The sequence below is a fragment of the Anguilla anguilla genome, chromosome 4, assembly GCF_013347855.1.
Source record: "Anguilla anguilla isolate fAngAng1 chromosome 4, fAngAng1.pri, whole genome shotgun sequence".
NCBI classification, from domain to species: domain Eukaryota; kingdom Metazoa; phylum Chordata; class Actinopteri; order Anguilliformes; family Anguillidae; genus Anguilla; species Anguilla anguilla.
Window position 1 is genome coordinate 17,468,970 of NC_049204.1, and position 144,179 is coordinate 17,613,148.

General features: G+C 40.8%; 4 protein-coding genes across 7 annotated transcripts; 3 read left to right on the forward strand and 1 right to left on the reverse strand.

Annotated features, from left to right (window-relative positions):
• The first annotated feature begins 332 nt into the window (after positions 1-332).
• myd88 (MYD88 innate immune signal transduction adaptor) lies at positions 333-5,138 on the forward strand. The gene is made up of 5 exons (XM_035415361.1): positions 333-1,059; positions 1,672-1,785; positions 2,229-2,409; positions 3,890-3,981; positions 4,721-5,138. Exons 1-5 carry the CDS (start codon positions 753-755, stop codon positions 4,873-4,875), a joined length of 849 nt encoding a protein of 282 aa, XP_035271252.1. The 5' UTR covers positions 333-752; the 3' UTR covers positions 4,876-5,138.
• Positions 5,139-12,445: 7,307 nt separating this feature from the next.
• Positions 12,446-81,592, forward strand: oxsr1b (oxidative stress responsive kinase 1b). Of its 2 annotated transcripts, XM_035415009.1 has the most exons (19): positions 12,446-13,092; positions 21,754-21,866; positions 40,278-40,386; positions 49,852-49,993; positions 59,275-59,330; positions 64,158-64,267; positions 64,534-64,635; positions 66,092-66,225; positions 70,331-70,379; positions 71,316-71,381; positions 72,474-72,596; positions 73,251-73,328; positions 76,211-76,246; positions 76,555-76,725; positions 78,025-78,089; positions 79,099-79,151; positions 79,557-79,625; positions 79,805-79,869; positions 81,210-81,592. In XM_035415009.1, the coding sequence occupies exons 1-19, from the start codon at positions 13,023-13,025 to the stop codon at positions 81,282-81,284; spliced, it is 1,686 nt and encodes a 561-aa protein (XP_035270900.1). In that variant the 5' UTR covers positions 12,446-13,022; the 3' UTR covers positions 81,285-81,592. The 2 variants fall into 2 exon arrangements, with proteins under 2 accessions (XP_035270900.1, XP_035270901.1); XM_035415010.1 differs by lacking the exon at positions 73,251-73,328 and having other exon boundaries at positions 12,451-13,092.
• A 3,814-nt stretch (positions 81,593-85,406) lies between these two features.
• On the forward strand, positions 85,407-92,400 carry slc22a13b (solute carrier family 22 member 13b). The gene is made up of 10 exons (XM_035415011.1): positions 85,407-86,159; positions 86,667-86,770; positions 88,090-88,244; positions 88,671-88,839; positions 89,125-89,245; positions 89,578-89,672; positions 89,838-90,052; positions 90,468-90,576; positions 91,127-91,336; positions 91,988-92,400. Exons 1-10 carry the CDS (start codon positions 85,737-85,739, stop codon positions 92,070-92,072), a joined length of 1,686 nt encoding a protein of 561 aa, XP_035270902.1. The 5' UTR covers positions 85,407-85,736; the 3' UTR covers positions 92,073-92,400.
• Positions 92,401-96,349: 3,949 nt separating this feature from the next.
• LOC118224547 lies at positions 96,350-111,053 on the reverse strand. Of its 3 annotated transcripts, none has more exons than XM_035412052.1 (10): positions 110,869-111,051; positions 108,635-108,769; positions 108,440-108,491; positions 107,752-108,138; positions 107,392-107,467; positions 104,694-104,839; positions 103,644-103,700; positions 98,612-98,742; positions 98,090-98,310; positions 96,350-96,907 (listed from the first exon to the last, which is right to left on the reverse strand). In XM_035412052.1, exons 2-10 carry the CDS (start codon positions 108,757-108,759, stop codon positions 96,891-96,893), a joined length of 1,212 nt encoding a protein of 403 aa, XP_035267943.1. In that variant the 5' UTR covers positions 108,760-108,769; positions 110,869-111,051; the 3' UTR covers positions 96,350-96,890. The 3 variants fall into 3 exon arrangements, with proteins under 3 accessions (XP_035267943.1, XP_035267942.1, XP_035267944.1); XM_035412051.1 differs by having other exon boundaries at positions 108,635-108,766; positions 110,869-111,050; XM_035412053.1 differs by lacking the exon at positions 96,350-96,907 and adding an exon at positions 97,540-97,607 and having other exon boundaries at positions 108,635-108,766; positions 110,869-111,053.
• Between the last annotated feature and the right edge of the window lie 33,126 nt (positions 111,054-144,179).

The window sequence follows — 144,179 nt, forward strand, 5'->3', positions numbered from 1 at the left end:
AGTATCTTCTGTCACCATCATAGTTTCAATCCCTTTGCAATTTTCAAAGTTAAATTTTTTAGAAATATATCACAAAAGATGAAGCGAAAGAAACGCCAACTGTTGATATCTAAGCATACTCAGAGTGATACACTAATGAAGTGCTCCAGCCTTGTTCATGACAACTCTAAAACCAGATTTCAGATCTCCCCAGTTTCTGCTGAGATCATCTGATCTTTATGAAAAATGCATTTCTGGAACATTGTGAAAGACCTTCTGAATTCATTGATTTTACTTTTTGTTCGAAGTGCGTACTGATCAGTGGCTCCTCCCTATGACGTTGTGTGCGCATTTCCTCATTCTTCGGACTAAGGAAATCACTTCAACCGGACAGACGCATAGGCTACGTGATTTCCATAAAACAGAATAGCACGCATGAGATCCGTACTACCACGCTCTAATTCCGAATTTTCATTGAATGTTTTATTTATTCGGTTAGGGCTCGATCTGCAAGAATGAAAGCGCCAGTTAAAAATTTTGGTCTGAATTCTTTTTAGACGGAGAACTGGTAAACCAAAACTTCGATAATACTCTTCAAATTAGTTTTTCCTGAGTTTTACAACAACTGAAGCAGGAATTGCATTATTACCTAGTAAATGACCGCCAATCAAACTTAAAAATAATACTTTAGGGACTATATTTTATATTGTGAATTTTAAAAACCCTTTTTAAATTTCCGCGCAGAATTTGTACCTCTGTCTACGCATGAGAATATGGCTGACAGTTCAAGCATAGATTATTCGAGTATCCCGTTGATAGCTTTAAATTTCAGTTTGAGGAAAGAGCTTGGACTTCACTTAAATCCGAGGAATACTGTTGCTGCAGACTGGGCTACAATGGCTGAAATGATGGGTTTCAGTTATATTGAAATAAAAAACTACGAAAAATACGATAACCCAACTGCAAAGATTTTAGAAGACTGGCAGTCACGATGTCCCAAAGCCACAGTGGGAAAGTTGGTGTCCATGCTTGAAGAAGCGGAGAGAAAGGATATTCTGACCGAGCTAGCCTCCTTGATTGGTGAGTGGCAGTGGTGTTACAATATGGACCGAAAACTTACAGCAGCTCGACCGACTTACAAGGCTACCAATTAGCCTACCTACCCAGTGGATTACCCACACGACCATGACACTTGGTGACAACAGACGTTTGACAGTTTCTCGCGTATTTATCGTCTATTTTCCTCTTTTAATGTTGGAATTTTAAAACGATGATATAAGGGTGATTTTGCAGTATTTGAGGGAATGTATTTCACACGGGTCTTAAGACGTCTGCAGTGATTAAACCTTTGTAAACACAACATGGGATGTAGTGGTACAGACATGCCTCCAGGCCCTGGTGCACGGCATGCCAAAGAGGTGTCAAGGCATCATTCAACGTTTATGGGATTTTGTGAGATACATTTTTGCTGTTAGTGTGTGTTGTATAGGAATCATTGTTCCACAATCACTCATAATCTTATGATAAGCTGTTGTTGTTGTTGTTGTTGTTGTTGTTGTTAATATCCAAATTATGTATTGGAGCTTTCATCCATGACTGCTCAACAACAAGTATATTGGGTAGATGTCATTCTTCATATCCCACATTAGCAGATAAAAAAATGAGAGGGTGTTGTGTGTTCTGTCTGTGCAGAAAAGGACTGCATTGCATATTTGAAGCGGAAGGAGGAGTCACCAGTTCAGGTACCTGAAGTAGACAGCTGGACACCTGATAAGAATGGCATAACAACGAAAGACGATCCGATGGGTCAGTATTTTTAAAATGAACTCCCCAGATTCCTTTTTTGGGGTGTTTTTGTACGTCTTTTTAGTACACTCTAAATCTTGCAAGATTTTCAAAAAAATCTACAGTGAGCAACATATGTCTTCATTAACTCACCCTGTTTGTTGATGAGGTAGGCCCGGCACTTAAGATGCACAGGTGCTTAGCTAGCTTAATGGATAAGATGCTGTTTATTATGATGGTAAATTGGCACCAACCAAAACAATGCCTATGAAAGTTCTTGAAATCTGATCATTTTAAAGTTCCTAAATTATTTGTACTATATACATGGAGGTGAATTGGTAGATTAATGCTTTGCTAGAATTAAGACTGATGTTTTGTGGTGAGATTTGTAATGAGGAGTGATTTGTATGTTGCATTCAGAAAATCTTGCTGAATTCACTGTTGATGTTGTCCCCTGGTTACAGGCAACATGCCCGAAATGTTTGATGCCTTCATCTGCTACTGCCAGAGTGACATTGAGTTTGTCCATGAGATGATCCGACAGCTGGAGCAGACGGTCTACAGGCTTAAACTGTGTGTGTTCGACAGGGATGTTCTCCCGGGCACTTGTGTTTGGACTGTCACCAGTGAACTCATCGAAATGAGGTCAGCCACGCAGGAGTGCATTATGGGAGATGAGCTCTGAGAGGAAGTGGGAGACTTGTGGGTGTTCCCTCGCCTGCTCCTCACTGCTCAAGTGTTTTATTTTCTTTCTTTTTTTGCAGTGGTGTCTTTATCTGAAGTGCTCAAATTCAAAAAAAAGTTTTGTATTCAAAGAAGCTAGTACCAAGATTTTGAACTTGATGTGAGCTGTAACAGTGATATGATATAGTGGAGGTGACTTGGGAAGATTGTAGACAAGTTGTGGAGCTGCATTGTGTATTAGCTGCAGTGGTTTGGTTACACAGTCAGGGAGCTAAGAAAGCAGAGAAGTGCAATAGTCACAATGTCAGAACAAGTTGTTGGACTAGGAGCTGAGTAGAGTAGGTGGGGATGGAGGGACTGATTCTACCAATGTTGTAAAGAAAAGGAACATTGAAACAAGAAAAGGAACTAGTTATCTAAGATGATGCCTAGGCTATTTTTTATACAAGTGCTGTGAGTGCGTAGCATCCAGATTTAATGAGAGGGCTTCCGGTAGGGAGGAATGTAGATAACCTCAGTTTGAACCAGGTTAAAGTTCAGGCAACAGTTTGCCATTCACCATGAGATGCACTGCTTGAGTTCCAGCTTGAGGAAAGGAGAAGAAATTAGAATATCATCATATGTTGTGAGAAGAGTTGATAGAACAAAGAAATTGCTTGTGAAAAAGAACAGGAGGGGGCTGAGTATAGAACCTTGGGGAACACCTGCAGGAAGATTATGTGGTCTAGACATGCCACAATTCCAGAATAACCCTAAAGGAACATCCAGAGAGGTAGGATTCAACCCACTTTAGAGCTGTGCCTGAGATCCCAATGTAGTTAGGGTAAAGAGGAGGAGCATGTGGTCAGCTGTGTCACAAGCTGGTGGTCAACTGTATCACAAGCTGAGAGAAATCCAAAAGACAGGCCAGAAGAAAGGGAAGATGCTCTAGGTAATGGAAGTGCTTCATTGATGGAGATGAGGGCTGTCTCTGTGGATTGGTCAGCCCTGAAGCCAGACTGAAAAGAGTTAAGAAGGGTATTCTGTGAAAGGAAGCCCTGGCTCAGTGGTTTTAGAGAGTAAATGAAGCAGAGACCAAATGACAATTTGTGACAGTAGAAATGTTTTCCGCGTCAAAGATGTGACGCCTGCCTCCTTGAAGACAAACAACCAGTAGAAAGTGAGGACTGGAGAAGATGGACAGACTGATAGTGGGTGTGAATACAGCCCAAGGCACAGGTGGTTGGTTGTTGTCTGACCATTAGTTGAGAGGTGTTGACATCTGTATGGTGAGAGCACTTTTAGGTAGGACTGGCACGGAGGATAGTTTGGCAGAGCAGGACAAAACGATACAAGGGGAAGAGGATCTTTTTTATTGTCTATTTAGCGCTCATGCCATTCATAATGAGAAGTAGGGTACACCTTTAATGTCTGACTAAATGTGGTGTGTTTTTCCGTCAAGGTGTAAGAGAATGGTTGCAGTGATTTCGGATGAATACCTTGACAGTGAAGCATGCGACTTTCAAACCAAGTTTGCTCTCAGCCTCTGTCCAGGTAATGTCCCTTCACTTTCATTCCTTTTTACCAAAATGCCCACTTAAGAAGTACGTCTCCTGGTTGAGTGTGAAGAGAAGTACGGTAATGGGGCTGTCAGATGACAGGCCCACTTCACGTCCTAATGTTCTTGGTGCATTGATGCAGTCCAGATTGAACCCACATGCCAGTGCAGACTGGCTGAGATTGCTGCTTGTGCCAGCTGCGATAACAGCGCACCCTAGCTGATGGATTGCAGAATGAAAAGGCGATCGACCACTAACTGTATATAGGACAGTCAGTTTCACTGAGGACTTCGCAGTAATGGGATGGGCTTTCCCAATTTGCAGAGAAAAGAAATTAAAAATTGTGCAGACAAACTGAGAAAAGAACCTCTAAAAGAGTTCATTATCACTGATGCTTCAGTTTTTAGTAAACAGCTGTCGATTGAGGTCTATATATCTGAATTTAATGCCCATCTAGCTTGACTGATGTATGGCCAGGTGCAAGCTTTATGTCAGTGATGGTTGAGGCCAGATTTCTCTCTTTACTGAGAGATGTGATTAAAAATGAAATACAAATTTAAACATGTCTGTTTTCATTCCAGAAAAAAAATGCATTTAATTTTGCAGTTACGATTTTTTTTTCTCGGTATTAATAAAAATGGAAATGCTCTGTGTTTTAGTTGTATGTGTTTAGTGGAATCCTCTAGCAGCTAGTGCCATGTAGAACTAAGACTCATTTCTTGAAATTTTGGCAGGAGCGCAAAAGAAACGTCTCATCCCAGTGTTGTACAAGCCAATGAAGAAGCCTTTCCCGAGCATCCTGCGCTTCCTGACTGTATGCGACTACACCCGGCCCTGCACCCAGTCTTGGTTCTGGGGCAGACTGGCTAGAGCTCTGTCTCTCCCGTGATGGCCTACTCTCAAATCACCACGTTGTGTGTGCTTTTCGGAAGTAGCGTTGCTTGTATTTGGGTGTGTGGTAGTTGGAGGGAAGTTCAAGGCCCGACAGCCTGTGCGCATTGCTTATTTTCCAGCTCTTCTGCGACATAGACCCACGCTGAAGACTTCATGCAAATTTCCATGTTTGCTCAGTGATTTTTTTTTTTGTGAATAAGAGGCCTCATGAACATTGAGTTTTGAAATATAAAATCAAAGACTGAAAAAGCAACAGGATTTTATCAGAGGCACTTAAGAGTCCTTGAATAATGATGATTATCTAGGAACGCTCCATGTCAGGATACTTATAATGCCCTGAACCAGGGGTCCTCAGTCGTATCCAGAAAGGGCCGGTGTGGGTGCAGGCTTTTGTTCCAACAAGCAGTAACACACTTGATTCTACTAATCAACCCTGTGGAATCTTTGCTAAGCACCTTGATTAGTAGAATCAGGTATGTAACTGCCCAGTTGGAACAAAAAGCCTGCACCCACACTGGCCCTTTCTGGATAAGATTGAGGACCCCTGCCCTAAACTGATCCTGGATCACATTCTGGATCACATTCTGCTCTAATTGGTCAGAGTTTGGGTTGGGTTGCTGGGACAGTATACATTTTCAAGGATATCGAGGCAATTTATATTGTTTTATTGATGCTCTGCAACACTGCTGTAGTCTACAGGGGTTTGATGTGTACCATGATGTATGCTGGTTTACATCCCTACCTTTTCCTTATGAATTCAGATCATTGAAAAGTAAATTGTAAATTGCATAGTGCAGGTTTGGCTCATAAATTAAAACTGATCTGAATGATTTACAAAGTCTTTAAAATGATAGAGAATAATAATTATTTGTAAAAAAAATAGCATGTGTTTTTAATGACAAGAGAATACATCAGCCATCATTAGCTATTAATAATGTTTAAAACCCGTTAAATATTTTTATACTTCTGGAATTGCAATTGAGGTTGGAACAAAAACTGCAGGCAAGGGGATTTTCTAGGATCAGGGTTAGGAACTACTGGTTTGTAGTCTCAGTCCTTGTTTGCATGATGATGTAAATTGGAAATTGGGTTTTGTTCCATGGGAAACTGCAATTGTGGTGTGGAGTGTTTCTTCCTAATGTTTCGCTCGAAGCCATACGTGGCTGATCAGACCTATCATTGGCATTACTTAGGCAAATGGTGCTTGCAGCTTTGTGTGCACTTGTTCTTGTTAATACAAATTAATTTTGTCATTAATCATAATTATGCAGTGCTTGTGAACTATGACGCTTTTGACATGAAGCTTTAGTAATCATACCTACAATGAGCTACCGTACATTTCTGATTTCTTTGTCAATTTGTCTTGGTTCCATATAAAAAGATGAAAGCACAATACATTTCCTTTCTTTACGAATGATCATTATGTCCTGTTAAAATGATAAACTAGTATTGCACTCCAAACCTTTTTATTGAATGTAGCAAAGATCCGAAATACTGCCAGAATACTCCAGACAGTATTATTTTAGCTAAAAATTATATAGCAAATTAATAGGCCTAGCTGGACAATGCTGCTCTGCTTTGCCTAGTGATCTTCATTCATTTCCACATCTCTCATTTTTCTTGATCAGAATATTTATCTGGAAAGATGTTCATCATCATGATGTCAGCACAAGTGGGTTAGATAAACGTCTAAGGTAAAGAAACTGAAATGCAATTGAGCTTGCTGTTTACAATGTAAAAAATACAAAAGCAACCAACAAAAAGACTAATGTGATATAGTTTCCATTTAATATGTTGGTACATTACGGCTTTTTGGAAGTGGAAGTACTTTTTAATTTGTATTCTTTTTTGTGGTCTGTGTATTGTTATTGTAGGTAAGTGATTGTACAATGGGAAATGCAAACAGCCAGTGTCAGAAAACATGTTTGAAATGGTAATGTGCATTGCTCAATCTATGTCAAGGGGAAATATCAAATGGTACCCATTTTATTTGTTTAATTAACAGTAATCTCCCAGCACTCTTTTTTTTTTAAAATCAAGTGATGCTAAAATACAGTAAGTATTTTGCTCTGTGCACATGACAACCTGAATACTTTTTACCACACCTCACAAGACAATTACATGTTCTCACTAACACTGGAAATTAAATCAATGCCTCTCATGGAATACCATCTACACAAATTTTTGAATATTACTCTCTGAATATAATATACGCTCGATTTTTATGTATAATGTGCAATATCAAAACATAATTTACACTTTATATCAAGTGGGGGCCTCTGTTTTAGCATGGAACATTGTACTAAGTTGCATACAGGGTGTAGATGGTTACATAAAAAGTCATTGTTAGTTTCACTCCTTCAATGTTCAAAAAGATTGTCTGGCATGGTTCATTCCTTGTAAACTCATAAACCACATTTGCCCAAAAACAAAAACATTTAGTCCACAATCTCCCCAATTCACTGTAACCTCTATCTAAATGAATAACTTACCTGTTTCTCACAATAGGATAAGAACACATTAGGAAAGTCACATATCTCATATATGTGCAGTTCCTATGAAATGTGAATGAATTCTAATTTTAAGCAAGATTGAAAACTGAAAATTCGCACTTTTCAGTTTTCATTAAGATGCTTTTCCATCTGAGTGTCTGTGAAAGGAAATGTCTTACAGTACATCTACTGATATGTCAAGGAAAAAGAAAATGTACAACTTAATGTTTTTAAATAACGTGAATGCATTTTCCCATTTTAAATCATCTTTATGCTTGAGGCAGGACAGGTCAGTCTCTAGCTAGCTTGCTAACTGTGTACGAGTGTTCACAACTTGAACGACTGGGTCATAATGATCATGTCATGGTTGATAACATTTTCTGTGAAACACCGCAAGGAACATGCGCATACAGGACACTTCTGCCTCCCTGAGAGTTAAAAGTCCCCAAGGTACACAAAATAGTTAGTGATATAGTATTTCATTACATATCTTTATCATATATGGATTGACACCAGTCTATAAACAAAGGTACATGCTGATTCCACCTGTTGAATGTGATTTCTATATGTTAGCGTCTAAGTAGGTGGCTTGCATGGACATTTGTAATTACAAGATGGTACTTCCATTTTTTTTTATTGTGCCAGACCAATTGTAGCCCCACCCCCCTAAGCAGTGGGAAAATTGCTTAAAGGGCCCGTTAATTCTTGTTACTTGCACTACTGAAATGGCTGTTCAAAAAGTCAGACTTTTAAAATCTCTGTATACAGTAAGACTTGGCTTCCTCCATTTCTATATTTTTATGTACAAGAGTCTGACAGGGGTTCGGGTGTCTCATCCCCAAATAAAGAAAACTTGCATGCATTCCCCAGAATAATGTTATAATAATGCTACAGCACACATAGAAAATAGCACAGGATCTCATAGCAACGCAGTAAAATTAATGATGCTCTGTCAGAGCCAAGCTTAAACTTCTCCTTGGCGCTGCCAATGACTGGGAGTCATGTGACCCAAAATGAAAACTGCTGCAGGCACTGTTACTCGGCCTCACACAGTCTGCTTAAGGAGTCTTGTTCACCTGTGTTTTGCCTCATTATGTTCCCCTCAATTCGTGCTGGCCCCAAAGCAGTCTTATTTATATCTGATTGGAGAAGCGGTTTTCCCTTTTAATGGTGGATGATACTATTTGCTCATTTTGCACCAATGGTAGTTTTCAAAATGTTGTTTCTAATTATATTTTGACAGTCATTCATATTAGTATTTCTTCATTAACACTTTCCCATCTGTGAAACAGTGAAAAATAATACTTCCATTAAAAAGTAACAGATGTCAGCCTCTCCCTTTCCCTTGTTTGTTAGCTTTCAGATCTATTTTGAAAAATGGTTGTGGCAGTGTTCCCATTTGCAGGACTATGGAAAGGAGCCCGCTTACTATGAAAAACATAGGATTTTTACTCCATCAACTATTAGTGTTACCCACAAACAGTTCTGGAGTTATCTTTACCTGTTTTGGAGGTACCTGCAAAGCCAACTGGGTCCATTAAGAGAAGACTTAGAGCTGAGAGAAAGACTGAAACAAGGTATAAAAAGACCTCACAATGGTATATTTTGCTTATGAAAGATTCTTTCCATCCTTCTTATCAGACCTTAAACAGGGCGCATTAATCTGATGAGACTATGGCAACATGACTTGCAGCAGTCTGACTGAGGCACAGCAGAGATGAAGAAACCAAAGCAGTGTGAAATAGTCTGGTTTAGATATCCAAGTAACTTATAAGGCAGTATGGCACCAAACAACTTCCTTTAAGCAATATCCTTTATCACCTCAGTGTTGTAATGATGAGATACTGAAAAGAGGCTTTCTGGTTGTCTTTTTTCAGAAGAGGTGTCATTTACAACAACATGTTGACATAACTGGGATATGCATGTGCATATCACACCAGTTGGTATGAAATATTATCTCAAACAAATAGATATAAATCCAGGGTGAATTATCTGTCTTGTAGCTTCCTCTTACATTATTACTGACTACTAATCAGCTCAAATTTGATACAATCATGCTATGGACAATGCCCTTATTAATATTAACAAGGTGGCCAATAGCTGAGGACTGCAAGCAGGAAACATCACCCTTTGTTATTTCTGCAGGGTTTTGTTTGTAGCTAAAAAAGGTCATGCATATCAATAAGCCAGGAAGCTGCAGTGTGGAATCCAGTTATACTGAGAATAACACACAGGTAAACAGTCTTATCCCAGGAGAGCTGGAACCTGGGGTATAAATGGAATGTTTAAATACTAAACATATCCAGACTACGACCATAATTTTGAGCCTGGAAAATATGCAAATCATAACACAACATTCTACATCCCTACTTTATCACAGTTCATATTGGTTTTGTACATGAAAAAAGTTTCAGTAACCATTTCAGTCAGTAACAATTTCACATGGTGCCCATTACTAATTGGGAGCCCTAGTTTTACCACACCACACACACGGTATGGTTATTAATTTCAGAGTAGTTTATTTTAATTGGCCATCTTGGTCAACAACTATGTTCCTCCAAAGGATTAAAACACAAAAGTTATCTGGATTAAATCCAGCCCCTTCATCAGTAGCCTGTTTTAGACCAGATCTGATCTAGTGCTACAGAGTCTCAGTAATGAGACAACCAGAGCAGCATTTTAACTTGGCTGCGACTGATATATGCAATACCACTGGCGTCCACTGAATGGCAGCAAAGCACAGACAGACCTTGTGCTGCCTTCCGAAACTGTTCAACACACTGAAGCAGCAAGGGAAGCATCTGACACAAATTTTCATTCACTGACATACTATGTTTTCAAAAATAGATAAAGATTTTTGTACAATTTACATAAAAAGCTCTTATAATAACAATAAACAATAAAACAAAAGTGCCTGTTTAAACGGTTATCCCATTACTCACATTTCTCATATCTGACTGTTTTTATTTTTTGCTATGTTATGACTACAGAAAATTAGTAGATTTATATTCAGATAAAATACCATAGAAAGAGGACCAGCCAATGGTCTATTGCACAAGAAATGCTCAAGAAATCAACTGCACAGGAAATGTAACCAATTTGGAAAACTGAGAGCCTTTATGGCTCAGTATGCCTGAGTGGTTTTGCAGTTGGAAATTGGGCAAAGCTCCAACATACTCCCAAGATATCATATCCACTTTCACCAGGTGGCATGACTCACCTGTGGGGCAGGGTTGCATAAACAAGCAGTACATAAACCGCTTGCTTTAAAGAATGACTTAATGATAGCATCTATCATATCTATGTTCATTTCATTTCATGAGGTTGCTTAAATTTGGCTGAAAGTTGGTATTGACATGATCATGCATACTTTGTGGGGATGGAAAAAACATCCTATCCCTCACAAAAATGTTCTATACATTTTGAACAGTTCTTTTTTTTTCAAATCAAACACATAATCCAGAACTAAATCATGTCCATAGTGTTCCAATGTCCTCCAGAGACAGAGCTGTACATTGCACACATTCACTGAATTATCTGCATAATCTTTCAATGTTAACAAACATAAAACTGAGTAATGATTTTTTATCCCCCTTTTACCTATTCTTCTACAAAAATAAAATGAATGCTACAGCTGATTAAAACAACAGCAAATCTGCTCAGTGATATCATAATAGAAAAGATACCTTTTTACAGAGATGTTTGCTTTTATTTTGTGAATCTGGGGTGCACTGATGTTTTGACAGTGTGACATGAAGGGAGGAGTGCAGAGCAAAAAAGCTATCCTTCCCATGATTCCTTTCCTCTGAAACCAGAAGGTCTACGGCTATGTTTACCAAAGTCACTGCAGTCTAGGACCAGTACGCATGGCTTCTCGGGTTTCTGAGTCCACCCAAGGCATCACAGCTGACAGATATGCGGCTATCGGCCATGGATTCCACTGTCAACTCACGCCTGCTCTCTCCAAGATACTGACCTCAAGGTGGGGCACAGATTCCTCAGAGAGACAAATTCAGGAGGAGCTGATGCACATTTTCCTCTGTAAAATGCCCTTAGTGTGTTTTTTCTTCAGTGCAATTTTCAGCATAGTGAAATCTTTTATTCTTATTATTTAAAAAAATAAATAAAACCAATTTTCTATCATTATTCTTTAACAACAATCCTTCTGTAACATCAAAAACTGGAAATGGAAATAAGGGTTATTATAACCAAAAGCAAATTTCACAAAGCTAGTCCTTGCTTAAAAACAATGCTTCACCAGTGGCCTGCACATTCTCATCACAGCCTAAGAGGGGGTGAAATGAGCTCTTTTGCTTCTAGACATATTATTTTTTGCATTTACAGAATCCCTTATGACTTGGCTATTCCAGCAGAAATTATCATAAATATAGCTGCATGGGCTGTAATGAGCTGGGCTCCGCTACTTTTAGACCATGTTATATGGCGGTGGTTCCCAATCTGGGTTCCAGGTCCCCCTCGAGGGGCTCTGAAGATGATTTGAGCAAAAATGTCAAGTATAAGGAGATAAACTTAGGTACCAAGTGTAACAATTTCACAATTAATACAAGTAATCTTTAAAACCTACCAGTAATGGGACATACTTATGATTACTACCTAGCAGTAGAATTTCCTGTTGTAATTTGTTATTTCACAAACATTCACCTTGAGTTTAATGATGAAATGCAACCTGTTCAATACCAGAAGAAATCTACTTCACCCACCTACATCAGTGGAGTAGCTGACCAATGGCATTCTGAGCCACTGAAGCACTGGGGTATAGATATTTACATATAGACCGATTGGAGTACTCTATGAGATTTCTGTGATAAAAACGTATTAGAATTGTATATTACCCTAAAACCGCTGGAACAATCATTGTTTCACTAACTGACACACATTATGATCATAAAAAACTGAGCGATGAGGTTTTCTTCAGTTGTCAAATCAGCAAACGCTTTTGCAATCGGCATGTGCACTTCCGGGTACTTCACTGCCTGGCCCCTCCCACCCTCTCCAGTTCTCAGTGACATTGACCAATAAGGAGGATCAGCGCACACGAAACAGAATATTTCGAATATTCACATAGAACCCATAACCAGCCATCGGTTTTGCGGTTTGTATAGCTTCCGTAACAATGTAACGGATTATTTACCATCATGCTATATAACTACGAATTTCTCGTTATACTTTACATATTTGTTTATATAGGCTATATTAGAAAATACTTTTGAAGTTCAACAAACGCCACGAATCCTGAAATTGTAAAGTCGTCGCGCCTGTCATTTTAAATAATGAATTAATAGGAGCCTAATATGCTAATCTACCTGGTGGTAATCAAATCATTGATATTTAAAATACATGAATGTTTATTTTGTAACTCAGTTTTCTGAATTGATACATTTGCCACACTCAAGATGGCCACTATTCACAAACCTCCTGAGCTTACGACAGGAACGCAGGGGGCGGGGATTGTAGCTAGTGGCAAAGTTTGGGAATGATAGTGTGAGCTGTGGAAGATTGCAAGCAAGGGAAGTACCATTGCTGGCCCGCTTGGAATTATAACCATATTTTATTTTAAGGAAAGAAATACGTTGCAATCTTGGGGTTCAATATCGTCTGCATTACAACGGCTTCAGCGTAAACTACAGCCATGTCGGAGGACCAGAGCTCCCAACCTTGGTCCATCAAGAAAGATGATTATGAGCTACAGGAGGTGATTGGTGAGTGCAGCTACATTGTAGCAATATTGAATCGTTGAATAGCTGGAGAGTCAAGGGTTATGAAAACGCTCCACGAATCAAGACAAGTCAGAATTTTTTTCAAACGTGGGCTGACTGGTCAGTAGTTAGGTAGATAACGTCAGCTAACTAACGTTCGGCACTTTTACGTTAGCTTGCCAGCTTGCACATTGATATACACTCTATATTTAGTTGGCTAGTCAGTTGCCTAAACTGTATGTAAGCTTGTTAGGTACGCACGCAAAACACGCGTTTTCTTTTTATCGTAGTTTTATGCATTTGTGTATTGCTGATCAATAAATCAGTAAAAATGTACGTTAGACACTTGTTAATACTGCAGTCATAGGCTACGTCTTGGAACTCTATCTGCACCAATGAAACAGAGTTGGTTGGTGGCTGGCTCGCAAACTTAGGTTAGCTGAATGATATATCATAGCATGTTCTGCCAGCATCTTTAATCGTAAGCAAACCAATAGTCTAGCAAGCGCATATAATAGATGAATAGCATTATGCATTCATTGGTGTCATCAGGAAGCTAAACCGGTATCAAGCTCTTCTGAAGTTAGAATGGTACGAATACGCGAGATCTAGAGCAAGTGACTGTCGTCACCGAGTTTGTCTCTTGGCTAACGCTACGTGCTTCACACTCAAGGCTGTCATGTGTACATCTACACCATATATAGCTTATTCATAGCTTAGCGTCAAAGTTGGGTAGTGCTCCATTGAGATTTCAGAGAAGATATGGGCCCTACGTTTAACGGAGAAATTGGCTAGACCTTCATAGTTCGCAGTATTTTTTTTATGTGAGTGTTTTAACAAGTAAATTCCAATGCTGGAAAGGGAACCGCTCTGTTTTTCTAGCCAATGAAATTGCAGCTACTGTTGCATACCAGAGAGCACAATTAATTTATTTCGTGGAGGACGGGTTCAGCCTACTTGAGACATTAACGTGAACTTTGATCTATCATTTCACGTTAATACATCATATATGTTTTTTTTTTCTTTCAAGTTTCGGAACGTTAGTGAGCGATTACGACTGGAAGACAGTGTGACGTTCTTAGGAAGACCTATACAGAACATTGCTTTTGGCTATGTGGTAATATCACACCATTGGCTGGCCAGGGTTTGATTCCTACATCCGGCAAGTAGCATACTCATCGCTTCCTTGAGCATCCTCAAGCATCCTCAAATTGTAATTTTAGGAAGCTGTGGACCCATTTTCGCGTTCTTTAAATTTGTTACTTAAATTAAATAAAAAATGATACAGATATAATCCTTGCACAATACTCGCATTTGTCCAGAGAATTACTAGAAGAAAGATTTAGCTATTCGATGCTATCTCTGGTTTTTTTCTCCATTTGGGAAATTACGCTACAGTATGACCTATTTGCATGACATATTCCTTGAAAAATTAAATCTTAGAATTGGATATACAAATTTGGCATTTGTTCACAATATAATGTGAGATTTATTAACAATGTGCATGCAGTTGAATGTTCATTAGATTATTTGGAAAATGTTTTTGTTTTTTTGCTTATATTTAAATACACTTGGTTATTTTGTAGACACAACAGAACTCAGGGTGTGACATCTATAAAAGGTTAATATCTATTGACGAAGGAGCATGCTACACCAATGCCCTAATTGTCCTGTTCAGAAATGTTTATAATCTTGAAAACGGTAGCCTATAGAGGCTACATGCAGCACATTTTTCTTATGGTTTAATGATAACTTTATAAGAAGTGCTTGCACAGGCTCTTTAAGGTAACTACAGAAAAGGAGGAGGGTAAGACAATTTCTGGTATTCTTCATTACAGCCTTCATCCAATCAAGCGGAACAATAGTTTGCAGCTGGCAGTGCTCTAGCATTGTATGCTAAATTATGACTACTGCAGAGGCTGTAGAGGAACAGGAAGAAAGTGAACATTTGAATATGAATATGAATGCTTTATCTTGTGGTAAGACGTTAGAAAAAGGGCCCAGTTACTTTGATTTCACTATGCCCCAGTTGGGCCAGGAAATTGGTAAAACATGAGAAAAGCTTAGACCTCTATTAACAAAGATCCTATGGCATGGCTATAGCATTTTTTTTAAAAGTAGGCCTATACCATTAGGAATTTTTTTTGTGAGATAAAGGAAACCAAAAATAACATGACTAGGATAATCCCAAAAATAACACTATACAAATCCAAATTTACAGGCCTATGTGACATTAAATGCACACTTTGGCCTCTTGCTGTCCGGTGATGCTATCTCTGTCACTAAGTGACGTTTTGGCATCTAAACATTATATTGCAGTTAAGCAACAACAAAGCATATTTTCTGATTGGAAGATAGGTTTAGCAGGTTTTTAACAGTAGCTATTGTGCTTTTCCGCCAATAGTTTGGTTGCCTTTGTTGCTGGAGAGAAAGAGCCTTCAAGTAATGATTTGTCTTCTGCCCAGGCTTGATCCAGAGGGGTGGAGTTAGCTCTGGGCTGCTGGGAAAAATTGGATTAAGCACATACCCCTCTGCTGTATGCCTGGGTCCACTGTTCTGCCCTGGAGCTACACCACACCTTCTCATCTATGACATCCATAGCTTGTGCCTTTTCAAACGGGTTCCAGCAACCTTGGTCATTTGAATGAAATCCTGTATTTATTAGGTTTATGATATTTTTCAGATGATTGATAACTGCTTGTTACATATGATGTATGTGGGCTTATATGGTCACATGGTCTCCTGTCCAGATAAGTGACACGGTTCTGATTTACTGTTTCGTAGAGCTGGGGTTTGACTGAACAGCAATAGCCACGGCCATTAGAACCTGCCTCCCTCGCCACTCATGGCCAACAACCTATGGGAGGATAAAGCTGCATGGATTTCCTAACGCACTCCAAGTGAAAACATTATCTCTTTAAAAGAAGAGACGTACTAATCCTTTGGGGAACTATGGTGTAAGATTCAACTCCCTCTGCTGTAAATTCACCATGTCAAAACTAACAAAACGATTGGTCTCTTCAGCCTGCTGTCCTACACAGAATACAATCAATTTGTCAGATCCTTTGTTTTATATTAGGAGAGACATTATTTGATAACTCAAGTAGGAGCTTAAATAGGGAGTTTTGCTTATAGTTGCATTTTATGACTTTGGCTACAGACTTTCTGTAGATCTTAAATCCTCTCTATTGTTAGGCCCCTGCTCCCAGACTTAGGAATTCCAAATCTGATATCCTCCTATTGGAGCAAAAGAAAGAAAGAAAGAGTAAAATATTGTGCAATTTTCTCTTTAGAACTTAATACAGACCTACAAGATTCTTCCAGTCCTCATCTGCAGTAGGCTACATGTTAAATGGCAATAGGGCCTTTTTTCTGTGACTACTTTTGCTCAGGTTACAGTCCTGACATTTCATCAGCACTGAGGCTGACATCTTAAAGGGGTTTTCCGCTGCTATACTGGTGTGGTGTTGGTGCTGTCATGCTAAAAGCAGTCCTGCACTCACTGTAAATCTGTCTTCATAATTCAAGCATGCCAGTGATAAATATATTTTCAATGGCAGGAAAATGATTAAGCTGTCAATAAATGTGTGAGATCAGAATCAGAATCAGAATCAGAATCAGGTTTTATTGCCAAGTAGGTTTACACATACAAGGAATTTGTTTTGGTCAGGTGGTGCATAACAGTGAACATAAAATAGATAAATAAAATAAGATAAACATAGTGCAATAAAAGCATAACAGACATAACATAAACATAGTGCAAACGGTAAACAGTAAACAATAGAGATAATGGTTTACTTGCCACCAAGTATTTCTTCTCTGTTTGTCACACAAAATCTTTCATGTGTAAGTCTTTCCTTACCATCTACCTGAGATTGTCTTGGCAGAAGTCCAATGTAATTACTGCATGCAACTTAAACTATTAGTCAAGTGTTGCTACTGCTATTAAAAGTTCAAATAACATGTTGTATTCAGTACAACAGATAACATGCAGAAAGTTCAGAGTATGTGAGACTGCCATGATCTGTCATAGCAATGGCGAGATTTTCTACTTCTGGTAAACTCATGTATAATTGTATATCTATAGTAATGTTGGTTCTCATGATTCCCCTCCAGGGATGGATGTTCGAGAAGATAAATTCTCTGTCCATCCAAGTTTGTATCCATCACCAATGATCTCTCTTTTGATCATATCTGTGATCTCATGTCTGATTTTAATTTTAAAGTAGAATAATATTAAGTAGCGTAATAATATTCTGCTTTTATATGTAAAATAATTTGTATAAATTGATGTTTAAATGTTTATGGAGAAATCTGGATGTTAATGAAATATAATATATTGTTTAAATAAATAAATAATGAAGTAATTAAATAATAAGAGTTAAATGTAAGCACTCCAACATTAAAATATCCTTTGAAAAATTACAACTTTGAGTCTGAACTTTGATGTTTTTCCCCTTAGTTAGTGGTCTATCATCAACAAACTTTGAGTTCATGCTGGATGGTCGGTGTGCAATGGAGCCTATCTTACTTAGCATGTTCAGCACAACCATTGTTTGAGGAAGTTCCCAGGGGAGGATGTCTTGTTTTTATGAAAGCCTCTGCATTTCCATTATGGTGAGCATCTGAGCACACTGGATGAAGTTAGAGAAGATAGAGACTAGAAATCCTTAGATTATTTCAGTTAGCTTTAAGCCTACTGAAATACGATAATTGGCCAACAATAATTGCGCTTGAACTAGTTACCAGCGTACAGAAATCGCCACAGCTCCTACCTGCTTTGAAAGGAATTTGAAAAACGATGGTACGTTTTTTTCCTTTGCATGATCAGTCATGAGAGTCAAAATAACACCAAGGCAGCCTTTGGATACTTGGCTAACTATTGCCAACGGTTGAACCATTCACAAATTGCGGTGGCAGCGGAGGTAGTTGTAATTTTCTTTCACATGCCGTAGTAAATTCTGTAACGTAGCAGAGTGCGGGGGCTGCGAGGTAGCTGGGGGCTGCTCTTATGTTTAGCCACGTGCAGCGCTTCTCGTAGGACAGCCCCTCGGAGCGACGGGCGGAATGTGTGCGAGCATGTGGAGGAAGGCCTCCTGACATCTCTGTGAGGAGGGCTTGGCCTGCGGGGGCAGGAAACGCAAACAGACAGCAGTTCATGAAGGGCCACATTCTCCGGCCTCTGAGGAGGCGAGCTCACACAATAATGCCACTGGCCGGCCAGAAAATCAAGCCACTGCTATTGTCTGATTGGCCATTGTTATTTTGACCAGAATCAAATGATAGTTGAGCTGTTGGGAGTTCAAGCATTTGTCTTTTCTTTCTGTTACAAATACATGTGAGGAATATTTGAGTGAACTATGTCTGCAGCTTTCACTTTCTTCATTCTTAACAATTGGAAAAGGTGACAAGTTGCAGAGAGTACGAATGGCAAAGTCCATGTACTTTTTGTGCTAAACTGGATCAGAGATAATTAGCAGTAATTTGTCAAAATTTTAGAAGATCTGTCGTATAAAGTCGGTGTTAAATGTGTCATGCTCTGGGTGTTTTTGCATTATCATCTGCAGTAAATTTTAAAAAATTGTTTTTGGGTTAATTTATCATTTAATACCTGACATAAGTTGATTCTAATAATCGTGCCCTGTGTGGCCTCGGCCATTTTGTATTGTTATAGTATATTGAACCTAATTTATATTCAGAATATGTTCTCTGGGACTGCAGAATTGATTAAAGCAGAATTCAGTAATTTGCATTTCAGGCCGCTGAATTATTTCTGCCATGGGAAATAATAGCTGGATAAGAGGAAATAAAACAAGGCTCAGTACAATAGCAGATGCAGTAGATAATTCCATATGTCCCAGAGTTATGTTCTACACTGAACCCTCTCTTGATAATGTTTGCAGTAATAATCCTAGCTGAATTTTCCTATGCTAACATGGATTCAAAACTATTTTACTGCCCTTGCATTTTAAAACCTCAGGCTGGGTGGTGGACCATTTACAAAGTGTTCATTGAAACTGGTGAATGTCTTAAGCTGTGCTGTTAGCAATTGCAGAAAGCAATTGTCATTATTATTTTTATTTTTTTCTTTCATTTGAAATTCTATTGTCCTATTTTCTAGTGCACAGTTTAGCATTGTTTTGGAGAAACTAGCCTTTTGAGGTAAGGATAGGCTGAATCTGTTGATCCCTGCTACCTTGTACATGGCTTGCAGTAGCCTATATATTAAAAGGTTCCAGTCATCATAACAAGCTACTGGGAATAGATGGACAGTCACAACGAGGGATGTTTTGCTCTTTTTTTCTTGCTCTTGCATCTCACTCCTGATCTGCAAATCAAAAAGAAGATGAGGCCAAGGCCAACTCATGATTTCCAGTGCCCAGAGACTGTCAAGAATTGACAGATAGGCTATATGGTGACACTTAAAATCATTTTTATCCCTTTTTAATGTTTTACTTCAGAGAATCTTCAGATAATACCTTACAGTTGCATGAAAGTGCATCTAAGATATGCCTTACACATTTCATTGCAAAAATTTTATTACTTTCAAAACAACGGCTCGTCCTAGTGAGAACTTTGCTTGCGAGATCTGCATTGACTTAGCCTAATTATACTGTAGGTGCATTCTCAGCAAATTGCCTGGTCACTTTTGGTTGAACGGGCCACTGGCCAATGCAGTGACATTCATGTCTTCTGAGAGGCCAACACTGCGGAGAAGAGAAGCTAAGACTGGCATTACCAGATCTAATGCTGACCAGTAGGCTGTGCACTGCATTTGACATGCAGGCCCATTTTTCATGACCCCTAGTTTACTAAAACAAAACTGACAGTTGAAAACACTTATTCTTACTGGATGAAGAGTGTCGGTTTTAGAAGTGCAGATTTGTGCCCTTCAAATATGATGTGATGGTAGACACATGGCTCTAATTTAATGAATAGGGGGGAGAGATTCAGAAATGTTTCACAGAAACGTAGCACAATGCCTTTAAAGGTCAGCTTTATCTTTTTGTACAAGTTTTCATCGTCATCTGCAAAATTCCCTCTGCAGTCAGTGACTGTCATCCTCAGAAGAATGTTGAGAGGCATGGTGAGGGCATGGTGAGAAAGAGGGAGATCTGGGATTTGTAGTCTGCTGTCATGTTCTTCCTTGTTAGCCGGGGATTTCTGGACATGGTCTTCCTTTGGCCGGGCCCGTCCAGTCTGCAGAGGCAGATGCATTTGAGATGGTTAGACTAACTGGGTATAGCACCACTGGGCCGAAAGACGGGGAAAGCGCCTCGCAGAAGGCAGGTTTAGCATGGCAGCCAAAGATTACATGGCACCACACCAGACTGGGGAGTGGTCTGCGTTTGCCACTTCTTGCACGGTCGGGGCATCTGGGGTGGATAAATAAGTGAACAGCTGGAGCGCTTGGCCGTGAGCCGCAAGATTTGTGGGCCGTGATGCGTGCTGACACATACTGCAGCTCCAGACCTCTGATTCACCCCTTTCTCAGATAGGCTGGTGCAGAGCTGGCACAGATTTCGCAGAGAGGCATCAAGGTGGCATAGTCCTTCAAGGCAGTTGACCTGAAGTAGCCAGGCCTTGTTAGGCACTCATCCCTGCTTCTCTCTGGATGCTTCACACTGGGCTCCTGCTCGCATTTTAGATACCTGAATGGAGTGTCATAACAGAATGCCTTGATAGGAACCACATTGACTAGACAGACCGGCCAGGTTGCAAAACCATATGTTTTGTCTTGGGTATTACAGAACAGGGATGTAATTAATTAAAATACTTCACTCATAGGTGGAATTAGGGCAGCCCTGAAAGATGAACAAACTCAGCATACTCCAGACAGAATAGTAGAGTCCTATAATCCTGTGGCAATTATTTATGTATACAACAAGGCTTTGAGGACACAGTTGAATTATTACTTGAAGTTTTGCACGCTACAATAAGACTAGAGGTATTACTGCACCAAGTAGCTGCAAATAAATATCACTATGGAACCTTGTCTGCTGTGAAGTGAATGTTTATCTGTGAAATTGTTCTCCTAATGCCAGAAGGCATATGATACATAAAATAGGTGAATAAAGCTAACATCAGTTGAGTGCACTTTGAAGTGTATGGCTTTATTGACTCTACATTTCCTCAGTTGCCCTGTCTACACAATGAGGAACAAGTGTGAATTCAAAATGTATGGAAAGTGAGGTCACCATGTACACATGGTCTCAAGTTTTGCTTGCAGTGACCATTACCACACTTACTGGTGGAACAACTGAAGACATCACATTTTCCATAATTGCCAGAATGCGTTGTTACCTGCAATTGATAACCAAAATAACAAAGGGAACATAGTCGTCCATACAAACCAATTGGGCGATTAATTTATACTGTATATACAGCAGTGTTCAACTGGCAATACAATAGTTTCCTGTCCTGTCCCACAAATTTATGTTGCAGCTGCCTTTGTAAATATTTACCATTAACCTCCAGCCACCTTTCACCCCGCCCCCCCCCCCCCCAAAAAAAAATTAAAAAAACTACACGTTCAGCCTACTTCGGGAGAGCTGTAAATGTTTGTACTGTTTTTTGGTCTGTGTTTGTTTTCATCTCTATAATTCGGATGAAAATATGCTCCTAGCGGCATCACGTCCTCAGCTCTTCGTTCTCTGGTTTCAGGGAGTGGAGCCACGGCCGTTGTCCAGGCGGCGTACTGCTTGCCCAGGAAGGAGAAGGTGGCCATCAAGCGAATCAATCTGGAGAAATGTCAGACCAGCATGGACGAGCTCCTGGTAACGGTCCCGCTATTGAATGCGCACGCAACCACAGTCATCCCAGTGTTTCTGCTCTGGCGATGGTATTTCCGTGCCTTCACCACACAGGCTAATCATAGCGTTGTTATGATGAAGTTAGCGACAGGCCTCAGAAAACATGCTTGCTAAACTACTAAGTTCCGTTTTGAGAAAATCATAAAGGTCTGGCTATATAATTGCATTTCCACAGTATCCAATTAGAATCAGCTGAACTCTAATCAACAGTGTGATTTATTATAATGAATATTTTCCTAGAATGAGAAATGTGAAATCTCAAAATGGTTTCTGGTTTTCCGATTTCAGTCCACATCACGAAAGTAAATGGAGAAGTGCTGAGTAAATCCCTGCTGTGAAATTGTTCTCCTGCTACAGGGATCTGTCTTGTGCGCAGCTTTCTAAACTGTTTTTGGTCTTTTATGGAACCGTGTCAGTACACAAGCTTAAGGCTTTTCTGCTCCGATGGGAGTCAGACCTGTTCAGCAGCTTTTGCAGAGCTCTACAGTTTTTCCTGTCGGGTTCGAGTCATCACTGCTAATGCCGGTGTAGGACACAAAAGAGGCTGACAGTCCGTGTTAGCCTTTGCTGGCTGTACCTGCTGTAGGGTCTCATTAACGTTTGAATATTTCAGATGTTCCTAGGTCCTACTTTCCATTTTCAGTTGCAGGGTTTTTTTTGTTTTTTTTTGCACTGGTAATAGGAAGTTCCAGCATGCACTGGAATTCATATTTTTCTCTTTTCAGAATCCAGTTTTGATGTATCTGTAGTGGCAAAAATATTCAATACTACAATAATTTTGCCATACATTTCATACATACTATTTGTATGGCATCTCCCTATCATTTAATGTCAGTTGTATAATAATTTCACTGAATGTGACAAGGTTTCTCCAAGCTCTTTTAAAAATGTAGTTTGCCAGTTCACAAACCTTTTCAAATAAAAATGAATAGGAGAAGAAAAAATGGTTTGCCCTTATTTTCAGAAAGTTCATGATTTAAAAAAAGGCTTATTTCTGAAAGTGTCATATTTCTCAAGTAAAGAACTGAAACAATTAGGTTTTATCATTTATTTCAAGTGTTTTGTGGAGAAACATGGGACTTATGTATTTCATTATAACTGGTAGGAATCTATGATATAAATCAACTTGACACCCATGTCTTAACAAAATATGTTAAATCAGTCTCTCATAATTCTTGAATTATGAGAGCGTGAATTCTTTTGTTTCATTGTGCTGATATGATTTATGTCTTTAGTTTATTGAAAATATAGTTTTATTGTTATATTCTTCAGTATTTGTATTTGTCTTTTGACAGTCTGAAGTTGGGCTATATTTTGTTCACCTTAGATGGCCGCTAAAAAGCCGAACACGGAGCGGTAAATACTGAAGAATTTGGCGACTATTTTCTGCAAATAGCAGCGTAAACATTTCTATTTGAAAGTATGCGATGTTTCCTAGAAATGAAGGGGTGGGGGTTAGTGGTCAATCTTAGAAAGTAATTTCCAGCCTTGTGGGTTTTTAATGGGCCGTGTTTGCTTTCACAGTGGATCTTTTGCTGGCGTTGATACCGGAGAGCCCTGGAGGCCCCCCCGATCTAATCCTCGCTCGTAGCGTTTTTAAGATCTCGCCCGTGGATGAACGTACTCATTCAACCCGACGTACGTCACAGTCACAGACGGCGAAACGCTTCTCCCCCCCCCCCCCCCCCCCCCCCCCCCCCCTTCTGCATGTTTCTCATAGAGACCCGTTGTGCCTGCTAGCGCACCAGCAAGAATAAAACCTAAGAAGCAGAACCACGGGGTCCACTTTTCTCAAATGTTGTGAAATCATGTTGATGAAATCTGAGAAGGGATTGAGGTCTGCCCGTCTGCCATTTCTGTAGCTGTGGTTATGGTTTAAATGGAGCGAATTTGGTTAGAGTTAGAGTTGACACACTGCTGCATTGTGTCCTTAATGGGCCCAGGCCCTCTACAGTGTGACAGCAGTAACACTGTTCGTTTCATTTCCACTTGGAGAAGTTTCATCGTGGTTGTCAGGAGGAGTTTCTTGAGGCAGTGATCCCCTGCATATCATTTGATTTAGGACCTTTTCTGGAGGACAATTCCAGTGTAACTTTTTTTTAAGGAGAGCTAGACATTCAGCCTTCTTTTATTTATTTATTCATTGAAATATTTATTTAGTTATTTAGACAGGTAGAAAGCAGAAAGGGTACCGGGTAGAGAAGGGACCACAGTTAAGAGAGTGTCATGGCTGGCATCCCACTCCCTACCACACGCGAGCATTACATACAACTGGAGAGTCGGCTGTCCTACGGCCTGCTCCACACCGTTTGCAGGCTTTCTACGTTTTTACTCATTTTGTTCTGAGATAGAAAGATACAAGCAGTTGAGCCTCTAACGTCAACATCAAACCTGTGTCTGTGCTGAAGTTACTTGTATAAATCTCCCTACGCCACTGTGAAGCCCGGTCCAAACAACAAGTCCCAGCATTCCCTGCCTGTCTTTGTCTGGTTACTGAAACTAGCCCAGGCATCTGCTGCCCTCCGAAGCCTGCAATGGCTCATCTAAATGAAATGGAGGACAACTTGCCAGGAAACATTTGCAAACCATCCCTCCCCCCAATCAAGACTGCGTTGTTTTATTAACAGTAATATTTTCCTCCCTGTTACTCATCATCAGCACACACCGTCCAGGGTTAAGGGCCATTGACTGCACTTGTCTGCTGATCTAGAACACTTTGACACCAGGGCTTCGACAGTGTTGGGCCTGTACCTGCGGATCTGGCGCAGAGTGGCCAAGGTGTGAGCTGGCAGCGGGGGCGCGGAGAGCGAACTGATCCGACACGCCTTGCTGAATGCCAGCGTGAATCAGACACGCGATCGGAAAGGCGGGACTCTGCTGATCTGCGGTTACGCAGTGGAAAGGCCTTGTCACGGTGGCACCTCGGTGCAGGCCAAGATTCAGTCTCGCCGCAGTGCGATTTCTGCGTAGCATTGGGTAAGGAAACATGAGAAAGCCACAGGCCTTCTTTTTCTGAGGTGAATTTGGAGTTTGCTAATGGTGAAGAATGAAGAGCATTGAGGACAAATGAACGCTTACATTATTAATGTTTTGAGCAGAGTGCAGTGAGGCTGGGTTGAGTCTGGGCCTGGAGCTCTTCTGGCTAAATCATGTAGAGCAATTATGTAACCGGGTGTTTGTTCGGTCTGTTGATTTCACTGAGTGGGACTGGTTTCTGAATCTTCCTGTCTCCATCAAACCAGGCAAGGCCATCGCAGTTGTAATGGGAGAACGGGGAAATCCTCGGCATACTGAGCATGAACCTTATTGCGAACTAATAGTGACAATACTTATTTTGATGTAAAATTGAAAAAAATCCTATATCCAGTTTTTTATTCAAAGCCAATGTATTTGTCGTGGATGTGTTTTCCTTTTCGGTACTGAAGAATTTATTGACAATTTTCAGTGATTATTTGCCTGTTAGGTTCAAATAAAATGATTACCTACTGAGGCAGGAGTGGGGTTCTGTGGAAGTTTTTAGTGAAGAAAACAGGAAAAAAAAAAGAGAATCAACTTGTCAAATGGGCAGAGCCAAATGAGAGCTGGATTTTCAGTGCTCTGTCTCCTCTCAAAAGTAGTTTTTTTTTTACCATTAAGACTCCTGAAACAGATATGGCCCTTTCCAGGCAAGGTCGCTGTATATCAAGTGCTGATTTGTTCTGTTTTTATTGGTTAGGTCTTTCTTTGTATTAGCCTACCAGAACAGTCAGTTTGACAGCACATTTAAAGCAATGCACCACTTGCTACTTTTTACATTTTATGAAATATGGAAATATGATATTTAGTTTTTGATAGTGCAAGCCTTCTCTCCACTTGAGTGGTAATGTGAGAAATTCTTTGCAGTGAATTCCCTTATTTTAACATCTCCCCTGCGAAAAGAGGGTTTACTGGCTCTGCTTTGCAATGCAGAATAGACCACTTTTCTCCTGCTGGGTATTTTGGTGCATAAATGCCTTTTTTCTCCAGTTAAAAATAACACTGCCCCGTGGCGTGCATTAAAAAAATATAGCCACCTCGTGTCCCTTTCATACATGGGGAAGTACACAAACAATAAGCTTTTAGCTAGCTTACCTGTTAGTCAAGATATAAAGTTAAATCTTGTTACATACTGTATTAATTTTATACACAAAAACATTTTCAAGTTTAGTTTGATCGTGGACTGCAAACATTGGACTGCATTTTTGGACAGAAAAGGATTGGTTTGTCTCCATGTTATTTTAATTAATTTATTTTTTTGGGCTTTTATCCTGGGGAAACAACACCTTACCTGGACTAGTTCCGTACATAGGATGAATAACTGGCCACGTAAAGGCAATTAGAGTCTGCGATGCCGAGTGAAAGAGCCGGATTTAAGGTAATCCCTAAGAAAATCGGTTGTATCAAAGACCCTAAAATCCAGCAGGCTGCTAATTTAGCTCCTCAGTGAGTGCAGTTGTACCACAGCTCTCCCTCCGATGCCAGGTTGCAGTAGGACTGAATGAGGTAAGCCTGGCTCTCACAGTTGGCTTCTCTCTTTATCTTTAACTGCAGCCCATCGCTCCCTGTCTGCTGGAACAGCTTCTCAGGCTAGTCATAATGCTTTCTTATCTCACCTAGATCCTGGTTCACACATATTCAATGGATATATGAGTGCCAAGAGTTGAGTACTTCACTGCAGCAGACTCCTGGCTCTCTGGCCTATATGAGTATAGGCATACATATTCAGGATAGGCCTACATATCTAGGATACAAATCCAAGACACATTTGATTGTAATTGCCTCAGACCAAGTGATTGGGCCTCATTTTCTAAACAAGTGCACGATCACATTTGATCGTAAACTGTGTATAAGAACGTTTCCAAGAACATTTCGGCATTCATCATTTTTTTCATATCTATTTGTTCATGGCTGTTTCCTTATGCAAATCACATGAACAGGATTGCGCATAAAATTTACACACAGCCAGCATTCGTGGTCAACATGTGTCACAAATCTTATATTGGTTTTTCGTAGGAACATTTTTAAGAGCAACAGTGAGAATAATTTAAGAAAAGTTTTGTGAATTTTGCCCATTGTCTCTGTGCAGTGGAAACCTTAACAGAATTCCTATTCATTTCATAGCCGAGTGCTCGCATGGTCTCACCTTGTAGCCTGTCTGTGGCTTGTTTAATATTGATTGTTGTGGTGCTGGGTGGGGTTGATGTCATTTCACATTGAGCAGTTGGGACGAGTGACGTGATGCTGCTCGCATAGTGACTCTCTGTCTTCTGTCTGTGATCACAGTCTTTATTGCAGTTGATAGATTTGTCAGGCCTTTGTACTTCTTTCTGTGAAGTAGCCTGGTGTTCTGGCTTGCAGTACCATTTGCGTGCTTAATGTTAGGGCCTATCCCAATGAGAAATGTAGAACACAGTGTTTCAGTGCCTATTCTCTGCCTTGGTTTGTGTTGTGCTGGCAGGTGTTTGAATGGATTCCTCCCCCATTGAGTAGTTTTTTCACCCATATTTATATAGTTTTTACATTAGCACATTACTGATGCCTGTGTCAGATTTTTTGTGAGCCCATACGAGTAGTTCACCTCACAGACGTTACTGCTTGCAGTCCAGCCATCGTTTCTGTCTTCCCCTGACTGTCTGAGCCGCTGTGTCTCGAGCAGCAAATTTTTGCGTGGAGCTTTTCCAGCAGAGGAAGAATCGGTCGGCCTTGTAATGGGGGTGATTTCGCGGCTGCTCACTGCAGCTGTCCGCTAAGCTTCTGTGAGGGCAGGGCGCGGACGCTTTGCTGCGATGCCTCGGCTGTGGGGATGAGGTCAGTCCCATCGCGTACGGAGCGCGACTGCGGTGGCCGTTGGGGGAGGTGTGTGTGTGTGTGTTTATTTGTTTGTGAGTCTCCTTGTGTGTGTGTGTGTGTGTGTGTGTGTGTGTAAAGCATCATCAAGGGGCTTTGTCTCATTGTGAGCACTGGGAGCTCTTGGCAGGACAGTGGGCCAGTCCTGTTTGTGAATATTGCAGACCCAGCAGAACTCATGGGGTGTTGTTGCAGACGTCCAGCTGATTAAAACAAACTGTCTGGAAAGCTTTGTTGTTGGGGAGGGGGGGGGGTGTCAGGGGTTGTGGCTTTGGGTAACAAACTGCTGTTTTTCTTCATTGTCAGGCCCCACAGAGCTGGTCTGAGGGCAGTCCTGCCTGATCACTATTCACCAGCTGTCTTGCTGCTATCAGCTGTTTGATTCAGATCATGGTTACAGAGTGAGTGCTTCTGCAGTTGTGGATGTCTTCACTCATGGATGTTAATCTCTTCTTTTTACAAACATACAGTCAGTCAGCTGGTCAGCAGACTGATTGGTTTGTCAGTTGGTCAGCTGTGGAGGGAGAGCGGGGATGAGGAGGTGGGAGGAACATTTTTTTTTCAAAACCTTTTTCCAAACGTACGTATTGCACCTTTAATGTTTGTATAATTACATAATAATAGAAATGCGATTTCATTCTAATACATTATTTTTAGCAGTGGATAAAATTGCATCATTGACACAGATCAGGGGTCAGCAGTAGGATTTGGAATAAACTGAATGAAGAGAGGGAAGACAGACTGAACACATTCTTCTGCCAACTGGAGTAGAACATGGAGAGCTTCTTGGGATTCTGTCTCTTGTCTAAATGAGACTGCAGGGCCACAACATTCAAATGTTAGGGGTTAGAGTGTTTCTCTGTCAATGATTTCACCTTTACCTTGGCTTGTAGTAACTGGGGATCCTTCACCGTGGATCACTCTTTCCTAACCTATGTAAGAGAGCACCTAAAGACCAGGCTCACATCGCCCTTATAATTTCAGGCTGACTGAAACGGGTTCTGCCTTGTTATACTACCCCCTATAAATGGGAAGTCCTCATGTCTGCCTAGGGAAGGTATGCAAATTGAATTGCAGGTGTGAATTTAGCCTTTGGTGCCGCATGTATTTAAATGGAAGATGTACATGCATTCAGTACTACATTTGGATTATTTAAAAACATTAATTTAAGAGAGGAAAATCTGACAACCACACAGAATGTAACATCTAATTTCTACACTTTATCTACTTTATCTCCAAAGAAAGTAGATAAGTTCTTAGTGTAACAGATTAATCGTTTGAGTTATCAACATTACTAAAGTAAGCCTTGTATTATATCCTTGCAGTGGCATTTTTGTAGTCTAGTTTTTCTTTGTTATCAAGTTCAACTGTATAAAACTATGGCTTTTTTTGAGACGTCGATTTTATTTTTTTAAACTGCGTTCTAATGCTTACATGGCTTCATCTTATGATACTGTCGCATTCTTTCCTGCAGCATGACAGCAGAATGGCAATGGGCTCTGCAGGAATGTGGTGTGTGTCTGCGGTTATCAGCGACTCGGCCCTTTGAGATTTCATTGGCTCCTGGAGTGATTCCAGCAGCCACTGAGGACAGGGCTATTTTTCTCCCGGCTGTCCCTGCCCCAGCAGCGAGGAGTGCGTTTCGCCTCACTGATTAGATTAGTGCACACGCTCGGCCCGGCCCCAGGGGAGCCTGGGGACCCGGGCGCCGGGTGAGCCGCAGCGTCTGCGCGTCGTCTCGTTCGGCTCGGCTCGGCTCGGCTCAATCTCCACCCAGCCGAACGGTGTCGTCCGTCATGCCCAAACCGTTCTCTGCCGAGCTCCGTCCCCTCGTCTCTTTAAACTGCCCCTCTCTGTCACCAGTCGCATACGTTGAGATCTGTCTCCGCTTGAGGCTGCGGTTCGCACAGAGCTGCTGAACCCAATCTTGCACTGGCTTTTTTTTTGGTGATCAGTCATCCAGTGAATGTGCCGGAAACACTCTATGCATTCCTCCTTCTAACTTGATTCTTGACCCTCGAAGCATGCCAACAAATGACAAACCTTCGGGCCCTTCCCAAGCATGCCTCTAGAAGCAGATGTTATTTGAATTCATTATGCAGGTAATGACTGACACGTTGCCTCTGCACAGCTGCTCGGGGAGGGCGCTGATGGACTCGGCACTCGATTTGGTGTCTTTTAGCTGATTGAACCACGCCTGGCCATCCGACGGCCCCTCAGCTGGCACAGAAGGGGAGAGAGGGACTCGGGGAGCGCGACGCAGAAGCGTGCGCTGAATTAATTTCCTCCGTGGCAGCCGTTGGCCGCTCTGCCCGCGAAGTGCCCTGTCGGACTCGCGCCAGCTGTCACTGAGCCTCTCGGAGAGCCACTCTCGGGAAAGGTGAACCTGGGCGTGGGCTCATCTGGTGCGGCGCTCATTTATACGGACTGCGGAGTGGCTTCTCCTCGGGCGTGATACTGCGCACTGTATGGGGTGGGGTGTCGAACCTCGGACTTGAACTGCTGATTCTCAGCCTTTTTGTGCCATCTGACTGCACACGCTGTAGTACCCTTCACTAGTCCAATGAAGTGGGCTACTAGTGTAGATACAACATAAGAGGTCTTCTCCAGCGTCGTTGAAGGAGCGTCTGATCCTCAAGTGCTCGTTAAATGTCTCCAAAGGACTCTTGGTGGGAAAGCCTTTTACATTTCACCTAGTGTCTCTGTTTATTGTGCCGTTGCTTGTATTCCTAGCATCACTGGGCCTTGAAAGGCGATTCTGACTGTAGGTTCAGATTGTATTGGTTCAGCGGAGTGTGTAATGATTTAGCCATTTTGCCAAGCTTTGTGTGAGGCGCATATTGCAGCCAGTAGCAAACCTCCTTATGCATTTTGTGCAGATTTTGTGTTTTGAAGGTACCTTTCTTCTCCTTTTTTCCTGATTTGTTTTTGTATGGTCAAATGAATTAAGTTGAAACACACACGCAATATACCATAACTGCAGGTGCTTGGAAGTGTCAAAGTCAATTGAAAAAAACAGTCCGTGCACTGTAGCTAACAAAAAATGCTCCCATTTCATTACAATAATCGTGACATCAACATTTTGACCCTCCTGATGCTTTTGTGTGGTCAGAAAGAAAGCCAGCACTTCACACAAGACATTAGTTTAGTTTAATCTGTTCTGAACCCTTTTCAATTTGATCATGTTTTCAATTTAGTCTTCTTTCATAAGAGGTTAAGACTTCAGCTGGTTGTGGACAAGCGAGAAGCTGTACACTGTGCTGGAGCGGCGGGACGGCGTGTACGTGTGGTGGCGCACGGCGAACACGGACTATCCTCTCCCGCTGTCACATGCCGAGACTTCCCCGAAACAAACACGCGGACAGATCTTGTGATGGGAACTGTCGCTGACCTCGCCTGTAATAAATAAAATTGAACAGTTCAGTGACTCTTACAGCCTACGTTTTAATTTGGTTGCAAGGCCATGCTGTCGGAGAGAGTTGTTTGAGGTCTAAATCACGAGAATGTAGTGCGTGGCTTGTAACTTGTTTTTATGTTTGGAAGACCTTTTGCAAAATGCGAAGTACAGTAGGCTAATTGGTGTTATTTCGCGCATGATGCTTTCTCTGGATTTTAGCCTTTGCCGGGAGGACCCACCGCTTTCCCGCTATTTCTCACCGAGCGAGCAGCTCCCCTATTAGTAAGCTGCAGTACCTCATTCTACCACTAGAGGCAAATGAAGTCATTACTCATGACTATCAGCTTTGGTTCTTCTTAGCAGGCATACAAACAAGCAGGTTGCTACACTATTGAAAGATGTTTTCTTTCTGTTCGTGACTGCTGCACAACAGTTTGGTTTTGGTTTCAGATCCCTGGGGCTACAGGTGCATTTACTGTGCGTCTGTCTTTGTGTGGCATTACACAGCCAAGTGTAGGAACTGTAGCTCCCTTTGTTTTCCCTCTGTACTGGCAGCCACCTTGTCATCGTACAGCTTTCCTGAGGTTGGGCGAGACAGGCGTCACTCGTCACTGCGGATAACATAATGGAAGCACTGGCGGGACCAGGCAAACCTGATATTCCGACACAGGGAACTCATACATCCTCTTTGGAAGGAGCTCTCTCCATGGGCCCTTTTAGTATTTAGCTTGGCTGAAATTTGTCTCACAACACAGGCCTTTGAATACATCTTTCATACCATGAAAATACTGCAAAGGGGAAGGCCCAGTCCTCTCGCACAGGACAAATTCTTCACAGTCTTTACATAACTTCATCACTACATCACTTCTCCCCTGTTCACGGTTCTTCCTGCTTAGCATTGTGTCGAGTAGTTTGCCTTGGATGGGTTTCTCAGCGCTTGTTGCGAAAATGACCCAGACTGCTGCCAAGCCCCCACTATTTATTTAAAGTGTTAATAATTTTCAATCTCTGATGACTCTGAATATATGAGAGTTTCAGCTTGACTTTTGAGCTGTCCTGTTAGAGCAGGCCCTGTTAGTTCTTAGTACAGCAAGCTTATTGATCGGCAGAGCCAGGAGCATGCATTGATGAACTGAAAAAATTGATGTCCACTAAAATTTGCATTGTTGAATAGATTCATGTTTTGTAGGGCTACATTTATAGCATTTGATATGGACGTGTTACTAGTCAACAACTGTCCATTTTCATCTGATTGTTTGTGCATTTTAACAGTAATTTCAGATGTGTTGAATGGTTCAATATGTGTATACTGAAAAGCAATTATAGTGTTAGTATAGTGTAATTATAGTATGCAGATTTTATATGTATATAAATGCTTTTGAATGTTGTCCTGAATAAAAGCAAGTCGTACAATGAAATGGAAGCACCTGTTGGGGTAGTTTAACATTACATAGCTGATTTTGTCAAGTAAATCGCTGTTAAATAGTACCAGTCGCGTATTTATTTTTACGCAAGCACTAATCTGCCATGAATAAGTGCGCACTATAGAGCAAATGAGGCCTTTAAGCAGGATTGAACAGGAATAATGACACAGAACATGAACAATGGTGTAATGTCACCGAGGAAAGGGGACGGACGGTAGTTCCAGCGTCTCAGCTGTCGGGTGGGTTTACGGGGACACGACGGCAGCACAAAGGGTCGCGCTGACACGCTCATTGTCCCTGCCGAAGCGCAGGAACAGAAGCTGCCAGCAGGCCTACGGTCGTACGCTCTTACTTTGCAGCTTTCTCCCCGGGTCGACCAATAAGCCCCGCCCCTTCTGCAGCTCCGGGAAAGGAGGATAGAAAATGGAAACGGGAGACCGCAAACGTCAAACCTTTTCCCCCGTCGCACGCTCGAGCGTTTGTTATGTTTGTTTCCCCCCTGTCTGATTCCCATGGAAACGGCCAGCATGACAGACAGGAAAAGACCGAACTGTTCAATAATTGATGCGTGCAGCTGCGGAGGGGGAGTGGGGGGGGGGGGGTGGGCGGTGGAGCAGAGGCGCATGTGCGGGCCCACCTGCGGGAGGGGAGGCGTCGCACGCGGCGGACTGTGCAATTCTTCCTGCTCTGTAACACAGACTGCAGCAGTAATGCATAGATGTGAGGGGCCATGGTGTAGGTGCTGCTATGAGCAAAGACCCTGTCAAAGCAGTATGTAGAGTGCTGCAGAGGTGTGAGAACTGCAGAGATGTGAATGATTGTTATCATTTTTAAATCATCTGGGCAGTGTGCAAGCCTTCACGGCTGATTCCACTGGAAATCCTTCCTGCGCTGGCACTGCTGCCAGGCAAGGAAAAATTCCATATTACCCATTCATTAAGCTGAAGGTTTGGTTAATGAAGAAATTCCTGTTAAATTTAACTGCAGTCTGAGTTATAGGTGTACACTTTGCTGTCTTGTACAGTTCTGTTTATTGTACCTTGCTGTCACCCACAGTGACGCTGAATGGAAAAAATTGAAATCGCAATTAGCGTTGGACTTTCGTTTTTTGGTACTGTGCCCCAGAGTGATTCCAAAGGTTCCAAAGATACGGTTTGATGCAGAGTGGCCGAGTTTCATATCCTGTTCGGCTTGTGCGCATGTGAAATTCCTTTTTTCCATCCGAAGAGCCACCAGATCTACAAAGAGAATTTCTCTACTGATGCCTCAGCGCTATAAATAGCCGCTTTTGTTCTTTGTTCAGCATCTCTTATTAAACCGCTCACCAGTAATACTTCCAAAAATGTCAGTGTTCCTGAGCGTGGCTTTCAGTGACCCATTATGTACTGCATTTTGGTTTTCAATAAGGGAAAGGCCTTCCCCTTTCTCTTTCAGCTGTGCTGCCCTTTCCCCCACTGGCACCGCTCGCTCTCCTGTAGCTGTGAATGCGGACGCCGTGGCGCGTAATCCGCAGATGAGTTCCAGCCGCGCGCTGACGGGATTAATGGGGCGGCACGCTCCGTGGCACTCACGGGGAACTGTGAGCTCATTGTGTCGCTGGCGGATACAGTCTAAAGCAAACCGACATTGTCCTCTGAGGTTTTGTTTAAATAATCGGAACGGTATAGAAGCATCAAATGTTTTTGTTCACCTGCCGATACCGGCGTGTCTGTTGGCGATGGCGACCGGCTCCGGTTTGCATCGAATCTGATTTGGTTGGATTTCGCACCGCTTTAGATTCGGTGCTCCAGGATGGGTTTCATGTATAGGGCCACCGGTTTGTCTCCACCGTGTGACCTGCGGGGATTTAAACATGTATTTTAGTGGTTATCCTCCAGGGGTCCCCATAGGCACTCCAACGGCACAGTCAAGTGGCTAATCATACAATTGAGTTTCTAAGTGAGACATTTATGAAAGCAAATATGTTGATCTGTTATCTATTAGATCTATCGGTTGCTGATCTTAAGAAAAAAACTGAAACCAGCTGACTCTGTGGCTCTCCGGGACCAGGATTGAGTATCACTGCAGTAACAAAAAGATGTACAACATCTAAAAATGCTGTAGCATGTCAAGGTAGTACCTAATCGAACTGAATTTTACGGCTTGTGAACATAGTTGTCGATCATCATCTGTGCTTAACTAGTAGCAATTACTTAGATTTTACTGAGGTGGTGCAAATGGAATAATTGTCTTGAGAAGGGTCTTGACAAAGAAACTATCGCAACCCCTACTGGGTACTGAAGTACATTACCATGCGAGAACACAAGGGCAAACTGGTGGCCCTATTCATGTATTCCAGATATCACGCTTAAAGCTGCAAATTTATGCTTGAATACGGCTAAGCATCCAAAGACAGATGGAGACAAAAGACTGAAAGGAAATGGAAATTGAATTTCAGTGTGGGATTCCAAATTGCTGTCATATTTTTCCTGTCCCACATATTAGATCGCACAGTTGGTGCGCAAGTCAATATTGTAAATGTTGATCTAATAACAATGCGAACTAATAACAATATTGATGGTGTGGATTTTAATGCTTTTCCACCTTAATAATTTTTCATTAAACAACACACATTAAAAATGCTGCTAAAATCCATAATTGTGCTCATAATAATCTGCCTTTTGTAAAGATGGACTTGCATGAATGTATGATGTTTTAATTTAGTGAAACAGTGAGAACTTTCTGAAAAGTCCTTTGTTCTTTTGCAAAAAGGTATTTTCCTTAACTTCTGGGGGGAAAAAAATTAAATCAGCGACTTCAGTTATCACATAATTCAAAAGGCTAGTTCATGATGTGTTTAGAAGTTAATTATGCTCAGCAGAATTACCTTTGTCATTTAAAAACAATACAGACTCTTGTAAATGCATAGCTGAGCATTCTTTATTTTTCTGCAGCCAGTCTGTTTCATAGTCATAAAACACAACTTTGCTTTCTCAGGAGGTGGACTTTTAAGCTGCAAAATGCCTCTCTATTAACAAGCTCCTCTAGTCAAAGGACTTTGATGCCAAGGCAGTGAGACGAGACCAGCGTTTGTCGGATGTTAAAGGAATTTGTCCAAGACCTTCTCAGCAGTGTGCCCTCTGCAGATATGTACCGCATTAGCACGTCCAGTTGTTTGCTTCTCGTCTCTGTGTGTGGAACAAATAACGTCAGCTGATGACCCGGAGAGGCCATTTGGGGATATGGTAGAGATTTAGGAAGTTGTATGCCATGCAACACAATTAATTTTGGGTTCAGCCACCAATGCACGTCAGCGCTGTTTCTCAGCAAGCAAGTCCCAAAAACCGTGGGTTGCTGCTCGGTGTGTAATGGAGGTTACACACCCTTTCTCACTCTCTGACAAGGAGAAATTATGCTGAATTATTCTACTGTAAAAAGCCAGACTGAAGGCCAGGAATTAGTAGTGCTGGTATTTGAATCTGCTGTAAAGGGACCAGTGCGGACCAAGGTCCTTACAGGTGATTAATCGGCTTATTGCTTCTCTCTTTTACTGTACGATTGCTGAGACCTCATGATGTCACTTTTGGATGCCTGAAAAGGCTTGTCAGAGATGGAATTTGCCAGATAGCTCTTTTGACAGGGTGATGAGGCAGTGTGAGATCTTTTAATCGTAAGGGAAGAGAGTGATGATTAACCATGCAGACAGCTCTTCCCATCAGTGAATCATTTGCTTCTTAATCCCGTCAATACAGACAAGCTTAGAATTGCCCTTCAGAGATACTACAACCTGTTTTAATGACTGTGCGTTATAAAAATGAGCCAATGATGGTAATTATTATGGCTGCAAAAAAGATTGTGATTAAGATTGTGATAAGTTATGAGTTAGGCTATGCTTTTACCGTAAAATTAAATTCCGAATTGTGGATGGTCATTCACTTCTGAAAAATACTAGCCTTCTCAAGTCCTTTCACAAAATGCAAATTGCTAAATGAATCTGTTGCCTAACCACAAAAGTGCGGTAGCTGCAGTACCTAATACCTAACAACTTTATATTTAGCATGCCATACATGGTTGCTGTGTTATTTTCCCCCACATATTTACCATTTTGCTGAAAGTAGCTGAATGAGTATATTCCTATATTTTACTTGCTGGCCAACATGCCTTGCATGTCTTGCAGTTAGTGAAGCCAAAACAAATTGTTACAGCTTTCAGGAAAGACAGTCAGCATTATCATGATTTGGTTCTAAATTGTAAGTAAGAAACATTTCTTGAAAGCAAATGAACATAACTGCCATAAAGTACTTGAATTTGTAACCTCACAACTATAATATCAGTTCAGAAAGTTTTTTCAAAAAGTGATCCTGTTTTCACAGTACTCTTCTGGGGCTGTGATTTTTAAATGGGCTGCATTGAGCTACCTTGTATTCCACAGCTGTCACTGCCATAAACCGTCCCTCCCGTCTCCTAACGGGCCAGAGATGCAGCATTGATCTAAGTTTGAATCAGAAAACATGGCACTGCAGGGATTGAGATGGATTAGAACATCGGAAATCTGTAAGGAAAACAAAATAGATTTTTCTTGTGCTCATTACAATCCAGTGTATCTGTACATTCTCTTGTAGATAGTATGCTGAGTATGGGAATTTAGCAAACTGTTGAAGTAGTCATAATTATATAATATAGGCTATAGTTTTTGAGAATTATATTAGTCTGACTATCCAAATAATCAGGTTAATAGTTGATAAAATATTCATACTTGGTAGACGTTATGTGATTTTTTTAGTGAATTATTGGAGAACGATTTGAATTTCATGGCAATGAATTCTGTTTTTTTCAGTATTTTTCACAGAATATTTTCCCCTTTCAAAGAGATGGTAACTACCATTAAAATGGCCTTTAAGACTAGGCGACATGTTTCTTGTTTTGAGTGCAATTGGCTGGTGAAGGTTGAAGGCAACATTTCTGTATTGTATTCCTGAAATTTAACAGATCAGCCAAGTGTGTCATACAGACATACTGTAAATGATATGCGTACCGATACTTGATTTGCTAAGGAGCTGTGAATGTGCAAATGTCTAAGAATGTACAGAGCATTACCGACCCTTAACTGGTCAAGGCCGGTATGTGTCTCAGGTGGTTTGGGAAGGTCAGCATGTTGACACGCACAGGCCTGGTCAGATGCCTTTCTGCCCAAGGGTGTTGAGTGCAGTGTGCTGGGGCATTTTCCCGGCAGCTGATGTTTGCTGTGGCGGAGTTCGCTGCTAGCGCCAAGTTCGGCGGAGATTGAGCGTAGCCGCGAGTGGTCTGGCTGGAAAGGGAGCATTTTTCTGCGGAGCGGTGGCAGAGGAAATAGAGGGGTGCATTGTTAGTTCATCACTCGCTGGTCTCCAAGCCTTTACTTGCCAGGCTTTTATTTTGAAATGGAGCCTTTTTTTGTGCTGCGTGTTAAGCACAGCTTGTGACCGATCGTGGTTTCTTGCACCTCGCTCAGCCCTTGTTAACTCTGAATATAATCCCTTGATCTTACTGGCTCTAAAACCCCTTAACCATTACTTACAGGTGTCTTTTAAATGTAATTAGGGGACGTTCAGTCTGACTGTAATGATGCTCGGCCCATAAACTTTAGCAATGATTAGGCTACATTTTGTTGATGTTTTACACAATGTTTCTCCTTAATTTTAATGTCTCCGCTATTTATCAAGACCTTAAATAATTCCCTTGGGAAGTTAAGGACCAGCAGTTAGAGTTTTTCTCTGTAAAAATAAAACAAGAGAAAATATGGCTGACTGCTCCCAGCTTGTTTCAAGTTTGGAACCTCTAGTCAAGCTCAAATGTGTGGAGTAGTGTTCTGGGAGGTCTAAGGAACTAGGCTTCCGCAAACAATGATTACAACAAAATTTGACAAGTCAGCTGCAAAAGAAGTATGACTTGGCCCCATTATTTTTTTCTTTTAAATCGGTCTTCTTTACCAGAAAATCCCAGGATTGGAAAACAAAAATACTTCTCTGTTTATAATCTCTGTGAATTAAAAGATAAACATTCACAAAATAAACGGTAATGAGTGTTTATGCTGTAAACAGATCCCTGTGTGTCTTAAACTGGGAACCCTTTTGAAACACGGTGCACTTGGAAGGTGACACCCTCCCGAGGCAGCGGCACTCTGGCCAGCTAGAATAATGCGGCATTCACCGGGCTGGCTTACCTTCTCTGAGCACTGACGCTGAAGCACACCGCATGCTGGGCGTCCGCATTGATTAAGCTGCGAAGGCTGCGGCATACAAGACTGGCAAAGAGCATCCCCTTTAACAGACGTCACTGAGCACGCACCACGCTAGACTGACTGAAAATGGGTTTTGTGTGAACTATAAAGAAGGCGAGTTGTCATTCCCTCCTGACCCAAGCTAGCTGGTTACAATGGAGAGGAATGAATTGATCTATCTATTGAAAGCTTATAATTTTTGCTAATGATATTGTGAGGAATTGTATGGTTCTGGTGCTTCTTGAGTACAGCAGTAACCAGGCGTATTCACCCCAGGAAAACGGGGTGTCTTTGAGAGGAGTCAGAATAAAGTCTAGATTAAGGACATGCAAGACAAACACTTGACAAATGGATCATGTTTTTTTTTAGTAGACATTATTTTTTGGTCATACTTCTTGTTAAACTTTCAAGACTAGCTGCCACCATTTAATTTCAAAACAGACTCTCAAAAATTTTTCAGGATATGTGTTTCCAGTGAAATCCCAAGAACAAAGGGCCTTTTACATATTGCCTATCGGTGTAATTGGAAAGGAAAAAGGGAGTTGGAAAGGGTGAGGGAGTGTGTTGGGGGTGATAGATTGGGCCGTATTGCTAGCATGACTTCATTTGTTTCTGCTTTAAAACTGCGGGAGTCTGATTGTGATGCATGCTCTCGACTCTGAGTAGGGGTGTGGTGTAGAGCAGGGAGGGAGGAAACTTCAGTTGTTGCCATGCAAAAAAAAATGATTTCATCCCCTCCATTCTCGTTCATCTCCCTTAGCGCTGACATCAGTTTCTGTAACATGGAACCTGCTCCGTTTTCTTGGAAAGTTAAAACTTTTTTTCTGCTGTTACTGTATGTTTCAGAATTGTGAATTCTAAATAAATTAACCTTTTTACTTGAAATACTTGTAATCTGCTGCTGAAGACACACCTCTCTCAACACCTCTTCACACCTGCCCTGACCACATTTTCCTGTCCTCTTTCTTCTTTTTTTTTGCACTTCCCTTTGTGAAATGTTATAGGTAGAGCTCTATAAAGGAAGGTTAGCTGTATAGCAGCTGTTTCATTTGTTTGCAATACTGATTTTTGGTTTGTTCAGTTAGCTCTACTCTTATTGATTATACATGGGCATTCTGAGCCTTCTTGGTGACATCACACTTGTCTCTTCCTGAGACTAACACTGATGTTAGTCTTTGGACACTTTTGATAAGAGCATCTGCAAAGTGATTGCAATGGAATGCGTAAGGCTGGGAAGATGGTAAGCCTACTGGTGGATCCGGTTAAGTATTGCATCAGTAAAACAATGCACCTAAGGTGCCTGATAAGGTGCTCAGCAGTGCGGAATTTAAGCAAGCTTGGCCATTTGATTGACAGGTTTTTCTGGGTGTAATCATGTTGGGAGTTACAGACCTGTTGTTTGAAGCCTCTGCAGTGTGCACTGACTGCTCCTCTTTCTCTGACCCTTGCAGAAGGAGATCCAGGCCATGAGCCAATGCCACCACCCCAACATCGTCTCCTACTACACCTCCTTCGTCGTGAAGGACGAGCTGTGGCTCGTGATGAAGCTGCTCAGCGGGGGTAAGCGGCAGACTGGTTCCCGCCCCCTCGTCACCCCCCTTCCCATCATTCCCTGGGACAACTCCTCAAGCACACAGCCTGCCGGCTTTCCTCCTTTCCCCGCCCCCGTCCCTGATGGCCACGCCTCCTCCCGGCTCTAGCGGAATTGGCAAAAGCTCTGTTGGCGAATCCTTTTCGCCTGCACTCCTGCGACTTAATCTGTTAATTATCGATCTTTCTCATACGGAGAATTGTTCTTTGCTCCGATAACTGTTTGCGGCTCACTCTAGACCCGAAGGAAGCAGGCAGCCTTCTCACAAATTATAGCAACGCATAAAAATGAACGAAGCACCGACTGAGAAGAAGGGCGGGGCTTATTTAGCTATTTTCGACTCTCTCGTTCCGTATGACCGTGTCTCGTCACGAAGGCTCTCTGTCGCGCGGGTGTCTTTAAGCGTCGGCGTGAGCCTAGGCCGCCTGAGCTGGGTTGGCCGCGGCGCAGCGCAGCCGGCTAGCGATCCCGGTGACAGTAATGGCTACTCCGCGCGCGCCTGAAGCGAGAGGACGGGCCCGGGAGCTGGTAATTGCGGGTGGCGACGAGCTCGGCGCTGCGGCGGAACCGCTAGCGGGCTGATTATGGGTCGAGAGGCCGCGCGGATCCCCATTGTTTCCCGCGGGGGGAGGCAGCAGCCGTTCTTTTTCCCAGGCTATTCTGGGATATTCCTCACGGCTAATAACAATGCAGGGGTAATAACAGCTGAGCGATGCAGAACGCTGAAGGCAGACGTAAAATTAAAACAGCGGGGGGGGGCGGTAGGAGGATGCGCAAATGTGGCCAGCGAGAGATTTCAGACGTTTACCCCACACTTTTGGAGGGAGGGAGCACAGCAATCAAGCACATAAACAGATGAATTTTCATTTTCATTGATATGGCATACCATATGACTTCCCAGCTCATGTGCTTAGTTGTAACTGTCACCGCTCATTATCACACGTACACTGTAGCAGACCTTAAGTTTACTCATCACCCGCATGAGTTTAAAAGTTCCTTTTCTCTTGTCTGTTTGTTTTTTTAATGCGTGCATAATTCTGAATCCATAAAGATGCAGTTTATCCAGAACTGTTTTCATGAGTCATTTGAGAGGAAGCTTGGCCGTGGATCTGCTTTTGAAGGCGGCGATGGATGGCGCAGATGCCGGTTGTAATGAATTACAGATTTTTATAGGCCCCCGTGTGAACGACTTGTGAAAGGCTTCTCTGTTTGCGTCTGAACCATCGTCGATCCCGCGGTGTGACGGTGTGCTCGGCTTCACACGATAAATTGAATCCATCAGATAAGCAGGCGGTAATGCTCCTGACGCATTTGCATACAAGGAACACCTTATTGTAGGCAGCTGGAAAAGTAAGCGGGAAGGCTGCCATCTTGATAAAAAACAAACTTGTGCCTGTGTAATACGTATGCCAGCTAATGATTTCAGCAAAGCATCCAGTCGCCTAGACTGCAAAGATAAAAAAATAAGTCAATCTTAAGTATTAGGTCTAACATTTAGACTTAGAATCTTACTTTACTTAAGACAAAAAGATGGGGTTAGGCAGTTTGACTCTTTTTAAGATCTGCCAATGGGGTAAGTCCATTTCCCTTGTCAAGCAAAAAGTAACTTAAAGCAAACTAATAATTTTTTACTTAAGAGAAAAAATAAGATTTTCTGTATCATTACAAGGTTCTGGTTTTTGCTGTGTAACCTTGATGTTGCACATGTTTCCGATATTTGCAAACGAGCGGAACGCTACCTTAGTACAATCGAGAAATGCATTAAAGCTGGGGGGATGGCAGACCCAGCACATTTAATAGTGGCTTGGGTGCTCCAGTGCTTTCTTCCTATGCGGGGAAAGCGGGTCATTCAGGGGGAATGCGTGTGAGTGGCATTATGCTGCTCTGTCTGTCTGAGGCTGGGCTGAGGCTGGGCTGAGGCTGAGGAGCTTGGACAGAGCCCCTCTCGGGTGGCGAGTGGAACTCGCCCCCAGACGGTGGCAGCTGCCTCTGAAGCTGGATCATGGAGGCCCTGCCCTGGCAGCAGAGGCAGGGCATCTAGCTAACGGCCACGCTCCTATATTGTCCAGGAAATTAAGTTCTCCAATTTATTTTTTATTGTGCCTCGGGATTAAACAAGGGCCTCGTGGTGGAGAGCGATGGAGATGGGTTTGATAGGATAGCCATTTTATTGGCTATCATTCCGCACGCTAAACACAGATGAGCCTCCGGGGATTTAAGTGCCTTGTTTTGCCTTTCTGTTTAATAGGATTAATAGGGGAAGGACTGCCCCTGCCTCTCGGGTCTGTGGTCCCTCTGCTCTGGGCAACAAGAATTACACATAGGCACTGGTTTCTCAAACTTTACTGTGCAGTAATTTTCTCACCTTTTATCAGTAAGATACAGTGAGATCCATAACGTTTGGAACAAATACTTTTTTTCTTTATTTGGCTCTGTACTCCACAATTTTAGATTTTGTAATCAAACAATTAATGTGTGTTTAACCTTCTCAGCTTTTATTTAAGGGTATTTTAAGACACTTTGGTTTCTCCTTGTAGAAATTACAGACATTTTAATAATAGCTCTCAATTCAGGGCACCATAATGTTAGGGACGTAAATGAAAGTAGTCATGTTTAGTACTGGGTGAATTTTAGGTGGTGCACTGTTTCCTTTGAAGACCTGTGCTCTGGTAATGGTAATTTATAGTATTTTGGTGGGATTACTATCTGCTTGGCACCTCTTAACCATTAATTTTTTTATGTGACTAAACTGAATGGAACTATCTTGGGGTGAAGCAACACAACAATCAAGTGTTACATCGTCCCATGGGACTCCTCATCACAGTAGGAAGTGGTACAGTCTGGATTCGATCAGAGCCACAGGGGGCAGATGCACTTTTGCTTAATAAACTTTTTTTGTTGGCCGTCATGTGCTGGATTAGGTTAAACGGCCATTAAAGTAAAAGTTTGGATGAAGTCAAAATCTTTTTTTGCTTCTGATTATACAGGCTTTGTATTGCCTTAATGATGCAATGCAGGCCAGAGACTGAGCCAAAATGGTACGCTAATTTTGTTTCTCTTAATTGCACTTTGAGGACCCAATAAATGATCCCAAATTGCATTGGAGATGATTATTAACATATTTTAGTCATTAGTTGTTTCTTTAATTAAGATTTAATCAGGCCTTAATCGGGTTTTTCAGTAGATTTGTATTGAAAAACCGTGCATGTGTTTCCTATTGAAAATTCCTTCATTGACGCACTGGAGACCCTGGAGATTTGCGCAAATTTTCTCATTTACTCAGTCGGACACTTGTGCGATTCAGCAGGTCCGCTCTGTCGCTGCTGGGAAGACGGCGTCAGGTAGTGACTCATTTCTGCTCCGCTCATGCACGGGAACTGATTACAGTTCAACAGCGCTTTTCTTTGTGATAACCTCCCCACCCTTGCAAATCTCTTTTAAGCACTTTTCTCGACTTGCCCAGTATTTAAGAACACCAAAACAATCAGGGCTTCTTTGTTTATTGCCCTGTGTAAAACTTGCAGGTGGGCGTGCACTGTGAGGGAGAGGACAGAGAGGATAACCCTTCAAGACCCCGGTGTTACTATGCAACAGGGCAAAGGCATGCGCGAATCACGTTCTGCGATAGGCGATACTGTGTTTACCTGCAGAAAGCTCTGAAGATGCACTGTCCTTGTTTGCGCAATGTCTTTATAACTAAAATACAAATTGAGGAATTTTGGACTTGGTGGAAAAGGAAGCATATGATATATATAAAAACATACACGCACTCCCTTATTTTGCAGTACAGGGCCTTAGAGAAATAAGCCTGGTAATTTATACCTAGTTCTTCAGGCTTGTGTTGAATGCTTACTGCGGTGGCAGGGCACTGCTGGTATAGGTCTGGTCACCGTGCCAACAGGCTGCGACACTGCCTCACCGTCTCATTGGTAGAAAACTTCCCTGGCTGTGATAGGTCACAAGACAGGATTTCCAACACCGTGTCTCAGCATAGGTGCCAGTCAGTTTAAGCAAGATGGCTTAAGGGCACGCTGGCAAACACAAGGCAGGTATAAGCTACACAGAACATGTACAACCAGACGGGCATGCACTCTGTGATGTGTAGAATGGACAAGTATTTGCAGAGATGGTAATAAATCATAGCCCTTAAGATAATTAAAAGATAATTAAATTTGCGGTAATTATATGATAATTAAATCCGATCCTCCGTCTTCCGCGTCTCATACTAGAAAACAATCTGGCTTTTCTTTTTTATTGTGCCAAGTGCAATGGCGGTGTCAGCAGTGGTTGGTGGAGCTGCAGCAGAATTAAGGGCTTCTCATAAGATGAGTTCATTTGTTGCGCATCTGTGGGGGTGCATATGACTGCGTTTCCACAAGGCAAGCATTTAAAATCTGCGTGCCCCCCGGCAGACCCAGCGAGGGTGAGAGCGGGAGCAGGCTGGGCCTCCACTCACTGCTGGGAAAATTTTATGAGGGCTTTGCATCGTATCCATAGGGCTCATTTCTGAGATCATAGTAGGGGACAAGCCTCATGTTGCGTGTTAGAAGCAGTTGCGCTAATTTCATACATCTGTAGTCTATTTACTATATACAGTAGATTGTTTGGATGTGCTCTTGACATTATTGTTGAATCTTACAGTTTTTGTTTCTCTTTCTTTATAAGAAAGTGAGGGTGAACACTACTGTAGGTACAGTTGGTTTTGGATTTTAGAGCTGTCCTTCCAGAAAATGAAGTACTTCTGCATGACATCAATTTAAGTTGGTAAGCCGCTGTGTTTGAAGGCGTATTTAACACTGTGCTATTTTAGCCTTCAGATGAAATAATTCCCCTGTAACAGCAGCATAACATTGACACCAGATGAACCACTGGTTTTGAACATAACATGAAACACAGATGAGAAAAGCGTAACCTAACCAAGAAGGTATTAGTGCCACATGCAGTGGGCTACAGCTGTATCCTGTCTTAACTGGAGCGACAATGCCCATCACAAAAAAAAATAAAACATTTCTCATAATAAATTAAAAGCTCAACAAATGAAAACCATCTGACCCATTATAAGCCACACGGTGTTCCAATTCACAAGCAGAAAAGCACTATCTCCCACTAGTTATTGGAAAAGATATAAATAAAGTGGCTTTCAAAATATTGCTTTGTAATCCTTGTGATTTTACATTGCTAGGTCATATAGGGTAACACGGAAGACATCTGACCTCCGTATTGATTTTTGAATCTGAGGCTTATTTCACTCCCTGTTATATTTTTTATTTGATCCTCCCTTTGGTAAATACAGCATAAATATATAATTTTATGGTGATTTCATGCACACATGTTTCTTTTTTCCTTCTTTATTGCATGATCTGTTGTCTAGAAGTTAAGCAGTATTTATTTTCCTGACTATGGTACCCAAGTCCCTCTTGTATTTAAATTTCAGAAATTCTGGTGACTTTGTGGCCACATGGTAAAGTCAGGGCTCTCTCTGACTCTCTTTCTTTCAAACTAAACTGCTGTTTGTAAAGCGTTGCCCTGTAGAAAGAGTAGAGAATTCCTGAAGAGGGAACAAAAAACTTTGTAAGAGTAACCGAAAACGTGAGTCATGTGAAAACACTGTGGAGAATGTGCCGAAGTCGATTTTTTGGCAACCTCCTTGGCCTTCAACACACAGTCAGTATGGATGTACTGCAGGAAATTGAATTGAATTATCGGTTCAGTTATTTATCATGACAATACAATGATAGTCATATTTTGCTGTCCGCACCTCTGCAATCATAACCGAAATGCGATTTGTTCGTGCCTAGTGCTTGCGGAAGTGTGAAGGGGGTTGGAGAGTCCCGCCCAGGCAGGGGCTGCTGGGAGCCTGGTTCTGTCATCCAATAGGATCCTCCCACAGTCCCGCTTCCTGCCTTCCCCCCCATGGCCTGGCAGGCCTCACTGTCTTTTATTACAGTTGGCACGTGTGTCACCTGACACGGTCGCATGGACATGAGGGAAAAACCCTGTTGTCATCTCCCAGAGGGAGGGCGCGGCACCTGTCTGTCCGTGGCTGCGGCCGGGTCCCCATGTCCACGCCCCTCCCCCCCCTCCTCCGTTGCCGAGCGGTTCCGGAGGGATAGGCGTGGGAGGTTCGCCGGGGGCCCGCGGCCATCTGGAATGCTGGGATAGTCTTTCAGCCTCCAGGAAACGTAATACCGTATTTTGCATTCTTCACCGGTGTACGAGAGAAAAATTAGGGTGTCTTCTGGCACCGCAGGTATTGATTGCAAAACTATGCAGCGCCCTCGTCTGAGACCGGGGAACCGGGTTTGGATCTGTGTTCCTATCCTCCTATCTCTATACTGACCCAAATATGGCTGAATAAAATGAATACTTCTTGAGGTATTCGTCCCCTTTTCTCTGGAATTCTCAGGGGTGTTCCCCGGCTGCCGTCGTTGCTGCACCCTCCGCTATCAGTTCTGGGGAGTGCGGACAAGCGTGTGCTCTCCTCTGACAAACTTCAAACCAAGCATCTGCTTTTTTAAACACCGGATATGAGACAGGAGAAGCCGATTCATGCCTGTCTTGACTGTAGTTGCGTGCTTGGCTAGCGGTGAGACAGTCATCCCGGCTAACAGAATTCCTCCCACCCTGGACGATGCTACACAAATTATGCACTGCCCAGCATGGCTGCCAGTCAGTGCTGGTGCTGTCTGGATTCAGTCGCAGACCGCGGGGCCCATCCGCACACTGGAGCAGTGCCTTAACACGATGAGCCACCGAGCCATCTGGACAACGACTCCACTTTTAATTCTCGTGGCCAGTTTGAATCTGTAAACATTCTGGTAAATGATTTGGAAAGTTATGCTGCTTTAAAGTATTTTTTTTAAATGAGAGCAGCAGGAAAGGGAGTTAATGCAGTCAATGAATTATTGTTTTTCATGTGATCCTCCTAACCTGAATCAAACATATGCTTACGGATTTTGCTTTGCTAAAGTTCTTATTTTGAGACAACAGCTGCCATTGTAATTTCCATTGTGGGGTAATTTTTAAATACATTTTTTAATTTTACAAATAATTTGTTCTGTTTTAAATATCCAGTCCTATTAGTATAGTAATAGTAATATTTTCTGTGTATAACTGTCAGAATTCACATATAAGAATCGTATGGATGGAACAGAACTTTTATCAAAAGTATGAAGTTCTTCTGTTCTTTTTATGTGGATTCCCTTGCATTCAACACAGTTCATCAGTAATTAAATTTGTTTATAGGCACTTGCTGTCAGGTCTTGGAGCTCAGGCACACGAAGAGGAGTTCATCAGTGGACTAAATTCTAGGCTCTCGCAAGCCTAGTGGGAGCTCTTCTGATTTCATCTGTTGCAGGACAGTGAGGGAAACGTTAAATGTTAATCTTATTATGCTTCCTGTGGTATACGTGGGAGAGATGAGTCCTCCATGACTATAGATGGTTCCCCCATCGTCAGATCTTCCCACGCGAGGCAGTGCCCCCCACTGAGCGACTGTGTGTGGTCTGCCAAGATCTGCCACACGGCTGTTCTCTCCCTCTCTCCCCCTCCGTGTCTCTGTCTCCACTCCCCCCTCTCGCTTTCCCTCTTTCTTCCTCCCTCTCCGCCCCCTCCCTCGTTCCGCACCCCATCGTTTCCGCCGTCTCGGGGCGGCGACGGCGGCGGACGGGCCCGCCTGTCCCGTCGGCTCGGGTTCTCCGCCCCTCTCTCAATCCGGGCCCCCGGATGCCAGGGAAACCCGACTCTGTCTGTCAGTCTGTCCTCTGAGGATGGCTGCAAGCTGCCGCGGATTGCACGCCCTGTCATCTCGACGAGATGTTGGATTTCGAGGGTGGCGCCGCACCGAGACACTTTGCGCATTTTGGTGGGGGGGGGGGGGGGGGGAGGTGGGGGAGGATACACATCACTTTGTAACTCCTCCCTCTTTCTGTCTGTATCTTTATGACGGGCTGCCACGGCACTCTGATTCTCCCTAGTCCCCAAAGCCCATGTCGCTCTGCGCCATGGTGGTCTTGCCTTTTTATAGTTCCAGAAGTCTGACCCCCCAGTTGGTTGTGCACTCACCATGTACTACCTTCACCTTCAGTTGGTGCTGTAGGGCCTTTATTGTGTGGGTGGGTGTGTGTACCTCACTGTAAGCATCTCCTGAAGTGAGGCTGCCAGTACCGGTGCGGGCCTTGCTGAGCCTCGGCATGCAATGACTCCATTATTGAGCCGCTGAAGGGGCTCATCCTTCAGTGCTCCTGCAGATTAATAGGCTCATATCCGCATATCTACACGCTGGCCGACTGCCCTCTGCAAACAGAAAGAAATGAATGGGCAACCTGCCCACTGTGGAGAATGAGGCTTAAAGACCTTGAAACGGCCTCCCTGCTGGTGAAGGTCTTGCGCCCTGCGGTGTTCTGTGTGCCCGGTCATTGCCAGAGCTTATGCCGAGCGGCTTTATGGTGAAATGTGTGAAACTGCGCAGGTCTGTTTTTTGGTTTTATTTGAATCATTTAGGCTGGAACGCAGGACCTGGTGACACACACTGACGTGCACACTGACACGCACGCACGCACACACACGTACGTGCATACATATACAGTACATGTACATATGCACATAAAGGGTTCTGAATTAACCAGTGGTTTAACAAGCTGATCTGTTTCTTTGACCTTACCTTACCTTAACCCAGATAGTAGGTAACCTTTTACACCGACGTTGTCTTCATTCTAAGTACAGTATGTATGTAGGGTAAGCTGTTGCTACATTTCCCATAGTTTAATCCTGACATGAAATGGCACTAAGAAGAAATCCACAATCCAAGATTATATAAAACCTGTTTGCATATGACTTAAGCCTTTTTTGCATTTTATTGCAAATGAATGCTCTGTGCGTAGTGTCCTCTCAAAAACTTTCAAATTCCTGCTTTGTATTTGCCATTCCTCATTAGTGTTCTCAGTCCTTTCCAAAGATGGTGTCACTAAATATAGCATAAGGTTTTCTTTAGCCTATAGGAAAACGCATTCACTTTCTGTGAAAACATTCTATTAATTTTTTCTCTTTCTCAGTTTTATTGCAGCTTTCTCTCTTTGTTTTGGGAATGCCCTAAAGCTTGGGAATTGTCAAGCTCATAAACCTAATGACTGCAGTTCCTCATTGTCAGTTTTGACATGCCCAGCTGCAATGTCATGGGAAGATCCGCATCCAGTGCCTGCAGCACTGCGGATGTAGCATCTGCATTGTTTGCAACAAAAAAAATCCTGCATTTCCATGCTCCTGTGACTAGTCCACTTCCTTGGATAGCATTTGTTGCGATGAAGTTCCAATAAACAAAGGCGTGAGCGTGTTAGAAAGTCAGGGTTACAATTTTGACATAGGAACTTCATCGCAGGCTGGGTCTGGGCTTGGGGCATTTGTTCAGATTTGTGTTCGTCTGTCTTCCTTCCCAGGCTCGGTGCTGGATTTCATAAAGCACATCATATCGCGGGGGGAGCACAAGTCCGGGGTCCTGGACGAGCCCAGCATCGCCACCATCCTGAAGGAGGTGTTGGAGGGCCTGGAATACCTGCATAAAAACGGACAGATTCACAGGTAAGGAAAGCATTGCCATGTTGATCAGGGCTACACTGGCAGGAATCATCTTGACCTTTTCGGAAGACTGTTGGATCTCTCCTCACAGTGAATAAATATTCCAATTTGTAACTTGTGATGATTTGCAGTCACAAAACAAAGATTTGACCGTGTGCATAGAGCAGTGACCTTTAGCAGGCTCCACAAATCAGCTCATACGCATGGTTGTATGGGTTAGGTCACTAGAGTTGGAAAGATGTATTGGATCTACATCAGCACCAATTCCTTCTTGCAGTTACTTTTCAGTGGTCAACGTGTTCTCCAAAAAATATAAATACTAAGCCTTTGAAGAAACCAGTTTGTCAAATATGAATTTACTGAAGTTGATTTCAGGTTTCCTGGAAGCTGTACATTTGAAAGTTAAATTGTTTGATTGGGCTTGGTACGAACGCATTGAATAGATGGCTTTTTCATAGCGAGTGTCTATATGCGCCTGTATATTCAAGCAAAAGGGCTCCCTCAGTCCCCTACAACAACCCCACACACCCGCGAAAGCTTTGATTGCCAGCTAGAGCCGACAAGATGTAGAGTGCTATCGTAACCTTGGTATGGATATCATCCGGTCCTCGATGTTGTGTCATCAAAATAAAAAATGTGGTTTGTATTACCGCAGTCGAAACTGGGATGCTGACTTAGGCATGGCTGTGTGAAGAATCGCCTACCGTTCAACTGATTTTTATGACAGCGATAACACTGCCGATATGTGAACTTGATTGGATTTGATCAAACAGGAACTCAAATGTTCATATTGCTGTGCTAAAGATTCTGAAGATCCAATAATAATTTAATATGTGGAGTACAGTAAGGCTTAAAGAGGATTGTAAATCCTAACTCCCTTTGCTTGTTTATATTAATAGAGCAGAAAGCAAGCAGTGTATTTTTAAATCCTTCAGAATACTAAGTGAAAATTCTGCAGCCGGGTGCCATATTGGTGTGCTGTCTTCCCCAGTACAGTACATGCAGCATATGGAGTACTTCTATTCATGACGATGGAAATTAATGACCAGAGTCACTGCTCAGGATCCTTGCATGTCTGTCATCGTCTTGAGTATATGTACTCTATAAAAGCAGGTGCAAACGTTTCAGCAATTTCTAGCGATGCTGCCCTGGAGCTTTGATCTGAGTCCTTTGAGTGGAGTACAGCTGTGATAAAACCATGTACAGAACCTTTCCCTACTGTGTAGGAGTTTGTGAGCTCAATGGAAGAACCACAGTGATTGAGAGAGCCTCGGTGACCTGTACAGAGGACAGCCGTAACATTGAAGGCCCCTTGTGTACGAGGTGGATGGAAATGCACCACTACGCTTGTGTGTAGTGTGAACGGGACAAATGGGGCAAATTCCTTTTTGCCAGCTACGCCCTCAGCTGAATGTTATCAGAAAGTATGAGACATGGGATTGGTTAGTCCATCCTAACTCGTGCAAATAGTCCTTTGTCTTGAAATGCGTAGAGCCTTGGGACACATGGACCTTGGACACTTCCTTACAGCCGAACCGTGGAAGGTCATCGTACAAAAGAATGCGTTAACGCATGATTTATGATGGGACAAATGGCCATTCTGCGGCGATGTGGAAATCCAGCGACCCTGTAAACCTCTTCCAAGGGCTCTCGAAGGCCATGCTAGGTTTTTTATCTTTTGATCTTAACAATTAGCAATCAGCTTGTATCGTTACTCACGTGCTTCTCATCACATTCACAGGTCTATATTATATGTTTGGGTTACACCCATTGATCGTGACAACTTATAAGATTTCAATGTACTGTATGTTGACATCGGAACCCCAGTCTGCACTGGGGAACAATAGTGCTGTTTTTCGTAGCGTCCACAAATAGTCTTGCCCCCCCTCGTCATCGTCTCAGTTCCATCCTTTCCTTATCCTTAACTACTTGACTTTCAGATTGTCTGCCCCCCACCGCACTTAGTATTCATTGCTTTCTTTTCATCCTATTTAGTCCTCTATTTGTTGCAGCCCTTCCTTCTTTGGACGTGTACTTCCTGAGGGAGCGTCAGCGTAAATAATGCATGGTCTTTTAGCCCGGTTAAGTACCCGGCAAGGTGGCGCAGAATCTCAATAAGAGACTGCTTCCTCGCACCTGCGTCTGCGGCAGCATAAATCCACCTGCCGCCCGGAGTGGCGCCCCCCCCCCCCCCCTTGCGCTGTGATCTGAATGCAGGACCCTGGGACCCGCCCGGACGCTTCGTGACAGTGTTTTGCTGAGGGAAGTGAGGCAAGGCGTCCCGCTCTCATCGACCTGCATTTGTAGGCTGCGGTTGACACGGTCCAACGCCGCGTTACGGAATATACTCTGCATTCCGGTACGATGCAAAGCACTTCAGGATTCGCGTCCGCGGTTCACAGATAAAGCCCAGTTTTGTTCATCAAAAGGGCATCGGATTTCTCAAGCGTACAAAAGGTTCGACTCACACCGCAGCTACTTTGCTTCATTATTTATCTTTTACAGCTTAGAACTTGCAAGAGGATGGTTGACCTGTGTGTGGTGACGCCTTCTATGGAAAGGACTTTAGACTGTTTGTGGAGATTGAACTTGGTTTGTGAAATGGGTTGACAAAGCTGGGAAGTGTAGTTGTTTATGCTGTGCCCCTGGGCGAGCCTGGTCATATGAGGAGTAGCTACAGGGCTGGGTCACATGGCATCTCCTCCAGTGCATCAGAATGCAATTAGAGGCTCTGTGCAAAGGTTCACTCTGAGGCCTTTGCCACAAACTAGCAAATTTCTCCACCTACTTATTGACACAAAGATGAGAATCCCCGTGGGGGCTTCAAAGGAGAAACCTCTTCACGTCCTTTTTAAATTTAGTCCTTCTCGTAACAAGTGGTATTGGAGAGAGGTAGGGAGAGCTCCTAAGTTCTTGCATCTACAGAAGACAGTTATCCTCTTTTATAGTTGGCTTTTCTGTATGTGCTTGTTAATCAGTGCTGTTGAAAGTGACCCTGTAATGAGAGGTAATTCTGAGCGAGTGAATTCTGTTGAATCTTGACCTGAAGGATAGTCTGTATGACACAATATGTGCGAAATTTTGTAAGGAAATATGATGCTGTAGCAGCCTTCAAAGCGCACTGATCTCACTGATTTGGTGGTGATACACTGAAACCATCTCTTTCGTGGAACTCTATAGAGAATTGCGGTGCTTGTAGCCTTTGCTCTGTGAGGGAAATATTTTGCCAACTGCCACTGCTATGACATTCCTGGAAGGGGACAGTGAAACTGCCTGTAACAGTACCTTACCATCCAAGCCCCAAGGTGCAAATTCATAAATGCTAAATATGGTTGTATGAGTAACTTATCACAGAGGAGTGATGTCATCAGGTGACCTACTGCTTGGCTAGGTGTGAAACGGCTAAACAAGGCCGTAAATCTGCACTACATTAACTGGCTTCAATGGCACCATTGTAGCCATGGCTATTTTTCAGTATATTTTGGGCTGTATAAGGCTGTGAGCAAGTCTTGCAGCCATTGGCTGAAGGGTGAAAGCTGCTGTTTGTTGAAGGAAGTCAGGTTATGTGTCTTAATTATGCATTTTTTTGTTGATCAGTTGATTACACAACTGTGCCTTTTATGACTAAAGTCAATGTATTTACTTCAGGCAAGTTAAAACACAAATTTTCTGGTTTTTAAACTTTCTGTTCACAAGCATGCATGTGTTCAGTGTCCAATACGGAGATAACAAAGAGGCACATTGAGAGATGCAGGTGGTTCAAAAATGTGCGTACCTGTGACCTGGTACAGAAATGGTGACTATATAGGCCTACTACCAATATATTTCATGATGCTTCTCACCTGGATACACCTGTGCTAGTTCCTTTTTCTGGTATACACTGCCCTGGGGATATATATTTCTAGCTTGTATATGCCCGCTGTCCCTACCTCAGGAGCATAGGCCTGAAATCACCATAGCAAGGTATTCTTACAATACACAAAAAAAGGGGTTATTTTTAGTTTTTTTTTTTTTTTTTTCATTTTCATCATTCCGAAACTGGAAGATAGCAATAATCCCTCATTTTGTCTTATTTCAGTAAACACAGAAAATTAATTAATTAATTAAATTAAAAGGCATAATAATGAACTCTAGCTGCCCTCATATTTTATGTCTGTCACTAAAAGAAAATAAATGATCTTTGATATCCCTCAGGCTGGGTATTATGGGAGTCTTTAATTGAGACACTGCCTTGTAGGGAATGGGATTATGGGATCATAAATCACACCGGTCCCTCCTCATGAACTTAGAGCATGAGACAGCCTGTATTCCGTTTTACAACCCTGCAAGAAGAACAGTGATGCTAATTATGAGCATTATTAACGGCCATTATTTGAATGTGGAACAAATTCCTGGAACAAATCTTGCTAAATTAAAAATGTCTTGGTCAATACACAAGAAAACACCAATACAAACCAAGTGTATCCTACTTCCCCTCAAATATATATTTGCCAGACGTTAACCAGTCCAGTTTTCTTTGTGAATCAGTGTGATAAAAAAAAGGTATGAAGGTACAAGAAGAAAACTCTAGGAATGTGGGTGCGACTGCTAAAGCAATCACACAGTCCAAGCCTAAAACTAAGCGTCATGTTTCACACATGTTTGTCCAATTTACGAGTTTAGAAGTGCCAAGGGCTGTTAGAGGGGGTTAATGGTGTCCGGAGTCAGAGTTATCCATTGCTTGCTTTACCTCCCGTCTCCTTTTATCTCACTCCTCTGATAAAACATCAAATTATTCCCTGACACATAATTTGGATGATTACAGCATGGTTTCTATGAAGACCCCCTGCCTGTGTTTCTGGTAGAAGGATTTGTGCAGTATGGTGGTTCTAAACGTGGTCACTGAGGCCATTCATTCCTACTGGCAAATTGTGTGAAGATTAAATTAGGTTCTGAATGTGATCTCTCACAAAAGAAACTTCTGTTTTTTTTTTTGTTGCTGGGAATTCACCCTCTTATAAATTTTAATGAGTTGCAGAGTCCTTGCTGCCGTATATCAGAGCAAGCCAAACCATTCTCTTTTAGCTGTTTAAATGAATCCAGTAAATGGAAGACATGTCCATCCCCCTTTATCTGAAAGAAGTTGGAAAACTCTCTGAGTGATGAAAAGAAAAAGCAGGTGGTTGCTGTCTTCAGAACAATAGGCTCTATTTTATAGAACGCTTTTCTTTATCCAAAGCTTCAAACTGGCACAAGCCTTTTCTTTGTCTGTCTTGTGTGGGGCAGTGGCCAAGGGAGCCTGTTTACACATTGGCTCCTTCAATGGAAATCTAGGAGCACTGGGATCTTAAAGGCGTCTTCGGTCCAGACCTTGTGCTGGATGTGAAGGCCAAGCCAATATGCGACGGAGGTCTTTCTGTGCGGTTTCTTTGCTTGCTTTGAATCTGCAGAGTAGGGAACTGACTTTGGTGAATGCAATGGGGACCGTGACAACCGCTGTGTGATGGTGCCGTCTGCTGTGCCAAAGCGGGGCTGCTGAACCAAGCAGGGCACACCCCTGCTTCCCTGACATCGTACAGGGTCAGTGTGACATCATTCCTACACCAGGGAATCTTAGATCACCACTCGGAGTATGAATGCTGGTCTAGGATTTATTTTTTCCACTTCAGCTCACAGTAGACAGTTAGCACAAGCCAGGGGAAAGTTGACCCTAGATCAGCGGTTCAGCTCTAAGGCCCTGGTCACTATATGTTTCCAGTGGGATTGTGAATATGCCTAGCTCCTCAGTCTGGTGTTCCATGAAACATGCAGAGGTAGAGTCCTGTGGACACATTTGTTTGAACTTGGCCCTCTCACACACACATGCTTCTTGTCCAGTCTTCTTAGCCAGGTGCTTCAGATGTTACACGTTATGACGCCAAGGATAAAACATAAATGCAATGGTAGGAGTCTGTAACGGCCAATCACTCCAGGTTAGTTTTGAGGAATTGACCCTTCTGTGGTGTTTGCAGAAGTGTAATGCAAAGATAAATCTGGATTCAGAATCCTGGGGGCACCGCTAGCCTAGAGCCTGGCTACTCGAAAAGAACAGGCCCACGTTCTGAAATAGTGCCCTTGATCTGTCACGTCCTCTTTCCATCTTTGTCCTGGTAGTTAGATAACATTACATCTGGGCAATGTGCGCGTGCGGGCGTTTATGCGTGCATGAATGAGCGTGCGTATGCATCTGGTAGATGGTTTCTGTGCTGAAGCTAGGATTAGTTGCATAACGTAAGTCATCACCATAGTATGTCCCCACCCTTTAGTGTTTTTTTTTTACCATAGCAACTTAGTATTTGATTTTATTTCCAAATATACATATAAGCACCATGCCAAAGATGCCTGACACTCACCCAATGACAGCACTGAGGTCCACAGCAGCCGTTGAGACTACGCTTTGTAGAGGCACAGTCACAGACATTGAAACACATGACCCGAGCTTACCAGGTAAATACCCCCTGGCACAATGCAATCAAACCTTGAGCCTCAGATGATTTTCAGGAGCTATATTAGCTCAGAACATTTTGTGTTCCTTATTGGACATTTTCACTTGGTAAACTTCAAGCATCAAATGTGTGTTTAATATGTTTGTGAACAACCCAATAAATTGTGAAACAACCCTTGGCATTTAGTGTTGAACTTGTGATTTATTTACAAAAAAAGCAGTTGACTTTGATTGTAGCACCTCTTGGTGGGGGAGTGGTGAACTGCCACAACATGCATGAACTAATTCTAGTTCTGTATCAAATAATGTATCTATGGTATGTATAGTTACAAGATATCATGACTTCAAAATACCATGAGTTCCGATAGATATGCAGGTGTTATTCAAAGAAATGAAAGGAATAATTCACTAAAACATTTTTTAAATGTAAAAAAATATATATATAATTTCAGTTTTAGTGTATGTTTTCAGTTGGACAGTTTTGTGAGCAATGAAGAAAATTTCCCTACTGTGTAAAGGGCACAACACTGGAACTTTATATTGATCCTAATTAGCATTAGCAAGGCACAACATATAAACTGGATTACACATGCCAATGAGTGGAGGGCAAGCAACAACGACCATGAGGTAAATATGTGCTAATTCCATAGCAATATTACAATCATTTTGTAATGATTTACAAATCATTACAAAATGTTCTACCACGTCCATATGAAGATGCAGCACCATAAAGGTCAAGGCTACAGCACAGTACTTTCTTTTGCACTTTTTGGTGCTAAAATGTTTCATATATCCAGTTTTTTCTCCAGTGTGACATTACATTCCAAAAATAAATCTACAGTCTACAGCTACAGTCTGTTGTCATGGAAACACCTGGCTTTACAGTAACCGTGCGCTCTGTACTTGGGTTCCTGCTGCAAGAACGTATTGGCCTTGGGGAATACTGAGTGTGTTGGCCATAATGAGGTGTTTTTCCCGGTGACTGGTCACAATGAATGTCTTGGAGATAAAAACGCATTGAGTTGGAATTTTGAAAACTTTCTCTGTCTTTCACTTGCTGTCTGGGTTTGTCTATGTCCTTTGGATAGGCTCCCTGATATTTAATGTCATTGTGATATTTTTAAAATCTGGCCTGTTGTAGTGATCTGTATGACTGAATGGTATTAACATGAAGATCCATAGCAATTCAAGGAGAATAAGAGTTGTAAAAGCCTTTCAGTAGTATTTATGTTTGTTGATGGCATTTTGGGGCAGCCAGACACCCAAGATTGTTTTGAGTTCATTGAATTAGGCTATTTCCTTTGCATGAGTTCATAGCCTTTTCAGTGCTGCTGCTGTTCATCCATTTTGAAATGCCACATGCCACAGTTTCAGATATTTTGCATTGTAGAAAACATAGCAGTTGAGCAACACTTTCATATCTGGGGAATTTTGGCCCACTGCGTTTAAGTGAGCTGTGCTGTCTCATACATCTTCAGCCAGAAACCTCGCATTTACAGTTAGCCATATCCAGAAGATTGTTGCATTTGGTTCATTGCCTGGTTCATTTTGAGGCCTGTGCTCATTCAATTGAAATGACTGCCATAGTTCCTCTACAAATTTCATTTTATTCTCATTTATGATTTGAAAGATTGAGGTAAAAGCTCAGTGTCAGCTGTACTTAAGAGTAAATCTCATTTGTTATAAGAAAAATTAGGTTTTTATTATTTAATTGTCCTATGGGTTACTTGAAGGCAGTTTCTACTGTTCCCTTTGATTTGTCATTCTGAAATGACAGTTATAGCCCTTTTGATCACTGGGCAGATAATCCAGATATGATCCAATAAGAGTAAATCACCAAAGCTGCTCAGCTAAACATCCAGAAGAGTAAATGGCATGCTGACGCCAGTCAGCTGGAGGACAAGGTTAGGGCCTCCACACATACAAGTTACAGGGACGCCAGGAGGACATCCATGACATGGGTTCTGCCCTGCAGGGACACCAGGAGAACATTCATGAAATAGGTTCTGCCCTGTAATCTGCCTTTTTTTTGCTACAGATAGGAACTCTAAGTTTGTTTCTATTCATGGCCGGTTTCGAGGGGATATTTCTCACACGTTCTCCTGCCAGCCTGCCTGGTATCGACCTTGAACTGATGTAAGATTTTATTGCGCACAGGACGCACACTGAAAATTACTCCACATACAAAACTCAAAAGACTCTTTTCCAACAACATTTGCCTCAGAGTATTCCATACGTAGTGTTTCTGAAGTAAAAATTGTTGCTCATCGTACTTGAGTATTTTGGGACTCCAAACATAGTGGGTCTGTTTTACGAAAACCGCACGAACACAAGCAGTGTCCTATGAAGACAGAAGTGCAGTTGCAACCTAGATAGCTGGTAACTCCGGGCAGGATCAAGTCAGAACTGCTGAGCCAGAATTGGTGCAGATCCGGCCTGGAGTCGCTGGCTATCTGAAAATTTTATCAGCAAGAAGGGGGGAGCTGAAATATGTATGCTGGCATACTGTGTAATGGCTAGACCTCAACAGTCACCCCCCAACTACCATGGCAGGGCTGGAGCTGGAGATGTCAGCCCATCACCACAGAGAGTCTTAAAAAGTATGGGAGCCTTGACTTTTCTCAAGGGTTGTTTAACAACAGTGGCAAGTGCCAAGATCTATAATTATGTGTTTAGTTTGTTGGTTTATAATCCAGAGTACAGTATGTGTTTTTTTGGCGTGAATAAAGCTCAGAAGACGCCCTGTCTTTTTTCCTCCAGGTTCCTTCTCAACGGTTTACATAGTACATTAATATGTGCTTCTTGTCTTTCCCCCTGGCAGAGACGTGAAGGCTGGAAACATTCTTCTCGGGGAAGATGGATCAGTGCAAATTGCAGGTATTTTGTTAAGAATTAAGCTCACCAACCCCCCCTCTCTCCACCACCACCACCACCACCCAGGCAGAGTTTACAGCATGATAAATCTCAGTCACACTTACTGTTCACCCTCCTGTGTGAGCATGCTGTCATTATAACTTGATTTCATTCTCATTTTTATGATGGAAACTTATTATTTTTTAATTTAAAATATATTTTACCTCTTCTTTAAATTCTATTGACACTTCTTTGGTCCTCTTGTTGACTCATGAGAGAACTGTAAGATGCCTCCCCTAGAATCAACTTTGTTAGCTTTCTTGTGCATGATCTAATAATGCATTAACACACATTTGGCCAAGAAACAGCTGAGCAGCCAATTGTCCAATTACTTTTCCATATATTAAAAGGGCTGTAATTCCTACACGGATCACCAGAAAATGATGTAAATACCCTGAAATTAAACTAGACAGTCTGCATAGACCTCATAGTCATTGTTTCGTTTCAAATCTAATGTGCTGGAGTCAAATCTAAGGTTGTGTCACATGGTCTTTCTAGAATCATTAACCATGCTGTTGAGATTTCTGTGCTTTTATTTCTTAGTTTTGCTGTGATATCATTTCTGGTAGAGGGTAGAGAAGCAACTTTATCATTTTTCATGATTTCAGAAAAAATGTGTGACGAGAACATCCTAGACTGTAATTTTATACTGACATATCTACATATGGAAACTGGCAGATATGCCCAGTATCTGTTTAGTATGCAGAATCATATACAGCTAGCTAGAAGGTTAGAGAAAAAACTACATGGAGATGGAGATGGAGATGGAGAACTGCACTTGACTCATGGAAAGGCATTTGGAGGTTAAATTCCCTGGTCCTTCGGAAGGGGCAGATGCATTATGGGGTTTTTGAAAGATTTATTAAAGATTTATTCTTTTGGGAAGCACTGCACAGGTGAGCTTTGACCCGGAGGTACCGAGCCCATGAACAGGGCCTCCGAAGGCTTTTCTGGGGCCCTGCAGAGAAGGTTCCAGCAGCACAACACATGGCTGAGTTATGGTCTCACTGACTTATGCTGGCTTGGCACCTGCTGAACATAACGGGTGTAGGCTGCAGTCGCCTTGAGAGAGAATAAGGTTTTCCAAGAAAAGTCTGATGCTTCCTTTCTCATGCCTGCTTGTTTTGCTTACTCGATAAATTGTTTGCAGTTTTCAGTGGTAAGTTATTTTTATTCATGAATTTTATTTCAGGGCCCTTTACTCCTGTAAAAAAAAATATTGAATGTTTAATACTGGATATAATAAAGCCCTTGTAAGTTATAGTCTGTGTAGACTAGTTCAGACTGAAATATTGGGTGTTTCGTCACAGATTGGGCAGTTTTTATGACATCCAGTACAATGCATTACTTCATTAAAGTTAATCTACACTCTTTTTCCTTCACATTTTTATTCTGGGCAATGTCATTATAGTTTTGTGCTTTCCATTATTTCTGCAATGGTTTCAAATTCAATTTCCAGTTCAGTAAATGAAATCTCTGCTTTTGCAGAGAAATACTTTCCCGGAGTCTGTAGTCTCCGTCACCCCAGTCGTCAGGTGTGCATTTATGATGGAGCCATTTCATTTTGACGTTTCGCCTACAGAAAGTGAAGACTGGCTTTTAAACCTTTGTGCTCACATTGCCAGCTTGACATGCCAGTCTACATTCAGCGGCAGAACCCACTAGGATAGTGTTCCCTTGTGAGCTGTCTCATAGTTGTAGTTTTAAGAGTGAACTGAGTGCCTTAACATGGAGGTATTGTAAGTATCTGTGGCTTTTCCACATCTGATGAGCTGGGAGATTTATAGAAGAACCTTTAGAAAGTACAGTTTTACTAGTATAGCATGACTCACGTTTTAGAGACTAGTTTTGTGATGGTTTGTAAGTCACACATTTTATAGCTTATATGATTGTTTTCTGTTGACAAATTGGAGAAGGGTTTGTTTAATGAAACCTCTTCTCATGATGAATAGAAATTATGGTGTATCAAGCTGAAGGACTTGGACTTGTGGTGAACACTACTTCCTGGATTAAATCTGGGCCATGTCAGAGCTTACTGTGGCTAGCGGTCAGACCATGATGCAAAGTGTAATTGGTTGTGCCATCTCCCAGGGAATCAGGTTTTCAGTCTGCAGAGTGCACCACCAGCGGTGTCTCTGCTGCTCATTCGGTGGATTGAAATGTGAGAAGAAGCAGGTGGTTGACTGTTTGCATTTTTGGAGCCTGTGAACGCTAGCTTGTGTCCCTATCGAATAGACTGAGCCTACTGAGGGACTGAAAAGGTCCACAAGTGTGATTAGGTAAGGTAATCCATTCTGGGTTTAAAAAATGGGAAAACACAATAGCGGGGGTGTCCACCAGAGCTGTTTAAAGTGATTTGTGTCAGTTCTGAGTCCACGTCACCTTTAATTTGTTAACCTCCTATGAAGTGTCCAAGCAATGTTGCTTTTGGTAGTAAAGCAACTGACCTTATGTCTCACTCAGAATGAAAGCATTTCTAGAACAGACAGCGGGATTCATAAATCATCTTGACAAGGGCTGGCATATTTTGCAATAAAAATTAGCCAACCTTGGAATGATTTGCACTGTGGACTTACGGCACTGTACAAGTTGAAAGCCAGACCTATGACAGATGGGTCTGTTAAGCGTCTATGGGGTATGAATGTTTGGATAAGTAACCTTTTTTCCCATGACTTGAGTTGACTCTCTTCTAAGTCGTATATGTTCAAATTACATGAACCTATTATCTGTGTTCATGTGTATTCTCTTACATGAACCTATTTCTGCTGTATCCTTGTGTTGCCCATAGTAGAAATTGCTTATCCTGTGCAGGGTTCCTTTCTGTTTAATATTCCCTGTTCAGAAACTGCACCTGCTCAGCATTCTTCAACCACAGCCTTTTCTCTGAGCACAGCAGTGCAGCAGTCTTCTGGGCTTTCGGCTTCTTTCCTTAAAAATCTGGGTTAAGGTATTGAAGCCTCCTAAGTATAGTACAGTAACTACTAGTGGCTATCTAGGCTGTCTGCTGGGAGTGTCAGGCTTGGATGTTTGGATAAAAGGGCCTGCTAAGTAAATGTAATAATGCAATGTTTAGTAAGTTCTTTTGAATTTATTCAGTGATGATTAAAGAGGATAGGGAATTAAGAATGTTTGTCCATGACCTGAAAATACACACAGTTTATTGTTAATTGTGGTGATTGCTCAACTTGCAGTTGCGCGTTGATTGAATCCAGGCCTCTGGCTATTTACAGCGTGTACACCCTCTCTGCGTGTTTTCTTTATTTGTGCCATCGATGCTGCGCAGTTGTCCTGGCCACACTGTCATCAGCGAGCAGGCATGCGAGAGTGCGGACGCATTAAGACAAGTACATTAAGTCTGTACTGTCAGTTGGCGTCGGACTCGCTGTGCGTTTCAGTGCTGAAACGTCAGGGCCGAGGCTGAGTGGGTCGGGCGTCCTGTGCGGGCGGCTCTGAATGTCACGCCTGTCACTCAGAGAGCTCCGGGCCCCGGAACGGCGCGGATAATGGGCTGATGCCGCTCCGGGCCGATGCCGCTCCGGGCCGCCCGCGAGTCGCTGGGTCGGCACGGGGGGAGCACCGCTGCGGCAGGCACCCCCCGTTAAATATTTCATGAGCCCTCTCCCCGTTCCCATGCCTTTTTGATGGACCGTCGATTTAAGTGCACCTTCGGGCGCCAGACATTTGATTGGGTCAGCGGTGCGATTTCTTGAAATATTGCTCCCTTGTGGAAGAGTGTTTGCATCAGTTGCTTCACCTGAAGCCAAACGGCAATAGGAAATGTTAAAGAGCATGTCAGAAATGACTCTACGCAAGCAGTGTCACTTACGTGTAAAGATTATGTGACAAAATCTCCCAAGCCAGTTTAGACTGATGTGTTTCATGTGTTCTGTAGAGGGGTCTCCCCCCCCCCCCCCCCTAAAAACTAAGAACTAAGAAACACAGAATTTACTCTAACTGTAGAATGGCTTTTTAGTGTGCCAGCACAGCTTTAAACACTGATGTTAATCTGTTTAGTGAATTTGCAGCTTGTCCATTTATTTGTTTAGCGGCCATCCGGTGTCACATCTCGCCTCTATGGTGGGCCCCCTGTGCTGTAATGAGCTCCCCACAATGATCAGGATGGCTAATTACTCACCTGTTTAAACTGTACCTTGGCTCACTTAATACTGAACTCTATGTTCAGTATTAAGTGAGCATTTACATCTCTATGTAAATGTATCCCCCCACTTTGGTCCCTAATAAAACTATATTTTCTCTGTTCTTGCGCCTAGCACGACATCTGACTATGTTGCATGATTACATATTGACTGCTATTATTGTTTGTGGCCCTGATGATTAGCATCAGTACCATTCATTGCCCATATTTATATGTATACACATACACAAATTGCTCTGATAAAGACAATCTGTTAAATGTCTAAATGCAAATGTAAATCTGTGTTAAGAGGCTTTTTCTCTCAAGTGTCAATACTTGCAAATGTGTATTTGTTTCTATAAAATGGTGCATTGCATCAGTAATATAAGATTTATTTGGGCTCCCTCTCCTCTCACTTCCATTCCCTGGATGTACAGGCAGAATTAAAGAAGCAGACTTCTTTGAAAGCCACTGTTCCAGGGAAAGCACATCAGTGATGTCTATGAATGACTAGATGTGTCATTCATTAGGGGACAGTCAGCGTAGTGTCCCTTGATGAAGAGTGCCCAGTCCGGTTCAGACAAACCCGTGATATCAGCATTGTCGATATGACAAGCTCTCCCTTTTTTGTCCCCCCCCCCCCCTCCAAATGCTAGATTTTGGGGTCAGTGCCTTTCTCGCAACTGGTGGTGACATCACGAGGAATAAGGTGCGGAAGACGTTTGTGGGAACTCCCTGCTGGATGGCTCCTGAGGTGATGGAACAGGTGGGTGTCTGTACTTTATTAAAAATGGTTGGTTACTAACAATAAGGTTACATCTTTCAAGGGTATGTCTCACTTGTTATTACATTTCTAAAAGGTCCCACAAATTAAAAACACTTACCAGCCCATAGCTTATTTTGATATAATGTGCTTGTGTGCAACCATTTGCAGTTGTTGCCAGGATGTTTATCCCGCTAATACTTTTCATTTCCGTTTGACTGGAATGGTCCTGAACGGATGATACTGTCAGCTGACATTATTTTCTGCAGGTCAGGGGTTACGATTTCAAGGCGGACATCTGGAGCTTTGGGATTACAGCCATCGAACTGGCGACTGGGGCTGCTCCCTACCACAAATATCCTCCTATGAAGGTGAGCAGAGGCGTAGATGTCTTCATAAGTAAGCATACAGTTGAGTAGGAAGAAAGAGGTTCTGTCTTTTGCCCGAAAACAATTTATCAGGTCGTGTCATTAAGTGAGAGTCCAGCCACGTATCCATCACTGCCATGACTAAAGTGAAATGCAACGGTTTTTGGGGGCTTGAGTCTGAAGACGTACATTAGATATTGCTGCTATCACTCAGTATTGCTCGTAAAATAGCTGGATGAAGGAGAGCGTCTTATTACAGCATAACAGTTTGTTGTGCTAAGTTGTTATTCTGAAGTCATTGTTTATTCAATTACGTGAGTGCATTTACTTGTAATGTACTTATTATACATTTACATTTTAGGCTTGTTGCATTTTTTAAATATACAATCAATTATACTGCTGGATATTTGCTGAAGAAATTCAGGCTAAGTGCCTTGCTCGAGCACAGGGTAAAATGGCAGTGCTCCTGGGAATCAAACCTGCAACCTCAGTTCTCTAACTGCTATGCTACACTGTTGCCCCTTTAGTTTTAGTTTAGAGTTTTCAACAGCCCAGTCCTTTTCCTAGATGGCCTTAATATGTAGTCAGCTTTGTCCTCCTCGTTGTGTTTTGTGCTTTTGTGCAATTGCATGCCTCTAAGTGTTCTCATTTTATGTGACTTGGAGCATGACCAAAATCGTTTTCACTATTCAGTAATCTTGAGACGCTCTGCCCTAAGGGTTTTTGTATAAAAGCAATAAACTAGTTCCATTATCAGTCAATTTAACTTAATGGTTATATAATGGTTAGTTTCTTTCACAATGTGTCTGTTTCCTCATTATCTTTGCTCGTACTGAGACGGTGCTTAGACTTACTGTTGCTGAAACTAAATAGGAGGGTACTGTATCTGAAGCTGAGTGTTCCCGTGATGTCACTGTAATGCACCTGACAGATGTAGAACTCATTATCAGTCTTCCGCTGTTGAGTGGAATAAAGAATTTTCAAGTTTTGTTATTGACAGTATTGTGGCTTTCACTGACAAGGCCAGCCCCTTCAGTATTTCAGTATAAAAATATTGACCGCACCCCAAATATTGAACTGACAGGTATCTTATAATTTTTGTGAAAGTATATTCATGACTTCGTAGTATTTTGGGAGAATCTGCTCTTTTCTAATTCTGTATGCGTACTTAATGCAGCATCATGTGTTATGTAATGGTCATAAGTACATGGATAAAATCTCAAGTAATGTAGCTAGAACAATGTCTGTACTGATTAATGGGAAAAGTTCTGAAATGCTGAAACTGGCTTTGGTTAAAACAGTGGTAACATGATGTATGGGTAAAAAGGTGAATTAAATTAAGCATTTAGTGTACTGAAGCCGTCAGCCATCCAGGATTTGACATGGAAAGTCTCTGGCACAGCGACCGTGACCCCGGCACCGCTCATTGGCTGCCCAACGACCCTTCGTTATGTTTCAGGTGCTCATGCTGACCCTACAGAACGACCCCCCTTGCCTTGAGACGGGCGTCTCGGACAAAGAGATGGTGAAAAAGTACGGGAAGTCCTTCAGAAAGATGATCTCGCTGTGTCTGCAGAAAGAACCAGAAAAAAGGTGATAAGCGCACGCGCATAAATGCTCACTTCAAGGAAATGCACACTGCCACAAATGTAAGGGGCAAAACTCACAAAAAAAAGTGTATCTCTTAATTACCAAAATAACTCCTTCCATCTCTACCACGTTTTCAAATGCTTGCTGACATTTCCGAGGAATCTAAATGTTCAGACAAAAATTTCATTCCCTCTTAACACGTTGAGAAGACGTAAGATGTCACCTTACTATCACTTGCATCCAACAATCATTTTAGATAGTGTGACACATTAGAAGCACGTTATCTAGCTAAACAATCTGCAAAAGCTCACGATTCGTTCAGTGTGTAGCCTACACACAAGGGATGTGACAGTATGAAAATTTCACGGTATGATAATCGTACTACTCAATATCACGATTTAACAACAGTTTTATGATTCATCGGAGGACACGCTCCGATGTCCTCCGACAGGTTTTAAGTTTAAAAAAAAAAAAAAATCATACAAAGTCTACAACTCGATCTGTTTATTTATGGCTCTGCAGATTTTTTAAAAACCATTTTTATTGAAAAATAAAACAAAAAATGCAACTGAATAGTTCACTCCTTGTAATTGTATATTTTAAATAATAAAAATCCTTTTTCCTGAGTCCAAAGTGACACGTTCATTACGGTCGGTATCAGAATCAGCATCAGACATCGCAAGTGTTGTTAAGGGACTGCAAACGGAGATTCCGTGTAGATGTAGGCTATAACAGCTAGCTAGCCAGCGTTGCCAGATGTGAAATATTAAACGATCGTACCAGAGGCATAAAATTATCGGATTTTGAAGAAAATTATCGTACACAGCCAAAAAATAGAAATCACGTGTAAATATGTGATTTCACAAAAATAGCATATTTATTCTAAGTAACAACCTTGTTTGACACGCCTACTCACATACTTCATCCAATGAGTGCAATACCAACAGCCACAATGGGGAGAAAAACATTTGCGCACCACATACGCTACGTGGAAGCAGGCAACTTCCTGGACTGAACTCAAATGAATGAGACTCACTAAAAAGCCTGGTCTACGGATAATGTCAAATAGCCCACAATTAAATCGCAATCGCTCAAACATGTAATCGTTATAGTTGAGGGCTGTAACGTTACAATTCATCAGCATGGAAACAATAATTGTATAAGTAATCAGTGTAGAATTATAACGTTATGCTGTGTCAAGGTATTTAATATGCTGTATCAATATTTGTTTGTTCTTGTGAAATCATGTCTCTTTTCAAAACGTCCAAAAAGTCTCTCAGTGCAGAACTGGCCCTAACTAGTCTGTGAGTTCAACTTTAACCTCAGTTCTTCCGACGACTTTCTCTTTGCCTCTCCAATACCTTCGCCTGACTCTTCGGCACTTATTTTACTAGTTTAAAAAAAAAAAAAAAAACTTGTTTTATAGCCTATATGAATGAAAAAAATAACATTGCTGGTAATTTGTAGGTTGCAAGCTAGCTTACATTTTACACCAGAAAGAACGAGCGGGTGAACGGCAGCCGTGCAGCTGCTCGTTCCCGTTGGGGCATGCACGTCATGCATCAAGCATAATGATTGGCTGGAAAGACGCAACCTGTGTTTTAAATGGCTTTGCCTCTAAATACAGATCTAGGATCAGATTTGTGAAAAGGCAAACCAGATCCTGAATCAGCAGCCAGGGGATTTAATCTTTTCCTTCCCCTTTTTTTGAAATGGCAAAATGATCCTACATTTGGGCACTGGTTGAAAAAAAAAAATTCCCTGCATGAAAATAGCTTTTGTCACGTGATTTACTATCACGGTATCACGTTACGTTTATGATAGTACTATTTCATATTTGAATTTTACATTATACCGTCATACCGGTATACCGTCACATCCCTAGTACAAACACAGTGATTGTTATGCGTTCAGACCCAAGAGGCGCATCTATTGTGTTATGATTGGGTTGAAATGCTTTATTCCCCTAATACTGCACCACAGCTCCCTTGTGCAAATAAATATTATAATTCAAATGCAAAACGAGAAGCTGCTTTCAAGTAATCGCATTTTATCTTTAAATCCCAATTTACATTTGTATGCATACAAAAATGAAATGAACAGATTCAAAAACCATGCTATAAATCCCTATGTTCAATTACATGGAAACACCAGACCACGCAACGTCCGAAATATTATCCGCAGGTCCTTGCAGTTAGGTGTTCATCTATATGGTAATCAGTGTTGAAGCAGGGAGCATTATAAGTGCTACCCTGTACTGTATCGGTCTATGAGGAGTGCCACCCTGACACCCTGCTGATGTCAGAGTGCTGTTCAGATCAGCATTAGGAATGGCACCGTTGCAGCATTGCTGCTGCTGTAGGAATGGCTTCAGGGAGCTGGTCCGATTTGTAATTATGATTTTCAGAAGCGAATCTCATTTTCTCTTTTGACTAACTGTCGTGTGCTTCCCTGAAGTTCCCAGTGGCTACTGAGCTCCAGATATGAGCTATACACAAAGCATGGAAACTTCATATCGCATATAAATATCACTGAAATATTGCAAATACTGCAACTCATGATGCTTTTGATCTTTATTTTGGTATTCTTGCGACAGCATCAGGAGTGGTAATAGTCAAAGAGCAAGGGGAATGGCTATACAAAAAACGTATATATGCAGTATAAGAAGCCGGTTTTAACTGTCAGTTTTAAACTACTTTTGTGATTTGCAATTTAAACATCAGCATGAATACATGAGCATTTGCATACTTGTTGCATCTACAAAGGCTGGTCAGGCAAGCAGAGCTGAAGTAGAGTTTCTAAAAGCTTTTAGTGACAATGTTTGAAGGACTTTCTCATACAATTGGAGGAATAACTTAAAATCTCTCATTCCCAATCATGTCAGTCCTGCTCCTTAGACAGCAGAAAGCAGAGGCAAACTCTGGCCAATAGGAAACTTCACAGCCGTCACAAATGGCCCTCATTTTTACAAGGGAGGAAGCACGGAGTTGTGAAACTCTATGAGATGTTGAAGGAGTGGAGCCCTGCTGTTCTTTAAGGAGCAGCAGCTCACTGGTGTGAGGGGGTATTGTGCTTTGTCCTATGAACTCCTTCCTCTGTATGCCCACCATGGGTCGCTCGCTTTAAGATGTGTCAGAACCTGCACTCTACCTCTATAGGCTCCATATATTCTGTTTCTGTTGGACTGTGAAAACTGAAATATTTGAAATATAATCCACTGAAGGCGTTTGCCTCTCTCTACAATCAGAGGCTTGTGTCAGCATAAAATTTTACACTCATTTGGAGTGTACACCACAATACAAAGCATGTGTACATTACAAATCTATAATATGAAATAAAACTGCTGTAACATTTTAATTTGGCTTGTGTTTGTACTATGTTACTAATGGAAGATCAGTCATTTTTAATTAAAAAATGAGGGCGTTTCTGGGACACTGGTAATACGGTCTTTTTGTGACGTCCTTAGATCTCAGTTACCTGCCTTAAACCCTAGTCAAGAGGCCTGTTTTATTGGTGTCTGGTCCACCCTTTATGAACTGTAGTCTGTATTTTTTTTTTTTTTTTGCAATGATTGTTGTGCACCAAAGCTCTGTTCCAGTTTTTTACTGGATCCGAGGTTGGTTGCTGCGCTTATGCTTTCCAGTGATATAAGATTCCGGTTGCAGATGCCTTACAGAATATTAATCATAAGAGCGCGTCCTCCGATGAATCGTAAAACTGTTGTTAAGCTCGAGTATTTATGTTCCAGTCCACATGATTTCCTTGTTTTTCTGGCGATATCAAGGTTGTTATTATGCTTTATGTGTGTATGTAAATACACAGCGATCTGCTTGATGTTTTAATGCTCGTTATTAATGAAGACACATTTGATTTTCTGATCATGACTCACTTAAGTGCACAGCAGCCAAGACGTTTACGACTATCTTGGGGGAAATGAAAGATGTGGTCTAGAACAGGAAAGACAGTTTCTTATACTCTGCAGTGTTTTCTTTTTGTGACTCATATCCTTAAAGGGGTCAACTGTTCAATATCATTGTAATGATTTTAATATGAGAGACATTAAACAATCGTGTGAGTATCTTATTTTACCGTGTTTATTTTCTTTCAGACCGACATCATCAGAGCTTTTAAAGCACAAATTCTTCCAGAAAGCAAAGGTAAAGAGACTCCTAAACCTCCGCTCGGCCTCAAAGAGGGCCCCCAACTCGGGTTCCCAAACAGAGCTGCCCTGTTCAGCGATAACACACCGTGAAACCCTCTTCGGTCCGTACCTCCAGCTTCCCTCTGGGAAGGTTTTATTTTGTAGCGCTCGATATTTGAACCCGGCCACGGCCTTCCTGGCACTCCGTGCGTTGTGCCGCGGACGCTGCTATTCTAGCGGTTTTTCCGTGACAGAGGCAGAGTTTAACGTCCCCGCAGGGGTTTCCGGCCACCTGGTACGGTCCACACCCAGACAGCCGCAGCGTTGTCTCTGCAGTTTAGAGCTGCCTGAACCCCTGCTGGTGTGGCGCGGCGGGGAAGGACTGCGCCGTGGGGTGTGACTGCGCTCGCTGCTGCACCCTATAAGTACCCTGGTTTCAAAGTGCACAATCATGTGATCGCGTTGCGTCCAATAAGGGGTCCATACTGCACAGTGACACTGGACCCGGAAATAGGGTGCGGCAGCTAACGTTGTTACAGTGGCTTGCCGGGAGAGCCTACTCACACTCTCCTCATTGGAATGCAGCACATTGCCATACATTTCCTGTAGGGGGTGCTGGGTCAACTGCAGAGCCACTTTGCTTGCTGAGCATATGTCCTCATCCTGGGCAGTTCATACTCTATGGCTACTATTTATTTATCTATATAAAACAGTATGTATCCTATAGGGAAATGAATGGGTATTACTGAAGATACTGCTGGTTAGTTCAGTTCCCTCTAGGTACAGCCACCATACTGGCTATTGGTGCCTCAAAAACCAAAAGGTTAATTTTACATGTCGGCCATAGCTGTTGTGTCAGGAAAGCTGCATTTGAGCTGCATTAATGGACATTGTCTTTGATAAATGTAAACACTGTGTAAGTTGCTCATGTTTAGTTTCCACCTGTCTTCAGAACAATGAATATTTACAAGAAAGGCTGTTACAGAGGGCACCAACAATAGGACAAAGGTCCCGAAAGGTAAGATTAACCAAACAAGGAAATTAACTTCCCTTAAATGAGCAGATACATCCTAAAAATGGATTTCTTTCAGATCTGCCGTTCACGCCGGCAGTGAAAGGCAGATAGGAAATGAGCTCGCTCAAAGGTCACAAGTGCCAAATTCCTTCTTTTAAAGTGTAGCTGTATCACAAAACTGCTGTATGCAGCATGACATTGCTATTTTAATAGTTCACAGAAAAAAACAGAAGCATGCAAGACCCGTTTCCAAGTGTAATTTTGAATTTTGTATCATTTTTGTTTTGTTTTGTTTTGTTTGGCAAGTTCATTTGTAGATTGATTTGTCCCACTGGTGTCTCTTTGCTGTACATCATGTGGATTTCTAACCGTTTCCGCTTACTTTATGTGTCTGTTGTTCAGTTTAATTGCGCACTGCATTCCCAAATGGAGTCTGCAGTTATGCTCTGTGTCTGATGAGAAGCTATAAAAATGTGGGCACAGATTTCATTGTTGCTCGGGCACTCTGGATGGCAGTCTACTGGTGCTGATAATAAATTCCTGCCATGGGTAATTGTTTTTTTTTTAAAGCCACCTTTATTGCTTGCAGGACAGGCATTTTAAATGTGGGGCCTTCAGTTATAAAATACAGTGCCTAAGGCTTTGTTTAAACAGCAGGTCTTAATTCTCAAATCTGATTTGTTTTTTGGGTGGCTGTCCATGCAATAATTAACGGATTCCACCTAACCATTTGTGAAGTTACATTTTATTTCTGTTGTGAAATGATGTCAAGCAAGGAGTAAAAAAACGCAGTTGAGAAGGTAGAAAATCAGATTTGCCTGGTCACGAGTCACAAGGCCAGGTATTGGATATGTCAGATTTCTGACCAAATACAAATCTAATCTGAATCAAAATATCTGATTTGATGGTGATTATTTTTTTGTTTTGAAAGGAAAAGGATCAAGGAAAGGGTCACATACATGTCAGACAGATTTCCCTGCTGGCTGTCTGAAGCCCAATATTCTTTGCCTGTGTTTGTGTTTGTCTTTGGAAATGATCGTGCGCACTTTCGTGCACTCGTGTGTTTGTTTGCGTGCGCGTTTGTTCGTTACACAGGTGAGGCGTGTGCCGGGCTCCAGCGGCAGGCTGCACAAGACGGAGGACGGCGAGTGGGAGTGGAGCGATGACGAGCTGGACGAGGAGAGCGAAGAAGGAAAGGCCGCTGTGGCAGCCTTACGGGTCGGTCTCCACCTCCGCTGACCATTCTCACATCTTTCCCAGCTCCTAAATTTACACTCTTACTCTGTACTCTGAGTGTTGTTATAAATGCCTATTCCAAAAATTATTTTCAAGTAATGTTGTGAACAGTGAAATATTAACCAGACAATCTAATGTTAAATATAAAGTTGAGAATAGTTTTTAAAAATTGCTCTCATACTATGTAGCTATTCACATTGTCCGCCAAACTTGTGGCATTATGACAATATCCTTCTGTCCCATCACTTGCTGGAACATTTTATTTGGTAGTCGACAGACAAAAAAGCTGGACAAAAAATGTATACATCTTTTTATTGGACAACAGTAAGTCATAGAATCCACATAACCCTCTGCACACAGATGTATCGGTATGGTTTGCAAACAGTGGTTTGCCCGGAGAGTTTGAAGAGTTTGAGAGTTTGAAGGGTGCTATGCAGACGCAACGGTCCTTTCATCCCCTTCCTCATTCCCCAGGTCATCACTGTGAAAGAGATCAAGTCTACCAGTTGACCTCAGGGGTTAGATAAAGGCCAATGGTTATGGTCAGAATGTTCAGGGTGTGTTGCATAGCTCTGACAGTGCCATCATCCTCAACCCCTCCCCCCCTCCCCTTGTTCTTTGTGTTTGATGGTGAAGGACCAGCAGCCCAAGGCCATAAGTGCACCCCGGCGACAAGTGCGCTTCTCCCTCCCTCTCGAGCTGCCCCCACCCAGGGTTGTTCTCTTTACACCAATACAGATGGCGTTCCCCTAACAAGGAAGGGCTCTCATTGGGTGGGATGGGGGAGGGGCGGGGCACAGAGGGGTGGGACATGCTGAGGAGCATGTAAGGTTTGTCAGTAGTGTATGATGTCACAGAGGAAATGAGTAAATTTGGGGGGGGCGGGGGGAGTCTTGGGTAGGGAATAGTTTCATGGTTGTCACTGCTTTAGCAGCACAGGGTCCCTACTCACTCCTGTGGCCTATAGAGTAGTGTGTAGGTCCGTAAATCTTCCGCTTTAGAAGAGCAATTTTACAGTACAGTCTTGTTGTTAGTGGCTAGGGCACATTTTCTGACCCAAGGGGTAGCATTAATGTTGTAATACTGTTGTGCTGCCACCCAGAGAGCTCACCTTGCAAATGAGCCACACTGTTTAAAAAGCTGACTTTTTTGAGTGAATTGGTGTTGCCCTGGATAATTTTGTCTGCTAAGCATATGAATAAAGCTAATGCTAATAAGATGCTTGAACTAATGCATTTATGCTGTTTGGTGCTCCTCTGTAATGCAGAAGCCTGGGTTTTCAGAGAGAGAAAGTTGAAGCGTGTAAGTGAGGAGCAGGGAGGGGCCAAACTCCCTGTGGAGCTGGGAGCTGGAGGTGATGAGGAGTTGGAGTGGAGTGGAGAGGGGGAGTTTTTTTTGGGGTCCTTGTGTATTCAGTTGGTGTGCGCAGTACTGAAGACTTCACAGGCACATGCCTAAAGTTATGTTGAATTATATATGTGACTGAATTTGATGACTTGAAACATCGTTTGCCAATTCATACAGCTTGTTGCTAGGACTGTGTGTGGAAATAAAGGAAACATTTCCAAGAAGTGCAATGTTTTTAAAGTTTTAGATGACAATGATTAGCTAGTCACCTGATTGTGATTCAGTGAAAGATGCATAATATTAGATGCAGTTTGGCCAAATGGATAGTGTGTACTGTGGACTGTTGAAGTATGGGAACTTGGGTAGTAACATTGATTTTTCATTTTGCTTAAAGCGGAAAGTTTAGCAGATGAGTGGAACTCTAGGGGTCTAAATTGGTATCTGTTAGATCTCTTTGTACAAACGTTGTGTCTGGAAAGTATCTCAAAACGCATTATACATCATAATGTAACCTCATACAGTATTACTGCTTCTTTTGGGGAATTCCCATTTTCTCAGAATTCCTTGCGTTGGGACCGGTCAAATCCCACAGGCTAAGCACACAATATCACTTGCAGATGTTTCTGTCTCATCTTTGAAAAATGTGAGGAAATGCTGCCAAATAAAAATAGTCTTTCGGCTTAACTTCATGAAGAATATCTGCAAACATCCTGCTCATGTTAGCATCTATAAATCTTCAAGCCCTTACATAATTGATGTCATTTGAAGGGGTTGACTTGTTTTACCATCAGCTTGTCTTCCTCGTGGTGCACCATAGCTTAATAAAACTATCCGTAAGCCATATATGATCAAAAAAAATGGCATTAGTTTGCTTGCAGTTTCTCCATTATTTATGAGACCGGTCTACCGTAGCATTCCATATCCAAATCCAACCATCCCGGGAATCTGAAAGCTGTGGAAAAATACTGTATTATCTGTTACATCAGAATGTACAGTGGAATACTTCACATTGTTGCTTAACAACTGGGGCTCAGTATCAGTATACATCACCTTCAGCATGTGGTCTATGTAGTGTGCACATTAATAAAATGAATATGTTCCTCTTTGTCCCTGGATACTTCCTACTGCGGTGCATCTTTCACATTGAAATTTCAAGAGGAAGTTCATTGTAGTTATTTATTGCTTATTAGCTTAAAAGTGAATATGGTGGAAAATATTTCTGGCCTTGCTTAACAATTGGGAGGGGAGCTGTCTTTCCTGGAAGCCATCTGTATTAGTAGTTCAATTCTCTATATACTTACCAAATCATTGTTACCTATTAACCAACAAAAGAAAGATTACTTGCAGTGGGTAATCTTTAATATTGAATTTAACACTTACAAGCAGTTCTTATTATAATCCCTGAACATAAATTAAACCAATTGAAAACATAAACAGAATGACACTTGTGTTTTTTTGGTTATAGAATTTAGATTTTCATGTAACAAAAATTTATATCTGCTTTTCCCTCCCGTGATTCATAAAATGATTGTCTCTATAAAATATGTTGGGCCTCATTTGCTATAATTTAATTTTGATTAGGTTGTTTTTCTGATTACTTTATGTTATGGTGGGCTTTTAAAAGATCTCTGTTAAAGGCAAATGTACGACAAATCAGCTTAGAGACTGCCTTTCTGCCTCTCCACTTTGAAAAGGAGACATTTTTCTGAGCCAGCTCTGAGTTTTTGACGTCGCTGTCCGACATTAATGACTAAGGCTGGCTCTTCTCCGGCTCTGCATCTACTGTGTGGCATTAGCGGAGGGACCAGTCAGGAAGCCATGAAGACCAAGATGCTGATACACGTAGTGCTGACAGTGTCCCCAGCAGCCCTCTAGGTCTATGATACAACGCAGGAGAGGTGTCAAACTCAGCACTTAGAGCTCGCTTTTCAGCCAAGTCAATTTGAATGGTTTCCAAATTTAATTACAATTTACATCCTACTTTGACCAGTGCTGGCTCAAAATACTGTTAATGGTTGGCAGCCTAAAAGGAATGTGTAGATACCAAACTGATATGACTCATTTAGGATTCATTATTTCGTCTCTTCTAATTGTGGGTGGGGTAATCTGGCAGATTTGGTTGACGTCAACAAGCTGTGTTTGTGACCCCTACTCACTCCTGCGGTACACTGGATACTGATTAAGATTAACACACATTTTGTGCTTGCGTTTATCGTGCTTGATATGATTTCGTGTGTTTTGGTTTTCAGTCGCCCAGAGTGAAAGATGGACCACAGAACTCAGAGGTTTGCTTTCTTTTTTTGGTTTCCTTCCTCTCATTATAAGAAATAAAATTACTTTCCATAATAATATCTAAATAATGAATATAATTTATTAGTATTGCTTGCCAAGTGGAAATTAAGCTAACGAGTGTTTTATTATTAATGAAGGGGGCTTTGTTTTGAGCATTAAATGTATCCCCATCATTATTAAAAACACTAATTTATTCATTTTCTCAAATGACTTGCTTTAATCTGTTAATTATATGCTGGTTTTTAAATTGTTATGGAATAGACACATTCCATAATTGTCTGTTAATCTGTTTTCTTTCCAGGTTTTTCCAGTGTCAGAGCCTTGTCACCTCCAGCCTTCAGCCCAAGGCCAAGCCCAACTACCTCAGCCTGCTGGCCAGACCGCTGCGCAGGTTCCCCAGGCCAACGTACCACCCGCCGCCCAGGCTTCAGTCCCAGCACAAGGCCCACCTCCTGCTGCCCCAACTGCCCAGGTACCCCTCGCTTGCAATCGTCAAAAATGCTCCTTCGGCTTGTCCCCAAAGTTCACTGAAACAACCAGGCGAGAAAAAATTCAAGGAATAAAAAAAACATAGCAATCACAAGAACTGGAGTGCATTTCCTCTTCTGAGCGGATGCCGATCTCGGGTGCATCTGGGCACGCTCACACCTATTTCTCATTAACATACTGCATCTCGCAGTTCATCACTCAGAATCGAGTGATCGTCGCCATCAGGTGGTGAAAGAGGAGGGTGCAGGAGACCAGTAGTTTTGCCCATCTGTCGGTGCTTCTCTTGCAGATCTGCCAAAATCAATATTCCCCTCAGAAACCCCAGTATTATTCAGCGGGTGCTTCCTGCTCTTGCCTTCCCCGCTGAGCGAGCTGCTCAGCTGTGCAACACCTCCACATGCGTTCTATTCACCGAGAGATACCGGCGTCCCATTGGCTGTTCCCCGCACTCCCTTGGGGAAGGCGACGGGTGGCTGATAAAGCGAGCCGTTAAGGCCGCGGATAAAAAGGGCAAATATTAGCTGGAGTGCTCAGCAAAGCGATGAGTCGTGTCTTTCTTTCTTTTTTTTCTTTTCTTTTCCCCTGGGAAGCCTTTCAAATAAAGTGTGTTAAATTTGACCTAATCATGCTGAGCCCTGTTAGAGAAGGCTGCAGTCAGTGCTGATTTAATGGAGTTTCTTGGGCGTAAGGGGTTTTGAGAGGGCAGCGTAACTTGAGATGTGATTGGACGAAACTCTTTCACACACAGGGTCATTTGTGATGAATATTCCCCCTGCCATCCATAGTGTAAATTGGGTACACTAGTAAAGTAAATGTTTTTTTTTTTTACTGAGGCCGATTTAATAGTTGCCTATCTTTAATGATGCAAGTATATGTTGACTCAAGACAGAACAGACCATCTTCCACACCCCCCCAACTGGGTGAACAAATGGTATATTCCATTTGAAACTTTACTTAATATCTTTTGTACACGTCGCACTGCTGTTAGCTCCGCATTCAAACGTGAAGAAAAGAAAATTAAATGAAAATCCATTAAAAAAAAAAAAAAAAACATTTTGTGTGTTATCCCATCCCTATTATCCCTCTCATATAAAATTGGCAATTGTTAGTCTCCAATTACCAGCTGCGGCAGTTACGTTGCTGCTGTGCCTCTCGAGTCAATGCTGTGTCACTCTGTGACTGAAGTGTGTGAACCAGAGGGGCCTTGTTTTTACTGCAGGCCGAATGGGGCCACTCTGTTTCAGCTGGATTCATTTTAATACATGATTTCCTCATTCCGCAGGCCCCAGCAGCTGCACCCGCATATGATGCCTCCAAGACTCCCATCAGCTTGGTATTAAGGTTGAGGTAACGTTTGCTTAACGTTTCCATTTCGCTTTGCTGTTCTTGACACATAGTTTCATCCGCACACAATCACAATCATACTGTCAAGTGCAACTGAAGATGGCATACAGTATGAACCAGCCTGGCATCAGGTCTTACTGTACTTATGCACCTGCATGGCGGTAAAGTTAATGAATCGAATGATTGTAATTGAGATTAATGACCTTATCTGATATATTAACCAGTATCTTACAATTCAGGTTAAACCTGTATATCATCTTGTATAAATGTATAAATAATTATTAAGGTCAAATTTTTAAAGACGTTTAATATAACAAACTCAGCATCAAACCAAGTTAAAAGGCTTGTTTCAAGAGTGAATGGAATGCATTTTAGATACCTTAGGTGTATTTAGTGTGCATCTGGTTACATGGCATTTACTATTACATAGATTACATGGCATGGATTATTCCCTAACACAGTGGTAACCACGCCTGTTCCTGGAGATCTATCGTCCTGTTGGCTTTCATTCCAATCCTAATAAAGCACACCTCATTCAACAGCTAGAGATCTATTTAAATTACTAATTAGTAGAGACAGGTGTGCCGAATTAGGGTTGAAAAGAAAACCTACGGGGATAGTAGTTATGCAGGGACAGGGTTGGATACCACTGCTTTAACAGGACTGCCTGTTTAAGTGATGATAATTTGTGTCCTCTATTGCAGTATCTTGAAAGACCAATAGAGGGCAGCAGAACCCAGAGTTTCTATGTTACAGTAGACTGTTACTGATATGACGATGATTCAGCAGTAGTCATTGCATCTATGACCTAAACGTTCACCGGGGCCTGAAACATTTTAATTAAAGCATAATTTTTGTATTTTCTGAAAACTAAAAATCATATCTGCATATGGATTTTATTAAAGATTGTAGAATAATGTTTCTTTTCCCCTTTTTAAATTTTGTGCTTGAAGAATAAAAGTATGCTAAGGCTGAATGCGAAGACAATGTTCCCTCTTTCTCTCTCTCACAGAAATTTAAAGAAGGAACTAAATGACATACGATTTGAATTCATGCCCGGGAGAGGTAAGCTGACCTTTCAGTTCTTTTTCTCTGCCTTTCATTAACCTCTTAAGTGATTTTTAAGGGGTTCAGCACATCAAAGTACAAAATGATTGTGGAACAGTGTGAGATAAACACATTTGTCGGTTGTGAGCTGTATGCCCAGACCCAGTTATTGGCTTCGATTGACCTGCTAAAAGACGAGGGGGAAGACTCAGGTCTGGACTGACAGGGTGAAGCAGACTCAGAATGGCTGGCGTGCTTTAGAATGCCCCGTTGCCTGAAGCGATGCTGAGACTAGACGAGTGGGAGGAACAGATGCGCGGTTGAAATCGCGAGTCAGGGTGAAGTGACTTTTAATGAGCGTATCAGACGTTGTCAGCGTTAATAAGCGAGTGGCGGTTCTCCTTGGCGGTTTTTCCTCCTCAGACACGGCAGATGGCGTGTCACAGGAGCTGGTGTCTGCAGGCCTGGTAGACGGGAGGGACTTGGTTATAGGTGAGTCAGAAACTACCGTCAAAGTCCACCTGACAACCGCCCGTCCACACACTACCTGGCACATAATGACTTGCCTGGCAAAGCTGAGAGTTTGCTGTCAAGTGTTTAGAAGATGGTGAAGCCTGCGACTTGTGAGTCTCTTGTAAAGAATGTCCAGTAACTTTGTTCTTTTGTTTCAGTTGCTGCCAATTTACAGAAAATAGTTGAAGAGCCACAAGCCAACAGAAATGTCACTTTCAAGCTGGTCAGTAAAATTAAAACAATACATTTATGATTGATTAGTTCAAGAGATCATGTCCATGTCAATCCAAAATGCCTGGAAAAATGAGTTATTCCAAGTCCTGAAAACAGAAAGCTTTTGTTACAGCACACCATGAATAGTTTTGTTTTACCATTTAATTTAAACAAAGAATTTTGTTAGGTTGCCCTTAGCAGTAGGGGTGTCACTTGCCCTTAGCTTGGGTGTCACTTCCAGCAAAAATTAAAATTAAATAACATGTAAAATTCTTTTCATGTTACAACTTTGTAGACATTTTTTGTGAGCTGACTTCAAATATGCTTACTCATAAAGCCTTGTGGATTACCATCTATCATTTGTTTGCTTTGAAGAGTTTATGCGTTAAACACTTTATGGCAAAAGCTAATATCGCCTTCATTTGATTTTTATTTTATTTTGTAGTATCAATTTTCAAATTATTGTAAGCTACCTTGAGACGCTTTCAAGGAAGTATCGAAATCTACTATTTAAATGTAATTAACAGGATTAATGGTGCCTGATCACACCCCTGTGTATGCAGAGCTGTATGTACAAACATGGCCCTTGTGGATAGAGCGGGCTCTCAGCCTCCTACCAAGAGTGTATCGCCCCACTGAGTCCCTCCAACGCCTTTCCTTTTGTGGGGTGTCTGGGATCTCAGCCTGTTACCAGGAAGCCAACAGGGAGACATAATGACCCTGACCAATCTGGTGCGCGAGCAGCCAGCAGACTCATTCTGCTCCAAATGGAGCTGTGCTTCATAGGCTTAGTAATAACACTCTGATAACCTGGTGCGATTATATGTTGCGCAGGAAATATGAATGGATCCCCTCGAATTTGAGCACGAAGAACAAAAAAAGGTAGCCTACATTATCTGTAAATAATTTTACGGACGTAAGAAAATGCTGCGCAATGTGGGGAAAGTATAGCAAGAGTTCACGGACGAGTTGTCACCAGAATGTCCGCTACAGGCTGTGACATTATCCCTTGAGAAACAATAGGAATACCATCAGTTAGGAAGGGAACCTTCGTCTTGAGTTTACAGTTCAAAAAGAAAATGACATAAAGAAAAATAACACCTTCACAAAATCACCAATGAGGTCACTGTTCCATATGTGAATATGGGTACATTCAAAGTGATGGGTGTTTTTAAAGTTTCAGAAATTTTGAGGTATTGAAACGGTAAACTAGCTGTTTGTGTTCCAGATTGTAGTGTCGTCTCTTGTGTTGTGCTGCCAGTGTTTGATTTGTCTACTTCTAAGGAATGGAATGGAAGTACAGACACGTTTACAACTGCTGGTAACAAGATTTTTGTCTTGCTTTTCTAGGCTTCTGGTGTGGAGGGATCTGAAATTCCTGATGATGTCAAACTAATGGGATTTGCACAGCTCAGCATTAGTTAAACTGTTGTACTACTGTGGACCTGGCTTGCCTGAAAAAATCTTTAAAAAAAGAAAAATAAACAAAACCGCACACCTGTGCGCAAGTTTTATTTTCATTGGCCTACAGAAACCACTACTGCCAAAGAAAAAAAAAATTCCATATCATCAACATCACCCTCATAGGATTCAGAAACCTTGCTCGATTAAATAGGACTCAGTGTTGAAAACGTAACACATAGGATTCATATTTAAAAAAAAACGTTTACAGTTGTACGTGTGGGAGGACACGATTTTCAACATTCACCAACCAGATGTTTTCCTTTTATATATAGAATAAAAAATGCATTTGCACAATCTTAACTAACTCCTGCAATTCCTGGTGATATATGTAACAATGCCTTATCTCAGCATTACTACTGAACACAGGAGGGGGCTCTCCCCACGTGAGTTATGGATCTGAATTTTGAATGAAAGAACGTGGTTTCGGTTACTAATGTTAAACATTTTGTTTGCTTTTGTTTTTTCTTCACTGGAGGTTTTTTGAGCTTTTGGCATACCTATACCTCACGGCTTACTGCTACACTGAGACATGTGTTATGCACTTAGTGTGAAAGTTGCACGCTATCATTGAAACATTATTTATTGCCAGTTGAAACAATTGGATGAATGATTAATTTATGCAAGGTGGCTATGTTAATCCAGGCCTAGCTAACAGTGTCCATTTCTCTCTCACATACACATGTATAATAAAATGAACATTTGTAGGTAGGCTGTGCTGGGGATACCTATGTGCCAAGCTGTTACTGGGAAACTGTAGCCAAGGTGCCATGTAGCCCATTCCTTCAAGGTATCACTGCATACTGGAATATATCCATCACACCCCCTGTGTACCGGTCCAGACTTTGGCCACGACACAACGCCGATTATCATGAATTCACTGTTATCTCATTCACCATTCATATCAGCACATAGAGTACGCCCTGGAAAACAGTGTGTTGCACTCAGCCGCTTCTGGCCTGAAATTCATCCTGAAATTCATCCAATCACAGTGCATTGCTTCACACACCATTTCCTTTATCAAGACCGCTGTACAGCGTAATCTTTGTCAATGCAAAAGGATGCACATATTTAGGAATTTGTCGCCATGGGCAGATGAGTCAAGACTACGTGTGCATTAAATAAACTAAACACATCTTACTGAAGAATAGTATGCCTTCGTTTATGCAACTCCCACTTGAACTCTGTCAGTTTATAATTATTTTGTTCTCCTACTCGATAAACTGTTATTTTCTACGGTGATATTGTTTAGGCTACATTGAACGTTTAACAGCATTGTAACTGAAGCCACGAGACCTGTCACACAGTATGTCCGTATGTGTAGGTATTAGCTGTGAATTTGATTTCGTATCAGTTTCTCGAACAGAGAAGTGCATATTAGGACGACAACGGCAAAGTACTTGATTAATGACTTTAGTGTGTATATAATTAAATTTGTCGTCGATTAGTTTTATACTGGGTGTTTCCCCACTTGGCCTTTATATCTTAAGGAGAGGAAAGAAATGTGATGTGGAGACAGGAAAAGGACGAAATGTGCTTTTGTTTTTTTTTTTTTCTTGTCAGATGTCATTGCTGCAGGGTTCAGTTTAGAAACAGCAATGTTTTTATAACACCAAGCATCCGTCTTTATCTTTGTCTGTATCCAACATATCTAGTGCTTCAACTCTTACTTGAATTCCATGAGGTAGTAGGCCCCCTAAATTAATTTGGCCTTCTTTGAGGTATTGTTTACTTCCTGGAGATATATATTCCTATAACTCCAGGAAGTAAACAATCCCTCAAAGAAGGCCAAATTAATTTAGGGGCCTACTACCTCAGGGAATTTATATATATATATATATATATATATGTATATATATATATATATATCGGGTCTTAGTGCATGTTTTTGATTGGCCCTGACAATTGTGTGTGCAATAAAGTATTACTTAGGTTCTTACAGATGGACAACCTGTCAGCTTTACAATGGCTAGTATATTGGTATTCACTTCAAAATATGTCTGAATTAAAGTAACAGAAAATAAAAAAACACCCTAAAGTGAACCTTCTCAAAATAATAATGAAAACAGTTACACATTTGAACGACACTCCTATATCACTTTCCAAAGTGGCTATTCAGGGTCTCATAGACATGAGTTTACTTAACTGCCCGTCTCTTGTATAAGTGTGAATTCCTGTTATTTCTCCACTCTTTTTTAAATTAACTTTTCGTCGCAGATTGAGAGCAGTGACCAGCAGTAATGCAGTCAGTCAGTATGAGTACACCTGGGCGATCGCTTCCACCAGATTCATTTTTCAAAAGAAGTACTTTCTTGTCTTGTATACTGACAGGAACTGTTCAAAGCCAAACAAGTCTTAGAATGGTTCAAGAAATAACAGGTCAGGTATTCAGCGAACCCTAAAGTATTTAGTGTCATGCTCCTTTTCACGACCGGCTGGTTTGGTAGCTACAGCTTTGTGAATCTTTGGCCGAACATGCTGCATTCTGGAATGAACCCTGCATCCAGCTGCATTGAATTCCTTTCATTGCATTGTGTTACGCTTTAAAATATTTTCTCCTATTTTGTTAATTTGCTTAACTGTAATGTATCGTATGTAATTAACAGTACAGCGGCAATGGAACCGAACATCTTTACACATGACTTTGTGTATTGTAGAATATAACACAGAGCTGTAAGATATTACATTTTTTATTTGTTTTATTTTGATTTTTATTTGGATCATTTCCTTTGTTTTCTTCTTTGTTGATTTTGGACTTCAATGCATGTTACCTTAATTATTTTTAATCAATAAAGAATGGACTTATCAGCTGTCTACTCCATCTGCTACTGCTGTCTACTGCTACTGTCTACTATTTACTCACTCTTCTGTTCTTATTGTTATATGGGTAAGTAGATGTATGAACACAATAGGGCCAAAATGATAAAAGTAACTCATTTAAGGAGGTCAGAAAACATGGTACAGCACATATTTTTTTAATCATTGTCTTAACATTATGGCAAATATCATTAACTTAGATTAAAATACTAATTCCAGAATGACTGAATTATGAGGGCCTTCCAGCAGCTTGTTAAAGCTTTTGAGTTATCAATTAGTGCCACAATTTTTAGAAAAATGATTTATATATTCACAATCATTGTTTAAAATTAGATTTTTTACAACTGGCATAGCATAGGACAACACCTTTTCTTCCAGGACGACAGAAGTATTTGCATTGTTTCTTTTTTTCAAGCTCCACTTCTCTTCTTATAAAGGACTCCTCTCTTACTGGCTGAAATGTGTTCTGATGTCTTATTAATTGTCAGTTGTGTATAAAGGCAATCAGCATTTTCAGTGTGGATACGACTCAGCAAAAGATACTAACAGAATGGTGCTATAGTTTGTAACCAAGTAAGCACGTCCCAAGTGGAAAAGTAAAAACATGTAAATGAAGAACTAATGCTATGATTTGAATTTCCACCTGAGTAATGATCATTTATGTAAATATTGCATTGAGCACAAACCCAGCTGAAGGCCTGAATATTAATCCTAAATGACTGGCACAGCCTTCCCACACACTATGACATTTGCCCCAGGGCACTCTGAGACAAGAGTCTGAGGAGCAGACAGCATGAGAAACTGGAAATATGAAGGGAAAAAACCTTTTTTGGTTTGGACACGGTAATAAACACACACACACACACACACATATATATAGGGCTTCCTTGGCCTGCCAGGCTCTTTGTGATTTCTGAGCTCACCAGTGCTCTCCTTCTTCTTAATGATATTCAGTTGGTGTTGGTTAGCCTAAGGTTTGGCCTAGGTTTCTGACTGTCTTATTTGTCAGCCTCATAATGGCTTCCTTGACATTCATTGACACAACTCTGGTCGTCATGTTTACAAATGCCAATAACAGACTCAAAAAGCTAGAAACAAAACTAGATACTGAAAGCTCTATTATACCTGCAATGGAACACACTTGACTAATCAGAAACACCTGTGAAGCCATTTGTTCCAAACATGAGGCCCTGAAATGAGGGCGCTATTTATAAAGTGCTGTAATTTCTACATGATGAAATCGAATAAAGCTGAGAATGTGCACTTCAACCACATATTGATTGTTTGAAAATCAAAATCTAAAATTTTGGCACTCACTATATATATATATATATAGTTGGCTACTGCTGACTACAAGTACTATCTTGCATACTGTGCATACCTCATTGGTGCTAAGTCTGAAGGTTGTATTTGCATGTTCATTCCTGTGAGCAGATGGCCTGCTGTTTTACTTTTGTTCTGAAGTGTGTGGGAACATGCACTGGGGCGCATCCTCAGCTACATGATATGTTGTGGAGGGTTTGACAGGGGGTGGAGATTTGAATGAATGAGAACACTGGCAGTTCAAAAAAAATTTGCCTTACAGATATATAGCATTGCATGGATAGTCAAGAGAGGCCTTTTAGTTGTGCCATATACCTGTGCAGAATGAGCGACTTTGGACAGATTCTGTCTACCATCGGGGAGTTTGGTGCTTTCCAGAAGCGATTGCTGGCAGCAGTATGCATCCCTACCATCGTTGAAGCCTTCCACGTGTTTGCCCAGGTGTTCACAGGCCTGAATCTGCCACATCACTGCAACACAAAATGGATCCTGAGCATCGGACCGAACCTGACTCGTGAGGAACAACGGAACCTGACACTCCCGAAGGACCCGGACGGAGCCTATGAAAGCTGCTCGATGTTTAGCCAGGTGGACTGGGATCTGGAGTCCATCGAAGCCCACGGGATCAACAGTACCTCCGAGTGTACAGATGGATGGCTGTATGACACGTCCTCAGGCCTAACCACACTGGTCACTGAGGTACAGGGGCTGAACTCTAGTGGGCTTTTTTTCTGGATGCATGGGTTATGTTTATTCTTAGAAAAGGACAAGTTAAAATTAGAGAAAAACCCTGAAAACATCATACATATGTACGTAATCATGAACCAGAGAGCCAGGATGTGATTACTATTTTAAATGATCCTGAACCTTTACCCCTCTAATTCAAAAAGTCCTAATAAGGATATATGAGTCGGATGTAGTTGATATCTTTAAAGGTTCAGAAGTTACATAGTGTATGGAGAATGTCTGCAGAAAATTGTGTTCTTGCACCACAAGTGTATATTTAACAAATGGAATGCATATTATGACTGTTTAAGTTTGTTGATGTATGGGTATGTAATAGCCACCTATGGTACACATTCGATACCTCAAAGATTTTAATGGTAAATACTGGACTCATCATTACACCTGTAGGCCATGCACACATGCATGCCATGGTTGATAGATACTAGAAAGCATGCTTGATATGTCCTCACTTCTCCACAGTTTGGCTTGGTGTGTGAAAACAGCGCTCTCAATGAAATCTCTCAGTCGATCTTCATGGCTGGCTTTCTGTTTGGTGCCCTGGTGTTTGGACCAATGGCAGACAAGTGCGATTTATAATGTCATTGCATTGTATAATTAATTAATAATTAACTCTGATGAAAGGTTCAGCAGGTTATACCCATAGCTGAAAATACAATTTTCATTATTTTGTTAATATTGACCCTTTGTCTTGCTTTAATTAAGTTTCTGTTTGATTGCTATGATATAATTTTTGATTGTGTTTTTAAGGCCTGGAAAAATTATCAATCATGTGACTGTCTGTGCTGCCAATTGGAATTTCTCAAGTTATAACAGGTTTCTCTTAAGACACTCCTAGTTCAGTAAAGTTTGTAAATTACTGTATGAGGTGTTCATTAATAACTTGACATCATTATGGATAAGTATGAAGGGATTGAAAGATGGATGCACTACAGGACAAAGATAGAGCAGAAATAGAGCAGAACTTACAGTACGGGCATAAAAACATGAAAACTACACCCTGAGACAGATAACAAGCAAAGGTGAAACAGCTGCCAAAAAGTATAAAGGAAAGCGAGCAATGAGTATCCGTTTCAAATGTAATCAGTGGTCAGTGCAACTATTCTTATTGTGTAAATCTCTGAAAATTATGTTCACTTTTGACAAAATATGTGGTAAATATGATTTAGCATTATCTATGCAAAAAAAAAAAGAAAAAAGAAAGCATGGGCAAATAATTGCACATAGCATGTCACATAACTGCACTCTTTTTATTGAACAACAAAAGTGTTTAATACACTACACCCAGTTCGACACATTATGTGTTGAATAACAAAAATTTCAGTTCTTTTCATAGTTCTTGTCTGATTCAGTGGCAAATTAATTATTAACTGAGATGATTACTGTAATTAACTGATTCTTTGACTCTTGGTTGGAGTCCACCAGCTCAGCTGTCCATGCATTGTGTCAGGTTGCAGATATTGTGCCAACGGTGTAATCAGAGCTTAGACGGCCAATCAAACAAGGCTGTAATTACATGGCACGGTGTACCCATCTGTGACCCACCTTCCCTATGAAATGTTATGGGCAGCTTTGCGTTGATCTGTGGGACTCACAATCAGTACTCGTATGGTCAGGATTTTCCAACTGTGGGTGCTTTGGTGTAACAGCACTCTTACAGTACATCTGTGCTGATTTCTTAGCAACAAAAGTAATGATTATAATAATCGCTTAAATGTATATACTTTTCACAATTTCAAAATCACTGTCAGTTAGCCAGTTAAACAGGCAGATACGTAAGTGGCCAGATTTAGACAGCTGAGTTACATTCATCTCACATTTTTGTGATAAAAATGATAGACACATAAGGGGACAGTGACAGCGTGCTGGATTTTCTTGCCCACAGGTATGGCCGCAGAACTGTGCTCCTATTCTCCCTCCTCTTACAGCTGTTGTTTGGGGTGGGGGCAGCTTTTTCGCCCAACATCTACGTTTACATTTGCCTCAGATTTGTGGTTGGCATGACAATATCTGGGGTTACTATAAACACCTTTGTTCTAGGTAAGTTATTGCAGTACTTACTTCCTAAATTACTGCAGAACTGTTAAATTCCAACCATTGTATGGAATAGTTTAAATAACTGAGATTTTATATTTGTAAAATTATAATAATCAATAATCATTTTGTTTATTTGTTGTATTTTGGACAAATAAATAGAACCACAGGATACTCTCAAAATTGTAGTAGTGGTTTCTAACATCAAATGCAGTATGTGATATCACATACAGTATATTTTAATGGTAAAAATAATTCAAGATTATCAAGATATGACATACAGTGCCTTGAAAAGTCTAAAGATATGAAACCAGTCAGTGTGACAAATCTGCCATAATAGAGGAATTCGAAAAGGGGGAGAACACATTTTTTGGACTTATTTATCATGTAAAGTGAATGAACTGTAACTTCCCTTAACACTGTATTTTCTAGGTACTGAGTGGTGTGGAACCTCCCAGCGCTCCTTCTGTGCTATTGTCGCCCACAGCTCCTTCGCTGTGGGCCAGATGCTCCTGTCAGGAATAGCGTATGGAGTACGAGACTGGCGAACACTGCAGTTTGTGCTGTCCGTGCCTGTTCTGGCGTTTGGCGTCTACTACTGGTGAGGCGGAACATCGCCTGTCCCCACAGCGTTTGAACAATCTAAATAAAACACATGATATGTGTGCTTAGATGGGGAAACAGGGACATTTTTATCATTGCATTATTGTTTTACTATAGTTTCCTGTTTCCTTTATAGTTTTGCACACATTTTATGCATCCTTCTGAAGCAGAGAAACTGAATTTGGTCCCGCTCTTGGTCTTGGAATTCATGCGTTTCTGTTTGTGACCATCACTTGCCTCTGCATCCTCACCTGGGTGACTGACTTGGGAGTGTGTCGGGCAGGATTCTCCCGGAATCGGCACGGTGGCTTCTGACCCAGGGGAAGCAGGAGAAAGCCCGAGCGCTGATCCAGAAGGCAGCAAAAGTCAATAAGAGGACCGTGCCTGAGAAACTCCTCAACAAGGTACCCGTCCCAACATCCCCCAGGGTCTGCTTTGGCTAAGTTGAACAAATATCTTGTCATGTTTAAGTTTTGCTAATAGGCTGGCAGCTATCTGTTCAGAATGTTAAATCATCAGTTTGGATGAAAAATGACTGTATTGTCCTCCAGGTTTTCTGTTAATCACTGATATAGTCATGCTTTTTACAGCTTATTATGCAGCTTTAATTTAGTTAAGAATGCATTTTATTTTATATTTATAACTATGCAAGTAATGAATAATGCTAGGAAACTGTCACAAAGTTATTGAGTGTTAATTAGAGTATCAATAAGTCATTTTGAAATTTTCTCAAAAGATTGAGACCGAGAAGGCAAGAAGAACAGGTAGCATGCTGGATCTTTTCCGAATAGCCTACTTGAGAAAACGTGTTCTTGTTATGAACTATATTTGGTAAGTCTGAAAGTTGAGTTTTTAATGTCTCCCTTCCATCCTTTAAGATGTTTTAAATAGTATATGGGATTATTATTATTATTATTATTATTATTATGTACATTGAAGTTTAAGAATGATCAAAATATTGTGTCTTAGTCTTTCATGTGTCCTTTTTCTCTGCAGGTTTGTGATTTGCCTGGTATACTATGGATTGAGCCTAAACGTGGGGAACTTTGGCCTTGATATTTATCTCACACAGCTTGTTTTTGGCTTTGTTGAACTTTTCGCCCGCCTGGGGTCTATCCCCTTAATCGAACGCTTTGGAAGAAGGAAATGCCAGAGCATTTTCTTGCTGTTTGGGGGAGTAGCTTGTCTCAGCATTTCAGCTATTCCAGAAGGTAACGTGTGTTCCTCATTGAGATCCATGGAGTTCTGGAATTGTCATGGCTTAAAACTGGGAATACTGTAAAGCTACTCAGCTATTGAACATTTTCATGTAAAATTTCTATGATCCTCATGTATGCGCTTTGCTATATTATTTCGTGAGGAGTCTATAACCATCTCAAATATGGTTCATTGTATTTTCCAGGTTCCCTAAATTAACCACTTAAATTGTTTTTTCTCAGCCAAAGAATAAACTTCTCAATCATTGTTGATTACATTAGTTGAATCTAATGGCTTGTTTTATATATTGCTGAAATATTCTTCTTTAAAGTTGGAGAGATTTTACTTGTCATACATGCATATCAAGTTCTGTTGGGTGTTTTTTGACATAGTGGTGAGCTTTGTGCCAGTAAGTCCTTTGTTTTGCAGACCAACCGGTGGTGGTGACTGTCATAGCCGTTCTTGGGAAGTTTGCTCTTTCTGCATCCTTTTCCATCGTATATGTCTATTCTGCAGAACTGTATCCAACAGCTGTTAGGTTAGTTCTGAGTGTCTTTCATAAACTGGTACTTGGCAAAATGTCTTCCTCCAAGCTAGATTTGGGAAAGTACATCTTGCATTGCATAGGTTGTATTTGCATTGCGTAAGTGTATTTATGAAGGGGATTGTCCTCAAAATTGATAGTCCTGGGAATTCCAGAGATGTCTTCCATCCATCCGTCTGTCCATTTTCTATACTGATTATTTCCGGTCAGGGATGCCTATCCCAGCCTTGAAGTGGCGAGAGGAAGGAATACACCCTGAACAGGTTTCAAAACAAATAATTTACAACTAGTACAGGAGGTTATCTCATCAAAAATGTGCTTTAAGACTTGATCTTGATACAAACACCATAAACCGGATACCACTGTTAAAAACAACAATCACCATTTTAGCTACTTTGATTTTTATTGCCATGGGTAACATAAATAGACTAAATGTAGACACTGTCAGCTTAAACAGACTTTCATCCTGAGTGGTTGGCCATGTTTTTCAGTGTATGTGTTTGAGATACTCTGCTTGATATCTGTATATATACTTTCTCTCCAGGCAAAATGGTGTTGGCTTGAACTCTGCATCTGCTCGTGTAGCAGGCATCTTGGCTCCTTTGGTCCGACTCCTTGAGGTCTACCACAAAGCCATTCCCAATGTCATTTATGGAGTGTTCCCACTGGTTGGTGGAGGAATATGTTTTCTGTTGCCTGAGACGCTAAACACAGAAATTGCAGATCACACAATTCCCCTTGAGGAAACTATCAAGTGAGTTTACCCCTAAGAAGATTTGTTTTAATCCCATGGAGAAGAAGAGGCATAGTGATTTTACAGTATAACCTGAGTTACAGTCCACAATGCTGATTGGTCACCCTCTTCCGATCTTCAAGATATACCATGGCTAACTGTCATGTTGGCATATCATTTGAATGTCTTTGTGCCTCCCACCAACATAAACATCCTGGATATGTAAAGATTGTTGCCATTTCTATTTATAATGGTATTGTACTGTTCTGTGGAGATCTATAAGGATTTTGTGGATGGATCCATTTTATAAAAGCGATATGGAATGAGAACCCTGAATTTTGTATCATCAATATTGCCGATAATAGGGGACTGCCAGCACTCTGCTCTGTGTCATGTGTAAGAACACCCCCTGACCATGCCAATATTTATGATATAACACTGTTTATAAAGTGGTACTCGTTAGAGGATTGGAATCACACAGGTAGATGGACAGTTTTTGAAAGTTAATTATGAATGTTGCTCTTGTGTGGTTGCTAATGAAACTGCTTGAGAAATACCATATGACTACAACTGAATGCACACTTGTAGTGTTTAAATCACATATCATGCTGAAAATGTTAAAATCTAAAGTATATAAATTATTACATTTACATGTTCTATATTTATTTTCAGGCTCTCTGAAAACAAAAGCATTGAAACTGGAAACTCCAACAGTGAGGAAGATTGTTTAAACCAAGAGAAGAACATTCAGGTGTAATGTTCTATATTCCCTGTAAGTGTAATTTTAATGTTATGAATTACATTACCTTTTAGTGTATAAATTAATGCACCATATGTGAACTGAATGTGACAAACAACAATGTATAGTCACTAAAGAGATATATACATACAATTAGTAAAATAATGAATCATTTGATTTAAAAAAAGTAATTTTGCTTTAATGCCCAATTATATTTAAATTATTATGATTCAATCCTTATTTTGTGCCAGCCAGCCAAATGTTCCATTGATTGTATGCAATCAACAGTGATTGTCTTGATATTTAATAATAAGAACCATCTGCATAATAATAATAATAATAATAATAATAATAATAATAATAATAATAATAATAATAATAATAATAATAATAATAATAACTAGACAATTCCTGCAGAAATTGTGAAGTGTGGTTGCCGCCAACGCGAAGTCGACTTAGTGCTGAACGGAGTGAACAGTGGTAGGTAGTTGCTATGATGTCTGAGGCAGTTGCTAGGGTGTTGCTAAGTGGTTCTATGGAGTTCTAGGTGGTTTCATGGAATTCTAGGCGGTCGCTAGGGTGGTGCTAGGTGGTTGCTATGGTGTTTCAGGTGGTTGCTATTGAGCTCCAGGTGGTTGCTAGGGCATTGCTAGGTGGTTGCTAGGGTATTCTAAGTGGTTGCTAGGATGTTGCTAGGTGCTTGCTATGCAGTTCTAGGCAGTTGCTAGGGTGTTGCTAGGGTATTCTAGGTGGTTGCTAGGATGTTGCTAGGTGGTTGCTATGGAGTTATAGGCGGTTGCTAGGGTGTTGCTAGGCATTTGCTATGGAGTTATAGGCAGTTGCTAGGGTGTTGCTAGGGTATTCTAGGTGGTTGCTAGGATGTTGCTAGGTGGTTGCTATGGAGTTATAGGCGGTTGCTAGGGTGTTGCTAGGCAGTTGTTATTGTGTTCCAGGTGGTTGCTAGGGTGTAGCTAGGTGGTTGCTATGGTGTTCCAGGTGGTTGCTAGGGTGTTGCTAGGTGGTTGCTATGGAGTTCTAGGCGGTTGCTATGCTGTTGCTAGGTGGTTGCTAGGGTGTTGCTAGGTGGTTGCTATGGAGTTCTAGGTGGTTGCTATTGGGTTGCTAGGTGGTTGCTATAGAGTTATAGCCGGTTGCTAGGGTGTTGCTAGGCATTTGCTATAGTGTTCCAGGTGGTTGCTAGTGTGTTGTTAGGTGGTTGCTATGGAGTTCTAGGTGGTTGCTAGGGTGTTGCTAGGGTATTCTAAGTGGTTGCTAGGATGTTGCTAGGTGGTTGCTATGGAGTTATAGGCAGTTGCTAGGGTGTTGCTAGGGTATTCTAGATGGTTGCTATGGAGTTATAGGCGGTTGCTAGGGTGTTGCTAGGCAGTTGTTATGGTGTTCCAGGTGGTTGCTAGGTGGTTGCTATGGTGTTCCAGGCGGCTGCTATGGTGTTGCTAGGTGGTTGCTATGGAGTTCTAGGTGGTTGCTAGGGTGTTGCCAGGCATTTGCTATGGTGTTCCAGGTGGTTGCTAGTGTGTTGTTAGGTGGTTGCTATGGAGTTCTAGGTGGTTGCTAGGGTGTTGCTAGGGTATTCTAAGTGGTTGCTAGGATGTTGCTAGGTGGTTGCTATGGAGTTATAGGTGGTTGCTAGGGTGTTGCTAGGCAGTTGTTATGGTTTTACAGGTGGTTGCTAGGGCGTTGCTAGGTCGTTGCTATGGTGTTCCAGGTGGTTGCTAGGGTGTTGCTAGGCAGTTGTTATGGTGTTCCAGATTGTTGCTAGGGTGTTGGTAGGTGGTTGCTATTGGGTTCCAGGTGGTTGCTAGGGTGTTGCTAGGTGGTTGCTATGGTGTTCTAGGTGGTTGCTATGGTGTTGCTAGGTGGTTGCTATGGCGTTATAGCCGGTTGCTAGGGTGTTGCCAGGCATTTGCTATGGTGTTCCAGGTGGTTGCTAGTGTGTTGTTAGGTGGTTGCTATGGAGTTCTGGGCTGTTGCTAGGCTGTTCTAGGTGGTTGCTATGGAGTTATAGGCGGTTGCTAGGGTGTTGCTAGGCAGTTGTTATGGTGTTCCAGGTAGTTGCTAGGGTGTAGCTAGGTGGTTGCTATGGTGTTCCAGGTGGTTGCTAGGGTGTTGCTAGGTGGTTGCTATGGAGTTCTAGGCGGTTGCTATGGTGTTGCTAGGTGGTTGCTAGGGTGTTGCTAGGTGGTTGCTATGGAGTTCTAGGCGGTTGCTATGGAGTTCTAGGCGGTTGCTATTGGGTTGCCTGGTGGTTGCTATAGAGTTATATCCGGTTGCTAGGGTGTTGCTAGGCATTTGCTATAGTGTTCCAGGTGGTTGCTAGTGTGTTGTTAGGTGGTTGCTATGGAGTTCTAGGTGGTTGCTAGGGTGTTGCTAGGGTATTCTAAGTGGTTGCTAAGATGTTGCTAGGTGGTTGCTATGGAGTTATAGGCAGTTGCTAGGGTGTTGCTAGGGTATTCTAGGTGGTTGCTATGGAGTTATAGGCGGTTGCTATGGTGTTGCTAGGCAGTTGTTATGGTGTTCCAGGTGGTTGCTAGGTGGTTGCTATGGTGTTCCAGGCAGCTGCTATGGTGTTGCTAGGTGGTTGCTATGGAGTTCTAGGTGGTTGCTAGGGTGTTGCCAGGCATTTGCTATGGTGTTCCAGGTGGTTGCTAGTGTGTTGTTAGGTGGTTGCTATGGAGTTCTAGGTGGTTGCTAGGGTGTTGCTAGGGGGTTGCTAGGGTGTTGCTAGGCATTTGCTATAGTGTTCCAGGTGGTTGCTAGTGTGTTGTTAGGTGGTTGCTATGGGAAAAATTGCCCACAAAAATTCAGATTTTTCAAAAACCGTGCCCCCAAACTTTCCACAAAGTAATAGCACATCATTCCCGATCAAGCCGCTCGTTGCCTAAGGCAACCACACTAATAATAATAATAATGGACGACACGATGGTGCAGTGGGTAGCACTGTCGCCTCACAGCAAGAAGGTTTTGGCTTTGAATCTCGGCTTGGGGCCTTTCTATGTGGAATTTGCATGTTCTCCCTGTGTCCACGTGGGTTTCCTCCGGGTCCTCCGGTTTCCTCCCACAGTCCAAAGACATGCAGATAGGCTGATTACAGACACTAAATTGCCCCCCCCCCCCCCCCCCCACGACCCTAACCAGGATAAGCGGGTATAGATAATGGATGGATGGGTGGATAATAATAATGCCTTGTCTTTATATAGCTTTTCTCAAAAAGGGGACTGGGGAAACGCTCCTCAACTACCACCAAAGTGTAGCACCTGCCTGGGCACTACATGGCAATTATTTTCTGCCCCCCTACTCTTTCTACTCTTTGGTGGTCTCCCATCCAAGTACTAATCAAGCCCATTCAGTGGCAACAGGGTGATGGTAGCATGCAAATGTAGCTTTTTATGCCTACATTTATTTCTTGTGCTATTTTGTAGGTTTAACGTTGTAAATGTGTAGAACCCTATGTTGAAGTAAAATGTAAAGAATATCCCAATCTTTTCCCAATCTTTGTGTGACAATTAAAATCTCACATAACAATTGTATTGATATTAAAATTGTGAACATGTAACATTTTCACTGTTTTACTACCTACAGATGAATAAACAGAAATAACAATGCATTTGCTTTCTATTATATGATATTTAGTCCCCCTCAGATTGCACAAATTGAATTTTAATATGACAGTTTACAGTGACATTGTCAAATATTAAGCCTGCATTATTAATTTTATACCTTTAGACACAAAATGTTCACAATGTTTGAATGTGGAATATTTCTATGCTTGTGAGAAATCATGGGAATGCCAAGCTTTGGGCAGATGGCAAACATGTCAAATGATAAACATGACCTTACAGTATGTTACACCTACCTTTGTTATTTGGATGGCTGTTGCAGTCAAGCAATTGCATAAAATTCACTAGATCTACGTCATATGTAACTGCAAATTTACAGGTCACTGCACTCATTTACAACAGCTGAATGGAAAACCATCACCCCATTTAGTTAAATCCGTATGCTATTACTAAAGTTTATTGTGGTCGTAATCTTCAGTAAATATAGCTTGATCCCTTTTTATCAGCTTTAATTAAATTGATGTTTTACAATTATCTTGTGCTTAGAAAAAGCGGTCTTCCATTTTGTGCACAGAGTACACGTTTTATATTACACAGGAGTTTTTCACAGCTATGTCAACAGTAATAGTCATTAGGGTAAGAGTAATTTAAATTTCTCAAAATTTTGTTACTTTATAAATCAGGGCATCACAATAATACTGAGAGTTAAATGCATAATATATCATCTTTGTGCAATTTTATTTACTGACTGACAGTAAAAAGAAAAAATATTGTGATCATACTTCAAATTGAATCACATCAGGATGTGTTCACATTAATCAAATCAAGCACCAATATATGGAAAACTAGCCTTGATAAAAAAAAAAATTAATCAAATGAGTATTTTGTTTTATCCAGTCCCACCCCCACACCTTTCAGATATTTAATGACATTCATGGGTATGGGTACGTAATACTTTTTTTTTTAAGGCCGTGTCAAAATGGCAGATTTATAATAATATTTTGACACCATTCAAGCAAGAAAGGATAAAAACATGAGATTAAAATAAAAGAATCATTAAAAATAAAATGTATACACATATATAGTTATTCTACCTAAGATATAATTCAATGGCAGGGTATGTGCGGTTCACCAAATAAAAATTTCTCTACAATTTAGCATGGGTTTTTACATTTCTAAGCACAGTAAGGTACATGACAACATCAGATGGATTACTGAAGTGATTTTGATGTCCTGAATGGTCTTCCGCAAGCAATACCTAGGGAGAAGTACATTCTGGGGCACACAAAAAGGTTTCTGTTACAAAAACACTCTCACATATTCAAAACTATCAAAAAAGAATAAAATGTGAGTTTCCACTGGTTTTCTGGAGCATAGTTAAAGTACTTTGCATTCATGAAGGTTACAAAAGGTTTTGTTCATGTCAGGAATGATTCCTTTAACTATGTTCGCTTATAGTAATAATGTGTAATTGTTTACAAGGAGCTGGGTAGATGGAATAACTAACATACGTTCTGGTACTTTATTCAGTAGATATGATATCAGTACAAATTGATTTTTGCTTTTTAAAAAGTGCTCAACATAAATCTGGGCAGCAAAACTTAAACCAAAGTTAAACCAGCTCTTGTAGAGTAAGTTTTATACTGGTAGATTATATGTGAGAGTCCTGAATCAATAAATTCTGTTTAAAGGCATACTATGGAGGATTTCTTAAGCTTGTGTTTACAATCAAAGATTTCTTCCCCTGATCAGGCTACTCAACCAAGTCACAGACACAAAAAATCATTAGAAACTACCAGTAAATTTATTACATCAATTACTGTACAAATAATTTTAAAACCACACATTCTGAAAAAAACCAGAAGTTAGGCAACCCTAGCTGCATAGCTAAAGCTAACATTACTTACAGGCCCAACAGAAAACAAGGCAGTTCCCCATTGCTTTTTATCCCCTTGGTGAACTTCAGCTCATGCCGCTGAAGAAAAGGAATTCCAAGGTTAAAGTAACTAGTTCTTGAACAAGCCTGGTCAGCTTGTATTTTTTGCTTTGCTGTATCTAGGCCATTACAGCAGCTAGCTAGCTATAGCAACAAACACTGTCAAAATCTGACTTGCAAGCCACAGGCTCCGTAGCCACACCTACCCCTTCACACACAGAAAAGAGCACCATGCCCAGAAACATCCCAAACACATTTTAGAATCACAAATACAGGTAAAGGTACACAAATTGGTGAAAGTGCATAACAACAGAACTTGCCAGCGCATCATAGATATGCCTTAACATGGTTATTTTATAATATTTTCAAGTAAAAAATCCTGCATAGTATACCTTTAGATCAAAGTAACACTGAGAATTACATTCTTATATTGCACTCTCCATATCGGATTTTTTTCCATGAATCTTGACAACGCTCCCTGTCCCTTATGATTTTTGGTGTTATAAGTGGGCTGCACTCACCAGCAGAGAACTCCATGTCCATATCGGAAGCCTTAGATAGTAGCTGAGGTTCTTTGTGATCTTTTTCATTGTCAGAAATCCTCTCTTTGGTTCTCTGAAGCCAGCGGTCCTTGTGCTGTTTATGGCCAAATCCCTCGTCATAGTTTCCTCTAGTTCTGAACAGTTGCTGATAATGGAACATGCAGTAGAACTCTCCGTATAGAGGTGCATAATTGAGAATGCTACAAACAAGCAAAGCAAGCAAAATTGTCATCTTTATTTCTTTCTTTCTTGATTTATCCTTTTATAGATGCTTTATACCTATTTTCACAAAAGAAATAAGTCATCATGACAAAATACTTTCAACAACAGATGTTGGCAACATAATAACCTTGCAATTTGAAGTTGTATTTGTATATATTTTTTGCAGTAGGAGGAGGTGCTGTCACATTTGCAACTGCTGTCCATAAATGTTTTGTGATCATTATTGAAATATTCAAGTAATTTCCATCAGGAATTAACAATAAAAATTGAATATCTCACCTCAGCTTCTTTTTACAGTGTTTACAACAGAAACAGTTGTTGTGGAAGATGAATTTATCAGCCACAGTTTTTTCCATTGGATAGACGGGTTTCAAACACGCAGAACACAGTTCCTTTGTGGGTATCTGGAACTTTGATAATATAATCATTAAAAAGCAATATGAAACAAAATCAAAACCATCAAATTAACATTTTTTATGTATTCGCACTTTTTGTAGTTTACACTTAGCAATTAATCAATTATAAAATAAACATTAACCATATATATTGTTTGGACTTGAAATAAAGATAATATAGAGTATTTTTTAAATCCGAGTAATGTCCATGGTATAAAAAGGTTAGGGAAGAAGCACTACACAGACAAAGATAATGGCCAAAAAGGTGCTCTATGGAAAAAGGAGGAAATTATCAATGCATCAAAAAGGTTTGCCAGTCAAAATTATGAAAAAATACAACTGGCAGGTAAGGATCAAAGGCACTCTTGAAGGTAAAGTTAAAAGCTTTTATTGAAACATGTTTCAATAATTTTGACTGGGAAACAAAACCATTTTTAATGCCCATGGTATACCTAACCCAGGCCAACTGTTTCAAAAGTGCTAATGAGTTGAGTTATCAGAATCAGTAATCACAAGAATTAACTTGACCTTGAATTCTTCACCTCTAGAATTATTTGACATTTTCTAAAACAATGATCTTAGCTGAAATTTTACTTTTTATGCACTTTGTTCTCCTTTCCATTACACACATGACATTACACAGTTGAAACAGATCACAGAGAACCTGAATATGAAAGTTTTCACTTCAGCCAAGTGACAAAATATTTTATCGTCATTCATAGGACACTGTGACTCAGTATCTTCACAGTATTCATATTTCATATCTACCCCATAAATGCTTTAATTCAATTATTTAACTTTTTCAAATTGGTAAAAGAATACCTACAAGTACTTTCTAACAAATTATCAGGTGTTCACTTTCACATTCACAGCAGAATGAAGACCAACAAAGGGTTTAGTTGCATGTATCTATAGTAGTATTGAAGACCCCAGAAACAACAAACCTCACATTTGTCAACCACATACAGCATGAAAACAATTTTGCAGATTTTTATTTTCATAAAACATTGCTATGTGACCCTATCAAATGATGAATAACAATCATGGAGGTCATGCGATTCTCTGAATTGAGTCCAAATGTTATCGTACCTACATATCGTATTTAAGTGCAAATTGCAACTGTAGTAAGTGGTAAGATCAAAGTCATTGTATAGCATTAATGGCAAAATTTTCATTTAAAGATGAATTACCATTAAAATATAAATTTAGAAAAGATCATTCAATAGAAACATTCAAATTCCAAAAAAGCAGTCATTTATTCCATACTGCATGTGCAACTGCAAACACATTGAAGATAAATATGTTTTTTTTTTTAAAGAAAAACATGTATATTTTATGTCAAAGTGGTCTTGAACTTATAATGATTCTGTTTGCCTTGAAGCTTTTTATAAACTTTTCAGACGTAACAGTCCAGTCTGACACATTCCCGGAAAAAGTGCCCAAGGATCTTGCTGCTTCGTTTCTTCAGTTTCTTTGGAAAGGATTATCTTCAGTTTGTCTCTCTTCTTCACATTTTCAAATATCTCCTTTTTCTGTGTTCACGTTGCCTCTCATAATTTAGTTTTTGTGGACTGACACCCTTGGTTGCTGCTTGTCATCTGGCTTATTATTGTATTTTTCTTTAGTGCTACCTTGTTTACTGCGTGTTCATGCTGTTAATCATAGCTATCTCCATGAGGATTCTATCTCATGGGTTTCTTGTTGAGAGGGGATGTTTATTTGATTAGCAGTGCTACATTGCTGCTCATGCACAAGAACACATTCGTTTCAGTCAAGAGCTGCTTGAATACCCCAGCTCATTTTTGCTAAACTTTGCCCATCCTTCATGTAGCTCTGTATATATACACAGTTCTCCGCCACTATATTCATTTTCAGTGGCATGTGTTTAATTCTATCAATGAAAAAACATTTCCAGTCAAAAATAATTTCATGATGGGAAAAAACTGTATAAATCATGTTATTTAACTATAAATCATCCTATGTTATAGATGGCCAATAAATGATAAGTTATTTCCATTATTCTAAATGACTGACAATGTTTTGAAAAACAGTAGAGAAATCCTGTGAAGTCTTACAAACATTTTTATCATAAAAATACAATTTTTACACTGTAAGCAAGGATGGAAAATATTGTTTATTGGGTTTTCAGAAGAAATCACTGAGTTTGCTGCAGGTGCTCAGACCTTTTTGTATGAACAGGTAGACTCCTTGTCACAGGACCAGGAATTTTTTTCAGGTGATCAGGCTTAGGAGGAATGGCTGGCTTTTGCTTGACAGGCCTTGGATTAAATGGTAGGGGATTTTGGGATTGATTTGACAAAATGGAGGAAGGAGGTTTGGCATTTGTAGTTCTGTCTGTAATATGATCCTCAACCACTGCTTTTTTCATTGGTGCCAACTTGTCAGTCATCAATGGAACTGAATGGGATAATTGAGTATGCGAAGAGGGTAAAGATTCCACATTAGCCTGCTTGCAAACAGTCTGCAAAGCTTGTTTCTTTTTTTGTGCTGAATAAGATTTTCCCGCGTTTCTGTATAACATTGCAGCTTTGAAGTCTCCTTTTGAAATATTAATGTTAGACTTCTCCAGAGACCGAAGGGCTGCTTGAAAACTACCTTTCACAATTTCTTCATCATCAACGGACTGTAGTATTGTAGATCCCTGCTGAGCATTTATAGCAGCTTTCACGTTACCGCTTACGACATCGGAGTCTGTTTCTTGTTCTGACCTCTGAACAACATCATCCACTGTTGAAAGAGAAACAGCCGGACTGGGCTGATTTAGGCATTTTTGAGCAGAAGCGCGCTGCCTCTCCTGTACCGTATGTTCAATAAACCTGGCTTCGTCTGTGGCTTGGCGGAGGCTCCGCATGGCTGCCTGAAGATCTGAACTTTGCTCATCCACTATCATCTCGTCTAGTTCTGTTTTATGGATCCCCACCATTTCCTTATTTTCCAAACCGAAAGCGCAAGTCCTCTTACTGTGGCTATCTCTTGAGTGAGATGCTTCTTTTGATGCACTATTTAAGCAATCAATTTCCCTACCTCTGTTGAATTCAAAATTTATTTTCCATTCTTTAAGCTGGTCTTGCATTCTGGTTTCAAACATCCATTTGTAGTTTGGGACATTTCCATTGACTGTTTTCTTTTCCCTGCCCACCGTTGTGACCTCATGAAAAATTCCTGAAGAGTCTTTAACAGGTGTGGTCTCAAATAAAGCTTTGTTATATTTTATATTGCAACTTATGCTATTGAGGGCTTTATTGTCATTCTCTAAGTGAGCAAGATTTCTTTGTGGAATCGTTTCAAAATGGAGTTTGCAATATTTAACATCATTGTTTTCTGTTCCACATGCATTTTGAACACTTTCTCCCTCCATGTTCCCTTGTCTGACACAATCTATGGTGGAGGGTTCATGCACATGCTTTGTCTTCATAACTAGCCCCCTTTCACCTCCAGAAACATTGACTTTCTCCCAGCCCCTCAATTTATTGCTATCCTTATGATTTTCTACAGACTTCGTTTCAAATGACCATAAGATAGATCTCACATCTGCTCCAACAATATCCTCCTTAGATTCAGTATCCTCTGAATCTGACGGTTCTTCTTTAAGTGCAGCAAGAGGCTGGGTTTCAAACAGCTGTGTTTTGGCCATGACATTGACCTCTTCCACTGTATCTGCGGTTTCTTGATATTTGTCTTCCTTAGCCACTTGGCAAACATCATCCAAGGCTTGCCCCTCAGTCATCCATCCCTGTCTGTCCCTACCAATACTGTCTTTTTGGTCCTCTTCCAAGGGATTACCCTGGAAGATCACACTTTTGTCTGCAGATGGGGTCCAGTGTTGCATTTTGACATTGCTGCTCAGGAGTTCTTTGTTAAACGTGGGTTTGAGCTTGCACATGTTTCCAGGGCTATCATGGAGTACATAGCACGGCTCTGCCCTGAAAACATCCCCACTCTGGATTAGTTCATTCCACTGTTCAGCTTCCATTCCTGCATCATCTTGGCCAGGACTTTTGAGGGCATCTATTGGTTGCTTCTCAGACATCCATGTATCTTTGTGAATGCCTTCTCTGACGCAATCCTTTATGGACAAACCTGCAGTAACTTTGAATTGATCAGTATCTTTGCGGTGCTCAAACATAGATGAGGTGCCCTTAACATCTCCCTCTTGGGAAGCAATATTCTCTTCTAGGAACTCTTTAGTGGTATGTGGATCTCTATGATGACTGTTATCCAATGTCCAGTTTTCAAACATCCATCGCATGGACTGAACCTCCCCCTCATATCTGTTGCTTGTAGTTGTGTGTTCAAGTTCTGAATTGTCTATAACATTGTTCAGGGCCTTCAATTCTGGGTGGGTGTGTCTATAAAGCCTTTTCAACTCACTTTTCTGTCTCCTTTGGTAGAATTCTGAGAAGGTTTCCTTAGGTGGGCAAATAGGTAAGAAGACATGGCTTTCAGCACTCCTCAGTGAACAATTCTGTTGATGACTGTTTTGAGAAGGTAGATTTTGGTATCTTCCTGCATCAATTTCATTGAATCCCTCTGCAACCTCCATTTGGTGGGTTTGGTCTGCCATCTTAGCCTGGAAACACATAGGAGGCCTGTTTTTCCTCAGTTTAACAAGTGATATTAATATTATATCAATGTTAGTGGCCATATGCAAGAAGGGATAAGTCATACTAACCTTTGTCTGAGTTGTTTAGATATCGCAGGACATGCATCATAGCAAACCATCTTCTCTCATGCAAAGACCCACTCCAAAATCGTTAGTATTGCCACTGTCAATTTTTTGTCAAGGCAAGTCAAGTCATTCAATGTTGTTGAACAGTGCAAATAATTTTAATATTTTTTCTCACTGAACACTGAGACCTTGGTAGTTTCACTGCATAGCTACTATTTCACCATACCTTGCTGGCTGTGTTTTTCTTGACAGGAGAAAGCATGTGATCTTGGGCTGCACAATCCTATCGAAAAGAAAAAAATTAATTCTGAATTTTTAGCTCTAATATCATCTTTATCACTACTGTCACCAAGGTTAATGCATTTCAGCCAAAGCCTTCATATGAGCATTGCCCTGTTGGAAACTCATATGCCAGGCTTTTGGACATTTATAACAGGCAGGTCTAACAGGCTAATGCTATATTGGTATGCCAGGATCATGCACTCCAGGAGGAGTTTGAGCTTTTGCTCTCAGGCCGTCATTTCAGGGCACCTGTTTGGAGGACTAAAAGACTCCATGTCTCCTTCATCCCAAGTGCTATTGATATGCTTAATGGCAAATAGCACTCTGGCTGCATTACTTGCACTACCCCTGCACATTTGCACACTTACACACTTGCACACTTGCACATTTGTACTTGGTAACAGTTTCCATTTCCCTTCACTAGCTTAGTGATTTAATTGTGTTGATGCTGTTGTGATGTTGTCCTTTTGTATTCTGTCTTTATGTGAACCCTGGCTACAAAACAAATTTCCCCTATTGGAACAATAAAGATAACCTTGAACCTTGAACCTTGAACCTTGAATGCCATATAAATGAATGTTCACTCCTGCTACTTATTAGAACTAATAGGTTACATTCATACACGGTCATAGAATCAATACAGAGTAGATTCTCAAACTGAATCAATAATTAAGACAACTTGCATGAAAAATAGAGTATTGATGACTACAGTATGATACATATCCGTTTACTGCTAGATTGTTTCACCTACAAATGTGTAGTAATTGGAGATTTGTCCAGAGCTAATTTCCCAATTTAATGAAAGCACAAAACAATTGACATTTTTACAACTGTGCTTTGACTAAAAAATAAATACACTTTAGATCATTATTGAGTTTCAAAAGTTTCATTGACATGTTTGAAACTGAACTTGTTTCTGACCTTTCTATTAGCAAAAAGGTTTGTCAAATGTTCAAATGTTTCATTTTCATTTCAAATCGTCACAAGAACTCACAGGTTTTATGGAGTGCCCCTTGGACTCCACAGCTGCTAATTTCGACAAATAGAGAGCAGACAAGGCTTTTACGGAAGCTGATGGTTTTTCTTGTCCGTAGACTGAACTGAAATCTTTGTGGTCTACTAGAGACCTCCTCTTCTCATCTGAAATTTATTGGAAAGAAAAGATGGCGTTAATGCTAATTATTTTTAGCAAGGATTTCATTTGATTTCGCACCAGCGTCCACAGGTCTGTATTGCCTCACCCCTTATAAACCTTTGCCGAAAGTGGAACCTTATGGGAAACTGTGCAACCTGTAGCATTTTCCAGAGCTGTTTTGCTACACCTCTGCCAGCCAGGATATAGCTGTGATGTTAATTTATTATTTTCTCAATTTTGACTGCTATAATTTTTTATCTGTGGATTTCCTTTAGCTTACTTTGAAAAAAGAAGAAAAAAAAGCATATAGATCAGCAAATTTAATCTCCTTTTATGGAGGAGCATAACTTGTGATATTCCTGCAAAACAGGCCAGGCTATTATAGCCTTGTTACATATAGAAACTAAAATGCAGTGAGTCCCTTTTTCAGTTTCCAGAGTTAAAAACCTTCTGCAAAACATAATGCTTTTGACCTGGGATTAAGAGATCATCATTAGCAAAATGATATCAAATCAAATCAGTGTTATTTATTTAGTGGTGTTTCGGGAAAAAAAAAGTCACAATACACTACACATCAATCCAACCGAAACCCCAACAAAAGCAAGCCAAAGGCAAGAACAGCAATTCTCCCTGGATATAGATACCCCAATAGTGTGTTATATGTCTTGTATGTTTTTTTATACATATGTTTTCTCCCTCCCCGATTTGGAATTCCTGATCTTCTGCGAACTTTAGGAAGATAAAAGGCCAAGCATTTTTAAGAAAGTGCCTATCACTTGAGAACAGAGGTAGCGTGATCAACAGAGGCTGCATGAACGCCTATAACTACGCTGGTTACAGTGTGAAGCAGTCCGACTGTATACATTTACCCACCAGACCAACAGTATTTTTAACAAGACAGCATTAACGTATTGGTGTGGCGGGGTTTGATTACAGTATCCACCATAGCTATTTACTGCCACCATCAGGTCTTTGGTATTAGGTGGAGCCTTCAGAAGCTATGCTATGTGAAGAGGTTTTGCTCAGTGACAGCTGTTTATAGGGCAATGAGGCAACTGGTGCCACTTCAGCTGCCTGCTCCAAATTCCCTTGCCAGAGACTTTTAGCCTGTGTAACACTGACGAGCTTCATTATTTCAGATTATTATGGAATATAACATTGAGGAAAATAACAACATACTAATAATATTTATTCTAATATCTTTATAAAAATTATTTTTAAATGAATGTAACTATCTCTGGATTGAATGACGAAACTGAGAAGGCTGACACTATGAGATCATGAGCTGAGATGAGAAGATGGCGCAAGCTCACAGCTTTTGCTGTGTGACCCTTCACAGGTCCATCTCTCACTTTGAAATGGTATGGTTTAAATAGGTTTGTCTGAAGGTAGGAAATGCTGATTAAAAGTAAAGAGTATCTTATTTAAAAAAATGTAAAGGCATATATTTTATTTTATCATCATTAGCCACATTAATATCAGGAATCTTTCCATAATTTTGGATAGCTAATACAGAAACAACCATTTTTACAAAGCTTTTTCCCATTACAAATAAGGAAACATTATGGAAAACAACTTAATAATCTTACATTTCTCAATAGCAATATATCTATAACACATGACCATGCTATGACTAAGCATAATGCTAAGGCTATGCTTTGGCATTCACTGTAAATCTGCTCACACAACAGCCCAGAAACACAAATAAATGAATAGGTGTGTCTGATCTAACATGAAATATGTACTCACAAATTTAAGCAGTCTCTGGTTCCGGCAGACTAGGATGTCTACTTGATTTCTCGTCCAATTTTGAAGTGTCAAAGAGTTTCTGAATGCTTTGGATAGCCTCTTATCTGTAACGGGGGTTGCTTTTGACTGTAGCTTTCCCTGTGTCACTGTGCTTCTTGGTAGTACTGGCTCATATTACAGCTGAATTTTATTAGTCCACATCAGTGAAGAGATATAAGTTGGGAAACTATTTATGGAGCACTGAGCACTGTTATTCTACATAGGCTGAGTCTGTTACTGGTTCTGAAACTTGTCATAAGACTAGACCTTGCTCGTTCTTCCCCTACCCAGTATGATGTCACTACCTGTTTCTTGAACTCGGCAGACCAACCTTGTCTTGTCATTAAATGGCACTCTACAGTTGCGTTTTGCCCACTTACTCCATATATATACTCCTCCAAGTCAATGTAACTCTTTATAACGCTCTTTTTGACATGAACATGCACACAGTAATGTTTAGTCACTAAACTATAACACTAGAATATAAGGGAATATTCCCTGCTTCTAGCTTCTAACTTTTATTTCGAAAAATAAAATATCAATTAAATACTATTTTTCTTAATATTTTGTATAAATAACTTTTGTATAAATGATTTTGGAAGTTTGTGCATAGTTAATGACATAGATCGCTTAATAGTCCCCGCTTAATTTCCATGATTAAAATGACTAAAACCAAATTTAATTAAAATCTAGCCCGGCATTCAGTAGATTTTTCATTGGCTGATCCAGGAAGATAAAAGGACAAGCATTTTTTCATGTTGATACTGACCGTCTTGGCCTCCTGATTTTTCAAGAGATATACCACTTATTGTCCTTCTTCTATTGGACTGAACCATATTAATGTCCTGGAGGGTAGAAAGTGCATTTCAGTTAAACTCAAACCTTCAAATAATCAAGCGTACCCAATTAGTCGATGATTCATACAGAGTAAAATGTTCAGTGTTAATTGAACTCTAACAGAGTACATATGAGTCCAATAAGGATCACTTGTATCTATTAAAGTATATTTAGCACAGAACATTTTACTGTGTATGAAGGCTGTATTCTCTTGAGTGCTGCAATACAAAGAAAAGGGTTACATCAAAACCTTTCCTGAAGAGAAAGGTTTAGCTCAAAAACCAAAATTCACCTTTTGACCAACCTCCTCCACTTTGTCCACAGTAGTGGGAAGACTCTGGGTTTTTGAGTTCTCTGCTAACATCTCTATCTCTACATTCCCATTGACAGTTGGGGTCACTATGGTCTTGTTTGAAACATTTGCGCTGCTGGTTTTTTGTTTCAAAACAGCCTTGGACTCAAACAGAGCTCGTAAAGCACTGATGCTCCCAGGTCTATGTCTCGGGAGATTCTCCATGGATCGACTACGGGAGAGCTTTGCACCTTCACCGTGAGGTGACTGTTCCCATTGATACTTTCTCAACACATTTCTCTTCAAAAGTGCTTCCAGTGCAGTTGGCGTCTCATTTCTGGCAGATGAAATATTTTCCAACTGAGGTAAATCTCCATCAGTGGCATCCTGCAAAGTTGAATTGGAGAGTTCAAGCATAAAATCAGCCAAATCAAAATTAAAAAGGCAGTGACATCATCTCCAGGAAAAATTTGGCTGTTAATGTATCTGCACGGGGATTCAAATGGAGTATTGCCAATGGTTGCAGTAATTATTTCTATCCCTACCAGAGTTTAAATGAATAATGCGTTATCTCAGTACAGTAAATTACCCTGTGAAACTGAACAGAAATAAACATGAAGCAGGTGGAAAGTATAGGAACTATGGTGAGTACTGCAACATGTAAAACAGGTGTCAGATCATCACACACTTTTTGTGTTTCTGCCTGACTGGTCGTTCCTGGGTCCAGTGAGGTTTGATACCTATAAAAACACAGATATGTGTGATCAAACTCTTTTAATAGACAATACAGCATAAAAACAGAGGATGTTATGAGGAGTCTGATTTGCAGTGTGAATCTATTATTCAAATCAAAGTCAAGCATGAAAGGCTATATGTTACTTACTGTGCCACAAGTTGAGAGACAGACTTCCTCCTGTCCCACAAGCCTGCTTCTGTCCATGACCTGACATGACCTGGGGAGACATTTTTCAGGGACTGAGCTCTCCTCAAGCTGCTCTTCACCTCCATGTTCAGTCTTCTCCCAGTGTCAAAAAAACAAAACAAAAACAACTAGCCAAGTGCTATTTATCTAATGAAGAAAATGTAATGAAACATCAGCAATTAAGCATTTCCAAGCAGTCGAATACCTTGATTTTTCCTCTCTACATACAGATGAAGTTAACCAAGACCTGTCAATCCCAGTTTACCTAAATGTGCCTATTGTGTGGTCTTTTTGAAGTAGAGAAGAAATGCCCAATGCCAGTACTAGAGAGTGTGTGATTTAAGCCATTGATTAGCTAAAAAGTCCACAAATCAATTTCCAAGGTCCAAATTGGCCCTTGAAACCATGATTCTCCAGGACTGATCTTGTGCAACCCTGAATAAAGGTACCAGTATACTCAAAACAAAATCAGACTTTTTGTTTGAAACGATCGTTTTTGAACAAAAGAGGAACAAAAAGACGTGGTGTTTTGAGTTCATACGCCGCGTTGTGTGCGAGCCCCCAGCGCAAACTGTTCAAAAGCAGTTTACAATTTCGCAACCCTCCCCTTGTCTGCAATTAGTCCATCAAAATATCACATGGGTGGTTGCGTCACGGCTGACCAGCTGGGGGCAATTTAATTTAATTTTCCTGTTCATGTCATTACTGCACCCTCATGTAGCAGGTCATTTCGGGAAGTGGTGTCCTAGCCGATAGGTTCACCACAATCGAAGAATTAAATTATTCCTTATTCCTCCTTCCAGGAGGAAAGTCTGACCTCATTTGTTAACAAAACTAAGGGTAAATCATTTGGACAGAAAGGCAGCCAAATAAAAGATGGGGAAACTAGTAACGTTATGTAGGCTAGGTAGCTAGATACCTTGTTGAATAGTTAAATAGTCACTAGTTTTTATAGGTAGTTTCCTTCATTTTTTATTTGGCTCCCTTTCTTATTCAAATGATTTATCCTTAGTTAGACAAAAAGGTCAAAATGTCATTAATTTAATCCGGTGGCGAACCGATAAGATAGGACACCAGTTCTTTAAATCTCCTGTATATCCCATCTAGACACAACCATAATAGCATCGTTGTCATGACTGGAATACTTCTGTGATTAACACTTTTGAAAAAAACTGTTGCTGAACTCAAACTGAAGTTTGATTTACTGTGTATTCTCTTTGCACTCTACTCACCCTTATTTTATCAGTTTGTAACTTGTTTATTTGGTCAGCGTTAAAGATTTGTATTGGGACACTGGCATTGGATAGTTACACTAACAGACCCATGTGCGCAAGAGCCTCTACAAAGAAACTAGGCACACAAGCTTCTAAAGCTTGTTTTAGAAACTTCTAACATCCATGAAGGAAACATGTTTTCACAATCATTTTAAAGCACCACATTTCTATTGATGGATAGGTAATATAAGAATAAAGGTAATTAATTCTGGCTCTTTTTTTACACCATGACACAAAAATAAATTCTGTATCATCTGTCCTGAGGGTTTTTATTTTTTAATAAAAAAAATAAAAATAAAAAAATACATTAGATCATGAAAGACAAACAACTAAAACATTCCCTTTTCATGTCCAATATTTTTCACAAATTATATTTGCTTTATATATTTTTATATTTATAAATCATTGTTCTCAGGCAACAGAGGTAGAGAGTTTATGTTTAACTAGACATGTGATTCAATTGCACATCTCACATTTCTCTGTTTTTTCTGATGCTTCTCTGACTTTCTGTGGTAAATTCCACGCCAATATTTATGATTTTTATGACCAAAAAAGCATGCAATATCAGTTGTATTTTTTGTAAGAATGTAGAATTTGTTTCTCAAGCTGTCATATTAAAACAATGCTATACAAAGGTTCTCAAAAAATCTCAAAAGTTATCTTAATATTTGCATTGCAGCAGAAAGTGAAGCTACAAACTTTACTTTGTATCCGCAGTAATTCTTGCATATATGTTTCATGAAATCAATAGTTTGGCTCAAAATCGAAACCAAACAATTCAACAGATCGTTTTTACAAGAAAGAAGAAAAGCATAACATTTCTTTTTGTCCCTTAAACATATCTCTGGAAAGGCATCAACATTGTTGTGAATAATACTTACACCAGATGAAACAAGTAACATGCATGAATATACAGAATACCTTAGCGTAGCCTGGCACTCTTCATTCTCCTCTATGAATCACAGCACCGCACAGCATGTATTCTGTCTCACAAGTCACTTGAGCCTCTCACGTTACATTTAACACCCCATCAGTGGGCAAAGTCCTTTGGTTTATTGCTACTTGCTTAGAGAATATGTAAAAGTTTACGGTCTTCGCATATTTGTCTCTTTTTTATAGCTGGACTCAGACTCAGTGAGAGATTGCCTGACCCGTATTAAATTGTCGACCAAACCAATCACTGGTACATTCAGGGCAGCAGTGTAGCATAACGGGTAAGGAGCTGGTCTTGTAACCTAAAAGTCACAGGTTAGATTCCCAGGTAGGACATGATGCTCTGAATAAGAGCATCCGCTAAATGCCTGTGATGTAATGTGTGGTGCCATGTTTTGCCATTTAATGAGAAGAATAAATTGGGATAATGGGACTTGAAGTCTCAGTTGACCTGGACAAATGCTTGGTAGTGGTAACTGGCAGGCTGACATTTCCTAGTAATGACCTCATCTCCTGTTGCCATACTCACCCCAGAATAAGAATTCAACAATAACATTAATCTGGACTGTAGTTAATTTTTCATTTTAATAGTCTTGGAAGCAGGAGTCAAAGACGGGCAGCTATAGCTTATGAGTGCAATGGCTTACAGACATAACACACTTCCTCTAATTCAGCATTGTTCACTCATTTTCATTTCAGAGATTTAATTTAATTTGGCTTTATTTGTCTTGTTATGGAAATGTATTTACAAATCCATCCTGCTCAAATTTGAAATACATTTTAAGTGATATTTCTCATTTAAACGGCATTTTATGTTTAAATGAGCCTTCAACTAAAGTAGTCTACTTAGTTTAGTAGTAGTACAGCTTTCATCAACATCATGGCCTCGTCTTATATCCAGTGACAAGACTAAACTGTAGATGCAAAGCAACATAGTAATGGTTGCACTTGAATTTATAGCATAGGTGTTAAGTAAGCAAATTCACATCCTCAGAATTTTTATTGAACCTAGGCTTTCATTAAGTATTCTGTGCAGATTGTGTGAAACGTATGAAAAGATAATTAAGATTGAAATTCCTTCGCTTCTTTCCTGAGAAATTTGTGGTGGGAGATCTGGACTGATCAAGCCTTGCTCATTAGAATCAATGTAAATGATAGTACATTAACACAGGTACATGTGTAAGTAATTATTAACACTTTAATAAGTGTGAGTCAAACTTAAATAGGTTTTGATTGAATCAAGGCCACTGTCTAGATTGATAGATGACAATATATATATATAAAGTATATAAAATCACGGTACACAGAATTAAGTAAATGTATATCCACTATACTACATGACAACACAGCAATGAGTACATTGTTCATTGACATACTATGTGATGAATTGTGATGTGTTTGGATCTCACTTAAGAGTAAAATAAAGCAGATTTGAAGCAGTTAATGTTTGTTAGTGATCGTTTGTTTAATGATAGTAGGAATCAGAGGAGACCATCACATGTTGACTAGTTAAATAATGACTTTTAGCACTCGTTTTATGATGCATGAAAATTCATGCCCACAAAAAAAACTGCTAAGAAATGAGATACACTAAGTGGTTTTTAAAGTGTAATTATCCAAAACATCATTTAATGCATTAGCTAACCCTTCTGACAATATGGATTTTATGGATTTTATACCACATGTCCTCATGTAAATTAATAATGGCCAGTATTTGAATTGAATAACTGTAGACTTTGTCTCTATAGCTGTCATGATAAAGTAGATGTTGCCTCAGAAGGATCAGGCCTTATGTCCTGTGGGTGTCAAACTCAAGTTATCACATTAATATTTAAGATGAAATCACATTTCTGAAGCTCGGTGTAAATCTTAGTAATGTATGTTGAGTTCCTCTGGCTAGCAGGTTAAGGGAGTGTTCTGATACCTGGAGGACTGCAGCTGTCATGGAAACATCTGGGAAGGATGACTTGAGGGGGGCGGGGGATAAAAGATTTGCCTATTTGTGCCCTGGCTACCTGGTAATGACCTCGCCCTAGCATTCAAATGCATAAAGGAGAAGGAGAATGTCAGTACCACTTCAGGCCCAATAACAAATCAGTCCTAAAATGTCAAGTCGCTCTTCAGCGCTACATTGTCATTGTCAGTTTTTCTAACCTTACTGCCATTTGTCCCTAAATAAGTTATGAATTTCAGAAAGTGATATTTTATTAAAACTTTAAATTTTATGATTTGATGATATGATTTGCCTTGTATATTCTGAGACCTAAGGTCATTTATTTGAAGGGCATTTTATGGCATTCAAAGGCTTACTTGTTTCTTCATGCAGGGTTTAACCTACCCACAGCACGTATTGCTATTGTGTTCTCATATCATTATTCAAGTGTTCAGATATCAGATGTAAGCATTAATATTAGTCGTAGCAGTTTTTATTTGCTGATTCATTTAAAATTCTCAATTTATGTACTGCATCACAAATACGAGTTGAGTGTGTTTTAGCTCTATGTCTGCTTTGACAATGCTGCACTCTGGTGGTTCTCTGGTGAGAAAGGCCTTTGGTTTGTATGCCACCGGTCTTGTTCATGTAAATGTTGAGCACAGCACGCCCAGAGTGTTTGAAGTGATATGCGTACAGTATTCATTTATCTGGGGCAAGATTTTTCTTGCAATTTGGTTAATAGGGATTTTCATGTGGCGTGAGTCAGACAGAAACATTTAGTTCACTCGATCAATCAACCCGTCAAAATGAACTTGGTATCACGCATAACAATAAGGCAATATCACTGAGTGAAAAGTTATTGTAAATATAGATGTAACATTAAATGACAAAAATAAGAGCAACAATATAACGGAAACAGAGAACAAAATCACCTAGAATGAGATAGGAAACATAATTTCACTCAATACCTTCATACTGTTCTAAAACCCTGTTGCAACACATTACAATTATGTTTTAAGATATTTATTTTCACTTGAAAGGAAAAATAATATACAAACCCTTCCTTGGCATAATTTTGTTAAATTTGAAGAAAAAACATCTTAGTTTCTTTGTACCTTTGAACCTACAAATAAACTGAGATAAAAATAAAATAAAATAAAAAATAAAAAACTTATCAAATCAATTTATTGTGGCATTACTTAAAAAAAATCATTACTGAGGGACTAAGTTACCATAGTGGCTGACCCGAATTTTTAAGAATGACTTCACTTACTGAAGATAATACACACTGCTGAATCAGCAATATTTGGTCAAAAGTCAATGCTATGACAGAAAGGTAGTCAGAATTAAATGACTAGAGAGTAATATCTGCAGTTGATTCTGTGATTATGGAAGGTAGATTCAAAAGCACAATCTCAAAATTATACCAATATACTACACTATTTACATTATAGAAAACCTCTTTTTGTTCTCAGTCCGGTATAACTAGTTTATGTTAAAACCCTTAGCATAGCATAATTTATATATAATTTAAATTTTTTCTTATATGTATTGTGTAGTCTAGACATGATTGTCTTATTTTACATTGGCTATTATTTAGTCACCACTGAATAACGATATCAGTCTATAATTTTTTTGAGTGTTATAGTGCAGTGCTTAATGAAAGTTGTTAATCTTGTTTTTTTTGGGAACCACAAAAACAAGTCTCAAATGTGCCTAAAGAGAGACTGAGTTAAGGTTTTGGAGTTCACTTTGTTACATGTGATCCAGCAATGAACAACATATGGAAAATGACTGTAATGTACATATAGTTGCTGTTTTTAGCATTACGAATGTGAGCTCTTACATTACTGATTAGTACAATTTCTTTTTGCCCCAGGCTAAAGTCTGTGGTTTCCACAGCTCACCGAAAAAATATTTCAATCAAGGGAGGAGTTCAATTTAAGCAGAAAAGGGCGTCTGCATTACACAAAGCCACAAAAATGTAAATAGCACATGCACAGAAACCATTTTTACCCCTCGCAACACTTGCTGTTTAGGCTCTGTTTCAGCGAAAGATGTTTTCCAGACAAGAAACTACACGAGACATTTTCAAGGAAAAGAAAATCAAAGGTTTTGAATGCTCCCCTCCCCCAACCCCCAACCCCTGGAGGCCTTTGCTCTTGTGTTTCCAAGACAGCGTTCAGATGAAAGAGAATAAGTAATGAGTAGCCCGAGACTGTGAACTCTCTGGCATTGGCGGGGAAGGCAGCAGTGCACCGTGAGCATCTAAAGCACTTTGCTGCCTCTGAGGAGAGTCGCTGTCACTGCAGCCTGTGGGTGGTTGTCAAGACTGATTAAAGTGCCTTAGAGGGGTGTGTGACTCCTCCAGGAGGAATGCACCGAGGAGCCCGTGAACCAGGGAAGGGCCTCTCTCATCTCCTCCAATTTCCCTATGACCCCAAAAGCATTGGGGGGAAAAAAAAAAACCTAAACCTCCCCCAAGAACATTTGTAGTGATTCTGGTCTTGTGAATGGCAGCTATAGGTCCCGATTAAAGTGGGCTGCTGTATGCTAAGCAATCATTTTGTGCCAGGAGTTCTGTGATCTCCTTGGGCTCCGCCGATGTGCTCTTAACAAGATATAGATTGGTGCTTCCAGGCGCAAACTGTAGGCTTTTACTTGGCTGCTCTAAAACATATGCACACACACACACATGCACCACACAGACAAACGCATGCAATGCACACAAAGTACACACACACACACACACACACTCACACATACGCACATACACATACACACACACCAAATGGGAAATGTCAATGCAGAGATAGACCTCTCACTCTCTCACTCCGACTCAATGGCAGACTGAGTTCCAGCCCCCACTCCGCAACTCTGACATGATGAATTGCTGGAGGAATAATAGCTTCTTGCCTCCTTGGCTTCCTACGTTACGCTGAAATGTGGTTTCCCCATCGGATTTGTCAATTTGCTTGCTTTCATTGTGGTGATGGAGAGCATGGAAAAAAAAAGTACAGCAGCTAAGTAAGATATGCTACAGTCCTCTGCCTTCAATGTTCAAAAACAGCAAGGAAGACATTTCTTACTGAAACAGATACATTAAACAGAGTATTACTTTTTTTTTTAATTGTGCAACTTATAAATAAAAATCCAAACAAAATGCAAAACCAAGCAAAATGACCTTAATCAAATAACGAATAACAAAATGAATTTAATAAAATAACGAGTATCATTCAAAACAGCGCGATGAAAAAGTAAAAATAAAAATATCCAAGTAAACTGTTTACAAGCATATAACATGTAACATTATTGTATTTATTTTAAATACCAGCTAGCACTCCCAGCACCCAGCGTAATAGTCCCATGGTACATCTTGATTCACCTACTTTCATGTGAGTCCCACCGAGCTGCATGGTTTATTTAAAGCAGGCCTGGCAGTACTCAGTGTCTGCTGGCAGTCAGGGAAGCAGGGATTGAGCCAGAATACATGCCGGCAGGAAAGAACCTTCCCACACAGCCTTCCCAGGAGCGGATTTACCACCCCAACATCCGGGATATTTTTACCCTATTCAAAGGTGGCCCCATTCTGGCTCAATTCCTGATAACCCCCAGACCACACACACACACACACACACACACACACCCATACCCTCTTCCCCAGAGGGAACGGGGTGTCCACCCACTCCTGGCTCCCCATCCTGCCGTCCGTCTGTTGGCTCTGTGACCCACATTGTCACTTGGCTCTGATGTCACCTGCTGGAGACGAGCCACTGGGCCACTCGTCCTCCTCTGACTCACACCCAGCGAAACACACTGGCAGGGCTTTCTGCTGCCAGAGCTCACGGAAGCCCACTGACCCTGATGGCTTTTCAGATGTATTTCCTATTGGAGCTGTATGTGGTGGATAGTTAACATTATCTTGCTGTATATGTGTAGTAAGATTATTAAAGACAGATGACATTATGACTACTTTCACTGCAGTGTTAACAAAGTTGTGAAGCTCGTGGTTATGTAAAAAAGTAATTAAAAAAGGATACAAATGTATTAAATTAAATAGATTAAAGGCTATTGATTGTGACCTAAGTGTTGTTTGATTCATGAACTTGAGAGGCACTAGATTAATGTGTTTGTCGATATTAAATCAAAACATTGAAAGCCAAACAGGTGTAATGGCAGCTAATGACCCACAGAGGGCAGTTAATAACCACCTTTTCTCAGCCTTCGCGCTTCTCACTGCCAGCAAGAGCTTGTAGATATTTTCTTTGCTTCACATCAAGTTCTGATGATCTCAGCTCAGTGAAATGGATGTTTATTTATTCACTGTCCTAAAGTGCTCCTGTACCCTACAATGGCTTGGCTAAGGCTGTCCCTGTTGATAGTCTATGTTTTGCAAGGCAAGAAAGCCTTACATTTTAGATACACTACAATAATATCAAGTCGTACATGGAGGAAATCCAAATCACATGTAGTTACCAATATAATACAATATAACAATATTTGTTTCTATTCTGGTGCAGGGTTTGCCAGTGAGGTGTCTAGGATAACTGGCAATACTCTCAGGAGTGGGCATGTACCAGTTCCGACACAATCCCTGGAGGGGGTCAGCGTCAGGCTGATGCATTGTGTCGCCGTGGCAACTCCAACAGGAACAGCGCGGTCCCAGCTGTGACGGGGAAAGAATGAGTAATCCTCGTCGCTCCGTGAGGCGAGGGGCCGTGCGCCGAACAAAGATCCGACACAGTCCAAAAAGAGCGACGTGACGTGACCACAGAGCGCGGCACCATCGTGACTCACCTCAGTCCGACGGACAGAGCGCCATTGTCGATCGCGGAGAGAAGTACGGGCTCGCGACAAAAAGGGAATTATGCGCCGCGCAGGTTCGATGCTATCCGTTAGTTTCTGAAAAAGAAAAGACAACGCAAGCGTCGGGTATCTCATCTCCTCGCCCCATCTATGCTGGCTGATACAATTGGCGGGCTGTGTAAGACTCATCTTGATTTCTAGTCAATGGTGGCCTTTGATGGCAAAGTTGGGTTTAGGAGCAATGGAGATGCCAGCTGTATCTCTTTTCCTTTATGTGCCGTATGAAAGAGTGTCATTATACAGTGGTGTAAGGAGCCCTGCGAGACATCTGCCCCATAAGAATACAATGTGTGCACAGTTCATCGTGTCACCACAGTCTGTGCTAAGGCAAGCATTTTTTTTACTGAAGTTGAGAGTGTGCAGTGGAGTATGGCAGTGAGTTAGTGCTGCCTGGGCAATCGGAAGTAAAGTTACAGTCTGTGCTGGTTAGAAGCGTTGTAAAGCAAGAGCTGAGGGTATTTTCATTTCGTTTTCTGTAATAATGTTGCCTTGACTTGCATCACAGCCTCGAGTCTGATTTGACTGTACTGCCCCCCCTCCCAGTGCCCAATGTCAAAAAGTACAGATTACATATGTCCCAGTATATAATGCTTAGAAAAAGGCTCCTACTCTTTTTTGTTTGTTTTAAATGACTGTTGCTGCCTGTGCAGCTTCTGAGCGAAGATAGTCTCACAACATGCATAAAATCAGCAGGGTTTACAGACTGCTGCTGTCCAGACTCCCAGATGAGAGATATGTGGGTCTGTTTGAAGGGTTTCTGTACACTGAGCAGTGCACCAATGAGCTGCGATACTGCGAAAGCGTCAAAGGACGAGAGAACCTTGCGCAACGTAATCCTCGCCAGATGTGTCAGCAGCGCGCTGATTATCAACACGCCAGATTCGCTATTTTTGACCCCCGTGAGTTCCTGGGAAGTGGTGGGGTGGAGGGGGGGGGGATAGACTGCATGGGCTGAGGCAAAGCTTTAGTAGATGTGTAACAGCAGGGGACGGTGCTCACAATGACTGTATCATAGGGCTGACTGTACGGTTTCAGAATTTCACATTCTCCACATAGGACTGTGCAACCTGTGAGGGATTGTGCCACAGAACATGCAGAAAGGTAAAAGGTAAAGGTCATCTGCTTTTAGCAGTAGACAACCTGAAAGCCTCGACTTGGAACCTCATAACATATTGGTCCCAGCTCACCTTAAATGTTTGCTGTTGCACCCTTATTGAAAATCTCACTGATATCAAATTTAGGGGTTCTGCTTTTCCACATAATTTTTTTTGTAATTAGCAATATTAATGTGTACTATCTATGCCCTGGTAATCTAAATGAGAGAAAAGCATGTAGTGTACTTTTTAAATGAAGTAAACATTAAAAAGTGTTATTTTCATGTGATGGAGGCTTACTGTGACATAGGGGGTCTTACTGGAGTCAAAGTATATATGGACTAGTTTGTGTCCCTTAGATAATGTTTCTTGGGCAATGCATCTGATATTTGCTTGCTTGTAAGGTGCACTTTTGAGTGTTCTTGGGCTTTCACCACTGCTGAAGACTAGTGAACCCACAAATGCAACAAGTTATAATTGACAGCAACTGGGCCATGGACCTACCAGGCAGAGGGGTCAAAAGGACAGACAGATTACCCTCCTGGAATACCAGGCAATATCCCTTGTGAACAAATTTCTGGTAAATACAAACAATGCTTTGAGCAGAGCGTGCTGCAGGCATGTGACAGATCTCTCATGTTATTTTGCTCTTTGTCCACCCATGACAATGCAACACCTCCTCCAAAACGTGAGAGAGCAAGCGCACCTCAACGTGGACTCAAAACAACAGCTCGCACTTTCCTCCTCCGCCCAGTCGATGTGCATTAGGAGAGGGGGAGGGTGGCTGTCTGCACTGGGAGGAACCCTGGCTAGGAGTGTCACAGTGTAGGTGTGGTGTTTGCAGGAACGTGCTGTTGGACAACCCGAGGGAGGGAGGGTCCCTTATCCCTTCTCCACTGTAGCTTTAACAACAGGGCTCGTGTGCTCAGGCGTGACGCCCCACACCCCACCCCCCCACCCCCGGCTCAGCAGGACAGAGAATGTGCCTCGGCCCGTGTGAGTGCATGCGATGCGTGCATGGGTGCATGTGTACAGGCGTGCGCATGGCCTGCACGTGTGAACTGTTGAGGAAGCAGCTTATTTACTAATCTGCCCTGGGCCAGAGTGCACCCAGAGAGACATTTCCTGGACACGTTCACACCCACGTTTATTGACGAGTTTCACTTTCTCAGAAACGTTCCACGTTGGAAATGAAACAACATTTTTTCTCCAGATTTGCTGGCTGTTCCAGTCAAAAACAGCGTTCAATTGCATGCATCATAGACAGATTTTGCAGTGAATAAGCAAGTTGATTTGCTTCCTGAATATTTTTGCTGCTCCTATTTGTGTAGAACTGCATAATGGAGGTATATTTATGCTGTCATGTTCTTGAGCTGACTTATCTGTAACAGTGCTGTGCAGAATCAGGCAGTTAATGTGCAGCAACAGAGCTTGTACACTGCTTTGACAAAACTATTACAAAGGTCTTGAATAAAAGATCTGAATAATAGATTTGGGCATACAATTCCCCCACATAATATTTTAGACTCAATGAGGAAATAAGTAATTAGTGAACTCAGGTTTCATGTGTTGTTTAATTTCTCTCTTTTTTTTCTCCGCCCATGATAACTTGTGAATTTGCACATGTGTTATTTGTAAAACTGCAGAGTTGCTGAGGACAGGTTGTGACACAGTACACCACACCTAGGGTATCTTTTAAAGAAGTGTGGAGAGTGGTGTTTCGGACAGGCAGTGTGCAAAGAGGCCCTAGGACTCGGTGTGTCTATGACTGAGAGCTCCCTCTGTTCCCTGTTCAGAACAGGAATATCAGGTTTCCTGGCTCTCTGCACACTGTGTACTCACTGCCCCCCCCCCCCCCCCCCCCGCCCCCCATTCTTACTCTGGTCAGCTGAGAGGAACGCCGTGTCTCTGTTCCTTCTGACAAACTGGGTTCGTCCGGAAACAGCAGCAGCCAGCTCCTTCAAGCTGGCTTTCTGTATTTTTTTACTTTCCTTCTTTGCTGACTTCCAGCTGGGGGGGAGGAGGAAGGGGGGGGGAGAGGGAGAGAGAGAGAGAGAGAGTGCGCTCTGGTTCTGAAGTCAGGGTCGGTGCTTTAAAGTGGGCTTCCGGGCTCGGGCCGGCGACGGTTTTGCGAACCTTCGACCGCCGCGGGACCCTGGGTGACCCCCCCCGGCACGGCGCCAGAGCCGGCGCTCGGAGACGGGCCCCTGTCCCCCGATGCGCTGAGGGCAATTAGCCGGCGGCGGCTGCTCCGTGAAGTGGAGAAAGCACTCTGCGCTCTAATTGGACAGCTTGTTCTGAGCACGGCCGCGCGGGGAGACGGCTCCCCCGGCCGCCCGGTGTTGCGTCTGCGCGCTCGCGACTGCAAACGTTCGTCTGCGATCTGACCTGTGCGCGAGCACCGCGAGGCCGTGTTTACAAAACTGTGGCTTTTCATGTGTACACAGCTGTGTACCTCAGTCTTGCCACTCTGTTCTGCAATCTGTCTGTTAGCTTTCTAAGGGTTTCTTTCAGGCATATTCCAGATGCTTTAAATAGCCTTTTTCTAATTTAAAGTGAATAACTAAACTACATTTATTTGGAAGAGACCATGTAACGCAATGTTTACGCACAGGATTTGCTATAGTAGAAGTTTGTTCTGGCCTTCCATTACAATTTGAATGCAGTCCAGTGGAGGATAGTGCTTGTATTGACTAAAATGTAAAGTTTTATTGAAAAGAAAGTGAAAATTTTGTTGAGCTTTCAATTTGCTCAGTCATAAAAGGATCTCCCTGCGAGTCAATGCTAGTGTGATGTGTGAACCAGGCTATTTCATCAGCTTGTAAAGTTACACATTCAACGTCTTACCAGGCTTCTGCAGGTTATCAGTTTTATCAATGAGAAATGTGATCCCCTTTCAGGTCTGTAATACTATGTGTGGCATGCAGAATAACAATTGAATTGCAGGTGCGAAAGGCATGCACTTGTCATTCATAAAATCCACTAACCAGTGCACAAAAATGTCTACTTACTGTTCATTATCTCCACCATTGGTTCTGAGAAAATGGCTGAAAAAGACATTTCTCTTGATATTATGAAACTTGAATACTGATCAAAAGTTGGGTCATAATCCATTAATTTGTAGGAAATTCCTACTCTCATGTCTAGTGTCTGTGCAAACAAAGTGAAAGAAATATAGCTAATAACTGATTTAACATGTGTTAGCTAATAAGAACATTAAGAAACGTAGATGGAAAGAGTTACAAGTGTTAGATGTAGAAATACCAAAAAATAAAAACGGACATATAAAATATTGAGATATCAATTAAAAGAATAACCCCTCAGATCATTTTTTAATTCATAAATATACTTCCGAATCCATTCGTAAGTCACATAAATAGCACTCTGTTTACGGTGACCTAAGGCATTTCTTTCCCCCACTGATTCTTCAAATCTGTAAATAACTATATACAATAAAATTTCTTTTAAATGAGTTCAGTTATGCATTGATTTAATTAATTTCTCTAACACTATTCACAATGTACTTTTCCAATGATCAGTTCCCTCGTCAGCTAACAACTGAGTGTGGAGTGTGCTTGTGTTTGTGTGTGTGTGTGTGTGTGGGGGGGGGGATAATTTTCAATATTAACATGCATTTCTAGTTTTTGTCGAATCTTGTATGCATTATACACAATATTAATGAAGGAAGACGCTAGTTGCATCTGTGGTTTTTAAGCAGTTTCAGACACTGAATGCAGAAGTAAGTAACTCACTTTGTTGTATTTGCATGTAATTGAATATGGAGGATGTACTATTTGCTGAAAGACAAGTTGGGTGCTTGACTGCAATGTTAACTCTACCAGAGGCAATATCCTTAAAAGGGGAAGATAGCACTGTTCACACATTCTTCATTAAACAAATAAAATGACTTCCTAGTTCAGTTTTTAGCACCCCGAGATGTGCTATCATGTCTGGTCATCATAACATCATAAACATAATTTTTTATGTTATTGCAGTCGATACATTGCTTACATTAAACATACCAAACAAAATAGACTTTTTTCACATTCCACAATCTGTAATCTTGCAGGATGAAACTAACCCTGCTGTACACTAAAGACTGTATTTAGAGGATATGTATATAAGCTTATTTTCCTACTATGTATGCTGAAATATGCTATTACAAGAGACTGTTCTAGGTAATCTCAGAATTTCTGGTTTCACACAACGTTCAATTAAAGATAAACATTTTTAATGTTAATAATTAGCCGTAGGAAAATGTGTTTCTATTGGAGAATGTGGCATTATTATTATAAACATATATGATTTTTTTCAGAGATCAACATTAGTCAAAACTTTCATTTATCAACGTTCTTTGGAATTAAGATACGTAACAAGACTGTTTTGTCATGAGAACTGATATTTTGCATTTTGGATTATTTTGTGCACTAGATCTAATACGCATACAAACTCAGACTACATCTAAACCAGAATACATGACCAGATAGGACTATGCAATGCTACGCATAGTGTAGTGATGGACAGAGCCTACTATGAGCAGCTTGCACTGTTTGCATTCCAAAACACATGTCTGAGAGTGAGTGAACTACTCTCCTGTTCCTTGCTTGATGAAAGTTTATTAATAGCATAAATAATCAGCTCAACAATACAGTAAGAAAATATTTTATCATGAATGCATCGTGTTTATACCTATGGATTTTATATGTATTGCCCGCTAATGGCATGCTACATGTTATGTAATCCCCAACCTGAAGTGTAAACTGTTTGTCGAGTTAATTGGCTTAATGTCCTTTGAAGAAGTGGTTCTGGAAGAGAAGTCTGTATGACATAAAAAATAGGCTTGAATAAAAGGAACAGTCATAAATTACACAATATGTGGTTCGCTTCACATGTGACCTGTTTCTGACGACCAAATATCTGTTACATTATCTGCAGCCGCAGAAATCCACAGCTGTTTTTAAACCTGTGACCCAAACACCAAAACTGGTTCCCAGTCTCTTTTCAGCACAAGGTCTGAACATCCAGACTGAACCAAGTAATTGGTGTCAGAAAGGGGGGATGCATAATGAATCTGTTTAGCCAAACTAAAATCATACCAGCTGTTTATGAATCTGGTTTATTTGCTTTTTGAATCTATTTTTACACCCTTAGCTTCCTGTGTTGCATTGCCGTGCTGCTGAAAAGAACTGTGACGCCACTTTAAAGAAACGCTTGTAAACTGAAACAGCAGGACAAGCGGTGTCTCGGTCCGGTGACTCAACCCTTCCCTTGTCTCCAGACTGTTTGATCTTGGCTAAATCACAGGAATTCCACTTCTTCCAGTGCGGGAATATGCTATTAGGTAGTGACAATGAGATAGAGAGGGTAATTCACAGGAATTCCACTTCTCCCAGTCTGTGTCTAGGAATATGCTATTAGGTAGTGACAAAGAGATGCCCCCACTCCCCCCGCCCTCCCCCCTCCCCACCTCATAAAGGAACCACGGTTGGACAAATAGGTCAAAGCACATAGATGAATGATCAAACCAGTTTAATCTATTTTTATAGTACCTTTTTTCCTTTTTAGGACCTTTTTTTTTTTTAAAGGAAGGAAGCATATGCCAGACATTTTTCTAAAGAACCTTTGCACCTGTAAGAACCTCTTCACATTTGGCTGCATTGATTGAAGGAAATCACATAGAATATATAATGTACAATGATTAAATCCAAACAGTGAAGACACAAAATTGTTACTTAATCAACTGCAAATATAAAAAAGACAATTTCTTTTAGTTTCTGAAAGGAAATCCAATCAGGTAGTGAACTTGTTCCATGTCTGGTTCCCACCAGTGTTCTCAGGTTTATTCTCCCATGTAGATCTTTATCTCAGCTGGGCCCCTTCTTAAAGAAAAACTGATGCAGCACACAGGACAAACAGTAATGCATGTGAAGTAGTTGCACGGTCAAGATAGCATTGCAGCCCTTGAGTGACAAGTGGGAGGAGACATGAAATTGTAGCTAGCTTTCTGAAATTTGGTGCTTTAGCTGTGTACATAGGTGATTGACAGTTCATGCAGTGGGATCGGGGGAATGGATATCCTGGCGGTAACAGGTCAAAAGGCACATGAAAGAAGAGCCCGGACTTCCTTCACTGGCTGTACCCTTGTGACTGTGTGTTTACGTATATACATGCACATTGATTGGCCATAATATAAAACATCCGGGGCTAAATCACATTGGATGATGAAAGAGACCCAGTGCCCGGACCTGGAAGTGGATCTAAGGGCGGTGCAATAATCTAATGACCGTGGCTGAAGACAAACTCCCTTCTGAGCCGAGTGGCAGAATTATCCCTGGATGGAGGCAGACATATGTGCATGGGAGTACGGGACACGTCGACTCCCGCTCTACCTTGAGACCACTCCCTCTGTTGCTTTCTTTGAGGACCCTGGTTTGTGGCGAGGATATTAATATCCCGCACCACTGAGCACCCTCAGCAGATGAATAAAAATATCTGACAGCAGCTATTTATAGAAGTGCACAGGAACGCTCTCGCAGATATTTTGTGATGGCGCTGCTCGTGGAATTAGTGGGGGGATCTCTGCAGCTTCGACAGGGTAGCAGAAACCCAATAAATGTTTCTTTATATCGTTCATCAGGAATGACATTGTGCCAAATGGCATTGAATTTTTGTTTATTTTTATGACTGGCGTGTGCTCAATCAGATCTTTTGATTCATCTGGTCAGATTGCATCTGACCTGCAGTTGTAATCGTGTCCAGATTTCGGTCCTCACCAAAAAGTAGGATTCAGAACTGTGAGATAACAAAGCTAAGAGAAAAGGCTAGGGCATATTCATGCACAAAGACTGAAAACAGGTCACATTGACCTTGGGTGGAACTTGGCTCTCCATCCATGTCATGGTGTAGATAATAAAGAGCAAAATTATTAATCCCCTCTCATAACATCACCACCACAATCCCAACCTTGGCAAAGAGCAGTACTGTGCGATAACTATGAATGATATTAAAGTCAGTAAGGGTGAGAATTGTTGGCACGACACTCCTGTTCTTCAGACAGGAACCACAGTGAAGAGTGCTTATTTTGCACCATTTATCAAATCTGACATTTTAATAAGGGGTGGGTGAGATGGGACGATGCATGCCGGTACCCTGCAAAAGCAATTTTCACTTCCAAAGGGATTGAAAAGGGAACTATCTCGCTTGAAACCGTTGTAGTAATTATTCAGGGCACACTATGGCCGGAAACAATGCATTTAATTAAGAAAGAAACATTAGGTAATGCATCATGGATTTGACTGCATTCATACCCGCTGATAATGTCATAGTGAGGAAATCTTGAAGCACAAATAAAAAATAAAAAAAAAACATTTACCATAGAGTATTTACTGTACAGCATATACAATTTGACAGTTGCAAGCAGAGACCTTTCCCCAGGCTCTAAAATTAGATGCTAAATATATGCATGTCCATGTCTGATAATAGGTCCTTGACTTCAGCAAGATTGACACAGTACCATGGAGCTAGTGAGTGGAAGTAAATGTTCATGTGACTCTGCAGAAGATCTGCAGGGATATCCTGAGTGCACGTGTCTTTGAAATTCAAACCTCTGATGTATTTAGTTATTTATATGCCCCTGAGGCCACTCTGGGCGCTAACATAGTATCCATTTATGAAAGTAAATGGAAAAAAAATATATGAATAATGGTTAAATCCTGCCCCACCTCCATTCATTTATTTTCTTTCTCGTTTTGAATCAAAAGAAAACTTTATCATCGCAATTGTCCTAGTACATAAAATGTGACGTGACAAAGTTATAGCTTTTCCATTATCAACTCAACAAGAAATACTCTGATATTTAATATTTAATTGTAAGTGCCGCCCTAACTTGTGTAACTGGTAAAACCTCCATGCTGGCAATAACTTTAACAAAAAAAATACCAGGCAAATGTTGATCAGTCTCTCTCCTTGCCATGGAGGAATTCTGAACCACTCTTTCTGAGCCACAGAATTGTTTTAACTCTGGCTTCCTTGCGTGCAGAGCATACATTACTTCCTTTCCACCCGTCACAGTAGCCTTCTGCTCCAGAATACTCTGGTACAGTTTGGAATATATATGGGTGACTCATTGAATGACTCAGTATCTAGGTCACTATATTTATTTGTATGTAGACAAATAAGAGCTGTGCTGTATGTACTGCGTGTATATCATAAATAAATCATAGGCATGGGCCAAAAGTAGTTTTTTTGAATGTGACATTTCTGCTGACAGAACCTATTATTATGATTGCTGTTTGCATGATTCTTTTTTTAATAAATTGTATGAAGGTTTTTCACGATGAGCAGGGTATACAGAATATGCGTGTTATTTTCTGTCAGAGTTCGGGATCTTAAATGGATTTGTTCCTTAGTTCAACCTTCTCGGTGGTTCGTGACGCTGCAAGCCATGCAGAAAACAGACTCGGAGGTGGCCAAATAATGAGAAATGTAAACCTGTCATGCAAGCCAAGGCTGGTGCCCTGCAACAGAGAAACATTTTCTGCAATTTGTCCTTTGTCACTCGCAATTCAGTCGGAAGTAATAGCCTATTCATAGTGCAACCGAATAGGTGATGGAGTTATTTATATCCCAAGTTATATTGCTTTTGTTGTGATGTGATGCCTATTGAAAGTGCTAAATTCCCAGAATAAACACTGCAAGAGCAATAAATATAACCTGAAAGAAAAGTGTAAATTAAAAAAATCAACTATTATTCAACTTTGTATACTTACATAGACATAGTTATTTCAGACAGGACATAGAAAAATAAATAACTGTTTTGGATATACAGTTAATTGGAAATGTATTTTGGACAGTTAAAATTGGTTGTTTTTCAGCTGTACTAATCAAATTTTAATTTCAAATCAAACAATGACTGTGAGGCAAATCCACAATGTCTGCATTTATTTCATGTGTTTTTTAAATAGACATTTAGCTGTAATACAGCAATAACATTCAATAATTCAAGTCCCCCTACCCTATTCCAGGTCAACCTAAGTATTGGGACAAATGACCATCAGCTGTTTCAAATTTCTCAGGTTTACCATATTACTCAATTTATTTATAAATGGAGAGCTGTGAGGGTCAGGGCATGCGTTATATCCTGTGGAAGTTTTTGTAGAGTCTGCATCATAAACTAAAAAATACAAGACAGGAAAATTGCAGAGGAGCACCAGAGAAAAGAATATGACAGCCAAGAAAGCTTGTGAGGATGAAAGTAAAGAAGAAATCAATTAGAGCTATTGCAAAATGTTTGTGTATTCCGAAGTCAACAATATGGAAGCAGAAACTACGTAACTACGAAAGGACTTAGGCATTGACAGTGATCTACTTGCAGAAGACGTCAGAAAGTGATGACAGGGTCATTATAAATTGTCGAGTAACTGCCAATGATCTACATACACTGGGGGTGAAAGTACCATAGGACATGTGCATAAGATTGAGAGAGGCAAATTACAGAGGCCACACTTTCAGATGCAAACCTCTCATCAGCACCAACAACAGACGAGATTGGAATTAACAACAACAACAACAATAATAATAATAATAATAATAATAATAATAATAATAATAATAATAATAATAATAAATACAAAGATGAGCCTGATGAGTTTTTACAAGCAGATGAGATAGAGTGATGTAAAGGTGAAAGTGTGATGAAAGAGAGGGACTGCTATAGACCCTGGGCATACATCTTCATCTGGTATGCATGGTGGAAGCAATGTGATGACTTGGGCCTGAATGGCTAGAACTGGTTCAATGCTCTTTATTGATGATGCAACCAGTGATGACAGCAAAGCAAATTCCTCGTATGTGTAAATGTACTTGGCAATAAAATACGATTCTGATTCTGATTCTGATTCTGAACAGAATGACAGCTGAAGTATACAGACATATATTGTCCACAATATTCAGAGAAATGTCACCAAACTCATTTTTATCATGTTTATCATGCTGAAAGACAACACAAACACACAGCAAACTTAAACAAGGAGCTTATCAGGAAGAAAGGGTGAAAGTGTATGACTTGGCCCAATCACTCACCAGATTTAAACCCAAGTGAACACACTTTTCATTTGCTCAAAAGCAAAGTCCGAAACCCCAACAAACATACAGCAACTAAAAGAGGCAGAAGTGAAAGCTTGGGAGAGCATCTGAAAGATCACATCAGGAACCCAGTGATGTCCATGAGTTGCACGCTTGATGCTGACATTAAATCTAAGGGGTATGCGATGAAATATTGACATTGCAAGTCATAAAATTTCTGAAAACTTACTATGAACCAATGCTTATGTTTATTTGAAATAGAGGGACTTGACTCATTGAAGGGCATTGTTGTAATATATTTCAGTACTGTACAAATGTTAATCAAAAGTCATGAAATAAATGTAGACATTCTGAATGTGGCCTCATAGTCATTATTGGATTTGAATAATAAAATGAGTTGTTTTGATCTGGATACTCATTGCCTGAGACCACATTGTGCAGAGATTGCTGATCCGATACAGCAACAGTTGTACTTTTTATGCTTTTGTATGACTGAGCATCAGCTACAAAATTGAGAAGCGAAGGAGAGACTGTGGATGAGGAGACACTTTTGCCCTCCCCATTTACAGTCACGACAGCAGACGCCGTGCTGAACATGGTGTTCCTGACAGAACTCTTTTCCCCTGGCTGTCATGACGGTGTGGTGCAGATCACAGCGGGGGTTGGACACGGTGTGCTTGATCATGTGGACACCGTCACATGCCCCCCCCCCCCACCCTCCCTCCTCTCGATTGCTCCATCTCAGGCTCGTTGCCTCACCTGTCTGTCGCTATGGGAACAGCTGTGGGGGGGATGGGGGGGTAGGCTGGCAAGTCTCGCGCCGCTCTCCAGTCTGGGCTCGGAGCGGGGCTCAGTTGGGAGTGGGAGTTTTCCCAGCTCCATTTCGTCTGTCCCTTCCTCACCTCTTTCTCTTCAGACCCGCTGCATCACTGTTGAACATGAGCTGGAAGAATACATTCACTTGACACTGAGTATGCCGAGAGCATCAGACTTATTTTAAAAGATTTTATCTATGTTCTCAATACTGAGATTATTTAATATGCTTCACTTTATCCTCTGCTACAGAGGCATATCTTATTTCAAAAGTCAATTTATTATTTATTATTTATCATTCTTTTAAGTGTAACACTGTAAATTATTCCGTTGAGGATTATAATGTCATGCTGCACTGCTATATAAAACTAAATGTGCATGTATGCATATGCACACTACATACAAAACCAATCAATTCCTTTATAAAGTGGTTCCTGTCTTGAAAATTTTACAAAAGAAACTATGAACTGGTCGTGTGACACCATAATTTGTACCATAAGAGTACATAAGAGTGGATAGTTTTACATATTTACTGTATGCTGTAAAGAACACACCAATTACCAGGTTAGGTGAGATTTTACATATCATTATTTTGCAGATGGACATAGTTGTCCCTTTACATGCCCGATATTGGGTCCAAAAAAAAATTCCGCCTTTGTGTACTCTCCACATGCTTGTGTCCAATCATTCACATTCCCTAGATAGCGAATAAGAAGCTTTTCCTGTCTGCGTGCATCTGAAAAGCCAATCACGACCCGGTCCCCCGTCTGCACACGAGTTGAGAACACTTCTGCGGCTAAGCACCGCGGCAACATCAAATTGAAATTTCATTTTCCAAAAGGAGAGGCATTTTTTTTTAGATGCTCTGTTTATTATGCTGCTGCTTCAATGGCAAGATGTTCCAAACTTTATCTCACCAGTTGCATGCCTCACTCTTTTGTATTTTGCCAGCTGCTGGAAAAGTGGAGAGAGACAGAAGGGGAATGGGGGGGGGGGGGGCGTGTAGTGGCGTATGGGTTTACTTCGGACGTTTCTTCTGACAGAGGGAGCTGGGTTGGGGGCGGTGGGGGGCGGGGGGGGGGAGGAGGGGGGTCAGCTCCTGGGGCAACCCCCCCCCAGCCTCAACTGTAAACTCGTAGCGGTGAATGAACGAGTAGGTCTCCCGGGAAGAAGGAGGGGTGGGGGGGGGGTTAGTCAGTTTAGTCCTCGGCAACACCAGCATGTGAGCAAGCGTGCCGGGCAGCGGCACAGCCAGGCGGGCGGGCGGGCGGGCAGGCGGGCGCTTACGTAAAGCACTGCTCTCCCGGTGGAAGCCTACCTCACATGGAGGCGCATGTGATGGGCTCTCCCCGGCAACGCGGAGCTTGGAGCCGAAACCTGCCTGCTTCTGGCCGCCTGTCATCGGGGAGACAGACAGGCTGGCTCTTCCTGCTTCCTCCTGCCCACTCGCCTTGCATGAGGGAAGGAGAACAACATGGCTGCTGAGAACAAGCAGGGGAGAGGAGGGATATATTTCAGGTGAGACTCTCTGTTTTTGGCACCGGGGCCTGTAATTCAGTCCTGTGGCAGCCGGTTGCGGACGGAGCCCCCTCATGGAGTCTCCTCACCAATACCATGCATAGTGTTGCACCACCTGAAACTTCTCAATGAGTTGTTGTTGCTAATTAAATTCAACTGCACATTGAACTGTGCCCAAGGATTTGCAAATGTGCACATTTTATTAAACAGTACACATTGCACTCAGTAGCACTTTCCAGAAAGTAACATTACTTGTCAACTAGTGATTTATGTATATGCAAATATGTATCAGTAAGAGAAATAAACACTGAATAGCTTCTGTCATTTGCAAGCCAACTTTACCCTTTGATGTTGCTGAAATGTGTCTAGGGCAACGTTTAATTGGCAAAATTCAATGAAAACATGACACACTATCATGACTGGGTATGCGGCTACCCAAAAGACTGTAGCTATACTTAAATGTGAGAATTAGTCAATCTAGAACAATCTAGAGTTAACATTAGTTTCAGTCTCTCCTCATGTGATACTGGAGTGTCTTCATCTGAGTTGAGAATAACCAATAACAAATAATTTCTATTTACTGCCCAGGACCTTTTTGTGTTTTTATGCAGTAATGCTTTTAACATTGTCATGTAATTTACAAATGTGTTTAAATATGCTATATGTTTTGCTTTCAATACCAACTGATTGAATAATTCTCTATGCAACATTTTTCTTCTTTGATAGGGAGGATCACATAATGCATATGTTTCTGTTTTAGCCCTCAACCTTGGATGGCCTCATCTATAATCCCTGGAAGTATCACTTATGACGTGTAAATTAGGTTATTTTTTCCCTTTTATTAAGATAAATTTACTACTTAATCCCTGGGAAGACTCTACCATCCTAGCCCATGACATGCAAATAAGTGGTTTTCTAGTTTCTCACATTCTACTTGTTTCCTAGATTTAGATTAAACTAGATTTCCTGGGAACTTCCCCTATTTGCCAGTGTGTTTCTTAGCACTGTGATGTAATGTGTGGACTGACTTTTCCCCACAGACTGCAGTTTACCTAGATCTCCCCAGCCCATCCATTTGATTCAGTATGGGAGCAGACAGAATCTCGTTGAGCAGTACACTGTGAACTAGACGGATTATCTGTGTCAGAGACAGTGATAGAGACAGATAATCTGTTTTTTGGCAGAAGCGTGGAGTGGGCCATTTTCCTGCTGTTGTTTTTCCCCTGGGGATGGAGAAAAAAAATTGAATGCATATAATTTCACTTGGGATTTGCTGATAATTCCGTATGTATTTTAGTCCCGCAGGGCTAAAAGCATGGGTGTCACCACTGTAATGTGCAGTCAATGGTTAAAAAAAAAACTACATTTACCAGCAGCTCATGACTGCCAAAGCCACAGCTGAGGAGATTTTCTTTGGACATTTGGCTCTGCCAATATGGCTTCTACCAAACATATGTCACATATTTGGTTCAGTTAAGGGGTTTGGATGAATAAAGAGCATAGGATTTACCCTGCCCAGATTTGCCAAAGGGCTGTACTGCTGAACAGCTTGGCCGTGGGGAGACAGATGTTGAGGATAGTGTCCCAGAGACTGTGCACTTGACAGCTGGTATCCCCTGTAACATTTCCTGTGCATGTCCCTAGTTAGCAAATGAGAAGGTTAAAATCACTCCACTGGATGTTGAGATAAGTATATTTAACACATCACATATCAGCATGGAGGTTGAAAAAGGATATATATTTTTATTTTACATTCTGAAAATGTTTGTGATCATCTTTCTTCTTCTTTATTATTATATTATTATTATTATTATTATTATTACTATTATTACTGTTATTACTATTATTATTATTATTGGGTCCTTTCCCTCCATGTACTATGATTTGTGAGAGGATAGCACACAGATGTTTATACCCTGTCTTTCTATATGAACCACTGGTACGGTTTGTTCTTTTGTGTGGGGCATTTGCACTGAATGCTATACCAAACAGCAGAGAGATCACCACACTTGAATTCACACCTTATTTAACAACTCCTGGGCTATTATTCATAAACACGCTGGGAAACATTGGGGGAAAAAAACAAAAAAATTTTTTTTTTGTTTTTGACCATGTTAAACTGACATGCCTCTATTTAGAAGCTTTGTTGTGCACTAGTGAGAAAGAGCAGCTGGTCTATAACACAAATAGGTGGTTCTGGCAATTGGAACTATTCAGAAAAGTTTTGTCTCTTTGGTGCTGTGAAACGCTTTGTAGAAATAACTATTACCTGGTTTGTTCCTTGGTTGTCTGTCGCACATTTTAGAGTTTTTGATATTGAGTATCGTAAGTGTAAGTAAACTACCATTTCAGACATTCATAATCCTTAGTGTGCGCCCCCTGTTATTGGACATGAAGCACTGTTTCAAAATCGAAACTTCAGTTTGAAAAGAAAAAAAAAAACTAAAAATGAATAAAAATAAAAAATAATAAAATGCACTCCTGAGGTTGTAATTGGAATATGTTGGCCACCCAGTCAAATGTGGATGTAATATAGGAGTAAGACATGTGGTTGGAAAGGACTGCATAGAATTTTTAAATTATATTTAATGACACATGAGACAAAGTGCATCCTTTTTAAACAGGGAATTGAACAGTCTCTCAAAGCCAAATACTTGAATAAATCAATACAAGTGGAGACAAACTGTGAGACGAAGTCAAGAATGGAGGGGTGGTGGAGAGAGAGAGAGAGAGCGAGAGAGAGAGAGAGAGAGAGAGAGAGAGAGAGAGACAGAGTGTTAGCCATGTAAGCCATATCTAAGCAAATTATAATTAACAGTAAAAGAGCATAAATATTTAATGATGTATTTTCTCTTTCAGTTAGTTATACTGCTACATGTATAATTAAAAACAACTATAATCCCTATGGTAATAAATGAGCTCAAACTACAGTGGCCATTCTTTTTACATTAGTTTTGCATCCTCAAAACTTAATTAAATCAGAACAGTCATTCAAATGCATAAAAAACAAAAATGGCCCAGTTCTAATGAGTCTCATATTTACATACACTTACTAGGTGAGATTAAACCATCTCCACTAGTAACAATGCAAATGAGAAACCAAGCGTGCAATCAAAGAAACAATGACACAACCAGAAATGTAACGGATCACCAATCCAAATGAGAAATTGTATGATGATGTTTTCAGCTAGAACACACATATCACTGCCTTTGTAATTCATACCTCCAGTATAAGTCTACCTTCCTCCAGCTGCCACAGATTTAATGCATTATCTCTACTTTATTAAAGCAACTACAGTGTGCACTGTCAGCTAAGTTCACACACCAGGCCTGAATGCTAGGGAGTCATTGCCAAATAGGTCTGTGTATCATTGCAAAGAGTGGGCAGTTGAATGGCTGGAACTAGCAGGAATGCACTAAGTCAACACAAGGATATTGGTGTCAGGTCACTCCAGGGCCATCACAAGAATCAGATTAGGCCGACTCTTTCATAGGCAGAAACTATTACATCAGAACAACGTAAGGACTGGAGGTGAAGCCAGAATGCACTTCTCAGATGAAGCCGGGATCCGTTCTTATCACGTGGACTGTCTTTCATTGAAGTCATACGTTTCTGTGGGTATATCTGTTGACACACAATGTGTTGCAGTCAGGTAATACTGACAGATTAAGTCTGGGATTATAGCTCCTGTTGAGGGATTGGAGAAGGTTTGGCAGAGGGAATTAAAACGTAGATTTCAGAGGTTGGGAACTTTCCAAGCACTTATCCTGGATGTGTTTGTGTTCTGAGCGCGGCGGGAGCCGAGTGGCTTTGTGTATACAGCGCGTTCTCCACGCTTTCCACTCAAGGGATAGAAATGACATAGAAATATGTTTATGCCTAATACATAAAACAACAGAAAACCTGCCAGTGGATGTATTACACAAATTACTTAGCATGGATGTTTGTGCTTCTCATCAGGCTCAAGCTATTTGTGCTGATGCGGGACAAAATGGCATAACAGTTCGCTGGAGAATTAGCATTTCAATGCCTTTCGGGTATACAGCCATCTGATAATTTATTACACTGAAATGGTTCATTATCAATTCTTTTGGTATTGCTATGGTATTTGGAGTTGAAATTTTATGTAGTAACTAGATTTGTTATCCAAATTTTTGTTCATCGTATAAAACTAAGAGACATTTCCATGAAAAATAAGGAACATACTGTTTATATTTTTGAAATATATAAACATTATATAACACTTTTTTGTAATCATGGTCATCATCAAGACGCGCTTATGTTGTGCCGCAATCTTTATCTGAACCGTGCCTTGGATGAACCCAGGATCAGCACACATTCAGTCTTAGTATTATGTATTTGCTAAGACTGCATGTCGCTAATGAACTCCATACTGTTTACTACAGTTATAAAGAATGTTCACATATGTTTCACAATCTTAGACTATAATCATCAAGTCAAAAAGAATAGATAAATACCATCCCAAAAGGCTCCAACAGGACATAACATTTAGTTCTACTAGTGAAAGGCAAGTAAAATGTATGTATGTATGTATGTATGTATATATTAAATTACCTACTGACTTATTTATCGCAGTATCACACAATAGTGTTTTTTTTTTTTTTTTTTTTTTGCATTGAATCTTCGATGTATAGTTACATCTTTGATTTTGTATGGTTACAAGCAATAGCATTCTGCAGGCAAAAGAATAACTGCAGCGTAATCATACCTGGAAATTCCCAGGTTACTGAATTAATTATTGTTGTTACTTTCCAACTGTGAGATAAAAGTCTGAAATTCCCCTGCATGTCTCCACTGCTGCCAAAGGACATGACTCAAGAGGATCACTTTACTATATAAATGTCAATGGTGGCTATGTTTTTCTTGTAGACGATATAAGCAGCTTTTGGAAATGCAGGTGAACGTCTAGCATTTCCACACTTAATTTGATTGATTACATATCATGTTTTAGTTTCAACTTAGTAAGCAATCTGGATGCTTATGCACTTTAGACAAAGCAATTCTTAAGCACTGAAAGTGATTTATGACAATGATGCAGCTTTGCTTGTAGCATTTCCAAAGAGATCATTTTAACAATAATCTTACCTTTTTTGCCAAAAGACAGCAAAATAAAGGAGCTAATTTTGGCTGCAGTACATTGGATGTATGCCTGTGCTTGAATACAAACTCTTAAGTGATTATACTGCCAAATCCAGGGAACTGTGGAAAATGGGCTCTGCCGGCAAGTACCAACAAGCCAGGGCATGGATAATAATGTGTGAATAATTATCACTGTTAACACGGTAAACTAACACTACCATTCGACTGTTATTCTGTTCAAAAAAAATAAATAAATAAATAAATACATGCTTTGCTGCTGCTGAAGATAGAGAGTGAGATACCATCAGCTACACCACATATCAGGGGTGGAGACTAGACTAGAGAAAAAATCTACTTGTTTCTAAATGAAATGAACACCGTAAATGTCATGATATACTTCACACCTAGATTTTCAAATGTAACACTTGATGTTCTGACAGGATAGTTGGTCTTAATTGGCAGGATAGTTGATTATGCTACTGAACTGTTGTTGTTAGAAGCAACAATTGCTGCAATGGAACTGTTTCTAAGTGTTACTGTCATTTTATGTAGTTGTCTCTTTTCATTTTTTTGCATGCGCCTATGTATATTGCTGTCTAAGTCACTCTGTATAGTAATGTTCCAAATGCTTGTAATATAGTACAATGCAGTGTATTGCCAAAGCAAGCTTTCTTTTTTTCTTCAAATTAATCTGCCACTGTTTTCTTGAGTTAGATTTTTCAGGACTTTGTTGAACATGCTATCACAGTTTATAGGTCTGTAAACATTGGAAACGTAATGATACTATCTTCAAGCCAGTCTCCCATTAGATTAGAACATGCATGCAAAAAAGCAATTCCCTTCCTTCTCTCAAAGTTGTGTGCATTGAATCATGATTTTATAGTCTTGTGCTCCATACTGAACAGTCCACTTGAGTAAGATTTTTCAGGACTTTGTTGAACATGCTATCATAGTTTATAGGTCTGTGAACAGTGGTTAAGGGGATGTCATGGTCAAGCAAAGTGATCTAGTGTAAAAAGCTTGTATGCTCATAATATGCTCGTAAAAAGCTTTGAAAGCACATAATTTACATTTATACTTATATTTATTTTTGCATGTAAGAAATTAATGAACATTCTTGGGTTAAAGATATACATCTGGCCAAATTATCAGGAGCATTTTGCTATAAATGTCCCATGTGAAGGCCATCTCTGCAGGCCTTTTTCGAACATTCAACTTGAACAGAAAGCTGTGGACTATGGTTTTCATTCATGTTGTTAAATGTGAGGAAAGAAACTATTCTTGAACAAACAGGTCTTTTTCCCCACTGTGTACAGAACCAAAAATATTTTTAAAAAACAACTTTCTTTCCTCTCAGTGGAAAAAGACAGGTTTCTTCAACCTAGTTTTCTTTAGTGTGAAAAGCAGTTGCCTTCAGGTACCCAGCAGCACTGAACAGTATAAATGTGCAGGATGTGCTAAATGAAAAAATCCAGAAGAGAATACAAACATTAAACAATATTTCAACCATTGCAGATCTTCTTCATGTAAGCTCTGCCCCACCCTCCTGTCTGGAAAGCCAATGGTGTATGTCTGGTAAGATTTTTTTAACCTTGAGCGTATATGATCTTAACTAGGCCCAACATATTTTATGTCCTTTGCAGAATGTCATGCTGATGGGTGTTATGAGCCCCTAATTTCCCTTTTTTCTCATTAAATTAAGTTGGTTTGTGTGCGCCAATATTGTGGGAAGTGCTCTGCTTGCGTGTGTGTGCTGTGTGATGGTGTGTAAGCCTATGTGCCTCTCTTCTATTGGCTATAGGTGAGATGAAATAAAAGGAAGAGGCGCTTGTTTTAAAAGCCGAGGAGGAGCCTGATTGGCTCCGAGCAGACACCCCAGCTCTGCACCATTCTTCATTTGTGTTGTTCCGTCTGACATCACCCAAAACCTTTAGATTATTTAATTATTTGTACATTTGCACATTAACAATATAAACTATATTTATACTATATCTAAACTGCATTGAATGCATAAATGTTTGCTCAATTTTTAGACACAAAGGAGCTGAGAAGAAGTATGATAGGAAACTCTTGAGATACTGTATATGTGCTAGTTCACTACTGAATGTTCCCAAAGGGTTTCTGCGTTGTCACGATACACATGCCTGGGAATGATAGGCATGTTTTAAACAACCCCTCGAAACGTAATGATACTATCCTCAAGCCAGTCTCCCATTAGATTAGAACATGCATGCAAAAAAGCAATTCCCTCCTCTCAAAGTTGCGAGCATTGAATCATGATTTTATACAGTCTTGTGCTCCATACTGAACAGCCCCCACAAGAATGAAGTATGGATGTGTCTATTCAGGCAGAGGATCCAGATGGTAAAAATAAACACTCAAACCTAATAACAGGAAAATACTGCATCTCGTTAGAAAGCCAGTAGATGCTGATCTGGGAGAGCAGCTCTGTTTGTGAATCTGCTTTTGTGGGATTTTAACTGCAAGCTTTCAAATCACCGGTAGCTAAACCTGATCCTGGCTGTGTGGAGGAATGCACAGTGCTCTACCACAGCTGTAATCTTACAACTGAATCTGGACAGTGGTTAGTGCACTGAGAACTCAATGCGGGGATGAATTACTCACAGAATGGGTGTCACAGGAAGTCTTTCTGCTCTGCTGTTTGTATAAAAAAGCACAGATGGCGAGAGGAGGCCCCACCTACTCCCACTCGAGTTTTAAGACGTGTGAAACGGGAGATGACATTTCACTTAAGTGTGAGAAGTTTCTTAACTCTGTATACGGTGGAAGTTGTGCAATATGGGTCAAACCTATTTAATGTGACCTCTTTTTTTTCTTTCTTCCTATTTAAAAAAAGCAGCAACGGAACAATGGAAACGCAGTTGCTTTCTGACAGCAGCCCAGAGCTCAAACAAGCCGAGTATCGAGTAACAACATTAATGTTAGGTGGCCGTCGCCACCATGCCTACCCATCCTTTCCAGAAGGCCTGTGTGATTACAGCCCTCATCAGCTCCAGCCTTTCATCTAAGTGATGACGGTTCCAGTGAAACAACGTAATCTGAATTAATCCAGCCCTTTTTGCAAGTCTTTTGGAGGCATTTGTATTTACAGCCGATTGATGGGCGTCACGGACATTGGAAGACAAATTGGTCCACCGCCGCTGCACTGGCTTTAAATATTCCATGACCTACTTCTGAACTGGAGAGGCCTCAATACTGTCTTTGTAAATTAGATTTCTGCTTTGAAAAATGAAAAAAAGCCAGCGTCACTGTATGTGGCGATAGCGCGGTGGAAATCCGCATGGAATTATAGGTCAGACGATGTCGGTTCTTGGACAAACTGATATGTTTTGCTCTCTCCCTATTTGCTATCTGCTCCAAGGCACTGTAGTTCTCATTTGCTGTATTCTCATTGGAAAAATATTTCAGCATGACAAAACAAATGAAAAAAGAATATTAATGATTCCACAAAGGCAATGCATATTTTCCCTTCTTTTGTTACATCTTTGTTTTCATTATTTTCATTCATTTCAGTCATGACTGAACATACAATGTTGCATAATGAATGAAAAGGCAATTGACATTACAGTATGGTTACAATAAATAAAGACTATAGTATCGTTTAATAGTATAGTACATTGGAGTACAATACATCTTCAGGTTGGGCCAATTAAAATTTTAGGTATGAGGTCAATGTTGATGCTTTTCTCCAGTTGAGTATAAATAATTATTACAAACATTAGTTTATTGCATATCTGCTGTATAGTCATTGAGAAGAAATTTCATTATAATACAAAAGATTGAATTTGTTAACAAGAGTCCATATTTTGATAAATTTGTATGAGAATTCAAGTGTGGTAACATAATTTCAGGATCAATCAAGATGTGGAAACAAAATGTACAAACTGTCAATGTCTCACCATGAAAAGGAAAAAGTGATGGAAGTATTATGATACCAGCTGTTGAAAAAAATAGTACAGTAAGAGGTCTGGCTGCAACATTTGAGAATGCAAGAGCATCTTACCTCTGTGGAACTGTGAATGATGTGACCCTTAAACCAGTCACTCTTATTATGTATTTATTTATTTATTGTCCTGTTTCTGATAATCCTATTTTTTCTATGAGAGTTGTGCATGACATGGTGAATCGACAAATCTGGTAACAAAAGGTTACTGTTCCGACTGCAATAAGAGACCCACAAAACTTGTGTTCTTCATTGAAAAAAGGCATTACCTCAGGTATTTTAAATAGCTGAGTATGTAGTGAGCCTTCACAACCTCCATAGCCTTCCCTGTCTTCTCATGCATTTTTGTCCTGTGCAAAACAATTTCCATTAACAAGAAGCTCCATAGATGGTATTGTTCAATCTCAGATTAACCTACTAAATATAAATTCATTTTAAGCAATCCAAGGGCAGAACAGAAACAATATCTGTCTCTTTGCAAAATAACTGAGCAGTTAATAACAGATCTTGTACCTTGATTTAGATTTTTCCAAAGAGAGATTATTTAAAAAAATGTTTAATGAGAAGCAGAAGAAGCTAATTAGTGTTTTGACAAAGGTGAGCACATCATCAGCCTTCCCAATGTCAGTACTGGAAATGAAATGAGCTCTGAGTTGCACATTGGGCAGACAGTGCAATATGCTGCGTTTCTGATTACTGGCCTGCAGCAGTATAAGCTTTCAGAGAGCTTTCTGGGAGATGCTGGGCACTTAAGCATCTATAGCCCTTGGGGAAAGTCACTGCCATGTTAGGAGTAACATGCATGTCTGTGCATTGTTGCAGTGTGTTCCTCATGGCATGTGGTATTAGCTGTGTGCTGGCCTAATGCTTATTGAATCTCTGTCAGATGTTAGCGCTGTTTTGCTACTAGCCACTGCTCTTCAGGATAGCTATGTATCATTGATGTGAGTAGCAGCAGGCCTCTTGGCTGAGCACCAGTGGTGAAAATATTGAGACTGGTCCTGTTTTGATTTTACACAGTACATGGCAGAGGAGACCTCTGAGAAATTGTGAATGTTTCAAATTCAGGATGAATATTAAAGTCATGCATTTCATTTATTTAGCTATTGCACTGATGCAATAATAGAAATATTGTCCAGTGTGGGTTTATAGTCAGTCTAGTTCTGTAGAAAATTGGGGGGGGGGATCTATTTATTCATATAATATCTAATTAATAAAATAGGGGTATGAAGTTTGCAAATACTGAAACATGGGGACTCATTCATCTTGAATATTACACAAAATTGTTATAATTGTGTAAAATTGTTGTGAATTTTTAAAAAAAGATAGTTAACACTTCATGTGTAATGACAGCTTTGTCTGATAGTTGCTATGGAAACCATGACATCATTACAGACAAAGCGATGCATGAAAATTCAAATAGCAGGGGACTGGTTGCTAGGCGACCTGAACTCAGGGAAGTCATTGGGCAGACAGCCAAAATGATGTGAGTGAATGTGGTGTACTTAATTGTAATGTAACATTTTTGTTATTTTTCTTATCCTAATTAATTTTTTGTCATTTTACTGTAATTGTACTGCTGACAAAATCATTCACATTATGAAAACAATCAACAATTTACGCGATGCATTTACATGGTTACTCCATGTCTGTCATTTTTGTTGGAAACTCATTATCCATCGAAATAGGCTTATTGCTAGATAAATTCTTGATGAAAGTTATCACCAAAATAAATTGTTCTCGTCATGCATTCTCCAATAATTTATGGTGGGAATTGAACCAATTAAACACAGAGCAAAAAAAAAAAAATCATGATGGTTTGGTGAAACTGGGCAGTTTGGTGCAGTTCACCAAGAATGAAGACCCACTCTTCCACAAAAGCCAATCAATTCAGCAGCATGCTTCTTGTAGTTGCTTTATTGTTGTGAAGGGTGTCATTCATGTCAGTGGCCTAGCTTCATATGAAAAGAATAACATTATCTGCCCCCTCTAAGTTGAATGAAGTAGAATCGTGAGTAATGAATAACCCCCAACACCCTAAAACTGCAGACAGCGTCACGCTGGGTGACAATGTAAAAGGTCTTAAGTGGCAAAACTGAGGTGATTCATAATTCCATTTGTATGCCCCCCCACCACCACCACCACTAAAAATGCGCTGTAGGATTATGTCAGAGGGCAGAATTTGTGACTCAGAATGAGGTCATCACCAAGGAGCTGAGTGGGATCATTTTTCTATTCCTAACTACGTGACTCAGTCAGAAGTTTGCAGTTCACAGGGAGTTTTTCCTTGCCACTGTTGCCTTAGGCTTGCTCCTGTGGGGGTTTAGGCTAGGGTTGTCTGTAAAGCTTATTGTGACAACTGTTGTAAAATACGCTATACAAATAAAATTTGATTGATTTGATTGATTGATTGCAGTTATGAACGAAAGCTTTCTCTGCTTCTTCACAATGAACATTTTGATTATGGTAAATAAATGTCAATACTTCTGTCAATTACATTCAAGTATAATAAACCCCTGCAGTTAAAAAAAAAAAAAAAAAACTTTATTTATAATAAAGCAAATCTTTTATTGTGAAATCAGCACATTGTGAATGGTGGATACAGAAAAAGGCTCTCTGCATTAATTAACATGTGCAGGGATTACAGCTGAAGTCCCAGCCCCCCCAAGAATGTGCTCTCAGACACACACCACACACACACAGTCTCTTTCTCTCTCTCTCTGTCTCTCACAACATGCATGTACAAAAGGTATATTTAGGAAGGACAGGTGTGCAAGTGCTCCCATGTGCTGAATCTGTCTGCCAGACCCCCATCACTATAGTCTTTACGCGGCTGCTCTAGCCGCTTCGCCACACCGGGCCCTGGGTCTTGCCAGTACATTACCCACGCTGTTGGAAATCTGTGTGCCCAATGGGAACAATGTAGCCCCATGCTACAATCCGGCTGGGACCAATGGGATCCCGTGCAGTAGTGGAGTCAGAAGCCATTTGCTGGTCCCTGTCTAGGCTTTTCCCTCGTTCATCCACATTCCCACAGCCAGTCTAGCTTAACAGGCATGTTGGATGGTGAGGAATAGCTGGCTGCATCCAATTTGTATGTTTTACCATTAAACTGCTCATCTTGATAGTCTTCCAACTTGTCATGATGTTTAAACAAAATCCTACCACCATTTTCACACAGGGAAAGCAAGTAATCAAAAGTATTTTTTAAAAATTGCTCAGGGCCATTGTTACAGCTTTTTGATATGCATACGTACGCGGCATAAATAATGTTTGGACAGGTAAAAAAAAGGAAGGTAAAAACGGCTCATTTTCACCGGGACAAATTAGGCCGTTTGGGTTGCGTAAGGCCACAGCAGCAGGGTCTGAGCAGAAGGAAAAACTGGCAGCCCCCACGACCGGAGTCCAAAGCTCAGACGCCACACTGCTGGCTCCCGACAGCGCCCACACTGCCACAGCACAGCCGCACTCTTCCTCTAGGTGCACGTATTCAGATGAAGAGCCGGGTTGCTTCGCCAGCTTTTCTGCCTGGCGCCAGGCTGCTAGTTGTGAAATTAGGTGCAGAGCCACCTTGTCTTCCTGAGGGGAAAGGGAGGGAGGGAGGGATGGAGGGATGGAGGGGGGCCAGGACGTCATTTTTCATACAGACGAGGAGGGAAAAACGGGCTATTTGAAAACAAACTTGATCAAAGTCTCCCAGGGGGAATTATATCATGTAACCTTGTCATCTTTATGAGCGTAAGTTAGTATATTCACAGGAAGCCACGGCACCTCAAATGGCAGAGCAAACAATAGGGCCTTTGTAGCTGCAAGGACATTGCAGTCCATTGTTTCTGGCAGATTTTTACACCTGCAAAAGGCACATGGAGTCAGTGAAAAATGAATAAATAGGGTGACCTTGAAACATAGCACTGATAACTGACC

Excerpts from the sequence above, each read along its gene's own strand:
- myd88 (XM_035415361.1), top strand. The coding sequence starts at position 753 with ATGGCTGACAGTTCAAGCATAGATTATTCGAGTATCCCGTTGATAGCT. Across the intron at positions 1,786-2,228 it reads AACGAAAGACGATCCGATGG|GCAACATGCCCGAAATGTTT; the intron begins GTCAGTATTTTT and ends CCCTGGTTACAG. Across the intron at positions 3,982-4,720 it reads TGCTCTCAGCCTCTGTCCAG|GAGCGCAAAAGAAACGTCTC; the intron begins GTAATGTCCCTT and ends AAATTTTGGCAG.
- oxsr1b (XM_035415009.1), top strand. The coding sequence starts at position 13,023 with ATGTCGGAGGACCAGAGCTCCCAACCTTGGTCCATCAAGAAAGATGAT. Across the intron at positions 66,226-70,330 it reads CAGAAAGAACCAGAAAAAAG|ACCGACATCATCAGAGCTTT; the intron begins GTGATAAGCGCA and ends ATTTTCTTTCAG. Across the intron at positions 70,380-71,315 it reads AATTCTTCCAGAAAGCAAAG|AACAATGAATATTTACAAGA; the intron begins GTAAAGAGACTC and ends ACCTGTCTTCAG.
- slc22a13b (XM_035415011.1), top strand. The coding sequence starts at position 85,737 with ATGGATAGTCAAGAGAGGCCTTTTAGTTGTGCCATATACCTGTGCAGA. Across the intron at positions 88,245-88,670 it reads TATAAACACCTTTGTTCTAG|GTACTGAGTGGTGTGGAACC; the intron begins GTAAGTTATTGC and ends TGTATTTTCTAG. Across the intron at positions 89,246-89,577 it reads CTGAGAAACTCCTCAACAAG|ATTGAGACCGAGAAGGCAAG; the intron begins GTACCCGTCCCA and ends TTTTCTCAAAAG.
- LOC118224547 (XM_035412052.1), bottom strand. The coding sequence starts at position 108,759 with ATGGAGGTGAAGAGCAGCTTGAGGAGAGCTCAGTCCCTGAAAAATGTC. Across the intron at positions 108,492-108,634 it reads GTCTCTCAACTTGTGGCACA|GTATCAAACCTCACTGGACC; the intron begins GTAAGTAACATA and ends GTGTTTTTATAG. Across the intron at positions 108,139-108,439 it reads GTCAGGCAGAAACACAAAAA|GATGCCACTGATGGAGATTT; the intron begins GTGTGTGATGAT and ends TCAACTTTGCAG.